This window comes from Gossypium raimondii, chromosome 9 (genome assembly GCF_025698545.1).
Source record: "Gossypium raimondii isolate GPD5lz chromosome 9, ASM2569854v1, whole genome shotgun sequence".
Taxonomy (NCBI): domain Eukaryota; kingdom Viridiplantae; phylum Streptophyta; class Magnoliopsida; order Malvales; family Malvaceae; genus Gossypium; species Gossypium raimondii.
The window spans coordinates 45,183,819-45,323,838 of record NC_068573.1 but is presented as its reverse complement, the minus strand read 5'-3'; the positions used below and the strand labels follow the sequence as shown (position 1 = coordinate 45,323,838).

General features: G+C 32.4%; 20 protein-coding genes, 1 long non-coding RNA gene and 1 pseudogene across 25 annotated transcripts; 12 read left to right on the top strand and 10 right to left on the bottom strand.

Annotated features, from left to right (window-relative positions):
* Positions 1–8,640: 8,640 nt before the first annotated feature.
* LOC105797970 (putative B3 domain-containing protein At1g78640) lies at positions 8,641–9,618 on the top strand. Its single transcript, XM_012627832.2, has one exon. The coding sequence runs from the start codon at positions 8,641–8,643 to the stop codon at positions 9,616–9,618; it is 978 nt and encodes a 325-aa protein (XP_012483286.1).
* Positions 9,619–10,044: 426 nt separating this feature from the next.
* On the bottom strand, positions 10,045–13,150 carry LOC105800234 (uncharacterized). Of its 3 annotated transcripts, none has more exons than XM_012631230.2 (8): positions 12,981–13,150; positions 12,206–12,361; positions 11,735–12,093; positions 11,039–11,162; positions 10,791–10,927; positions 10,609–10,668; positions 10,450–10,518; positions 10,045–10,361 (listed from the first exon to the last, which is right to left on the bottom strand). In XM_012631230.2, exons 3-8 carry the CDS (start codon positions 11,933–11,935, stop codon positions 10,272–10,274), a joined length of 681 nt encoding a protein of 226 aa, XP_012486684.1. In that variant the 5' UTR covers positions 11,936–12,093; positions 12,206–12,361; positions 12,981–13,150; the 3' UTR covers positions 10,045–10,271. The 3 variants fall into 3 exon arrangements, with proteins under 3 accessions (XP_012486684.1, XP_012486683.1, XP_012486686.1); XM_012631229.2 differs by lacking the exon at positions 12,981–13,150 and adding an exon at positions 12,485–12,873; XM_012631232.2 differs by lacking the exon at positions 12,981–13,150 and adding an exon at positions 12,485–12,873 and having other exon boundaries at positions 11,735–11,998.
* An 18,136-nt stretch (positions 13,151–31,286) lies between these two features.
* On the bottom strand, positions 31,287–33,023 carry LOC105800233 (zinc finger protein CONSTANS-LIKE 4). Its single transcript, XM_012631228.2, has 4 exons — positions 32,295–33,023; positions 31,918–32,094; positions 31,648–31,773; positions 31,287–31,540 (listed from the first exon to the last, which is right to left on the bottom strand). Exons 1-4 carry the CDS (start codon positions 33,018–33,020, stop codon positions 31,439–31,441), a joined length of 1,131 nt encoding a protein of 376 aa, XP_012486682.1. The 5' UTR covers positions 33,021–33,023; the 3' UTR covers positions 31,287–31,438.
* Positions 33,024–34,442: 1,419 nt separating this feature from the next.
* On the bottom strand, positions 34,443–34,787 carry LOC105797745 (brassinosteroid-responsive RING protein 1-like). Its single transcript, XM_012627671.1, has one exon. The coding sequence runs from the start codon at positions 34,785–34,787 to the stop codon at positions 34,443–34,445; it is 345 nt and encodes a 114-aa protein (XP_012483125.1).
* Positions 34,788–38,554: 3,767 nt separating this feature from the next.
* LOC105800232 (retrovirus-related Pol polyprotein from transposon RE1) lies at positions 38,555–40,897 on the bottom strand. The gene is given in 2 exon segments (XM_012631227.2): positions 38,555–40,127; positions 40,130–40,897. Coding segments are annotated over 2 exon segments (2,049 nt in total). The 5' UTR covers positions 40,770–40,897; the 3' UTR covers positions 38,555–38,718.
* Positions 40,898–41,006: 109 nt separating this feature from the next.
* Positions 41,007–44,667, bottom strand: LOC128032616 (uncharacterized). The gene is made up of 4 exons (XM_052621293.1): positions 44,574–44,667; positions 44,431–44,489; positions 41,658–42,698; positions 41,007–41,552 (listed from the first exon to the last, which is right to left on the bottom strand). The coding sequence occupies exons 1-4, from the start codon at positions 44,665–44,667 to the stop codon at positions 41,007–41,009; spliced, it is 1,740 nt and encodes a 579-aa protein (XP_052477253.1).
* A 1,620-nt stretch (positions 44,668–46,287) lies between these two features.
* LOC105800231 (hydroxyproline O-galactosyltransferase HPGT1) lies at positions 46,288–49,551 on the top strand. Of its 3 annotated transcripts, none has more exons than XR_008188620.1 (12): positions 46,289–46,603; positions 46,698–46,761; positions 46,946–46,995; positions 47,092–47,285; positions 47,612–47,672; positions 47,750–47,822; positions 47,950–48,070; positions 48,258–48,345; positions 48,450–48,500; positions 48,703–48,774; positions 48,825–48,954; positions 49,133–49,551. XR_008188620.1 is itself a non-coding variant. In XM_012631223.2 (12 exons), the coding sequence occupies exons 1-12, from the start codon at positions 46,482–46,484 to the stop codon at positions 49,153–49,155; spliced, it is 1,032 nt and encodes a 343-aa protein (XP_012486677.1). In that variant the 5' UTR covers positions 46,293–46,481; the 3' UTR covers positions 49,156–49,551. The 3 variants fall into 3 exon arrangements, 2 of the variants coding, with proteins under 2 accessions (XP_052476573.1, XP_012486677.1); XM_012631223.2 differs by having other exon boundaries at positions 46,293–46,603; positions 48,842–48,954; XM_052620613.1 differs by having other exon boundaries at positions 46,288–46,603; positions 48,825–49,551.
* A 1,032-nt stretch (positions 49,552–50,583) lies between these two features.
* On the top strand, positions 50,584–53,246 carry LOC105800225 (BTB/POZ domain-containing protein At1g63850). The gene is made up of 2 exons (XM_012631217.2): positions 50,584–51,810; positions 51,891–53,246. Exons 1-2 carry the CDS (start codon positions 50,848–50,850, stop codon positions 52,767–52,769), a joined length of 1,842 nt encoding a protein of 613 aa, XP_012486671.1. The 5' UTR covers positions 50,584–50,847; the 3' UTR covers positions 52,770–53,246.
* Positions 53,247–53,462: 216 nt separating this feature from the next.
* On the bottom strand, positions 53,463–55,161 carry LOC105800228 (40S ribosomal protein S10-1). Its single transcript, XM_012631221.2, has 5 exons — positions 55,004–55,161; positions 54,870–54,918; positions 54,490–54,766; positions 54,253–54,382; positions 53,463–53,708 (listed from the first exon to the last, which is right to left on the bottom strand). Exons 1-5 carry the CDS (start codon positions 55,004–55,006, stop codon positions 53,634–53,636), a joined length of 534 nt encoding a protein of 177 aa, XP_012486675.1. The 5' UTR covers positions 55,007–55,161; the 3' UTR covers positions 53,463–53,633.
* Positions 55,162–57,131: 1,970 nt separating this feature from the next.
* Positions 57,132–58,238, top strand: LOC128032615 (uncharacterized protein At4g02000-like). Its single transcript, XM_052621292.1, has one exon. It carries the CDS (start codon positions 57,132–57,134, stop codon positions 58,236–58,238), a length of 1,107 nt encoding a protein of 368 aa, XP_052477252.1.
* Positions 58,239–59,078: 840 nt separating this feature from the next.
* LOC128032614 (uncharacterized) lies at positions 59,079–61,596 on the top strand. The gene is made up of 3 exons (XM_052621291.1): positions 59,079–60,024; positions 60,301–60,861; positions 60,947–61,596. The coding sequence occupies exons 1-3, from the start codon at positions 59,079–59,081 to the stop codon at positions 61,594–61,596; spliced, it is 2,157 nt and encodes a 718-aa protein (XP_052477251.1).
* A 459-nt stretch (positions 61,597–62,055) lies between these two features.
* LOC128032401 (uncharacterized) lies at positions 62,056–62,496 on the bottom strand. The gene is made up of 2 exons (XR_008188498.1): positions 62,197–62,496; positions 62,056–62,088 (listed from the first exon to the last, which is right to left on the bottom strand). It is a non-coding gene; the product is annotated as an uncharacterized LOC128032401 (long non-coding RNA).
* A 2,459-nt stretch (positions 62,497–64,955) lies between these two features.
* LOC105800230 (hypothetical protein) lies at positions 64,956–65,846 on the top strand. The gene is made up of 3 exons (XM_012631222.2): positions 64,956–65,039; positions 65,161–65,236; positions 65,327–65,846. The coding sequence occupies exons 1-3, from the start codon at positions 65,034–65,036 to the stop codon at positions 65,680–65,682; spliced, it is 438 nt and encodes a 145-aa protein (XP_012486676.1). The 5' UTR covers positions 64,956–65,033; the 3' UTR covers positions 65,683–65,846.
* Positions 65,847–68,077: 2,231 nt separating this feature from the next.
* Positions 68,078–69,928, top strand: LOC105800227 (reticulon-like protein B3). The gene is made up of 4 exons (XM_012631220.2): positions 68,078–68,470; positions 69,006–69,186; positions 69,278–69,419; positions 69,514–69,928. Exons 1-4 carry the CDS (start codon positions 68,287–68,289, stop codon positions 69,637–69,639), a joined length of 633 nt encoding a protein of 210 aa, XP_012486674.1. The 5' UTR covers positions 68,078–68,286; the 3' UTR covers positions 69,640–69,928.
* A 48-nt stretch (positions 69,929–69,976) lies between these two features.
* LOC105800223 (uncharacterized) lies at positions 69,977–74,790 on the bottom strand. The gene is made up of 15 exons (XM_052620574.1): positions 74,028–74,790; positions 73,707–73,828; positions 73,520–73,608; positions 73,281–73,313; positions 73,083–73,173; positions 72,873–72,915; positions 72,685–72,776; positions 72,040–72,598; positions 71,879–71,963; positions 71,654–71,776; positions 71,008–71,576; positions 70,790–70,928; positions 70,631–70,699; positions 70,369–70,497; positions 69,977–70,279 (listed from the first exon to the last, which is right to left on the bottom strand). The coding sequence occupies exons 1-15, from the start codon at positions 74,240–74,242 to the stop codon at positions 70,166–70,168; spliced, it is 2,472 nt and encodes an 823-aa protein (XP_052476534.1). The 5' UTR covers positions 74,243–74,790; the 3' UTR covers positions 69,977–70,165.
* An 875-nt stretch (positions 74,791–75,665) lies between these two features.
* LOC105800224 (uncharacterized) lies at positions 75,666–78,982 on the bottom strand. The gene is made up of 2 exons (XM_012631216.2): positions 78,815–78,982; positions 75,666–78,280 (listed from the first exon to the last, which is right to left on the bottom strand). The coding sequence occupies exon 2, from the start codon at positions 78,012–78,014 to the stop codon at positions 75,966–75,968; it is 2,049 nt and encodes a 682-aa protein (XP_012486670.1). The 5' UTR covers positions 78,015–78,280; positions 78,815–78,982; the 3' UTR covers positions 75,666–75,965.
* A 23,314-nt stretch (positions 78,983–102,296) lies between these two features.
* Positions 102,297–104,118, top strand: LOC105800222 (ethylene-responsive transcription factor CRF1). Its single transcript, XM_012631212.2, has one exon. The coding sequence runs from the start codon at positions 102,819–102,821 to the stop codon at positions 103,830–103,832; it is 1,014 nt and encodes a 337-aa protein (XP_012486666.1). The 5' UTR covers positions 102,297–102,818; the 3' UTR covers positions 103,833–104,118.
* Positions 104,119–109,961: 5,843 nt separating this feature from the next.
* Positions 109,962–112,345, top strand: LOC105800221 (serine/threonine-protein kinase ATG1). The gene is made up of 2 exons (XM_012631211.2): positions 109,962–111,978; positions 112,080–112,345. Exons 1-2 carry the CDS (start codon positions 109,962–109,964, stop codon positions 112,220–112,222), a joined length of 2,160 nt encoding a protein of 719 aa, XP_012486665.1. The 3' UTR covers positions 112,223–112,345.
* A 3,147-nt stretch (positions 112,346–115,492) lies between these two features.
* On the top strand, positions 115,493–119,978 carry LOC105797744 (COP1-interactive protein 1-like; annotated as a pseudogene).
* Positions 118,779–119,625, top strand: LOC105800220 (uncharacterized). The gene has a single exon (XM_012631209.2). The coding sequence runs from the start codon at positions 119,122–119,124 to the stop codon at positions 119,572–119,574; it is 453 nt and encodes a 150-aa protein (XP_012486663.1). The 5' UTR covers positions 118,779–119,121; the 3' UTR covers positions 119,575–119,625.
* Positions 119,979–121,352: 1,374 nt separating the features above from the next.
* On the top strand, positions 121,353–128,072 carry LOC105800215 (COP1-interactive protein 1). Its single transcript, XM_012631201.2, has 4 exons — positions 121,353–121,492; positions 121,916–121,981; positions 123,142–123,310; positions 123,630–128,072. Exons 3-4 carry the CDS (start codon positions 123,217–123,219, stop codon positions 127,883–127,885), a joined length of 4,350 nt encoding a protein of 1,449 aa, XP_012486655.1. The 5' UTR covers positions 121,353–121,492; positions 121,916–121,981; positions 123,142–123,216; the 3' UTR covers positions 127,886–128,072.
* Positions 128,073–128,680: 608 nt separating this feature from the next.
* On the bottom strand, positions 128,681–130,256 carry LOC105800217 (ethylene-responsive transcription factor ERF061). The gene has a single exon (XM_012631204.2). It carries the CDS (start codon positions 129,898–129,900, stop codon positions 128,995–128,997), a length of 906 nt encoding a protein of 301 aa, XP_012486658.1. The 5' UTR covers positions 129,901–130,256; the 3' UTR covers positions 128,681–128,994.
* Between the last annotated feature and the right edge of the window lie 9,764 nt (positions 130,257–140,020).

Sequence of the window (140,020 nt, the reverse complement as noted above, 5' to 3'; positions counted from 1 at the left end):
ACAATTTTTATAAATTAATATTTCCTTTTCAAAAGGGAAGATAATTTTCGGAGAATAACTCACTAAATAATATATTTTCAAATAAATTTTAATTTGAATCGAGTTAAACGTTATTATACTAATAATAATTTTTAATAATATTAATCTTAAATATTTATCATTTTAATATTGTTTAAAATACATTTGTATTTTAATAGTATTTAATGTAACACTCTTATAATTAATGAATTGTAATATAATTAATATTATTTATTATTTGAAAAAAATTATTTAATGTTATGATATTATTATTCTAGTAGTATTTTGAAAATAAATATTATTTTAACTTAAATTAGCATTTCAATTATTTATTATAATTATTTATATTATTATTAAAATAATAAATTTAAATTTTGAATTCATATGTATTTAGTAATAAATATTTTATAATATAAAGCATTAAAAATAACATTTAGTATTTGGATAATTATTTAGTACAATAATAATGAAATTTTTAACTCCACAAACAATGATAATATTTTTCATGTGTCTATAATTTATATTTTAAAACTAACTAAATAAATAATATATATGGAAAAGTCTCGACATTGTTAATGAAGTAAAAAATTTTACCGTTAGCATACTAAATAATTACCTTTAATGTTTTTATAATATTTTAATATTTTTAAAAGAGAAAATATTCATTATAGTGTGTAAGAAGGTAATTATTATGTCAACGGCTAGTAGAGTAAAAAATAAAACTCCACAAGTGTATCAAAATGATGTAAACTTTATTTTTAACTATTTTATTATACCTTAAAAATAAATGTCATTAACCCAAACTCTCTTGTAGAGTTATTTTAAATATATGTGTTTTAAGCCTATACATATACTTTAATTTCATTATATTTAACTCGATCATGTTTTTAATATGAAATCGAATAGCAGTGATCTTATAGGAATTATCTAATCTCTTCAAGTAAATATTCATTTTGTGGTCCAAAATCTTTTGCTCAAATTATACTACTTGTATTTGAACAGTATAATTTGCACTATCATATATTTATCATTTGAAAGAAGATTCTTTCTATGAGATCATACACATATTAAAATCTCTAATTTTTTTAAAAATATTTTTAGAAACACTTCCTAAAAACAAAAACGTGTGAAACAAATTAGCAATGTTTACAGCACATTTAGTTCATTGAAATAAAAATGTAGTTGGAATGGAATAGAGCTATAATAGTTATTGCTTAATTTGGTTAATTGAGTGGAAAGAATTAATTGTAGTAGTGATACATTGTTTGGTTAGATGAAATAATGGAGAGGGATGGGTAAAGAATGAACATAAAATGACATTATTACCCTTAAACTAGATAAATATTATTTATTTTATTAATACATATTTTGTATAAATTTAAATTAATTAGATTTAATAATAAAATGAAAATATTATGATAAAAATTAATATCAACAATATTTTTAAAATATTTTGTATAAAAAACAATTTTAAAATTCATTACAATTAACAATATAAAAATTATTTAAAATCCAACTATTTATAAAAAAATTAATATTATTTTTAGTGCTCTGATTTTTCCTTTCTTGTTTCTCTCTAAACTCTTTTCATCACTCTTAGTGATCCTCTACATCTAATCCTTTCTCTTAGCCATGATTCAAAATTAATTACTGGTAGCCATCGTCCATTATTTCACGTGCTTCGAATGCCTTTGATTTCTCGCACTATTAATTGATCTCAATTTATCCAAAAAATAATATCGATAAGAACAGGACAGATAAAATAAATTTTATTAATTATTATATAGAGAATAGATTAACAGTTTTAAAATCATTTGCAATTGAGAGATGAATTAATCAAAACGAAAACCACATGGGAAGATTCGCTTATCTTCGAAAAAATTCAAAGAGGTGGGGGACGGTTGATCCAACTACCCACATATTTTTATTAAAAAAAATCCTTTCGTATGGGGTTTTTTACAAAATTATTATAAAAAAAAATAACCAAAATATTATAATTTTTTATTTATTAAAATATTATAATTTTTTTAATTTACCAAAAGATACAAAAAAAAAACAGAAAAAAAACTGACACAACATGATCAGGCCAATCATATTGGCGGCACCAAAGGTGCCAATGTGATTGGCGGCACCAATGGTGCCAAAGGACTAAAATGTTAGTTAAGGGTAGTTTCAAGGACCTGACATGCAAATTTACCATTTTAAAATTTGAAAGTGAATTGATGCTGCTGTGCGTGTGGAGCGCACTAAAATTGAAATGTGAGTAATTACCTTCTAAGCCCTCCTTATTTATTATTATTTTTATTTAATAAACAAGCCCTCAACTTATTTTTATAGTTAAATAAGCTCTTAATTTATGATTTTTACTCATAAAAGCCATTTATTTTATTATTAAAGTAAATATATTTTACCTAAAATAAAGCTATTTAAAAAGTATAAACTAATTAGCATTTTATGTATTATTTTGATAATTTGATGAGAATAGTTTATTTAAAAATTTACTAAATAGAGTTATTAAGAGTATATAATATAATTGTAATTTATTTTTCTATTTGGGTGACATTTATGGGTGATCGGTTTTATTATTACTCGGTTTTTCAATAAGGCATGCCCGGTATTTCTATTAATTTTTTAATTAAATCTAATATTAGTTAAGTGATAATCAAGATACTTAGAATTCTAATTAAGTGATAACTCCATTTTAATTTAATAAACTATTCTCATTTAATAACTCTATTTTAATTTAATAAACTATTCTCATTTCATAACTCTATTTTCATTTAAAATATAAAATTTATGAAATATAAAATTTGTTCCTTCATAATATCTTAAGAGACTATTTTAATTAAAATAGTCTAACATGTTTATGTTATAAGTCTATTAAGAATATATTAAATTTATAAATAGATAAAATAGTTTATGTTTCCGTTATTTTTTCCTTTTGATTTAATATTAGTTAAGGAAATATATTAAATTCAGAGGATTAAAATTAAAATAGTTTAATCTAATTTTTTAAATTAAAATAGAGTTATTAAATGAGAATAGTTTATTACATTAAAATAGAGTTATTAAATTAAACTATTTTAATTTTATAAATTTAATATATTCCCTTAACTAATATTAAATCAAAAGGAAAAAATAATGGAAACATAAATTATTTTATCTATAAACATAAACTATTAAATTTAATAAATTAAAATAGAGTTATTAAATAAAAAAGTGAGTTAAAAGGGAATAAAAAGAAAATAATAAATAAAGAGGGCTTAGAAGGCAATTAGCCATATTTCAATTTTAGTGCGCAACAGAATTAACTTTTAAAATTTAAAATGGTAAGTTTTCATGTCAGGTCCTTGAAACTACCCTTAACTAACATTTTCGTCCTTTGGCACCATTGGTGCCGCCAATGTGATTGGCCTGATCAGGCTGTATCAGGTTTTTTTTTTTGTTTTTTTGGTATATTTTGGTAAATAAAAAAGTGATAATATTTTGATTATTTTTTATTTTTTTATAATAATTTTGTAAAAAAACCCTCTGGTATGCTTTATTAAATTAAAGTGAAATGAAATAAAAGAAATAGTCTGCCCAAACGGATAAAAAACAAAATGAAAACCAGAAAGCTAAAACCAGCAAAAGTCATAAAACCAGGAACCACGAAACCGACAATTCCTCTGCATACTAGATCACCTCTTCGAATTCTCACCAGAAAGACCCAACTCGAAGCGGTTTCAAAATGTGCTGCTTCCAATAGTGAAAGAAGGGTCAAGTAGGGTCGCGCACCTCTGCCTCCACCGTTGCCCAACATATTTAAAACGGCATGTGAGGTATCTGCTTTCAAATTTTAATGATGTGGGACCGTCGAACCAACAATCCCAAAGATTATGTTGTATATAAAACATTAAAATATTCTAGAGAATCACGTGCGGATTTCAAATTGAAGGTAGATACTAGATAGTAGCAGAAATAATTGGGGTGTGTTAAGGGGGTTCGGACTTTGGAGCTGGATCACGTGACGCTGCAGGGACTTTCATTGCAGCAAATTAAGATATTCTAAATTAATTAGACATTATTTAGTTTGAAAAAAATAAATTTAAAGTGTATAATTCAATATCACATGATAATTTTAATTAATTTTTATTTAAAAATAATAAATATTGTTATGGGAGTGCGCTACTTTTTTATATCAATTCCATATAACCACGCAAATATTTAAAAGCCAAAATTTTATTTAATTTATATAATAAATATATTTCAGACATAACTTTTTCCACCAAATGAACATATCATAATATAGTTTTAGTAAAATTACTTACCGACAGGAAGTCATGATATTGGTTAAATAAATTCTAAATTATAAAAAACCTAACTACTTATCACTCTAACCCTAAACCCAATAGTTATTAGTATAATCTTTTATTTTAAAGATATATTTATCTTTCACATAGTTAAAATATAATGTTGGTGGAGATAAAATTTTAAATTTTTAGAACCAAAATAAAAATTGTGTTAAAAATCTAAAATAAGTTTTAAAATTTTAAAATAAGCCAAAATACATATTTTTTTTATCTCAGTGAAGAATATTTCAGCCCAATTTAAGAACTTGAAGCCCAAATAAGTAGAGCCCATGCTAAAGAAGATTTCAGCCCAATTGAAGGACTTGAAGCTCAAAGGAGTGGATCCCATGCCAACAATAATTTCACTTCACTTTGTTATTACTTTTTTCGTTAACAAAAATGTTAATACTTTTACCTGTTTTTTTTAACTACAAAAACCACTTATTTCATTTATTTTCAAAATTTTTAATTATAACTAAAAGAATCTAATAATTGAATTTGGACTTAATTACTTGTAATTAATATGACATGTTTAATTAATCAATTGCTTGCTCCAATTCTCTAAAGAATATTTTCCTCTACCTAAGTATATTTGAGAATTAACGACGTAATTATTAATTATTACACACTTTTTTTTTAGAAATTTTGTCCACTTTTATAGTTTTACCAATGCTCGTAGCATGTTTATTTTTACAAATAATTTTAGGGATAATTTTAGTGTTATTAGTAATGCATGTAGTTGCATTCAACCATTTATATAAATAAATTAATAAAAATAAGTGTTTATCTGTTCCATTGATAGACACAAACTATTAGAAAAATGGGAAGAAAAAAAAAAGGCTAATAATGTAAAGCTCCATTCATAAAACAAAAGAATTAGTCACCTTAAAATCCAATGCAAGAGACAACTCTAATTTAGTTTAAACACAAACAGCCGAGCAGGGTATGCTTGCTCCAACCAATAACTCTGGCAAACAAACCAGGTGAATCGCAGCCTCCATCGTCAACACTTCTTTTCACCTTATCCATCGAAGGTTCACCATCAGTCAATGCTTTATAATCTAGATCATCATCTTCATCATCATCATCATCATCGAAAACAAAGGGAAGAGATTTCAAAATATTTCCACGTTTATCATGAAAATAATGTACGGGATATTTTGGAATCTCCCATAACTCGTTCTGAATTAGTCTTGCATCAACTACATCACGGCATGCAATATAATCCATCTTAAAAAATCAAAAACAAGTACAATGAATAATGAAGGAAAATAAAATATTAAATTCAAAGTTTTCAATTAATTTGAATCGAAGCCAGGTGATAAGAATGTTTTATAGATACCAGTATTTGTCACCCGCTTAAACAGGGTCTCTTAATTTTAATTATTTATTAGTAATTTAATTTAATTAATCAATATGTTTTAAAACTTTATGTCAGTTGTTATATTAATGCTATAATTGGTATGTTATATTTTGTTAATTATGAAATTTATCTTCTTTATAATTATTTAGAATTACAAACGAAATTTAAATTAATCCAAAGCTTCTTTCACTTTTACTGGTTAAGAATGCATTTGGTACTTGCACTTTTATAAAATGTTTAATATCGTATATATGTATTTTTGAAATGTCTCTGTGATACATGAAATATAAATTGTGTATTATTTAGTATTTATATTTTCGTAAAATGTTCAATATGATACTTATATTTTGAAAATGTTCAATGTAGTGCATAAACTATCTAGAGTTAGCTAAAATTCCCATAATTAATAATCTCTCTACCAAAGTATGGCCTATAATGCCAATAATCCCTCGAAATGTGTTAATTGCTTTCACCCTATAGTATTTGGATATAATTACCCAAAAATACGTCTTTAAATTTAATACCGATGGATCTTCTTTAAGAAATTATGATAGAATGGATGTTGGGGCTCTCATAAGAAACCATTTTAGGGATTAAATTATAGAGCTTGAAAGACAAACTAAATTTAGCTACGGCGTACTCATCTAGAAATAGAAGTGAATGCTACTACCATTAAACATTTTGTATCTATTGATACAAATAACTAATAGGTTAAATTCTATCATTCGTCCCAATAGTTTATAAAATTTGTGGATTTAGTCTTTATACTTTAATTTGGTCATTTTAATCCATGTGCTTTTTACATTGTAAACATTCAGTCCTCACCAAACAATTATTGTTAAATTCATTCAGTTAAGTTTTACTATTTCCAAAACACGGTGAGGTAAACATATTAATTATATATGTGTAATGTTATTTTTAGGTTGTTATTTCCGCATATTATTCACTAAAAATTCAGATAATGGATTAATGACGGTCCTTTTTGTGTCAAGTTTGAAATTTCAAAATTCGAAAAGTATATGGACTTAGAATGATCCAATTAGAGAACATGGAATAAATCTACAACTATAAGCATAGTGCATGCCTAGTAATTAAATTAATCAAACAAATTTAGCTACTACTAATGGATCCATATTAAAATTTCAAAATATGAAAAATAAAGGGAATGAGATTGATGAAATTAAAGTACAAAGATCAAATTCATAACTTTCTGAAAGTATAGGGACTAACATCAGAATTTATCCTAACTAATAAACCCAAAATCGGATTCATGTTTTATATTATTTTATCACAGGCATTCGCGTGTCATATGTATATATGGACCAAACGTGTGGCGTATGTTGTAGTTTTATAGTAACGTGAATAGAATGCTGCTCCTATGTTATGCATGTTTCGCGAAAATGGCTTGACAACTGAATTTAAAGGTGCTAATTTAGTCAAACATTTCTCCTCAAAGGAAAATTACAGCTTGGGGCATTTAAGTTTATTGATTAGAATTTTATTTTCGACCATCAAATTAATTTGTTTGGCTAAATTTCATCCAGAGTCAAGATTGCAATATTATTGACATTTTTGTCCCAAATGTAATTAATATGTTAGAATAAAGTCTAATGTTTCATAGGAAATTAGCAAAATATTTCTTCTAAACATAGTAATTAGTATTGCTTTTTTTCTGTATAATCCGAGTTCGTGGGGAAAAAATAGTTTTTTACTCTCATGCAAATACTAAAATAGATTAAACTTATTACAATATGTCATCACCACCTCAGGTCGCAGGAGGGAAGCACTAGGCAGGCAGCTCTTGGTTAAATGGGTAAATTTCTCTTTAACCCCTCTGCATAATTAAAAGATTTTATTCAAGCCTTTTTAGCATTTGATTAAATAGACAAGTTGTAATGTTAGTGTTTTGAAAATTACTAATTTAATTTAAACATTTCAATACAATATATTTAACTTTAACCTTCCTTAAATTTTATGATCTTATCTCCATAATTTTAAACAATAATTTTAATTTTATTACTATCATTTCGATGCTTGCAAAGTCACAACTTTGATCCGATGTAACACTTAATTTTTTTTTGGAACAATGTGATTGGAGTTAATAAAATTAAAATAATCCCAGAACAAGAAATAAACCCGAAAGGTGTTGAAAAATCATAACAAAACTGAAAAAGAAAAACAAAACAAAAAGGAAACCTAAACCCTATCCAGTCAAAGAAATGAACTACCTACAAGACCTGGAGAGAAAGGTTGAAGAGTTGATAACTTGCAGTGAGTTAATGGAGCTTGAGACAAGAACAAAAAGACAACCTCGGGATGGTGTCGAGCGAACATCGGACAACTAGAGCGGTAACGAAAACATCGCCAACTGAAAGAGAAAATACATGAATAAAAGGAAAGCTTCTGACATTGGTGAAGCAGAGTTGGAGATTGAATGTGTTGCATCAAAGGATAATGTTGTTGTAATCCAATTTAAGGTTGTACGTAAATAAAGGGAAAGAAACCAAGATTGCAATTTTCTTCCAAAAATCTTAGAGCAGCATAAAGTAAAAAATAAAAATCCAAAAATCTTAAAGCATATTTAAAGACGTTGGAATGAATATCTAAATTTGTGTTTTCTATCGTTTCAAACTTAATTTATTATTATTTAGAATTAATTATAATAATTAATAAAAAATTTCATACGTGAAATAGTAGTTTCATTAGTCGGTGCCTCGGTGGCACTACTATAACTTGGAGGTCAAATTACTTTCCTAGTAGGACAAAGACTCCATCTTATTTATTTATATCTTTTCAAGAAAGTGAGAATGAGAGGTAAAGTGTTTAGATTGAGGAGAGAATTTTTTATTTCTTTTCTTTTTTACAAATTTCTCATTAAACAAGGGTTTCAGCAAACCCTTCATTGTTCGGTGCTTGGCTGTTTCATCCATGGAAGACGACAAATCCTTTGTTTTGAATTCCATGGATGTGGACGGCACCAATAGAGCCAAAGAAAAAAATCCAGATTCTGAAGATGGTAATATTTCATTAGAGTTGTCTCTTTCGTCTGCATCAACAATGTCAACTGACATGGAAAAACAAGAAATTAATTACGAGAAATTAGAACCTACGATGATAGACTTTTTCAAAGATTCTCAGTTGGAATCGAGGTATACTAATGCCGAACTATCGTTACGATCTTTTTGTTCTATCGATAATATGTCCATTAGAATTACTCCAATTGAGAAAGAAAAACTTCCAGTGCAAGATATAAGGAAATCAGATGTACGTAATATGATGTGCATGGAAGATAGTAGAAGTGCTTTTTCTTCGGAATTGATGGAAGGTTGCAGCAGTGATAATGTTCCGTTAGAGTTATCTCTTTCGCTTTCGTTTGGAGTTGGTGAATGTAGCTATCACCATAACTTGAACAGCTTGAATAAGACGATCAATGGAGAGCTTCCTTTGACATTGTTCAACAAGAGACAAACGATTGAGAATCCAGAATTTCCAACCGGCAGAAACAAGAGAAATAGAGTCGAGATTGAAATTGAACGAAGGCATCATGCCCCTGATGATCCATGGTGCATCAAGAAGCAGCTTTACAACAGTGATCTCGGAAACTTGTCAAGGTTGATATTGCCATCAGAGTTAGTGGAGTCTCATGTTTTGCCGCATTGGAATGCCGATCAATTAGCCCAAATTCAACAAGGATTACCGGTATTCGTTTGGGATTGTGATACCAATACCCAACATTACATGAAGTTCAAGCGCTGGGGCAAGGGGGCCAATGTGCTAATCAAAAATTGGACTACAGATTTTGTGAAGAGAAGGAATCTGAAATTGGGTGATGAAATTGGTCTTTATTGGGACATCCATAACTCAAGATTCAACTTTTCTGTTCTAAACAGAGCTCCCTCTGAGTAACTTTTTTTTTGGTTTATCTTTGTAATTGGGTGATGAAATTGGTCTTTATTGAGGTCTTTATAGTAGAAATTGTTATTTGACAAATAAATATTGTAGGAGTCTAAAATGTATTTTGTTATTTTATAGTAGAAATTGGTTTTTAAATTTTAGATTTCTCTTGAATTTTTATTATCGAATTTGATTCTATCGTGATAATTTCTCTTAACAATGAAAAGTGTAAATAAAAAAATAATTTCAAGAACAATTTATATTTGATGTATACGGTTTTAATGTTTCATGGTACGTTGGTGAATCCAACCTTTTTATGATCGAAATCAGCTTAAAGATGATAAAATCTCTGTTTGAAGGATCTCAACTAAATAAGTTAATCCCAGAATTAACATGGTGCTACTCTTTTTAAGAAACCCAGAAGAGAGATTCAGAACATATCAAAGAATTCAGCAGCAATAATATGTATATATATGTGCACTGTTGGAATAGTAGATATCCTAGAATACGCACAAAGGGTACAAGCCCTATATTACAAGGTTAGAATCCGGGGACAAAATCCAGCTGGTCGATCGATAACTCGTCCCTATTAGTCTTTTAGTTGGATCTAATCTAAGGTTAGAATTAGAACTAAAATATGTTTCAACTACAATGTTGAAGTAAATTCAGAGTTGCTCACTCTGTGAGTCGTCGGTTTTCAATCTCTTAGCAGAAGTGATGAATTCCGAGATCACCTGTATGTCATTCAGCGGTGGCTGTATCGAAGAAAGGATGTTAGATTCAGACAAAGAGGGCTTAAATGTGGCGTGTTTATATGTATTTGTGATCAAAGATAGAACATACCTGTGATACAAAATGCTGCTGCACAGTGTTAAGCATTAATTCCCTTGGTGAATAAGCATTGATGTTTCCCTGCAAACCAAAATCGAATCCCATGTATTAGATAAATGTAACTTTTTCAATCGAGGACAATTCATCGCAGTTAGACTTCGTAGTGCCTACAAGTTTGAAATGCCTGCAATATCTTCTCAAGGAGTCATTGTCGAGTCTTGCCAAATTTACCTTCAGAATCAAGAAACACATGATCAAATTACACAGATTTCTATTTTCCAAGGGCACCAGATTTAAGAGCAAGGTGTGATACGAGAAAGGTTTAGATGCACACATCAAAGTTTGATACTAACCAATTGGGGTGCACGAATAATGGATTGAACATCTCTGTAACCACTACGATTAGTTGCTTTCATGGATGCAGATGGAACCCATGGTTTCAGATGTCGAACTCTCGGTTTTGCAGGCCTTTGGAACTCAATGCTACTAGCTGTTCAAAGTGAAACAAAAGGGGAGGGGGGTCCGATCACAACGTTAAAATGTACATGAAAATCTTTTAGTTAAAAATTATCTTCTGGTATGAAACCATGGTCATTCTCACCAATGTCCGAGCCACTGCTTGAGTTATCGAAATCATGATCATCATCTACTTCGTTCCCCGTAGGGTGTTCCAGCACACTCAATGCATTCCTTTGCAACTTAACTTCAACCCCATTCTTCAAAACCTTGAAAACAACAAGCACCAGTGTCATTCAACATGAATCTTCGACTAAAAGGGTTCAACAATAAAGAGATGAAAAGAAAAGCTAATCAAAAGTTAAAAGGCACAATACAAATAGAACAAACTGTTTAACAGTCAATTTACAAACAGGAAAAAGTAACGCTCTCCTTAGGAAAACAAAATTTGATATCCATATGAATCATGAACGCGTTCTATCGAATCTAACATCGGTCCAACCATCGGATTTTAACCTTTTTTAGGGTCCAACTATTCAATCTTCGAAAAACCTTTGAGTTTAAAGCAAGTAAAATCAACTATTTACATAACCAAAGTGAGCCATGAACGATTAAGTACAATAAGATGAGTTTGCTGGCTAAACCCAATAAAACTCTAAACCTAGACCTAAAAATCCATGGCTTTATTTAGTTTCCATATGAGAAAATCTTACCTTAATAATTTCAACAATAATAGGTAGTGATTATAAACAAACAAACAATCAATCAATCAATCAAATATGCAAGATCAAGTATATAACATTACACATTTAAATCAATTATAATTGTTAAAGGAGAATACCAGCCAATGCCAACCACCGAGGCCGACCGCCTTCTTGACGACGCCTTGCAAACCGACCAATACAGACTTTGTTCTATTGTTCCCGGTGACAATAACTTTGGTGTGTCTTGGAAGAACCGAAAGCTCTTCGTCGCCGACGATTTCATCCCGGAACGGCGACAGAATCCGAGAAGAACACAGCTCATGCTGCAACATTTTCATCCCCTAAGTTCAATTGTCAAAACTGAGCTACCTTAGTCCTCCCTGAATCCAAATTCCCAGAATCTGCAAAGAAAAGTTGACTTTGATAATCAACAACTCATCACATTTATTTGGGATTTTGTAGTTGAATTGAAGATTCTGAGCTTTAGTTTATGACCCTGTAAAAAAGAAGACGAATCTTAAGGAAAGTACAAAGAGAATCCCAGGTATTATTATAAAGAGTAATTAATATGAAAGCGAGGGGAGTGAGAGAGAGATTGGGTCACTAACACGAATAGCTTGAGGGATGAGTTGAATGCGAAGTTTTTTTGGCTATGGAGAATCCAATGACTGATTCACGGATTTGGATTGATTTCAATAAATGAAAAAGGAAGAAGACGATGCTAATTCATCATTAAACCTTTTTTTAAGTCATGCTTATATCACCTGAAACAAACAGAATTGAATCAAAAACTCTAATTATTAAGGACTTGAAAAGATCAAAGCTGACAAATGTTTAATCAACAACCCGTGAATAGAAAATGGAGCTTTTTAAAAGCTAAACTGTACCATATCAAAAAGCCAAGGAAGAAAATAAATCATGTTTGGTTGCTGAGAGAATTTAACAGTAAAAGGAAAGATAAGGAATCTCAAATAAAAGCTTAATAAAAAAGAAGGTGTTTACAGGGAAGAAAACCCATTTAACTATATAAGGTATGCATGAGGAATTTAGCTCTAAAACAAGAAATCAATAATGGCTATACACTGATACTAGGAAAAAAAATCCCATTGGTTTTAAAGAATAAGACAGAGAGAGATAAAACAGCTGCATTTTCCAGGAAACTAGTTGAGAGATAAAGTTGAAAAAGGTCAAAATTTTGGCATTAAAAGAGCAGTCTTTGTCACTTTAAGTTTCTGCTCAAATTCAATACCCAAAAAAAAAAGAGGCTAAAACCCAACGGGAATAAAGAAGCTTTTTTGGAATTACAAAACATTTCATCGTGTTAGAAAAGAATCTTGTATTGAAAACAAGGGAATAAACCCAGGAAAAGAAAATCTGGTGTACCTGCAGAGCACGAGAAAAAAAAATGCGACACGATTCTAAGAAGAAAAAGGAAACAGAGTACGAGGAAAGAGGAGGGGGTTCAGGTTAAGCAATAAGGAACTCGGGTTTTGTAATGGATGTGAATTTTGAAATGAATGTTATTTTATGCATACTAAAAGTAGGTAAGATGAAAAAGAAAGGGGCTAAGCGATATTAACAGGGAGAAACTGGGAATGCAGTTGAAATCAATTTCATCAAAAATGGTAAGTCATATGGCTCTTCTTTAGCAAAATTCAAGCAATGGAACTACGTTTGTTATACCCCCATACTTGGACATGTGACAGTACAAAAAGTTACACGAGAACTATACTTCAGCCGTTACAATTTGGGAGGTCACTAGAAACTTCATTTCCTCACTCAATCACTTAATCAGGCCAGATGTAGCTACTCAAATAAGTTTCCCATAATTAAGCTATCACTCATTTTTTTAAATATTTGGCTTTTCCTTAAAAATGTGATTTTTTTTATTTTCAATTTTCGCACGTGTTTCAGTAAAAGAATAATACAACACCTTTCATCATAAACACAGACATCTGTTCCACATATCCTATGGTTTGATTGTGAATCCGCTAAGTTAACAAAACCCGATACAAAACTTCACCCATAAATAATAACCTCTCAAACGGTGAAAAATGAATTGACTCTCCAACACACTTACCTACACTTAACTAAATTACTCCTGCCAATCACCTCCACCATCTCCACTCTTTCTTTACTCTCGACTCTCTACCTAAACAATTGAACTAACATTTGTCAGCATCACCACACATTAACAACATTACTTTTTATATAATTATTTGTTTTAAAATGTAATATTATTATTCTACATAAATTTAAATGTAATAATTAAAATTTCTTTATATGACCTTATCCCACTATGTTCTGAGTTTTTTACTCCCATAAAATGCTTTGGCAACGGTCATAGAAAGGAGTAGCATGTGGCAATAGGCAGAGTAGGGACAGTCGCTCCTTTCGTTTTCTTCATAAAACCGGTGATACCCGGTTCTTTTTCAATTTTAAGCTGGGCGGGTTAGCGGCTAAGGAGCTGAGCGGAGCCGGATATATATATGTGTAATAATTGGGTTTCTTTTATGGTTCGTCGTATTATATGGGGGGTGGGGGGGACCATTGTTATCTAGTTTGGGCTGATAATATCTTGTGGGTCCCCGTGATTTCTTGTTTGTTGAGAAAATAGTTTTGCATGCTACCAAATACGCTCGTACAACACCTATTTAATCATATTAAACTATTTATTTTATTACTACTTCATGAATAAATTTTAAAATAAAAACATTGGTACCATCTAATATATAAAAATTCAGGTATAATATGTAAAAAAATTATTTGAACATTTAAATAATTTATAAATATAATTGTTTTTTAAATTTTGATTTACTAGTGAAAAGTAAAACAATATATATATATATATATATATATATTCTCACTTCCATTTAATATATTTAACTATGTCTTGATATAACCAATTGAGTCTTAACTCGATTAGTATTGGTATTACTATCAAAGTAAGAAGACGTGAATTTGAGTGCAATGATTGTAAAGAGATTATGAGTAGTTCCAGACATTATATTAAAAATATAAATAGCGATGAATTAAATGTTAAGTTTAGTTGAGTGACGTGGGATTGATTAATGATTAATAAAGTTTTGAAGTTTGTTTGAAGTGTGAGTTAGGCAAGAGAAATAATATGTTTAGAGGGCAGGGATATCCTGGTGTGAGATCCACTCTGAATCTTACATGTTAAATCAAAACCCACCTTGTTCTTTTAAAGAGTTTAATGTTGCTTTTATATATATACCGGTGTGGAAATCCCAAGCTTCGCATCAGGGAACAAAAATTGGTCTAAAATTATTATGCAATTATTTTATTATCCTTAAATTTAAGATTTAGTACCTACTTCCTATATATACTTTATTTAAAGTCCATTTATTTTGTACTGTTTAAATTGAAATACCAAAACATAATTTTTCTAAAAATATCGTTCTTACTTATCATATTCAGATAGAGTGTCTTTTCATTAGCATGGTATTTTTTTTCAAAAAAATTATATCAATATTTTTATCCAAATAAGGAATTATATTATAAAAATATATAAAAATCATTTATTGGTTCCTATTTTTGAAATTAAAACCTTGATATCAAAAGGAACACGTTGCATCTAACCAACCATTGGATAATGAGAATAATCGCATGAATATTTCATGTTGACACGCTAATATTCACAATCTTTGGATAATGAAAATTTGATTTTATAGTGTTTAACGCACCAAATTATTTTATGGCATACAATACTTTGCAAACAAATTTTCAACTTTTCAAGGCCCAAACTACTATACCGTTCTTAAAACTTAGAGATAAAAAAATTAAAAATCAAAATAATAAATTATCATTAAAAAGGAGAGGATTCTGCAATTGTTGTTTTATTTGTGGAGGGTCGAGAATATTTCATTTAACATGAAAATGACTTCAACAATTTGACAACTAATCTCATTATTCAACTTGTTCTGATCTCACGTGTTCATTATGATTTTAGGGGTTTAATTTCCAAAATGATGAACTAATAAATGATTTTTTTTTATAATTTTTATATATTTTGTATAGTTTACTAGAATTTGTTTAGAATTTTTTTTATAAGCTTTTATTATGTTTAATAATGTTTACAACTTTGTATAATTTTATTCTTATTTATAATTTATTAGAAATAATTATATATTTATAAGTTTTTATGAATTTTTATAATGCCTTACAAACTCCATAAAATTATTTATAAGTTTATATTATTTTTAATATTTCGTATTTTTATGAATACATTTTTATATTTTTATTAGAAAATGAAATATTATATTAGCTATTGTCGCAAGTAGTCTGGTCTATCAATTAACGTGATTAATGATAAAAACAGTTTTAAAAAAGCTTAAATGAATTTTTTATTAATCATTAGGACTTGATTGAATGCAAATTAAGATGAGGGACCTAATTGATTTTTGTTTTTTGGTAAGGGTTTATGAAGTAAATTTGATATAAAAATTAAATTCAAATTGTTATCACTGTAGAGGAATTAGAATTGATTTTTGTTTTCTGTTATATAAAAATTCTAAAATTAATTTTAAAAACAAAATATTCAAAATTAAAAGTTATTATTAAAAAAAATCGAACTCTTGGCTGTAGGGTGAATAAACTTAGTTAAATGTTTGAGTAACGACTAATAATTCGATCTCTAGACCTATTAGGTATGAGTTCATCGGATCTACCTCAACAAACGTCTTATCTGGAGGGCTGTTTACAAGATGTCCGACAGTTATTTTCAACGGCTCAGATCGTACCACATTATCTCTGACATTGTAGTCTCCCATTGCCCGCCTGTGTAACTTAGGCTTAGATACACTGAAGAAATGGAAAAAGGCCAAGCCGATGACCAGTTGCTCCGGCAAACGTGGGTACCGTCGATGTACACGTGTCATAGATCCAGCTGTCCGATATTATCCTACTATTACATTTACTCTATAATAAGATGAAGAAAAAATTAATAAAAAAAAAACAATTTTCTTTTTCAACAAGAATGAAATTGAATAAAGTTGAAATTTGATTTGAAGTCCGGTCAGCTGGAGCGCACTCTAAATCCCCGCTTCCGGATTTTAGGATTTGAAGTGTGGGCCCCTTTCCCCTAACCCCACATGTTCCCTCTCTTTCTTTTTGTATTTCCTACTATTTTTTATTTATCTAATATTATTTATATTTGGTAAAAATGCTCTCCAGTCCCTCTTAATTTCAAAATTTATCAAATTGGTCTCTACAAAAATATCAAAGCAATTTAATCTCTTTCAAATTTGAAAGTGAGCAACTAAGGACAGTTAATCACGATATTAATATCTTTAGTCAATTGCATATAATTTTGATTAGTATAACAACAAGCTTAGCCCTTAGCGTTTACATATTTTGTCAAATTGGTCTCGATTCTAAAAAATTAATAAATTTAGCCTCAACATTTACACATTTACACAAATGTTGCAGGCTAAATTAGTTAAGTCGATATCACATTGATAGAATATCTAAACTTTGAGAGCTAAAATTGTTATTATACCAATTAAAATTACGTACAATCGATGGAAAACATTAATGTTGAGACTAATTGTCCTTAATTACTCACTTTCAAAATTGAAAAGATTAAATTACTTTTAATTAAAAAAAGAGAGACTAATTTTCTCAATATCGAAATTAAGAAAAACAAGAGAGATCTTTTACCTTTATATCCATAGTAAAAGATACTTCCGACTCGAATCATTTAAATAAAAAAGCAATTACACTCTTAATATTATATATGTATTTTATATTTATTTTATTCATTTATTATTAATTACACAATAATATAATTAAATTGTACATTAAAGTGTTATAAAATACAAGATAAATTTATTATTTATTAATATTACGTATAAAATAAAATAGTACTACAATCACAAATAAAAAATTGAGAACTAATTTAATCTAAATAAAATAATAGGGATTTAATTGAATAAAAATATAAAGTTCAAAAACTAAATTTATTACTAAATCTTATATAAAGTTCGAAATTATTTCGTATAGTTATCGATGGTTAGCAAAGCGAATCAGGTCCCCCTAACAAATCAGGCTCAACTACATAAAAACTTAACAATCTTGGATAAGAAAACGGGCCGGTTTTTAGCCCTTAAATACATATCTTAGCCCAAACTACAAACCCAAGTTACGGTTTAAAGTTTTTAGGTTGAAGTGCTCATTGGTCCGGTCTGACTGGAGGCTGATAATCTTTGTTCCCTCTGCCGGTCCGAAAGTTTATATCAATATTCAAAACATTATTAGAAATTGAAAAACATTACATAAAATGTAATTCAGATTGGTCTAAAGTTATAAAAAAAAATCACTAATACCATTATCGACTTTCATATAGTAAACACAAATAATCATAACTTTTCAACATGAAAATAAATGAGTGTATTTATTTTTAATATATGTACAGTTGAATCAAAATCAAATTTCTTTTCTGTACAAATAAATTAAATCAAAGTTCATACATCATATTTAATAATATCAAATAAAATTATTTAATAATAAATTTGAAATTAATATTTTAAACATTACCCTGCATAATCATATTAAATCACAATTAATTTAAACTCAGGGTTAGTTGGGATGAGCGGTGTGTTTACCTATGGTTAGTGTAAAAACAGCGGTGATAGTGAGATTAGATACTGTAACGATACTGTAATGTAAGACAAAAAATAAGCTAAACACGGTACCACACCCAATCGCCCATCTAAATCAAATCTCAATATTACGAGTAAAAGCATGAAAAGGAAACCCATTAGCCTACAAAACTATGATGTTATCATGTGGTCTTACTGGTTAAACAGTATACAACTTTTCAAAGAAAGGTTTCCTTTCATAAAGGATGTTTTTCTTTTTCTTCCTAAAGATTAACTTGGAAATAATCTAAGGATTGGTATATATATGTTAAGAAGGAACGCATAAACAAATAAATTAAATCCCATGTTGAAAGGTACACGTTTCAGGTTCATATAGCAAGTTGTGATGGTTCAACTGAACTGCCATTATGGGGGGGGGGGGGGGATGAAACTGGGAGTTGTCACAATCGGGAATTTGGTAAAAGACCCTTCAAACAAACACCGCTTTCGAGTCTTTTGCATTTACTGTGATTCAAATTTTAAATGAGTTAAATATTTAAGTTTAAATCCACTTGTTTTGGGGTTCATAGCAAGTTGTGTTAGTGACACTCAAATAGGCCGCAGTAAAGCTTTTAATAAGGGGATCTGGAAGTTGGTAAAAGACCCCACAAAATAGGGGCAAAAAGGAGAAGTTCAAATTCTGTTATTAATCCCGGTGCTAAGTGTAAGTTATTGATTAAGTCGATTTTAGTCTTTATAATTTTTAGGTTTTAAAATTTTACTTTTGACCTAAACGGTAATCATTAAATTATGTAAAATCATTTGTGTCACATCATTTTTGCAAATGAACTTAAAAATTATTATTTAAGTAGTCATGACTGATAGATTAAATTCACAACTTACACATAATACAAGACTAATGGTAGAAATTGTTTCGTTGAATTTTACTACTACAGCTAGAACTAAGATTAAAATATAAAAATTAAATCCATAATTTAAATATAAAACAAGGGTTAATAGCAAAAATGGAGCTGAGAATCGTGGATTCTTGTTTGCTGCAAATCGTTACTATAAAAATCCCCAAGCTTGACATGGACAAAGAAGTAGCTGGGGTACTCTAGGATTTGACTACTTTTGTAGGGACATTCCCCTTGTCTCTTTAGATCATTAGATGATAGATTACTTAATTTTATATAACTATTGGACCTATTTGCCGTATTGGCTATACAATGACGACAAAAGCCAACCTCTGTTCTAGCAAAAGAAAGATCAAAAGTTTCTTCATCATCAAGTCAAAGAATTCATGAACCATCTCATATAAGAATCACTGATTTTCTTTCTTTTAAATAATCTTTATATAGGAATTGTTGTTTATGAGTGAAAGAAAAATTATGTAGTAAATATATTTATTAAAATGATATTCTTTTATTTGATACACAGGTTGATTTTCATTTTATATCAATTTTTAATTTTAATTTTAAAATAATAATTGATAATTTTAAGTTATGGAGATTTTTTATTTTTGTATAATAATTTTAAAATATTTCTTTAATTCTTTTAATTATTAAAATTGTATGTAATGTATTATTAATTTATTAAACTCTTTTAGAATTATGTTTTGGGAAGAAAAGTTATAAAAATTATTTTTAGCAGGATATTTAAAATATTTATTAAAGGTGATGATATAAAATAAAAGATGTTTTTACATTTATTTCAATTAATCCTTTTAACTTTATTTTCTTTTTTTCTTTTTTTTTATGAAACATAATTAAGCCATCATTCCAACTCTACTGTATAGAAGCAGTTTATTAGGCTCGGGAATTGCCACAACGTTATTAGGCTCGATAATAAAATGAGAATTTATTAAAGCTATTATAGAGTTTATCGAATCTGAAAGAGAGACCTTGGTATTTTTAACAGTCTTAAAACGCTTGCCATGATTCTTAATGGTTTTATTAAGAACTCGACCTTTTCTAATAACAGTGACTTTCCCAACTATCCCACGTAATTTTGAAGTATTTGTGTGTTGAACCCTAACATTTGAAATATACCGAATGTAGATACTAGATAAAATTTCGGGAATATACAAAAACATTAACTGCTATGTATGTTATTTAGATTCGAGATAAATCATAACATTAACTGCTATGTATGTTATTTAGATTCGAGATAAATCATACTTGTGTGTTAAAAATAAATGTTAAATAGGGAGGGAGGCCTTATATAACATCAGCCAGCAAAAAAAATGTAGTTCAAAATAAAGGGAGCACAAAGCAAAGTAGTACACACTGAGTCCGATTCTATGCGGAGAATAAAACAGGGAATAAAAATCATAGGGAAAAAAGAGAGATGAATTAATGAAACAATTCTCCTTTGCAGTGAAGACATCAAGAAACAGGAACCAGACTTAAAATACTAATATGCAGTAAAGTATGACTGAAAGGCGCAAATCATTCACAAGTCGTTGGAAATAATCTGTAATTATGAGGTTTAATCTCCTTTATTTATAATATATGCAATCAATTTAGTAGTGTTAAAAGAGATGGTGACAATCATATCCCATTCGTGTGCATTAATTATGATGATATTCTATTTGTGTGAAAATGATATATTTATTTATATTTTATATTATTTATATATAAACTATATTATGTTTTTTTATAAAATAATTTTCTAAATTTATAAAGAATTAATTTTATGATTAAAATCAAAATTCAACTTGTTGGAGCTGGAACTTTGGATGTGAGTGGCAAAAAAGGAGTTGTATCTTGGACGGACAGGACAGGAAGCATGTCTAAGGAGGGATAACTTAAAATCACTTGATTTTTTTCTTTTCTCAGTATTATCCAAAAAGGAGACTATTTTATGCATCTGACCCAAAAAAATTAATATTTATAAAAATGATTCTAGTTAAATAGTAAAATTAGGTTATGAGAACTGGATGGCTGGCACCACTATTTTTTCTATCAAAAAAAATTATTTTTGGGGTTTTAGACACTAGATGGTCGAAACTCATTTTTTTTTCAAAATGTTCTTTTTTGAGTGCTGACACACTGATGGTCGGCACCCTTTATCTGATTAAAAAATTATTTTTTGGGGGTGTGTGGTGTCGGCCAACAAATGGCCAAAGTCACCCAACAAAAGGGATGAGGATATTGCAACATTAATCCCTCCTTGTTTTCCCATCTTTTTTATTTCCCAAGTTTAATTATATATTATATATTTTAAAATAATATTGAACTACTTATCATGTTTTTTAATTATTATTGCATCACTCACAATATTATTAAATTTAAAATTAATTTAAATTTAATATGTACAATTAAATTAGATTTTTTTATAAAATTAGAACATGCTTTAATGATTTTCATATTTTGTAATAATTCAAATAAACATTGCTAAATTTAATCTATAGATGTTATTTTTACAAGTTATTTTTATATTTTAAACGTTTCTAAATTTAAAATTTTAAAGTCTATTTAAAATTAATTTTTTAGATACTATTTAAATGTTTCTAAATTTATAAATATATTACACTTTATTTTTAAAATAAAAGAAACAATATTTTAGCAATGTTTATTTGAATTATTATAAAAGATGAAAATCATTAAAGTAGGTTCTAATTTTATAAAAAATTAATTTAATTGTGTATATTAAATTTAAATTAATTTTAAAATTTAATAATAATGCAGTGATGCAATAATAATTAAAAATATGATAAGTAGCTCAATATTATTTTAGTATAATTGAAACTCTAATCTAAAGTATATTTAAAAGGGCTATTATATCCCAGTTTAGATATGTTAATGAAGAACAAAGGTGAATCCTAAAACGGAAAATTACACTTTGCCCTCTTAAAATTATAAAAGTTCTATTTAATCTTTTAAAATTATAAAAGATTGACTATAAAAAATTAAATTTTCATTCACCTCTTAAAAATTGTTCGGCTTAGCCCTAATGAAAAAGTAATTAAATATCTCATTGTTTACATAGATCGATCCTAACAAAATATGTATTACATATACGGCCTTTTCTTATAAAAAATGAAATTATTTTCAATAAATATCCCAAACATATCAATTTATATGATATAGAAGTGAGCTTTTAAGAATAACTTTTCCAACAATGAGTTGGTCAAAAGTGAGCCTTGGAATCTTCTTATTTTAGTGTTTTGTTTGATATATATATATATATATTTTTTTGTTATCGTGAGTTGTATTAGCATTTACATTGGAATAAGACTCAAAATTTCCATAAAATTATGATAATAATAAACTTGAGATGATGATGTTGTTAGCTGAAAATTGAGATTTAATCCCAATCTGTAGTTCGTGTTTGTTAAGAAATTTAAAATGTTTGTTTGTGTTTGTTTATTTAAAAGCGAGCCTTGGAATCTTCTTGTTTTAGTGTCTTGTTTGATCTTTTTTTCCCTTTAATTTAATTTCTCCTCGTTATCGTGAGTTGTACTGGAGTTTACATTGGAATAAGACTCAAAATTTCCATAAAATTATGATAATAATAAACTTGAGATGATGATGTTGTTAGTTGAAAATTGGGATTTAATCCCAAACTGTCTCAATTATTAAAATTTTATATTTAAATAGATTTAATTCTATAAGTATAATTCAAATATTATAACATGTTCCATTTATTTTTAAAAAATTAACTCTTTACTAATTTATTACACCCTTAAAAATATACTAGTAAAGTTTTTAAATTTCACCCCACTATGGTATACAATTGGTTTAAGCAGGTTTTTAACTTTTATATGGTGAATTTTAACAATATTTATTGTAAGTATTTATGTAAGTTATTTCTTCTGGAAGAGTATCTCGATATTCACAGGCGTTGAGTTTAATGAGATGTCAAATTACAATATCAATTTGTGCCATGCATGTTAGGAGGTCGTATTGTGAAGTACATGCAGAGTATCTCAACACCTATGTGTGTCGAGTTTAGGATTGTAAATGAATCGAGCATGAACAAACAAACCTTTGTTCATGTTTGTTTGTTTACTTTTAAGTTTGTCCACATGCAGTTCGTGTTGTTAAGAATTTCAAAATGTTTGTTTGTGTTTGTTTATTCAAAATTATATGTGTTTTCGTTCGCTTAAGTTAAACAAAGTGAAAATTAAACGAACATGTTCCCGAGCAATGTTCATAACTAACTAACAAACAATAAATATATGCATATATATATATATATATTATGTTTTAGATATAAAATAGTAAAATGTAAATATTAATAATTATATTATAAATAAACAAACTACAAGCACACAAATCACAATAATTTTATTGATATACACTAAAGAAAAAAACAATCTTTAAATGAGTTATTAAACGAACTTGTTCATGAACATAAATAAATTGAACAATTTTTATTTGTTTCGGTTCGTTTAATAAACAAGTCTCAAAATCTTATGTATATTCGTTTATTTAACTTAACAAACGAACAAAAATCAAATTGCTCATGAACTTGTTCATTTATATCTCAAGTTGAGTTCAAAATCAGGAAGTTTGACCAACATATTTATTTGGCGGTATTTAACATAGTGGAAGAAAACTTCCATGACAGTCAACTTAAATTTTGATTATTTCAATTAGATAATAATTAAATCAATTATTTAAACAGTCTGAAATGTGAGAGAACTCGACACATATGAAAGTTTGAGTTAAATCTTTAGTCCTAATCCTAATTTACGAGAGTGAACTCAACATTAAATAAAATGGAAAGAAGTTACTTTTTTCTAATCATGACAATGATTCTTAAACCTTAACCTTACCTTTTCCAAGCTTTTAAGCTGAGAAAATTACTGCTACCATCCTTTATCACTGGGTGAAGAATAATAGGAATTCTTTTTCCCCTCAAAGTTAAATCATATGAAATAGATATGATAAAAAAGGGTAAGCTTTCCCATTCATGGAATCATATGCCATTTGCGCGCTCTCCTTTGGGGCAGTTTGTATTGTTGTAATTAAAGCCATCATTGAGGCCTTCGATTTGACAACACTAAAGCATGGGTTTAGAAACATAAACCAATCCCCTCTACCTTTCCAAACTTGTTTGACTGTTACTTGATTGGAAGATGCATCGGGATTTTATTTTCTATTTTAGTATCTTATTTGTCTTTACTTTTCGGGACTTTTTATTTTTATATATAATTTGACTAAACCTCAAATCAATTTCATTTATCAATTTTAATTTAATAGCTTGGATTAATTTTTAAAGGGTAAACTACAAAAAAATAGTCACTTTTGTTTGCTTCAGGTTACATTTTAGTCACTTATGTTATTATTTTGTTACGAAGTGATCACTCTTCCGTTAAGTTCCGTTATCTCCCTAACGGTAATCCTACGTGGCAGTCCAACTAGATTTTAAGTGTCAACTTGGATTTCCTAATGGGATGAGAATAGATTTTTAATTAAATAAATTTAATTAATTAAAAATTTTAAACCCTAAATCTTAGTTAAAAAACAGTTCATCTCTCCCATTTTTTTAGTTTTCTTTTTCAATTGACTAATAAAGCTATTATCATCAGAATTTTTTATTCACCTACAAAAATAAAAGAGGATTCAATTGAGGGTTCAAGTATGTCTTCTTCATTGACAAGTTTATGTTCTAAGACTTAAAATCAAGTGGTTGTCGACAAATTTATGTAATAAGATGAACTGCAATGACTGCAGCATGTGAAAACCAAGCCAAAACCTGAAGAAGCAAAGGGTTGCCATTACACCATCTGGAGACTTTCCGAAGGAAAGTCCAGAGGCAATGGAACAGATCACCATGTGCATCAAGGTGAGTCCATAAACTCGTTTTCAGCCTAATTTATCACCGAGCCAACCAAAGAAAAGCATTCACTAAAGTTCCAAAAAGGCCACACCATTAACAAAGCGATTTGCAATACGAGGAGGCAAAGTTCAGGCTTTTTAGAAAGTGAATCGAAGTAGTAAATACGACCGAGCAATTTTGTGATAAGAGAGATGCTAAAAAGGTCATAAGCGTCAGTGAAGAAACCCATTCCAGCAATCACAATTGCTGTGAAATGGTACCATGCATTGTGTCTTTGCTGCATCCAATGCATTAAGAACTCCAAGCTGGTTTGCCATTTCTATCTTTTTTTACCTGACCAGATCAAGTAGGAAATTAACAAAACATAGGAATTCTGGGTTTTCTCTGAATAAACAATCCCATGTCAAATAAAAATGGAAAAAGCCCCAAGTTGAACAAAAGCTGGTTCAGCCATTAAAACAAACTGTTTTGGCTTTTCATTCTAAGATGTTGACTAGAACATCATTTTTTCACATGTTGCAGTCATTGCAGTTCATCTTATTACATAAATTTGTTGACAACCACTTGATTTTAAGTCTTAGAACATAAATTTGTCAGTGAAAAAATACATACATGGACCCTCCATTGAATCCTCTTTTGTTTTTGTAGGTAAATAAAAAATTCTGATGATAATGACTTTCTTAGTTAACTGAAAAAGAAAACTAAAATAAAGGAAAAAATGAACGGTTTTTTAACTAATATTTAGAGTTTAAAATTTTTAATTAATTAAATTTATTTAATTAAAAATCTATTCTCATCCTATTAGGAAATCCAAGTTGGCACTTAAAATCTAATTGGACTGTCACGTAGGATTACCGTTAGGGAGATAACGAAACTTAACGGAAGAGTGATCACTTCGTAACAAAATAATAACATAAGTGACTAAAACGTAACATTTCAAACATAAGTGACTAAAATGTAACTTGAGGCAAATAAAAGTGACTATTTTTGTAGTTTACCCCTTTTTAAAAGATTATAAATCTGATAAAAATACTCTTATCACGCTGATTGAGCCTTAACTTGATTGACATGGATATTGTTATTAATGTAAGAGGACGTGGGTTCGAGTGTACTAAAGCATATTATCCTCCTATTAATGGGTTGGGGAGGGGCTATGGGTAGTTTTAGACCTTGAATTCACAATTAGAAATCTAAAATAGATAATAAATAGGTTTAATGATATTTTTTAGCCTTTGAACTTTTTTAAAAAAAATCAATTATATATATTTTAAGTTGGTATCTAAATTTTTATAGTAAGTGATACCTAAATTATACCAGTTACCCAAGATAGTATATAAACTATATGCTTTTCACAAGTAATACCATAAACTATGCTCTTTTCTTAAGTTGGTACTTCAATTTTTTTGTTACAAGTGATACTTAAAAGTAAACTTTGCTACCCAAAGTGATACCTAAGTTATATTTCGTCATCCAAATTACCTCAGTATTTAAAAAAAATTCTTAACCAATCATTTTGTGACACATGATAATTTTTAATTAAAAAACCTAAAAAAGTTTTAAATATTATTTCTTGAAGCTTTTTTTTTAAACTAAAATATATTCATCTCTTTTGTTCTTCATACCTGAGAACTCTGGTGACGGAACATTCAAGAACCCGTCTAAACACTCATCCAAACTTAATTTTTAACTACAAAATTCAGATTCAACGAGCTTCTTTTCCATTTTTAAATCATGATTTTGATTCTTTCCTCACCCAATTCAAAAGCTATTTGTTATTTTTATTAAAAATAACTTTCTCCATTCATTTCTACATACTTTGTATAAAATAATTTATATTGGGTGAACTTCTATAATAAAAAGAAATCAAATAAAAAATTGAAAATTTTTAATTTAATTAAATTTGATCTTTTATAATTTAATCCTATTATTTTAATTTAAAAGTGTCACATGTCACGAAATGATTGGGCAAGAGATTTTTCAGTAGTTAGTGCAAATTGAGTAACGAAATATATTTTAGGTACTGTTTTGGATAACGGAGTATAGTTTAGGTACCGCTTGTGACAAAAAAAAATATTTAAGTGACCAAAAAAAATTAGGTACCAACTTGGGAAAAATGATATAATTTAGATATCATTTTAAATAACAGAGTATAATTTAGATACTTATTGTGATAAAAAAAACACTACCTACTTAAAAATATATGTAAATTAGTAGTATTTATAATTTAAGCCCACCCCTACTATTCATTGTTAGGTACATTGTGGTGGGTAAATTTGATTAATAATCATGTTATACTTACTACTTCAGCATTTAAACTCTGATATATTCTTTTGTGTGTGTGTGTGTTGTTCAGTGTTTCATTTCCATTTTTACAAATGGCTTTGCAGTTGCTATTGTTTGTCTTGAAATTTTAGTTTGAAATTATTAATTATTTGCAGGTTAGTCCATATAAAAAAATTACCTAAATATTTGGGTAAATTACCATATCAAACTTCAAAAATTTCACACCTAAACATTTACTGTATGCCCTATTGACTCCTCTCTCACCAATCTTCTCATACTAAAGTAAGTTTCACTTTAATCTTGTTGTGTCATCTTTTTGTCACTACTTAGTGATAGTTGTTTGTAACTTTTTTATAATTACAAATAAAAGAAATTGACTAATAATTTGATAATTACAATTAAAAGGGAGGAAAAAGATGGCAGATATATGAAAACGAAATGTTTTCACATTGCATATTATTCTTGTCATTCATTGGCTGAAGTAGGTCAAATATTTTGTGATGAGCGAAACAGGTAAAAGAAGGCACAGAGGGGAAGGAAGATGCCAATTATTTGTTTATTTTTTTCTTACCCTAAACATTTAGACCAAATGTCTCAATTTAATAATATTTTTTACACATAGTCCTTCTAAAACCTACTCATTAGAGTTTAGAACATATTCCAATGGGGGATTTCCCTTTGTGGTAATCAATAATCACTAGCAATTAATTTTTATATTAATTAAGCAAGAAAAGGTTTGCAAGTTGCCAAATAGGTTATGCTGATTTTGGTTCTAATTTGGTAATTCATTTTTTTTTAAAGTTTACAGCAATAGTAAAATCAAAGTAAAATCTGGAATTAGTAGAATCGAACTATTATTACGACAAAATATATTAAAAACCGGAAAAATTTAGATTAAATTAACTAAAATCCACACATGGTAAAACTTTGAAACTCACGCATAGAAATTAGAATTATACATGATGAATTTCGAATCTAAATACTGAAAGCTCAAAACTTCCGTCTTTGTCGATAAACCAAGATTAAATTTTATTTACATTTTCAATACATATCGCATATGCATTAAGATTTCATTAATTGAAATTGATTTTATATAATTTTAATTAGCATCGAATAGTTATAGTAAAAATTAAAATTATAAATCTAATATTGGTATTTTATTTTGCAAATGTAAAAGTAATTATAAGCTATAGCTACGATTTTTTTTATAAAATATATTTTAAACTTTGAATATTTTAAAATATAAGAATATTTTTACAATATATTTTTAAAAGTAGTGTTATGAATTATGATATGTGAGTTTAGCATTTTAATTTATTTATCTTATAACTTTAAATATAAGATAGCATAAAATATTTTAATAAAAGTTTAATATAATATTTGGTATTTAGTTTTTTTTGTTTAATTTAGTACCTAAACTTGACACTTTTTCTTAAGGTGGTACTTAAATTTTTGGGGTTCAATTTGGCACCTGAACTTGATTATTTTTCCTAATTTGGTATCTAATCTTGTTTTTGTTCGATTTGGTACTTGTCAAATGTTTTATAAACTACTCCAATGTACTAACAATGTTATTTTTATGAAGTAATAAAATAATCAATGTATGACCGACATGTGACAGGTGATATGATTTTTTATATGTTCAATTATTTTTATTTTAATTAATTAATTAATTATTTTATTAATTGAAAATAACGAATGTTTTTAATTTGAGGTTTTAAAAAAATCTTTTCTTTTCTTATTTAATATTAATTCATTAAGCATAGCTCAATACCTATTCTTTTAACATGAATTTCCTTTAATGCTGGTAATATTTTGTAGTATAACAAAAAAGAAATCGTTAGTGTTTTGTGTAATTTGTATAACATTTAATAAATTTAGGTACTAAAATTAAACCTAAAAAAGGTTAGGTATCAAATTAGAAAAAATGTCAAGTTCAGTACTAAATTGGGTCTAAAAAAAGTTTAGGTACCAAATAAAGAAAAAAATGTTAAGTTCAAATACCGAATTGGGTCAAAAAAATGTTTAGATACCAAATTAGAAAAAAAGTGTCAATTTTAAATATCAAATATTATATTAGGCCTTTAATAACCAAATTATCTTGTACATGGTAAAAGCTAGGGGCAATTTACCAATAAAAGCCCTTTTTTAAAAAAATTACCGAAATGGGCCATTTTTTAATTATTTACCGGAATGGTCTTTTTTCCGGGAAATCGCGTCCACGTCAGCGCGATGTCAGGGTAAGCGCTCTCAAGGACGCGATTTCCTTCCACGTCAGCATCTCGCGCTGACGTGGACGCGATTTCGGCCCGCGCATGAATAGTACCCAACGGTCAAAAAAATAAAATACCGGGCCCATTTCGATAAATTTTAAAAATATAGGGCTTTTTTGGTATTTTGAAAAATAAATTTTGAATCTTTTGTACTTGTATTTATTTTTTTAATCAATTAACTCTTCAATATTACATCAATAGCAACAAGTACAAAAAATTCAAAATTGTTACCAACAAGATTTGAACCAAGGTACTAAAGGAAAAGAGCAACCATCTTAACTAACTAAGCTAAACTAATTAATTGACATATTATAGAAATACTGTTATTATCTTAATTATATTACTTACGTTCTAACGATTTATCGAACCTATTCTATATACGTGTTAAATCAGAAAAAATAATACAACGATTCTGTAAAAAAAATCCGGTGTTTACTTCAAATAAAAAAGGAAAATAATGATTTGAATGTTTCAAAATTCAATTTTAAACCGAAAAAAATCAAAATTCAGGGGCAAAAAAGGATCCTTTTCAACGAAAACTACGGCAAACCGCCTTCGGCTGTTTGTCAGCGCGTAGATCTCGAAAAGTTATTCGAAATAAAAAAAATCGTCTCAATCGAACAATCGAGCCAAAAGTTATGGCCTTTCAAAGTTTTCCAAGTTAAAAAACATAAACTGTTCATCCACGTCAGCAAATCGCGTCCTCGTAGGCGCGATTTGTGTCCACATAATCAAAGCGCGCTGACGTGGACGCGATGTTCTGACACGTCCCCTGACATCGCGCGGACGTGGACGTGATTTCGGAGAAAATGACCCATTCCGGTAAATAATAAAATATCAGGCCTATTTCGATAAATTTTTAAAAAATAGGGCTTTTTTTGGTAATTTGCCCAAAAGCTAGTTTTGAATATGTTATTGCCCTTTCTTTCTTATAATTTAAAAAAAAAAATTGTTCCTTTGCTCAAACCTTTTTTCTTAAAGTAATAGATGCAAATTAACTAATTTTAATATATGGGTATCTATTTTCCCATAATTTTAAAATTTATTTTTAAATTAAATAACTTAAATTACAATTTTAAAGGAAATTTCAAATTTGATGAGTGTTTAAATTGAGAATTTAAGATTTTCATAAGGTTGTCGATTGAGTCTTAGCTCGATTGGCATGAAAATTGTTGCTAATGTAGAAGGAGGACGTAGTTACGAGCGCGTTGAAACACGTTATCCTCTCATTCATGGATTGGGGAGAGACTATGAGTAGTTCTAAATATTATGTAAAAAAGAGGGGAGATGATAAGATTATGGAAATACCATCGTTAACAAAAAAGCTCAGCGATTATAACATTTCAATTAAATCTGCAAGAGATTGGAGAAGGAAAGAAGATGAAAATATAACATAAAATTTAGTGTTCTTCTTATTCATTCTTACGATTCTATTGTCGGATTCATTGTAATGGTTAGAGTTATTGGGCATAACAAAGCCTATCAATGAACGAAGAATCTATGAATATTAATTAAAAAAGAATTGAGTCCATTGATGAAATCGTCAAAAGTGATTATTTGATTATAGTCTGTAAAAAGGATTCTAAAGCTCATGATTACAGCAGCAGACAGCACTCCATTGTTCCATTACTACTTTATATCAAAAATTTTTATGATATAGTAGACCAAAATAGTCGCTTAAAGTTGATTGTTTAATCTTAAAAGTGTGTGTGTGCACTTCCTCAATGAAAAAGGCATAATTTCATTAGAAGAAATAACAGTTTTATTCTTTGCTTTGTAAAAATTAAAAATAGAATAGGTTACTCAAACTCTTCACATCTGACAATCGAATCCGAGTTGAAGTAACTTAAATTCTAAATGTCAAACTATACTATACTAAGAAATGTTCCTCTTAGAAGCAGCCATGGTTAAATTGAAACTGATATTGACCGAAATTGTTCATCAAAGTTCCACTAGTAGCCGTTGCTTCATCCCCAACCTCATGCAGCAGACCCTAAAATACAAGATAACAGAGCATTTTTAAAAAGAAATCTGAAGTTTTGTATTAAATCGGTTATAGTGTGTTGAATGATGTCCTAAAGTTTATGAATGGAATAGTACCCATAGGTCATCGGCTTCGTCTCCGGTTGAACATGCAAGTTTGGGAGTCTCAACAGTTTCGTCGTTACGTGCGAATCTGCCACGAATTCGAGGACGGGTGTCCGCTAGTGTTTTGCGGCATGCATACTATCACAGCAACATTCAAAACGAAGAAACAGAAAACCATTGTTAGAGAACATAAAGAAAAGAGTAGGAATTTGTTCTCGGTAATCATCTAATGAAATTTCCATTCACTTGGTTAAAGCCAGAAGACAAAAACGGTTCAGAAACCTTAATTGTTTTGTTGAAGTTCCTTTGACTTCGCTTGGCTCTGTACTTTGAGATCCTCTCTTGTCGTTCTTCTGCGTTGTAACGTCCCACTTTGAACCCTGATTCCTCCATGAACGTGTTTTCCATTGCACAAGGGGTTGAAATTGACCTTTGGGTGTTATGAACGTTTCTCATACTCTAAAATCCAACCAATCAAACAAAAAAGACAGATGAGATTCCTTCACATAGAAAATTATTACCAAATCAAAAAGAAAAAGAAAAAAAGAAGAGAGCAAAAAAACAGGGATCCACTATGTTATTTGGACTTAAAGAATTCGATTCCATGGATATGTGTTTGACTCGATTATTGTCAAGGTGACAAAACAGATGAAACAAACCTGTAAATCACCAGTGCTGGATACCTTCCTCATTTGAGCAGTGAAAAAGCTGGTCTCAGGCAAGCTCGAGGCTTGACCTTGGAAACTCTGGGATTCCATGAGAGAATCAAAAGGAGGTTTGAACGAAAAATTAGACTTCCCTTCAAAACAATTGCTGCTGAAGCTTCTTTGTAAGTATTTTCCAGCATTCTCATGAACACCACCATAAGCAGAATCGAAATCCACTCGACATTCTTCGTTTTTAACTTCCAAACGACTGGAGCCGCCGGGATTTTCAGAATGAGAACCAAATGACAGGGACGGGAACTGGGTGGTTTGACAAAGGCTGAGATTTTCAAGCTGGTTTGAAGGCAGCAAATCAGCAAGCAACTGGTCAGCAGGAGGTGATTCATCAACAGGGTTTAGCTGGTTGTCATCGTTGTTGGACAAAGCTTGAAGATTATAATCGAAGGATGAATCGTAGAAAGGAAGATTGAAGAGCGAGTCAAAATCGATGGTATCAGTAGAAACCATTTCTGGGATACAACGATTAAAGGAAGAGTTATCAGAAACAGAAAGATTGTAAGACATTTGAATGAAATTGGAAGTGGAAGAAGGCGACAGGCTCAGGTCCTGAGTTTGTGACATAAGATGGAAGAAGAAGACAAAGAGCTCTTGCCCTTCAGACAACATGTATATATAGTGATGATGTAGTCGTCTGGACAAATAGTCTGCAAGTACAACCATGATTGGCGAAAATAAATTTGTGTTTCAAACACTTGATTTCAGAATTAGATGCTCTGGTTCTTTTTTTATAAATTTCTAAAACGTACGTCCTTAAATTATCATCCTTTTGGTAATTGAATTCATACACTTTTACATGAAGGAAATTACTTGTCTTCCAGAAACTGATCCGAGTTGTTGGGCTTTACCAGTTCCTAAACTGAATTTATTAAACTGTTTGGTTGGCGGGCCCTTTAGGCCCAATGGTCCTACAAATACATTAATTGAATATGTAATCTCATTTGAGAGTATTTAGGTCAGATTTTCTTTTTCCAAATGATTCGGGCTTTATTCCCCCCTTCTCGACTTTTCACTTTCCAGCGGGCTGTTAAAAACCGTCAATTTTTTTCAAAAAAAACATTGAGTCTCTACTACTCTTCTTCCTTTTTTTTTTTGCACTAGCTATTTAAACTTTTAAAACGTATTAAAAAAATTTTAAATTTTTTCAAAAAAATTAAGTCTCTGCATTTTTTAGCACTTAATTGTGTACTTTAATAGTTGACCGTTGAAGTTGACTACCCCTAAATTTTTTCAGTTAAAGCTACTGCAAGTTACAATCATAGCGTGACATATGGCAAAAAAATATAAAAATAAAAATTATTAAAAATTATAAAAAAATATTAAATTTTATAAAAATCGTAAAAAATTTACAAAATATTAGAAATATAGAAAAAAAATTATAAAGTCATAAGAAAATTATAAAAATGTAAAGAAATATAAAATTTGTAAAAGAACTATAAAAATTATCGTACCAAAACAATCATTTAATAATTTTTCTATAACTTTGGTTTAGTGTGCAATTTGATACATGAATTTTGATTTGGTGCAATTGTACACATGAAAATTTGTTTGTGATTCAAATATATACATGAAACGTTAATTTTATTCGATCATATACATTTCAAGAAATAAATACATAAATTTAGTTTTATATTGAATAAATATAATTATTTATATATGTAATATATAAACATAAAATTATGTTATATCAATAATGATATTAATACTTTATGAGAATTATATTAAATTAAAATTTTATATATAAAATTACATAAATCAAAATTTATGCATAAAAATATATTAAATCAAAATTTAAATATAATTTTAAAATTTATATTTTCTACATACAATACCTAAACTATCCATAATTCTTCCAATTTTTGAACATATAAATTTTCTAAATTGTTGCAATGAAGAACATAACAAATTTTAGATTTAGCATTGTTCCCTAGTAAAGCCCGTTTCTTAATTATCCAAAAGTCCAAACCCTAAACTCATAATTAATCTTAATTCTCAAATATTAAATAATTAAATAAGTGTCAAAATCACACCTATACTAATATTCATGTTCAAACATATGTCATATAATACCATAGAGCACCAATGTCATATAATATCAATTTCATATCGCCTTTCGAAATCGTACAAACAAACGGCGCAGCTGTCTGGGGGATGGACGAGGTCAGAGAACTTGACAACGGGTAGGAATTCACTGATGAGGAGATGGGATACGGGGACGCGGCAGTGCGTGGGAAACGATAAGGCGGAGATGGAAGAGTCGTGGTGGTGGGTTACGGGAGTGTCAATGCCGGGTTGGAGGAAATCTGGGAGACCCAAACAGAGGAAGAGAGTGGAAATGAAATAGCGAATGTAAACAATAAGAGAAAGTGCGTGCAAGAGTGATCTTGGAAGAAGATGATCTGGGTAACAGACAGGGAAAACGAAACCCATTGTTTCTCTGTTTGTGTAATAGGGAAACACAAATACGATGAGATATGGAGTGTTCATACATATACTTCATATAGAGGAAACAGTATACATTGCACCCAACTATCGGTGAGTACTGTACTGGATAAGGTATAATGAATAAATGAAACATATCGACATTAAATCCTGTCATGTTGTATGTTCTTTTAACAGATGTTATGTTTTATGTTAAAAATGTTTAATTGCGTCATATTTCTAATTGGAATATTTATTATATGTCCAGAACAGAGGATAAGATGATTCATTGGAAAAATCAAAAATCAAGAATCAAGGTTTGCAAATGTTTGGAAGATCCCGTTTGGGGAGTTAAGCCAGTTGACATAATTTATTTCTTATAATTTTCTATTTTTCTCACCAAAAAGAAAAATGTTTAACTGTTAAAAGTTTTCAAGAATTTTTAACAAGGTGTGTATTTTATTATTAATCTAATTTTTTTAGAGTAAACTACTAAAATAGTCACTTTTGTTCGGGTTATATTTTAGTTACTTATGTTTGAAATGTTACGTTTTAGTCACCTACGTTATTGTGTTATAACATTTTAGTCACTGAGCATTAATTGTTGTTAACGGTGTAATGGTAAGCTGACGTGGCACGTTAAATCATTATTTCAAACGAAAATTGTAGTTTAAATTATACAATTGGTCCCTATATCTTTTTGTTTTGAGCAATTTAATTTTTTTTTGTTTTATGTTATAAGAGATGAAAAAAGGAAGAATGTGATAGCCCGAAATAGGGCCTAATCGGAATAGTAGTTTCGTAACCACAAATCCGAAGTGAAATAATTTAATTTTATAAATTTTTATTAATTACTGATTGATTGAAATATTGTGTGAAAATATGGATAGAAAATTTTAATGATTTAGTGCCTAATTGAATTTTTAGGACTAAATCGAGAAAAATGCAAAGTGTGTCTAATTAGTGATTAAATGACTTAATTGAATTATTGCATGAAATTGGAAGTGTTTATGTGGCAATTAGACCATAAATTAGTGTTATGGACACAAAAGGGTATTTCTAGAAAAATATCTAAGTAATGGGTCAAGGGCATTTTTGTCCAAATTGAATAAAAGACAAAATAAAGTGAAAATAAGTGTCCATCTTCTTCAAAATCAGACGTTTGCTGCCAAAAAAATTCATGTCACCATAGCTAGGGTTCTTAATCTTCCTAAGCTCAATTATCAAGAAAGAAGAAATAGTGCAAGTGATCGGGGAAAAGAGAAAGTTATCGACTAAATTACAAAAATAGTCGTTTTGCATCCGAGGTAAGTTATGTGTAAATAATAGTAATATATTTTATAAATTGTGAATTTATTTGATATGTGAATCAATATTGAATGTGGAAGGAAAATTGTTCATGAATTATTCAAGTGTTAAAGTGTTGAAAATAAAGTGTTAAGTGTAAATTCCCGGTTGAACTTAGGAATAGAAGTGGATACAAGTGACATGTCACTAGAGATCAGTGTTACAGTGTTACAGTGAGTCCCGGGTGCTGGGTGATCTAGCATGTGTTGCAGACACCTGACAGCTTGTGTGAGCAGGCCCGTGGACATTTCCAGTGTTATTGATCAGTGGTAGCTTCGGCTACGTTTCAGTGGTAGCTTCGGCTACATTTCAGTGGTAGCTTCGGCTACATTTCAGTGGTAGCTTCGGCTACATATCAGTATTACACTTATGTGCTAAATCTCTACGTATCTGTGTATATTCCGAGTGTTCAACGGGATTAATGATGGGTTAAAGTGAATATGAAAAGAAGTGTGTATGCAGGTACAATTGAAAGAATTGAGCATATGTGATAAATGTTAAGTGTGAAAATGTATATGCAAGTGAATTGGTAAGATTGTGCATGTGTAAGTGATTGAAATTGCTAAGAAATGTTTTGATTAGTTATATGTTAAAAGCGTTAATTATTAAATGAGTAATTATTGTTTACATGTAACTTACTAAGGTATTTATAGCTTACACCTTTCTTTCTTTTCCTTTGTTTTATAGTGATTTGAACTTGATCGAATTGGGGATCGTCGGAGCTCGTATCACACTATCATAATCATCTCCGTATTATGTGATTTTCAAAATGTTTAAACTATGGCATGTATAGGGTCTTAATCATTTTGAGCATGTTCAAACGATATGACTAATATTAGCTATTGAAGTAGCTATTAAAGAATATGTTTTGGTGTTATGTATGTTAAAATGGTAACTAATTCAAAGAAGCAGTTTCTTTGACAGCAGCAGTGACGTGAATGTGAAAAATCACCATAAATAGTAGAAATGGAATTAGAGATTGAATTATATATGGAATTAAAGCTTATCAAGTCTATTTTTATATGAAAGAAACGGTGTAGGCAAAGGAATTCTGTATTTTGAGATATTTGAATTTTAGTGAGATAGGGTCAGAATGGTTTTTGAAGTCCCCTGTTCTGACTTTGAAAAATCATTATAAATTTTAAAGAAAGAATTATGGGTCATAATTTATATGTGTAGATTTATTAGTGAGTCTATTTTCAAAAGAAACAAACGATAACCTTATATGAATTCTTTACAAAGAGATAATTGATTTTTAGTGGCAAGAGGTCAGATCTGTCGAGCTGTGAAACAGGGGATACTTTAATGAATAAACTGTACTAATTGGCTAAGTAAAAAAATTATGAAAATTATATGGTAAGTAGGAATATGAGTCTCGTTTCAGGGAAAATTTATGGATTTAAATTTTGAGTTTCGTAGCTTGAGTTATAAGTAAATTAGTGACAGTCGCGCAGGTGGACAGTTTTGTTGTGAACAATGAATTTAATTTTAAAAGCAAATTTTTATTCTCTGAATTGGTAAGTTAAATTGGATAACATCTCGTACTCGATTCCGGCGACGGTCTCGGGTAAGGGGTGTTACAAAGAAAATAGAATGAGAAGCAGAAGAGAATGAAAAATAAAAGGGAAAGTTAAAATAATATAAAAGAAAAAAATTGCTCAAAACGAAAAAATATGGGGATCAATTGTATAATTTAACCTAAAATTTTTGTTTGAAATGATGCTTTAACGTGCCACATCAGCTTACCGTTGCACTATTAATAACAATTTACAACTTAGTGACTAAAATGTTACAACACATTAACATAAGTGACTAAAATGTAACCTAAGAGAAACAAAAGTGATTATTTTAGTAATTTACCCTTTTTTTATAATGTATCGGATATAAATTAGTGTTGTCAATTCTGTTTATTTCATAAAATTTATGTTTGTTACTAATTTTATTTATTTATTTTTGCTCGATCATTTTATTTAATAAATTAAAATTAAAATATAATATAATAGTCTAGTTAATAATTTTAAATTTGTTTTTTGGTAACAAGAAAAAGGGTCAACAAAGACCAAGCATCTTAGCTAATATTCGACTGCGATGCAGCAGAGTCCTGATGCATATAACATATATCTATGATTCTAAACTCTTATGAAAATATATTTGTATGCTTATATAATATATATATATATATATATATATATGCATATAACATATATCTACATATACATATAAATAATGAAGTAAAAATAATACATCACTCATCGCTGATAATCTTGATATAAATTCTTTTACAATTATTTTTTTATTTTTCAAGATTTCTACCAGAGCGATATCAGTAATTAATTTTTCACATCCTATAAGTCTATTAATAAAGTAGATGCTGGTCACGAATTTTAAAACTACTTCATATTGTGGAAGTTTGTTAAAATGATTTTTGATTAATTGATTATGCTGGCAATGCAATGTATATATACACAAGATATGAAGACTCTAGAAGAATTCTAGATCCTAAAAAAATAGAAATGACAGACTGTACAATAACTAATTTAACTAACTAAAAGAAGCTAGCTGTGAATTAGTATAATTTAGCTAATACCCCCCCTCAAGCTGGAGAGTGTATATTGAGCATTCCCAGCTTGGAAATCATGTCTTGAAATGGTTGTGCAGCAAGAGCTTTGGTGAAGAGGTCAGCCAGTTGAGCAGATGAAGTACATGGCAACAAATGAACAATGTCTTTTTGCAATTTCTCACGTACAATGTGGCAATCGATTTCGATGTGCTTTGTACGTTCATGGAAAGTAGGATTAGATGCAATCTGGATTGTCGATTTGTTGTCACAAAATACTGGAGTAGCATGAGAGATGGGAACATGTAGATCACATAGAAGATAATGTAACCATTGAACTTCACAAACAGTGGAGGCAAGTGCTCTATATTCAGCTTCACTAGAGGATCGTGAAACAGTAGGTTGTTTCTTGGCACGCCAGGATATTAATGCTTCACCAAAGAATATGCAATAGCCTGTGATGGATCGTCGAGTTTCTGGACATCCAGCCCAATCAGAATCACTGAATGCTTTAAGCTCGAATGAGGAGGAAGCAGGATAGAAGAGACCAGTGCTAGGGCAACCTTTTAGATAACGTAGCACTCGATGAGCTGCTTGAAGATGATTTGTAGTAGGCTTGTCCATGAATTGGCTAAGTTGTTGTACAGCGAAAGTGAGATCAAGACGTGTAGAAGTGAGATAAAGAAGCTTGCCAACAAGTTGCCTATAAGAGGTAATATCTGAAAGTAATTCACCATCGGTCGATGTGAGTTTGTAAACAGATTTTGTTGCCATTGGAGTCTTGGCAGGCTTGCATTCAATAAATCCAGACTCTTGTAGTATTTCTAGAGCATATTTCCGTTGAGAAATATGTATTCCCTGGCTAGTGCGCGCAACTTCGAGACCGAGAAAATATTTCAGATCACCAAGATCTTTGATTCGAAAAGTAGTGTCAAGAAACTGCTTTACTTTCATTATCTCTGGTGATGATGTGCCAGTCAATATAATATCATCAACGTAGATAAGTAACACTGTGAAATCCTCAGAGTGTTTCTTGGTAAACATGGAGTGATCAGCTGTAGATTGAATGTAACCAAGAGAAATTAAAGTTGTAGTAAGCTTCGAGAACCATTGTCTGCTGGCTTGTTTGAGTCCATAAATGGACTTGTGAAGCTTGCAAACTTTGGTAGAGTCATGAGAAAAACCAGGAGGAGGTAACATATATACATCCTCATTGAGATCACCATGAAGAAACGCATTATTGACATCAAGTTGTTGTATATGCCAATGTCTCGAAGTAGCTAATGCAAGAAGAAGTCGAACAGTAGTGATCTTTGCAACCGGTGAAAATGTGTCAAAGTAATCCACTCCTATTTGCGTGTAGCCTTTTGCTACTAAACGGGCTTTATAGCGTTCGGTGGAGCCATCTGCTCGATGTTTTACTCGAAAAACCCATTTACACCCAAAGGTGTTTTGCCAGGAGGTAATGTGGTCATTGTCCAGGTGTTATTCTGCTCAAGAGCATTAATCTCAGCTTGCATTGCCTCATTCCAGTGGGTAAACTTACTTGCCTGTTTATAGGTTTTGGGTTCTATGGATGCTGAAATGGCAAGTGTAAAATGCAAGTGTTGTGGTGAAAGATTATGATAAGAAATACAGTTGAAAATAGAATGAGGCGTACCTGGATGATTGGTAGCAGCAGGCAGTTGATAGTGTTGATAATCCTGTAGGTAAGAAGGTGGTCGACGGTTTCTTTGTGGTCGAGAAGAGGTAGATGGTTGTGTAGGTGGGTGGCTTGTGGATGATGATTGGTCTGTGGATGATGGTTGTGGAGGTGAAATAGGTGAATCATAAATGGTGTCAGATGCAAGTAATCCGACTGGAGTGGTAGGGTTGTTTAGAGAATGTTGAAGAAAAGGAAAAATTGTTTCATGAAATGTGACATTGCGAGAAACAAAAATTGCTCGAGTCTCGATATCAAGAAGAATATAACCTTTAACATGTGGTTTGTAGCCAAGGAAGACACATTGTTTTGCTCGAGGATCAAATTTTTTACGATGAGCAGATAAAGTAGATGCAAAACTTAAGCATCCAAAAATACGAAGCATGGAATAATCAGGCTTGGAACCATGGAATTTTTCAAAGGGAGTAAGGTTGGCAAGTAAGGGAGTAGGGGTTCGATTGATTAAAAAAATCGAGTGAGAGACAGCATAACCCCAAAAAAGTTGTGGTAAATGAGAATGAAACAATAAAGCTCGAGCAATGTTAAGAATGTGTTGATGTTTACGCTCAACTAAACCATTTTGTTGAGGCGTTTCAGTGCATAAGGTTTGATGAATTGTGCCTTAAGAAGCATAAAAAGAAGGCATATCAAATTCTTTGCCATTATCAGATCGAAGAATTTTGATGGTTTTAGAATATTGCGTGTTGGCCAAGGCAAAGAAATTTTGAATATGACCTCGAACTTCAGACTTTGTTTTAAGCAAAATGATCCAAGTGTATCGTGTGAAATCATCCACAATTGTAAGAAAGTATCTATGGCCATGAAGTGAAACAATTGAATTAGGACCCCAAATGTCAACATGAATTAAATCAAAAATATTATTGGATCGAGTTTGGCTTACAGGAAATGATAACTTTTTGTGTTTGGCAAAATGGCAAGTTTTACATGCTGAGTTATCAAATAAGGTAAGAGATGGGATAGAATCAGTAAGCAATTTAAGACGAGAGTCAGAGATGTGACCCAAATGATGATGCCAAAGGTCTGGTGAAGATGTAGAAACTGCTGTGACAGGATGTTGGGGAAAAATAAAATGCTGAACAGGATTATCCATTGTATAGAGGCCATGTTGTGCCTTAGCTGTACCAATCATCCTCCAAGATGGTAAACCCTGTATAATGCAATGGGAAGCATGAAAAATGAAACAACAAGGTAGATTAGAGGTGAGTTTGGTGACAGATAAAAGATTAAATGAAAATTGAGGAATATAAAGAACATCTGTCAAGCAAAGGTGGTCATTAAAGATGACAGTACCAGAAAAATGGGCAGCAACCTTGGATCCATTTGGTAATGTAACAAAGATAGGTTTAATACGTTTATAAAAAGTGAATGAGGATAAAGAATGAGTAATATGATCCGTGGCACCAGTATCCACGATCCAATATGAGAATTTAATGCATGAAGAATGAGAGAAAGTATTACCATCTGTAGTAGCTAATGAGTAAGCAGATGTAGGATCTTTCATGACATGGTTGGTGACATGGGATGGTGAGGGTGTAGTAGGTTTGGTGGCCATGGATGAAGACTGAAGCAAGACAAGTAGCTGATCATATTGCTCTTGAGTGAGATTAACACCAGAACTCGAACCATGAGAGAAATCACCTGGAACAACAGATTTGGAATCCTCCATTGAATCATCGAGATCATCAGAAATAATGTTGTGTGCCCGAGAAATAGGAGCACGAGGCTTAGCACCATTAGGATAGCCATTCTTCCGATAACACGTGTCAATAGTATGTCGAGGCCTTTGACAAAATGTACACCATCGTTTGTCAATGGTAGAAGAAGATGAACTAGAAGTTGAAGATTTCCGGAATGAATCTGAAGCAGATCGAACAGTATTGCTAACAAAGGATTTAGGTGAAGCAATAGTAAACTGACGTTCTTGTTGAATCACTTTTGAAAATGCCTTATTAATAGAAGGCAAAGGATCCATAAGAAGTATTTGAGATCTTACAGCTGAAAAAGAATCATTTAATCCCTTCAAAAATCTAATCACATAATCTTGATTATGATAGCTACGAGCAGTAGCAACAGCTCCACATGAACAGGGTGTTGGACAGGAACAAGAAGGCAGCGGACGAAATTGCAAAAGTTCATCCCAAAGTATTTTAAGCTCAGTAAAATAATCAGTGACAGTTTTATCATCTTGCTTAAAAGCATAGATCTCTTTTTGTAGATCAGAGATTCGACAAAGATCACCTTGCGAAAAACGTTCGCGAAGATCGACCCAAATGTCAGAAGATAAATCAATGCCCTAATCCAATGGTTTCCCACAAAGTCTTTTTCATCCAATCCAATCCATTTCAATTCTCTCCCAATCCCTAAATACTGCTTCTTCAATCACTTTTTCTCCCTCTTCTTGTAATTAAACATATATGTTCATAAAAATCAGAACATTTGGGGATCCATTCAACATGGGTAGAAGAGGGGGTGCCAAACCATGCAGCACTTGGCATATGCTTCTTGCCAATACAACGCTGAAAATATGGCCTATACCAGCCAACACAACCCTTGTCCCACCAATACCTCACTCGATCGAGAAGGGAAACTCCAACTCAAAGCTCACGACTGATAGATCACATTTCAATCAAAATTATATAAATATCAACATAAAAACAATATTTTATTTAACCCAAACTCATTCCACTTACTCTTTACTTTTAGTTTTTGTCCAGTTGTGTTTTGGAGCTGTTTTTATTATGTTTTAACATCTCACCATCAGAAGTTGGCTACGAGAAATCCATCTGAGTATCAAAACATGTCTAAAATGTGACTGTCAGAATTTGTCTCTGCTCCAAAACAAAAACAATAGAAAATGAAGAAGGGATTCTGTAAATTGACATGTGAGAGCATGTTGATCTTTGGCGATAGGACTCTGACGAGTGACGTACGTCCACCACATGCCATTGGATTGGGAAGTAAAACAAATATTAATAGCTTTACTATTTTCTTTCATATTTCTAAATGCTATAAGTCGTGCTATACCTATGGTGTATACATGTAGTACATTATTCTAAAAAAATAGCACTCGTGTTTTAACCAGAAATCTATAAAGAAAGAGAGATGCGCTTCAATGGTAGATTATAATTAAATGCAACAGAGCATCTAGTTCCCGTGATTTTCCCCAGCCGAACACTGTTGTTGCTGTGGACTGGATGAAACGTGGTTAACAAATAAGTTGTTTGCTTCAGAACACTTTCTTCTGCACAATGCTTGCTTCACTCTATACCCACGTTTCCTTTGTGTACCAAAAAACCTACGAAATTCCTGAATTATATATATATGGAACTGTCCTTACGACCATGAAAAGCACTAAGTTCATGGGGGATGGTGTTCAGGCCAATACTTGAATTGGGATTCAACATTATGACTTTTTGAGGACTGATGCAAGCGAGCATCACCATTTGCTCTCTTTATCAATGGAAGAATCAAACACTAAATAAAATAAGGGAAGAGAGAGAGAATCCCACATCGAGGAACAAGAACAAATTGTCTGTAGTTTATATATCTGGGTTCCCCTTGGCTGCCCGCCGAGCTTGGTGACGCAAGCTTGTAACCTGAGTGGGGGCTGTAAAATGCTGGAACTCGGGTTCGTGCTCTTAAGTCGGGTTCCACTGTGGTTTGGTTCTTGCTTGCCCATTCCAAGCCAGGAGTCGAGTTATGAGATTCGAGCTAAGGCCCGGGTCTCGTGATTCCTAAAGAAGAGGGAACTGCGTGAGGCTGGTTTCACAGAGCAACGATCACCTCTCGCTCTTTGCAGTGGAAGGATTACAAGCTTAGTCCACAGTCAACCCAATGAGGCTCAATGGTTCGAACCCTGGTTGGACTAACATTTTTTTCCCTTTGATGCTCAAAGATGAGTCTAGTTGGTGGGACATGTGAAGAGATAAAACTGCTAATAATAAAAACTGCGGAGTTTGTATTATTTTATTTCATTCTTCCAACTTAATCATTACTCATTAGTGTGAGGATCCAACAAAAATTACCAAAATTAATAGATCCAACAAAAAGGATCCCAACCGAGAAAAACATATAGGAACAAAGCCTGAAACAAACACAGAACAGAAGTTACAAAGCCGAAGACACGACACACCATACTCAAACCGAAAAAAGCCATAATCACAAATACAGAAAAACAGGCCATTCAACACCTTAAACCACAAAATGAACCAGACGACCTCCTCTGAAAATTCATGTGCACCTCTACTTCCACTAATCTCCATTCCCCAAGGTGGCAAACTTGAACTATAAACCCTAGCAAGTTGTACTAGTTATCTAAACTCCTTTAACTCTTTTTATAATTTTGTGTTCGATGCATCTATTATACACACACACACACATATGTGTGTGTATATTCGAGTACAAATATTAAAGGCATAATCTTTTAAATGTATAAAAAATTTAATTCAAACATTTGTGCGATATATATATAACTCAGAGTTCAAATCCGGATAAAATCTCGGAGATGGAAGGAAAATAGCAGGGCAGGTCGGTGCTAAAATGGAGATCCAGCATCATGGCTTTTTTGAGGGTTTGATCCAAACGAGCCATTACCTACCTTCTACTCTCTTTAACAATGTAAGAATCAAACACTAAATAAGGGAAAAGAAAGAATCCCACATGAAGAAATTAGAAAAAGTAGTTAGTTATTTATATATCCAATCTCCAACTTCTCTTCTGGCTGAGCTTGGTAACGTAAGCTCGTAACCCAAGTGGTTCTTCTCAGGTCCATTGTGAATTGCTTCTGGCTTGCCCGTTCCGAGCAATGACTGAGCTGCGAGATTTGTTAGTTGTTAAATATTATTTCTAAAATTTTAAGTGGAAATAATAAGAGAATATGAATTAATCCTGTAATTGGAAGTTTAGATTCAAAGGTCATTTTATGCCATTTTAATATGAGATTAATGAGACATTTATACATCCATTCATTACTATAAACAAAATTTAGGTTAATATGGGCCTAAAACATGGTTCAAGGGCTCAAGTATGCAAATTGTGACTCAGGTACCAATATTGAGATTATTTGATCACAAGTCTCGATATTCAAGGGCTATGTATTATACATGTCTCTCATGTTTCAAGATTTTGACTACTGTTTTGAAGTTACTAGAATCACGGATCTAAATTACTTCTCAATTTTATTATTTATATAGGATAATATTTGATACACCATTCGTGCATCAGTTTCGTGCATCATTAGTGAATAATAACATGATATATTATTATTAAATAAAATAGAAAAGAGATAATAACAAAATATTACCTTATACTTTAACAAAAATTTTAATGTGGTACTTGTAGCTTTAATTTGTTGGATTTGGTATCCGTCTACTCTTTGAGTAGATCAATCTAAGAGTGTAGCATCTTGAGACTAGAAAGAAAAATTAAAAGAATAGAATAAAGGAACTTGGATCACATATTTAATTATGTAAGTCTTTAAAAAATATCGATGTGATTGTGTCAAAATATAAGAAATTTTATGATTTATAAATAAATATTAATAATTTTATATTTTGAGAATAATATTAATAATTTTATTTAAATATAGTTAAATAATAATTAATTATAAATAAGTACTAAAACGTATTTAGGAACTTAAGCCTGAAACCTCTAAATTATTAATATTTATTTATGATAATTATAGTTAATTAGTGTTTATTTATAAGTATGGTCGATTTTTTTTTTATTCAATGTTAAAAGAGCTCATGTTTTATTTACCTCAAATATTATTCTTATTTTAATTAACATCTCTGTAAAGAAATAGCGGGGGAAATCGGGAATGGCAAAAACACAAAGAAAAACAAGGAACGGACCTTTCAACAGTTGAAGTCGTTAGTTACGAAGTCTTATTCCTCGAACCAACAGTTAAAAGCTTAAAAACAGAACACTCCAAGAGAAAAATGAAAAAGTGCAAACTTTTTGAGTTCAGACTTCAGACCCAGATTCAAACTCAAGTCTTGGAGTTTCTTTTGAAGACCTTGTTTGATCTCTTTAGATCTGCTTGTTAAATTTTCTTTATTGAAGAAAACAAGGGAAAATGCGTAGCCGGGGATCGAGTAACCGTCTTCCTAACTCCGGTGGCTTTGGTTTTCATTCTCGAATTTCGGCTTTGGTTCTCTCCATGTTCGCTACCATGGCCACCATTTACGTTGCCGCCCGGTTTCTTCTCTTTCCTTTTTCCTTTCGGGGTCATTCAAGTTATACGTATACATATATGCAACTTACTTTTTTCTGGGGTGACTTGTGAATGTAGCATGTGGCAAGACGCTGAGAGCAGAGTATATTTAATTCAACAACTTCACACAACAACTGCTCTGGTAATTTTCATTTTCTCTTTTAAATTTTCTCTATTGATACTTGGATCCACTATCAAGCTTGATGTTTTAGCATGAAATTCGAAGTTCTGATAATGTTCATGTTTGAGGAGTTGGAAAATGATCTCTTTCCTGGAAAAATCTGTTAAATCGCAATGCCATTTAATTGTTAAAAACTGTATTTCAGGGAAATTCTGCTATATCTGTTGATAATAAGCTAAAAGTTGAAGCCTGCAGGTAACCATTTTGCTTTTGCAATTACAGCACCGCACATTGTTCTGCTTCTATTTCTTTGGGAATTCGAGTCTAATCCAATAAAGCTTGACATTCCAGGGAACAAGAGCATAAGTTATCAGCCCTTGAGATGGATTTATCTGCTGCAAGACAGGAAGGGTTCGTTTCAAAGGAGCGACCGGAGAACGACAGTACACGTTCTAAGAAAAGGCTATTAGCTGTTATAGGTATCATCACGACATTCGGTCGAAAGAAAAACCGAGACGCAATTCGGAAAGCATGGATGGGATCAGGTAATGCCCTTCCTTTCTCTTGACAAGTTACTTGTGGTATTTTAAGCAAATATGCTTTGCATTGGAAGAGTTTCAGTCACTTGGGCATAGTCACATGTACCGGTAGTAAGTTAATAGCTGAGATTTGCTTCTGTTAATCTATGAAACCACACGACAGATTGATACTATTGTGTTGTAAGTTTAGATGGCTTGGCATCAATAGCAATAAATGTGCTGAAATTAGGATGAAAATTTGAGCAACATTAATAACTTAGATGGATATTGAAATAATGCTTTGATTGTTTACTAATGTTGATGGATATTTGCATTCCATTTACTATGTGTAGGCGCAGCTTTGAGAAAACTAGAAGAGAAGGGAATCGTTGTACGGTTCGTGATAGGAAGAAGGTCTCTAACTGATTTATCCATGCTTCTGAAGTTTTTTCTTTTTCCATTTTTCTCATTGAAATTTATATTACTTGCAGTGCGAATCGCAGAGATAGTTTAGACAGGGAGATTGACAATGAACATAGGCAGACTGATGACTTCATTGTTCTGGTATACTAATCAGCTAGCTGAAGCTGCTTAATTGCATACCTAGTGAAGTTTTTACGTTAACCAACATGCTCCTATGGAATCAATCTTGGAGTGATGAATATTCATTTCGGTCTTTATGTCTCAACAGAATCAAGTGGAGGCACCCGAGGAAAGTTCAAACAAGATAAAATTTTTCTTTGTTCATGCTGTGGAGAGTTGGGATGCAGAGTTCTATGTTAAGGTCAATGATGATGTTTATGTTAATATTGGTATGTGATTTTTAATCTTATTATTTCATTTTCAATGACGTTTTAAGTTCAGTCATAAATTTGAAGAATTCATGCCGAAAATATGACTTTCAGTGATGAACAACAAAATTTTTGAACCGCAAAATAGGCCTGCTATGGTTTGCAGTCTTTACTGATATTGATAGCTGGTCCTTTGATTGTTTTACAGATACACTAGGTGCAACACTCTCTGCTCATTCAGATAAGCCTCGTGTTTATATGGGGTGTATGAAATCCGGACAAGTTTTCTCCGAACCGTGAGTGTACTCGGATTGTTTTTGTTAAGGCGATAGCTTACGTAGGATATAGTGATCACAGCAGATTCACGAGCCCTTACACTGACGTTCTTTAACATTTATAGGACTCACAAATGGTATGAACCTGACTGGTGGAAATTCGGCTATGCAAAATCGTGAGTAGCAGAATCTTTTTGCTCTCATGTATGTCGTGGAAATTTAGTAATGATTGGATGGTCTTGGATAGAACAGCATGCATGTTCAAATTCTGGGTTTTTCAAAAAATATATACAAACGAGGATCAATGCTTAGTGTTACATGCAATCTTCATATATTATGTTTCCCATTTGCGCCTTAGAATTCTTGTGTTGGGTGCAGATACTTTCGGCATGCTTCAGGAGAAATATATGCCCTTTCAAGAGCTTTAGCGCAGTTTATCTCGATTAATAGGTAATTCTCAATGCCTCCTTGCCGTCTAGATCGCACCGAGTCAACCATAGTTTTCCTCTTCTTGCAGGTCTATTCTTCGAATATATGCCCATGATGATGTGAGTGCAGGCTCTTGGTTTATCGGACTCGATGTTAAGCATGTCGATGAGAGGAAATTTTGCTGCTCGCCCTCGTCTACAGGTTGATCTTCAGCTCTTTCCTGATCATAGGCACTGGTGGCTGAGATGATTGACTGGTTAAGATGAACTAAAACAATACAACTCACACGTTCATATAGTTGTTCTCTATTTGTGTTGACGGAATGCTTCTTTATATTCGGGTGCACCATGTTGGTAAAGTCTTTTCCTTTATGTCTCAGGTTCGATATGCACGGCCATCTGATTGAACTTACTGGATCATTGGCAAATATAGTAAGGTCATTCTTGTTCTGCATCATTGCTTATGATGTTTCAGTACCAACTCCGAGCTCAAAAACATTGGTCCCCACCCCGGGGCATAGTACCAGTTGCATCCGGAATCTGGAATTGTGGAATAATTGACATTGAAGATATGAGTCGGATAATTCGATCCTGGTTCTTCTATGTTCCGAACAGCTGCACTTGTAGGACAACATAGTCATCATTTTTTAAGGCACAGCAGTTTTAATATCATTGCTGATGTATCATAGTCTGTATAATTGATTCCAAGTTGATAAAATTTCAAGCATTTCAGCTCAAGTGAAGAGTTGTAAGACTGAAATACTCTTATCAAATATATACTCTTTTAGTCTCGTTTGTACTTTTTTTTGTTGTGGAGTAGGGTGGGAGATATTTTTCCAGAAACGTGAAATGGGTTTGGATATTTAAATTATATAAGTGCTTTGTAACGAAGAAAACTAAGGCTTTGTAATTATGGTGAGTATGTTTTTCTCGAACCGGTACTAATCTGTTATTTAAATTGTAAAATTTAATTAGATTTAAACTCGAATTATTTATTCGAATTGATTTGAATAATTCAATTAATTTAATCTTTTTTTGAAATCGAATCGACTTTAAACAAAGGATTACACGTTTGATTGGGGTTGCCAAAATATTAAACCAAACCCACTAAAATGTTATGACAAGATTTCATCATTTTGTTTTTTATTTATTTATGATTTTTATTTTCACTTTTTCCATCCAGCATGATTTCTACTTATCTGACAAATAATTATTTTCTCTACCCTTTATTGTTTTAAAGAAAAAGATATTTGTTATGTGTCACTTTTTTCATGCCCAAAATAGGGCTTTCATTAGCTAAGAAACGTTATATAAATTCAATTCAGATGGTACCCCACAGAGTTTTGTGTATAACTATGATACACAAATACATACTGCCATGTGAAAGTAGCAGTTGGATTTAATTTAATTTAATTTAAATTCCAACATTTTTGTTGTTGCTTAAAGTATAATAATGATATGAAATTACCTTGAAGTCAAAGGTAAACAAACCCCAAATAGAAGTAATTGCGAAGGTGGCCGGGGTGGGGGAGAGAATAATCCCCATAAATAACCACCAAATCTCACATGGGACTCAAAAGACAATCAATCCCCGCCAACTCATGCCTCATGTCATGTGTCACGGACCTTGTAACATGTTAACTCTTTGTTAGTACCATAAATTTACTCTTGAAAATATGGATGATTCACTCTGACATGATAGCATGCCACGCATAAGAAAATGATCAGAAGAGTGACCACCAACACGATGGTGGGGTTGAGCCTGTCCCCTGCTCCTAGCTTTTGCACCGTAACAACATTGCTAAACCCCCTCAAAGCCAGGTTGGTTTCATTTCACCATCAACCCAAACACACAACAATCTCATCCTTCTCTTTCTCTTCCATTAAATGCTCATGTTTTGACAGGAACAGGAACAGGAACAGGGTCGTGTTTTTTACTTCCATTTTTCATCCAATTGGCAAACCCAGCTCTGATTTTTATTTTCTCGTATCCACCGCCGTTAATAATAGTTACCATCGCTCATGCCAATGCTGTTATTTTCCTAAAAGACAACCAAGAAAAAATACAGGTAAACATTGAATACCGTTTTAATTCATGGCAACAACCATAACTACAACGACATCAATTTCTGCAAAAACATCGATTCCTACTGCTCTGCACAAAGTCCAAGCGCAACCCATCAAGCCCAAACGCCGCAACTGTAAAGAAACCACCATTTCTTCCTCCGCTGCTGCCGCTACTACAAACCCCTGCTCCGACTCCGTTGTTTCCCCTGATAGCTCTTGGTGCTGCCCTGCTTCGAAGCCTCTCCCTGCTCCGCCACCTCCCCCGCCTTCTCCTCCTCCTCTTCCGCCGCAAGCCTCCGGTGTTCATGACCAGGGCTTGAACGATTCTTTGGTTGGTTTCAAGATCCGGTATTATCCGGGCAGTGTATCACCCGTCATGGACTTCACCGGCGAGACGGCGCTCTCTAACGGTCATTCTCCCTGGAGTTTCACTAAGTTCAACTCTGCCCTTACGGCGGGTCTTCTGAACCCGATGTCTCCGCCGCCTCCAACGGACAAGACACGGTCCAGTCCGACCCTTTTCGAAATGATGGCTAACGAACCCGATAACAACCCAAGAAACCGAACCCAAAACCAAGCCCAGATCCAAGTACCCATTTCATCTCCAAGACAAAACCACCCCCCTCCTGTCATCGATAAGCAGGCATTGACCATGCAACGAATTTCGGATCTTTTATCGACTCGTAGCCCTGGGAACCAGTTCAACGACCCGAATTCGAGTGATATGAAGCTGACGCTTAGTTCCAAGGATGGAATTAGTGTGACAATGAACGTTCACAGGCAAATACTGGTGGCTCACAGTAGGTTTTTTGCAGTGAAGTTATCGGACCGATCACAAGAGACGAATGGACCTACTGGGCCGTACAGTGTGGAAATAGCAGATTGTGATGACGTAGAGGTTTACATTGAGGTTTTGAGGTTGATGTATTGTAAGGATTTGAGGAAGATGTTACTGAGAGAGGACGTCTCTAAGGTTCTTGGAATTTTGAAGGTAAAGGTTTACTTTTTCTTTTTTCTTTTTTAATGTTCTAAAGATTTATCGGATTGTTGAAATGGTGTTTTTTTTTTAAGGTTTCAGCGGCAATTGGCTTTGATGCTGGGGTTCTTTCTTGCTTGGAGTACTTGGAAGCCGCGCCGTGGACGGAGGACGAAGAAGAAAAAGTGGCTTCTTTATTGGCGGAGCTCCGCCTTGAAAACGTGGGAGCTGGGGAAGTTTTAAAGAGGGTGTCTATTGAAGCTAGCAACGGAATTGTTGGTGGCGATAATGAAGAAGTGCTTCTCAAGCTTTTGCATGTGGTTCTTCAAGGCAAAGACGAAAAAGCAAGGCGTGAAATGAAAGAACTGGTGTTGAAGATGCTTCGCGAGAATCCCTCTCAGAACGATCTCCGGAAAGAGTCTTTATACTCCGCTTGTGACGGCTGTCTGGAACTGCTTCAACGCCATTTTCTCCGAGCAGCTTCATCAGATTTGCAGGATGTGAATCAGATTGCTAGACAAGCAGATAATTTGCATTGGATTCTAGACATTTTGATTGATAGACAGATAGCTGAGGATTTTCTAAAATCTTGGGCTTCTCAGTCTGAATTATCTGCCACTCATTCCAAAGTTCCAGCAATCCATAGGTTTGAAGTTAGCCGAGTTACTGCCCGTCTATTCGTTGGAATTGGAAAAGGGCAGTTATTGGCGTCAAAGGAAGCGAGGTTCTTGCTTTTACAGACATGGTTGGTACCATTTTACAATGATTTCGGGTGGATGATGAGGCGAGCATCAAAAGGCCTCGATCGACATCTAATCGAGGATGGTCTTAGTAACACGATTCTCACATTGCCTCTGGCATGGCAGCAGGATATATTGCTTGCTTGGTTTGATAGATTCTTGAACTCGGGTGAAGATTGTCCAAACATTCAAAGAGGTTTTGAAGTTTGGTGGAGGAGAGCGTTCTGGCGTTGAAGCAATCAACTACAAGCTACAACAGCAACCATTAAGAGCTCATGAAATTCCTATTTCTGTGTTGCATCGAGTTTTTTTCACAATGCTCATTCGTGTTCCCTATAGATGAATGTAGTCTGGAAAAGACTGCAACATCCTTTCTTATGTTGAAACCAAACTAATATAGAAAGGCTAGAGATATGGGTGATTTGTTTTTGTTTGTAACGGAGGGTCATATGTTTGAGATATATTCTAGTTTAGGATCCTTTCAAAATGCCCCCATTGAAGCTATCTGCAACACTAGGGACTGAGACATGGAAAATCTTAGTCTGGACCATGGTTTGGTAAAGGCCATCTGCGAGAGATGCTGAACCAAAGATTGTTGGATTTATGGCTTCCTGATCTTAGATCAGTGCTAAAAGTATGATTGTAGGATGCAGAGTACGCTGCAATATGATGCAGATGAGAAGATTTGTGAGAAAGAAAACATCATGCCAATTTATTGTGTAAGAAATAATGATGAGATTTGCATTTAGGCATTTAGGAATATCCATGTCAGTTTTGATCAAATCTTGAGTCCAGGTTTATGTCAACCTTGGTGGAGGTTAGGTGCCTATGTTGTATGAAAATATTAACATAACTCAGTTCTGATCGAAACAAAAAAATTAATGCAACAAAGCTCGTAAGAACAGAACAGAAATATCAAGCACTTGGTGCAAAGAAAACATTGTTTCTGAATTCCCCATGAATGAACCAAAGAGAAGCAGCGTTTTTAAGCATCAAACCAAAATTACCGAACATTGAAGCATAAGACAAGTACTTCTATGAACTCCATATGATAACAAACCTAAACTGACAAAATTATCCATCATGAAAAATCATCTCTCAAGGAAGACCAGCAGGTCCAGCACCACCATAACCACCACCTCCACGACCAAAAGCAGGCCGTGTTCCAGGGCCCTGGGCGTTCACAAGTAAGACAATGAAATTATATCAGCTTCTCTATTATAAGATAAATAACCTCATTGATATGGTGCAAGCAAATTATATGAAACTGCATTCTTCAAAGAAAAATAACATCATAGCAAGCCCAACACTCGTTCACAGCTTATATTTGAAACTAAGCTGTTGGAACAAAACAAGTAAACCATGTCACTCAAGACTCTTCATTATTCTTGAAATATTCGTATCCGACACATGTGTCAAACACATTTTCGATTATGGGTGTGAGGATACAATCCTCTAAGGATTCTTGAAATGCATGGAAAACTTTAAAAAAATGAACATACCCCACATCAGAGACAGTAACACGGTATGCAAATACCAAAAAGCAAACAAATAATTCCATAATTGGTCATAACTAAGACAGCTAAGAACTACTGTAAAAACCCTAAACCTCATACAGACAAGCCTAACTTTGTAAACAAAGTCATAATCCAAGTGGTAACAAAACAGCCAACATATATTTAAAAAAAAGTCCCAAAATTATTGAAAGAAGCATTACCCTGAATGAAGGCTGATAATCAGCTGGAGCTCCTCCTTTATCACCAAAATCACCGCCTCCTCGAGGACCACCGCGATAGCCATCTCTGTCACCAAATCTCCTCTCACCGTCACCAAAGCGTGGTGGGCCGCTGATACATTCAAAACCAGCATAAAAATTAACAAAGCAACAAATTTTCATCAACCAACATAGGAAAAAATCAAAGAGTAGCAAATTTTTAAAGAATGAAACCATTACCGTGGACGGTCACCGGGAGGGCCCATGGGACGACCAGCAGGTTTAGCTTGTTTCTTCAAAGTAGCAGGAACAATCTCAGAAGGAAGGTTCAGGTAAGTCCTTAAGAACTCAATGCCATCATTTGTAAGGTACCAATAGTAATGCATCCAAGCAAAAGTTTCACGCACGTATTCCTTTGACTTGAAGCTTTGCATCAGCTTTATTACTTGAAGATTTGGAACATCAATTTCAGGGTGCTTCGCCAAATTATAGTCTTTCTTCGCATAGCAAACGCCCTCTGTTTAATCAAAATAATAATAAAACCCAGATCTTGAATCCAAAGATTTACATGCAATACGAATAAGATAAAATGGGTATGGGATTTATATTCGACTGGCTACCTTGGAAGAGGTACTTGGAGATCTCGCGGCGGTTCTTTTCTGGGATGATCTAACAATCGAAAAAAAACCAAACATATCAAACACATTCCCATGCAAGCATTTTCACCAAACAGAGAGAAAGAGAGAAGAGTTACCATGGTTGAGATGCAGTATAAAGTAGCCGCTTAGACAGTTAGCTAAGGAAGAGGCTTTTGTTTTTCCTTGTCTTACTAACTGAATGATATCAGAGAAACCCTAACTCCGGGAGATGCAAGTGGTTTTATAGTATTTGTTTACTTTACATTTGGGCTTTTCTATAGGATTTTATAAGCTATACAATTGGAAAGAAATATGGGCTCAATATTCATTTGATAAAACTGAATTAAACCCTTGTTGTGTTGGACCAAGGTTTGGTCTGGGTCCAGACGGGGCCTTGATATTTACAAGTTTTCTTTTTTCTGGCAGTAATGATCTGATCTTCCTACGTTAAATTTTTCTTCATGGTTGTCTTGTTGATTGTCCCTTAGGCTGAAAGAGGCATTTGTGTTTGGGAACTGAGAAAATAACGTGTCAGCCAGTTGATGATCATTTCAATAGAAGAAAACAAAAAACAACAGACAAGAGCTGTCCGTGGAGGATAAAAACGGCTTTGTTTGACAATTGTTAAATCGTAACTTGCATTTTCAAGCAGCCTTGGGGCATATGGAAAACGTACAAGGGTTGCCTGCTATATATCATTTTCGGTCCTTATAGTTTTATAATTTGAAAATTTTAGTCTTAACCTAATAGTAACAGTTAAATTTATTTGTTTAAATTATATCATTAGTCTTGTATTATGTGTAAAATTATATCATTAATTTACGTTCACCAATTAGATCATTCTCAATGGTTATATATATATTTAATTTCAAAGTTTTAATTTTAATGTAAACGATAGCCGTTAAATCTATCAATTAATTTTTGTGTGAGTAATATACAAAATAACAAACACATTAATTTAATACTTTTCATTTAGTTAGGATTAAAATTTTAAATTCTAAAAATACAGGATGAAAATGATCAAATTAAAATACAGGTATTAAAGTAGAAGTTTAATAGCAGAATTTAACCTAATTCGCAATCACTTATGTCAAATACAAGAGTTATCTGTTTGAGGTGATTGAATGTTATGATTTTCAAATTTCCTATTAAACAAAGAAAAGTAATGCATGTTTGGGTATTAACCCACAAATCAACATCATCTCCCTAAAACATCAACTTGGAGGATGAAATGGATGATGAGTTAAGAAAGGTATATCAAGTTGCCGTCCTTAACTAAAATATGGACTACAAGTAAATTAACTTTTGTTTGTTTCTCTTTGTAAACTAAGTCATGCTAACATTTTCTTTCCTGTTCACCGAAAATAACTTCATTCTCATCATATTTGTTTGGACCATTCCCTCCCCCTTAATAACTCACCATGTCAAATATATATATATATATATATATATATAAAATAATTTTAAAATATATTAATTAATTGATAAGATAATAAAATATATATATTCTCATTTTCCTTTTATTGAGAAAGAATATTTACTTGAAAATGTGTCATCAGAAGTTGTTACTATTGTATTTAATAAAACCATATATGTGATATGTAATACTTGAGATAGTGATATTAATTTTATTTAAGTATGATTATTTAACTTAATTTTATTGTGTTTGTTTTATGTTGTGGGCAACGGATGATATGCAAGAAACAATTTATTTCGTGTAAATAAAAAAGGTGCTAGGGAAGAAGAGAAAAATAATATATTATGAGTATTGTTAGTATTATTGCTGTTGTTTTTTTAAAGTTTAAAATAAGGTCAGTCGGAAATTGGGGATTTGAAAGATAATGTTATCTTATGGATGGGAACATGATTACATTCAAGAATTAAGAGTTGATTCAAAAACTATTTGCAAGATATTATTTGAGTGGGGTGGATTGATTGAAACAATGTATGCCTCTATAGGTGAAGTTGTTACGATGTTTTTGCATATTTTTGCTCATGGTTTAGAATATAAAGTTATCCAATTTGCTTTTTATCGATCAAGATATCAACATATGAAAATGGTCTGAAGTATATATTACTTTAAATCACTTTAATTAAATTGTTAAATTATAAAAAAAAAATAGTCTGCCGTATTGGCACGTTTCTTTCTTCTGCATCTGAGATTCTTCAATTCTTTAGTTGCAGATCTGATCGTTCTATGAATTAAGTCTCTTTCTATTCGGTTGAAAAGGTGCAGAAGGTGAGATGGAAGAAGCAATGGAGAATTTCAATTTGATGGATGACGAAGAGGATGCTTTTCAAGAGGATGAAGGAGCGGTGGGTCGTGTTAATCAACTATGTCTGGTGGGACGGTGCCTAACAGACAGTGTTGTTCATTTCCCGTCATTACGCAACACTTTGGCAGACCTTTGGCACCCAATAGGAGGGATTTGTATAACAAAGATAGGAGAAAAACGGTATCTTTTCCAATTTTTTCATAAGATCGATATTGAAAGGGTTGTTACAGGGGCTCCATGGTTTTTTAATAATCATTTAATTATTCTGCAAAAAATACCTGCCGAAAGGAACCCAGCGGTGATGGAGTTAAATCACACGGAGTTTTGGATTCAAGTTCACGACTTACCGCCGGGACTGATGAGTGTCTCGATGGCCAAACAGTTTGGTGATTTCTGTGGCAAGTATATTGAGTATGATGCATCCATCCCGACTTTGGGAATTCAACATTATATGCGTATTCGTATCTGTTTAAATGTTGCTGCCCCGTTGAAGCGAAAAAAGAAAGTTTTGATAGGTAAATCTATGGTGGTTTATGCTAGATTTAAGTATGAGAAATTAAGTTTATTTTGCTTTATTTGCAGAAAACTGGGGCACGGGGAAAGTTACTACCCTGTTAGACTGACTATTGAACCGTCAAAAATAGTCTTTGGCTGGGATTTATCCCTGCGTGCTGTGGTCAGGCGTCAGAATATGGCGGTAAGTAGGTGGCTGCGGGCAATAGATGGATCTCCGTATAGTGAGGAAAATTTGGCAGGCGTCATGTATGGTAATGCAAGGGATTCTGGTAGGAACTTGAATCCTAATCTAATTCCTTTAGGTCCTGATCCAATTCAAGGCGGTGGTAGAATTGTTAAGAAGCGAGATGGGTGTATAGATAATTTGACTGCAAATGGGATCGTTCAGAGGGAAATGGAGTTGGATTTGGAGGAGGAAAATGAGCCATTAGAGTTGTCTGAGGGGAAAAAGCGACAGCGAATAGTGGATAGGTCACGTGTTCTGTTGGATGCTAATGTGGGATCTGGATCTATGAATGTTTCGGCTAGCTCTGAAAATCAGAGTAGCCGGGCTCAATGAAAATCCTAAGTTGGAACGTTCGCGGTTTGGGGAGACCACGAACGATTATAAGGCTCAAAAACAAGTTAAGAGCCATTAATCCCCGAATTTTGTTTCTTATAGAGACGAAATTATGTTCAAAGAAAATGGAGTTGGTAAGATTAAAGTGCGGTTTTGAGAATGGCATCGATATTGGTCCAGTTGGTACGAAAGGGGGTTTGTCGTTGGGTTGGAAGGGAAATATGTTGGTCAAGCTTAAAAGTTTCTCTTCCTATCACATTGATGTCGAAGTACATAATAATGAGTGTGGAAATGTTTGGAGGTTCACTGGTTTCCATGGGCATCCAGATGGAAGACGCAGAGGTGATTAGTGGAATTGGCTACGCCAGTTGCATCAAGATCAAGATCAGGATCTGCCTTGGGTGGTGATGGGGGATTTCAACGAAATTATGGATTCCTTTGAGAAGAAGGGTGGTCGCCTCAGACCAATTGGACAAATAAGGGATTTTCGCGGGGTTCTCGAAGATTGTTGCCTTAATGATTTAGGCTTTGTTGGCAATGGTTCACATGGGAACGAGGACGATTTGTATCGACTAATATAAGGGAACGTCTAGATCATGATGTTGCTTCATTAAGCTGGATGAATACTTTTCCTGGATATCGTCTGGAACATTTGAGTCGCTCGTTTTCTGACCATTGCCCTCTTCTTCTGGATACTCTAGGGGGAGTATGGAACCGTCAGAACAAGTATGAGAAGTCTTTTCGATTTGAGGCTAAGTGGTGTTTAGAGGGCTCGTTTGAAGGTATGATTAGGAGATGATAGGAAAAAAATCTGGAGGTGTACTGAGTAAGTTGGAGAAAATGGGTTCTCAAATACTAAAGTGGAGCAAGGTGAATAGTATTAAGGAGCAAAGGAATCGGTTTCGTTTAGAAGATAGATTAATGAATCTTTACACTCAAGATCCGTCAGATGAAGTTCTAGCTGAGATTATGGAGGTCCAATTGGGGCTTAATTGGGAAGCTGAAAAGGAGGAATTATTTTGGGAGCAGCGTGCGTGGGTGAATTGGCTAAAGAATAGGGATCGTAATACCAGCTTTTTTCACAAGGTAGTTGTCCAACGTCACTTTCATTGTAGAATTTCTGAACTGGAAGATGGAGCTGGGAAAAATACTAATTCCACTGAGGAGTTCCTCCAAGTAGCTTCTGACTATTTTGGTAAGCTTTTCTCTGCTTCAGAGTCAGGTTCGGATGAGCATTTGTTTAGCTTAGTAGAGGAAAAAGTTACTAGTAGTATGAATGAAAGGCTCTTAAGACAATTTACGGAGGAGGACATTGCCTATGCAGTCAAATCTTTGGCGCCTTTGAAAGCCCCTGGGTTGGATGGGTTTCCGGCCCTCTTCTTTCAGCGTTATTGGCATATTTTTGGGCTTGAAGTTACCCACTTTTGTTTATCCAATCTACAGGAACAAGAGGATTTGAGTGTTATTAACAAAACGCGCATTATCCTGATTCCAAAGGTTGAAAAACCGAGTAACATGACTCATTTTAGGCCTATCAGCCTTTGTAATGTCATTTACAAAATTATAGCAAAAGTGTTGGTATTGAGGATGAGCGAGACACTGAGGTCTTGTATTAATGAAGCTCAAGGGGCCTTTATTCCAGGTAGGCTTATCTCTGATAATGTACTGATTGCTTATGAGATACTTTATTCCCTAAAAATGAAAAAGAGAGGCAAGAAAGGCAATTTTGCGCTTAAACTAGATATGAGTAAAGCGTATGATCGTGTGGAATGGGATTTTTTGGCAGGTATGATGAAGCACCTGGGTTTTCATGAGGATTAGATCGTTCTTATCATGCGTTGTGTATGCTCTGTCACGTACTCTGTTAGTATTAATGGAGCTAGCGGGGACTGGTTCACACCATCGAGAGGACTCAGATAAGGAGACCCTCTTAGTCCTTATTTATTCTTGATTTGTGCTGAAGGGTTTTCGCTGCTCATTCAGTAAGCTAAAACTAAAGGGATGATGATGGGGGCACCTATAGGTAGAGAGAAGTTTTCGGTCAACCACTTATTTTTTGCAGATGATTGCGTTCTTTTTGGTGATGCCTCCTGTGAAGGAGCTGAAGTGGTTCGGGCTATTATCCATGAATATGATACGGTCTCGGGGCAGAGAGTGAATTTTGAAAAATCCCTCATTTATTTCGGTGCAAATGTCGTCTTTAGTGTTCAGAAGGATATTGTTAATTTATTAGGGGTACGTCTGGCCTCAAATCCTGAAAAGTATCTCGGTTTGCCTATGATGGTGGGTAGGAGGAAAAAGTGGGCTTTTGCTAACTTTGTGGACCGATTCAGAAAATGGGTGGAGGGGTGGAGTATGCGTTATCTTTCAATGGGGGGTAAGGAGGTTTTCATTAAATCAGTTTTGCAGGCAACTTCAATTTATGCTATGCAGTGTTTTTTATTGCCAAAGTCATTATGTAGAACATTGGAAGGAATAATGAATCGATTCTGGTGGATGAATAATAAAACATTGAAGGGGATTCATTGGAGTTCGTGGGATGTTCTGTATAAACCGAAAAGTTTTGGAGGGCTGGGGTTTAAAAATTTATTCTTGTTTAATAAGGCCCTTTTTAGCGAAGCAGGTGTGGCGTATTGTAACCCAGCCCCATTGTTTATTAGCCAAGGTTTTAAAAGCCCGTTATTTCACTCTTTCTACTATACTAACAGTAAAGGTTGGTTCTTACCCTTCATTTACCTGGAGAAGTATTTGTAGTGCGCGGGACCTGATCAGTGATGGAATCTTGTGGCATGTGGGAAATGGTGCAAGTATCAACATTTGGAATGACCCCTGGTTGCTTGGAAGGGAGAATAACAGAATCCCAGTTATTGAAATTAAGCCTCCTTGGTCAACAGTGAATCAGTTAATGAATGAAGAAGACAGTACCTGGAATAGAGAGTTGATTCACAATCTAGTGGATGATGACACTGCTAATCGAATCTTTGCCATTCCCATCTCTCAAAGCCGACCAGAGGATATGTTGGTATGGAAGTATGAAGGCTCAGGTGAGTATACTGTCAGGAGTGGGTATCGAGTTCTTATTACAGATTATTTACAGAGCAATCTACACATGTCCTCTACAAATGAAGAATACAAAAGTTTTTACATGGATCTCTGGGCTTTACATATTCCAGAGAAAATAAAAATACATGTTTGGAGATTGTTAAATAACATGGTACCACACTATGGGAACTTGGCATGCCGAACACTGTGTGAGGAGGCTGTATGCCCACTGTGTAAGGAAGATCTAGAAACCACAGCGTATTTGTTGGGGTCTTATAGGGTCCTTCGAAATATATGGATATCGTTGCAAGTTTAAATTCCCCCTTTGGACGATTCCTTGGATTATAAGACTAATTTTGTTAAAACATATCTTGAAGCAGAAAGTCAACAAAAAAGGTTTATTGCTTTATCTCTTTGGTGTTTCTGGTTTCATAGAAATAAGTTGGTTCATGAGGGGACTAAGCTTTCTATGCCACAACTATTGGGATTTATCAGGGGCTATGAGCAAGATCTATGGCTTGTTCGTGAGAATCTATGTGTTTCTACTGCTCTTATGAGAAATGAAGTTTGGAGGCCTCCTGACTATGGTTTTATTAAAATTAATTTTGATGCGTCGTATATTCCAGGAAATAATTTTGCGACAATAGCAATCTTAGCCAGAAATCACAGAGGGGAAGTTATAGAAGCAGTTACTTATCTGGTGGAAGGTGTGGACGACGCATTCGTGGCGGAAGCACGAGCTTGTGAAAGAGCGCTGATCCTCGCAAAATTGAAGGGCTTTCGACGGTTGATTGTGGAAGGGGACTCCCTGACAGTCATTAAAAAACTGATTAAAAATGAGAAAGATAGATCGATTATTAGGTCGATTGTTCATAATATTCATAGATTGCGCTAGGGCTTTGATGAAGTCTCTTACAAGTTTGTGAACCGTCCGCTTAACGCTGTAGCCCATATTTTGGCAGTGGAAGGTCGGAATCAGAAAGTGTGTGGAGCCTGGGTTAATGGAATACCGGAGACTGTGCGACTGGTGGTGGAGGAAGACTGGTTACGATGGTGCCAACGGACCTAAGTTCCATATGTTCGCTTTGAGTTAGAGAAGGTTCATTGAATCTCTAATATTGTTTGCAAAGCGTTGCTGGCTCTCGGGCTCTGATCGATAATTCCGAATGAAATGGAGCCCTGCTGTGGCTGATAATGGAGATTGAAAAGTTTTGTTGCAGGCTCACACGTTTTCTGCTTATTGATGTTTCGTTACTTTCTAGGCATAGTTTTTAATTTTCTTTTATATTGGACAACTGTGATTTTCTTTTTTGTCTGTTTTGGTGGCCTTTTAGCTACTCCTTTTGAGCCTGTTAATATTAATATTAGTCATTTTCACAAAAAAAAAGTTAAATTATAAAATTTAATAACATATATATATATATATACTAGAGTTATACTGATGGAACTCATATTCTAGTAACTGTGAATGTCAAAGATAGACTTAGATATCGAAATAAGAAAGGTGATATCTCGACAAACGCATTAACAGTTTGTGCTTCAAATATAAAATTTCATATATGTATTACTTGGATGGGAAGGATCATATGATGACTCTAAAGTTTTACAAGATATAGATGTAATTGTCTTTATATTCCAAATGATAATAGTTTTGTTTAAACAAGTGGTATATGAATCATTACTAAATTAATGAAATTTAATTAATTAATTTTTTTATCATCTTATAATATAAATAAATTCTTTCTTGACCTAGGATTTCAGCACCTTATCGAAGGATTAGGTATCATTTAAATTAATGGGGTAGATCATTTGGTGTTAAGTATGACTCCTATTTCAGTCAAATTTGAGAAACAATCTTCCAGTTAAACTCTATTTATTTGTTTAAATCAAACTCTGATTAGTCTAGATTATTTTATTATTATTTAACCTATGAATTTAGCCTATAGATAGGCTCTTTTACAACCTTAGAACTCATAACACTTTTAGAGAATTTTGTACTTACGTTTTGAGAGTTCTTTGTTTTTAGATTTTCGGGCTTTAGTTTTTATCTCCATCTTTTGTACTTTTCGTTCTTTTTTGCCATTATAGTAAAATTATCTTTGCCCGTGATTTTTTATTATCTTTGGAGGAGTTTTTCCATGTTAAATTTGTGTGTTCAATTTCTCAATTTATTCCGCTTTTTTTACTTGTTCATTGCTTAACCGGATCGATCTCCAACATGTAGATTAGTAAAGAAACAATGGGCTATATTAAGAACCCTGTTTTTATATATAAAAACTCAAATAAGGATAATTAATGCTTGTTTTATACTTCCTAATATTATAAGAATAAAGGATAATGATCCAGTGTTAGAGAAAGCTGATTTAGTTGATAAGAAATAAATCAAGTTGAGGATAGAGATCCTAATAGAACTAAAGAAGAGATTCAACCCATGTGTTGGTTTGATGGTTAAGGTGCTCACCGTTTGAAGTGTGGTCTAAATTAGAATTGTGCTAGTCACGTTGATTACCAATCAAGTAGATAAGGAAATGTTATGTGAATTTTATAATAGCATTATTTTCTATTTAGGTTTCTTTTAGTAGTGTATTACTCGAAATTATATATAAGATTTACATTATTTTATAAATTAGAATTTTTATATTTTTAAATTGATGTTTTAAAATCTTATTCACTTTATTTAAAGTTATATTAAGATAAAACCAATAGAAATTTACAAAATGTTGATTTGGAATTGGATTGAAGTCAAATAAATATTAAAAACAAAAAGTTTCATTTGAAAATATATAAAACCATTATTTTGTTTTTCGATAACTATGTCACCACTCGATTATTTTATAAGCAAATACTAAATAGTATTTTATATTTATTCATGGCCAAACATAAACAAGAATCTGATTTTGATATTGAAAATTATAACTTATAATGATTCATCAAATTCTTTTAGAACATTAATATCCGATAATTCTTTTTCTTCCAATAACCTTAGATAATTTTTTTTATCTCAGATGATTAAAACATTTACTAATAGTATTGCAAGTATGTTTGCATTCATTAGCTAAATAGCGTGAATAAAATTTTAAAAATCAATTTAAAATATAAAATTACTAATTTATAAAATAATATAAGTCTTATATATAAATTTCGAGTAATAAACTACTAAAAGAAACCTAAATAAAAACAATGTTATTATAAAATTCACATAACATCTCCTTTTCTACTTGATTGGTAATCAATTAGATTGACAATTACAAAGTTTGTACATTCATATTATTCTATATATAATTTACCTTGAATCAGAATAATTCTGAAAATAATTTGTATATAGTCAAATTTAAGTCAAATATATATTCAAATAAAACCCACACATGAACACTCAAAGCCAAAGACTTGGTAAATAATCAACTATAATTATATAAGTATAAGCACAAATAATACAAACTTTTGAAGTTGAATCCTTCTAAAAACAAATATAGCAATTCTTAATATTATTTTTTGACAATATATAAACACTATAGAAGTATACTCTAATTTAATAAATTTTAATTAACAATATATCAATTGAGACTTTAATTCTTTGAAAGGGACTAAACTTTAAAATTTCAAAGAATACAGGGACAGAGGACGAAATTAAACCTTACCATTAACACGGATTTTATGCACTTCGTCTATTTATATGTTGTCTTATAATTTGATGGTTTTCGTGATCGTCTCAATCATTGTTTTGTTTGGTCACTGCTTCCTGTTTCAGCACCAATGAAGGTCTAGTTTCCTTTCCCTTTAATCTATTTTTCCTCCCACTTTTTCTTACCAAAGATACTGAATCTTTCATGGGTTTCTCTCTGACTCTGATTTGGTTTCACTTTCTGTTTTCTTCTTACAGAAAGTTGTCTTGAAATTGGATTTACATGAAGGCAAAGAGAAACAGAAAGCCATGAAAGCTGTTTCCGGTCTCTCCGGTACTTGCTTAAAACATCTCTTTTTGTTCTCTAATGTTAATGGTTTATTATCAGGAACTTGTCTTCTTCAATTCTCTCTAATTTTTGTAGGTGTTGATTCTATTTCGATGGATATGAAAGACAAGAAGTTGACAGTGATCGGCGACGTTGACCCGATTAACATAGTGAACAAGTTGAGAAAACAATGGCATACCGAGATTTTAACGGTTGGACCGGCGAAAGAAGAGAAAAAAGATGGAGGAGCCAAGAAAGATGAAGGTGGAGGCGGTGGTGGCGGCGGCGGCGGCGGCGGCGGCGGCGGTGGCAAGAAGGAGGATGATAAAAAGAAAGAAAGTGATCAGATTGCTGAGCTTGTTAAGGCTTACAAGGCCTATAATCCTCACATGACTACATATTATCGAGTCGTAAGTGCGGAAGAAAATCCGAATTCGTGTATTATTAGCTAAATTTGCTGGACTTATAAAGGATGCAACGCAACAGCTGAATGAAAAGTAAGGAGATGCTGTATAGAGAGTGAATAAATTTTGATCAATGTTATGTAGAGCTTATTGCAACATATTTACTTTGTTCGGATTTTAAATATTTATACCGAATTTTAACATTTGAGATATACTGGATAATTCAACAAAGACCCACTCTCTAATAGAAATTTGAAGGATTAATGTAGTAGACATTGACTGGATTGAGCAGGGTGATAGACGTATGATGATGCAGGCAGGGAGGGTGATATTTTTATATTTGGAGCATTGTTGAAGTAACCAACTAATCCAATAAACAAAATACCAAAGTTATATAGAATTCATCAATCATCACTAATTTGACTTGGAATTACAACTTCAAACTGTTTCCTCCATTGGGGTTAGCCCAAGGCGAAGCCCAACTTTGGCCTTTCTAGGTTTCTTTTCTACCTTCACATAAAACCAAAATCATGGAGCCCAATTCGGAAGACGATGGATAACCCCTTGAGAAACCCATTCATTTACATATGGGTGGGGTGGAGTAGGAATGTTAACCCAACTTCTCATATTAGATTTTATTAGGTAATAGAATTTACATTAAACTATAGCAACCAAGATGAGAACCAAACGTTTTCTTTTGGAGGTAGAGAAAATATTTGGTTCTGTTCAAGGACAAACAAAGGGCTGGCTGCTATCATATTACGATTAAACATAAATAAGAAGGAAAGAGATTATATTGATATGTGGCAAGATGATATGTAATTTGCTACCGTAATGAAGTTAGTCATGGTTATTTCACATTGTGATAATGATGTTACATCATAAAAGTCAAGTCTCGACCACACCATGTTGTCAACAAAACGTTTAAAGGTTTTAGACTTAGTCCGAATATCTTGATCCAATGTCTTTAAAAAAAAACCCTACAAAACAAAACAATTTTTCTTTCTAGATTAATTACGTATAAATAGGAGAATAATGCGCCTCAGAAAACTCAAACCTATGACCTCCTGTGCTGGCGATAATACCCATGCCAGTCAAGCTAAAACTCAACCGGCTTCTAAAACAAAATTTGAATGCAATTGATAGATAAACATATTCATGGATGGTATTGAACTTCCATATTTATTTGCAAATGTGTCCATTTTTAAAGAAAAATGGAAAACTTTTATATTTGAAGTTATAAATTGATATAGTTTTGTGAAAAATATTGGGTTAGAAGCTGGCGGAAACATACATGCTGTATTGAAGAGATACAATTGAAACCAAAATTTAATGGAGATGGAGCCTCAATAAGTAGATTAATCCGTGGTTTACACCTTCTGGCAACTTAAACTTTTATAAATTTTTTTTATTTTTTAGAATTAATATTAAATTAATAAAGTGCGGGTAAATGGTAACAGTGGCCAATGAAGGCCTTGCCTCTCAAATTTTTTGAAAATTTTTCATTTTTCTCTTGAATTTTTTAATTAAGCTTCCAATTTTTTTAAATTCCCATTTTACTTTGTTTTATTTTGAAAATTTTAAGTAAATTATCTTAATTTATTTTGGAAATTCTCATAAATCTCACAAATTTTTTTAAATAAATCCCATTTTAAAAATAAAAGGAAATTTCATTAAACTTTTAAGAGTTTTGATAATCTTAATTAAACCCTGCAAATTTAGTCTCAAGATCTACTAATATAAATATTGAAGATAAGACTTAGTTTGGATGGGCAGTCCATTTACCTCCGGTGAGGTTAAAAACAACGGTGACAGTGAAGATTAGTTACTGTAATGATGAAATTGGATACTATAACAATGTTTGAATTTAAATGCAGCTGTAGCAATAAGATGAAAATAGAAAATGACTATTAAAGACATTAGATTAAAATATGTATTTAATTATAATGGATAATTAAATTTTATTAAAATTATATTTACATTCATCAATAAAAAAGTATAATTTTAAAATATATTAAATATATAATAAATATATATACATATCAAAATTATATTTATATTAAAAATCATTAAAACTTATTAAATAATATTTATATTAAAAATCATATTTATTTTAAATAATAATCATTAAAAGTTATTTACATAATTTTTATATTAAAATAAATATTAAAAATACATAGTCATTAAAACAAATGCAAATGAAATGGGTAAAGTGAACTTTTTCTACTATCACTAGGGTTTCAATTTCTCAATTCCTCCATTTCAGTTGCATCCATAATTGTCTTAAAATTATAACGAAATTAATGTTAAAAGAGTAAATATATTATTATGAAAATTTAAAAAAAAAAAAAAAAGAACTATCATATCAGGTTAGCTTAGCAAGGGATGGTGATTGGTGACCGAAAAGATAAACCCTATAAATTGTGTGACCTTTTTAGCACATTTCATAGATAAGTGACGGAGAAAAGACTGATAATTGAGTTTTAATTTACTATGAATATAGTTTACCTAATTTTAAAAACCAAAGCTTTGGCTACCGGGTTTTCCCTCCAATTCTCTAAATATAAAAGTTTTAATTTTCTTGTCTCGATCTTCACACTTTCAAAGCGTTAGAAACGAGTAGATCGGTTCTAGAATTTGAGTGGGAAAAAAATGGGTGAGCACGAAGAGAAGCACGAGGAATCGCTGATGGTGAAGCTAGCTGAGAAGATCCACGGCCATGATTCTTCCTCTGATTCTGACATCGATAAGCCATCAGAATCGTCGATCAAGGCCAAAGTTTTCCGTCTCTTCGGGAGAGAAAGGTCCGTACACCACGTTTTTGGTGGAGGCAAATGTATGTTAACAAAACCCCATTTCTTCATTTCTTAAATTTGTACACTATTTTTTAGCTTATAGAGGCCTGGGTTTTCTTTTAAGTTTGGATTTTCGTAATGAATACGAGTTCAATTCCCGATTTCTTTGAATTTTTTGGTGGTCATTGAAGAAGTAGATTTGGCCTATTAACGTATATCGTGCTTTCGGTATTGATTAATTGGTGCTGTTTGAGCTTAATCATGGTTTTTAATCTCTTAACATTTGTTTTAGCTTGAGAAAAATAAAAAAAAATTGAATCTCTGAATCTTTAACTAAATGGATGCGATTATCTCTAGTAAAGATTACTTTCTCTCTTTTTTGCTTTATTGAAGCGAATAAATTTTGGGATTGTCTTAATCTATTAAAAGTTTCAAAATGTTGTAGTACTGGTTATCAATAACCTTACTTGAAGATGATAATTTGGCATTTTAATTGATTATATAATTAGTACTTCTTGTGTGTAATTTCTTTTATGATGCATGCTTATGTAATGAAATTGGGTGTATATGCAATAGCGGCTGATACATTCCTTTGGAGGAACAAAAAGATTTCGGCTGGAGTGCTCGGTGTTGCGACTGTGATATGGGTTTTGTTTGAATTGCTGGAGTACCACCTTCTCACTCTAGTTTGTCATGTATTGATATTTGCTCTCGTAATACTCTTCTTGTGGTCAAATGCCTATGCTTTCATCAACAAGTAAGCTGTCGATGTCTACTCTTGGAGTTTATATTTTGGATTGTGGTTTCTTTTTGCTCGTGTTAATGTAAATTGCTTTTGTTTTGAATAGGTCTCCACTATGCATCCCTGAGGTTCATATACCTAAGGATCCAGTTATAGAGTTTGCCGAAGCACTTAGGTTTGAGACTAACCTGGCTTTTACCGTCTTCCGGGATATTGCTTCAGGAAGAGAGCTTAAGAAGTTCCTCTATGTATGTTGTCACTTGTTTTCTTGAATTGTTATGTGTTGATCAGTTTAGAAACAGTTTCTTTTCTTAATGTTATTTAATTGGTTTTGCGAAACAGTCTTTGTCCTGCTTCACACAGTACCTGTGCTGTATGAGAAATATGAGGACAAGGTGGATCCATTTGCAGAGAAAGCAATGCATGAGATTAAGAAACAGTATGCGGTGTTCAATGCAAATGTTTTAAGTAAGATTCCAAGGGGACCATCAAAGGAAAAGAAGAAGGATTAGGTTTACTGACCTAGATGTAGCCTTTTTAAAGGCAGTGTTAAATTTTATCCGGTATTAGCTCGAACCCTTTCATCCTTTATCTTCATAGTTACTGGGTTCACAGTGTTGATGAATATGGTATCCTTTTTTAATATCATTTTTGTTGTACTCTTTCCCAGAATCTACGTGCTCTGTGACAATATTGCAAGTTGATTAGTGCATTATAATTTGGGAGAAATCTCAACCCGTGTTTTTGGATTGGTTTACCTCGATGATCATTTAAACTTCTATAGTAGTATTTATAAGTTGCTAACTCCCAATGAGGTAATTGTATGACTTTTAAAGCTAAAAGAGCACAAGTCAAAGTGCACTTATAGCTCTTGAGAATCCCAGAAATAGAGTAAAACAAGCTCTATCTTAAGGATTATACTTATACAGTGTACACTAACTCGAAACTATTGTAGAGATAATTTTTGTAACTGTTAAAAACGAATCAAACTCTCTCATAGGAAGTACGATAACTGCTCCTTCTTTCTCGAACCACCTTCTCCGTACAATTCGTTCCATTGTTTTAACTCGTTCATTCCAGCTCCCTCGGAAGAAAAGCTAGCTGCCACCTGCTCAGCAGGAAAATGGAAACACAATGTGAGTATTTCCTCTAATACTTGTTGGCAATTGTAACATTGATCTGGAATAATTTGGTTACCTGATTCTTTGCTTGCCTTAAATCTTCCATGTTTAATGGCCTTAAGGTAATAACTCTTTCCTCCACATCGTCATTTTTTGTCGAGGGATCATCTGAGTTCTGCCCTTCAGCTTCTTTCTTCTTTCTCTCCTGCAATTGTTTGTTTTTCTTAAAGTACTCATGTTTGACACCCGTATTTGGTATTCATTCTTGATTTTGAGTGATGTATGTTTAAAACCAAAACAAACGGTTGAGAGGGACTTAAATGAAGTGAGGAACTTACCATATCCTTCAATCTCTCTTGCTGTATTAACTCTCTAACTGGACGATAAGCGGCTGTTGTGCATAAATTCTGGTTGTAAACAGGAAATTACAATGATTATATTTCAATTAATTCTATCTAAAAAATATAAAAAAGAAAATCTTAAATCAAAATGCAAACCTTAAGGTCACTTCCAGTATATCCTTCAGTCATGGCTGCAAGCTCGGCAAAATTTAGATTTTCTTCTACTTTTTCCTTTGCAAGAAGAGTTCTAAAAATCTTTTCCCTGTTCTCTACACCTGGAAGCCCCACCATGATTCTGCAAAAACGAGTGACGATGTATGTTTAACATGATATCAATAGTTCTGGTACTTAATGTTATGGGTGAATGTACTTACCTACGCTCAAAACGCCTAATGATAGCTTCATCAAGGTCGAATGGCCTGTTGGTTGCAGCAAGGACAAGGATACGTTCAACTGGTTTTGTCAAGAGTCCATCCCAGTGAGTCATAAACTCGTTTTTTATCTTCCGCATAGCTTCGTGCTCTCCAACTCGAGTCCTTTGGCCGAGCATGCTGTCGACCTCATCAACAAATATAATTGTTGGAGAGACCTTGGCTGCCAATGTGAACAAAGCTCGGACGTTCTTCTCGTCTTCCCCGAACCATTTAGAAGCAATGGTCGACATCGACACATTAATGAAGCTAGCTCCAGCTTCCCTGGCAATGGCTTTGGCTAGCATTGTCTTCCCAGTGCCAGGTGGACCGAACAACAATATTCCCCTGCAAGGCTTTAGAAGGCCACCTTTGAAAAGGTCTGGCCTTTTCAAGGGAAGCATCACTAGCTCTTGCAGGCATTCTTTCGTCTCATCTAAAGCACCAATGTCAGCAAATGTAACATTGATCTCGTTTGCTGGTATGACCTCGTGCCTTATTCTCTTTTCGAATTCGTTGTCTGGAACAACTTCCTGCGGATCAATATGGAGCATGACAAAACCGAATATTGAAGGAACTGGTTACTACAAAAAACAAGACAATAACTCACAGGAACTTTGATGACTGAAGCAGAATTTTCACCGTCAGTCTTTTCAGGATTTGTGGTTCCATTTCCGGTTCGGATCACAGATTTTGATTCTGGTTTAATACCTACAGAAAGTGTTCCAGCTTCCTACAAATACTCATTGTACATGATAGGGACATAAGCTTTGTAATGTACCATTTAATTCCTTTTGTTTAATGTTATAAAACAACTTAGCTAAGATTATAAAACCTTTAATGTTTCAGTTGGTGCCTCCAGTTTTAACCTGTAATTGCCGATGGACTTCCCCTGGAATATGCTCAATCCATATGCCAAACTGCATCAATGTGACCCAAATCAGAAAACATAATGCTAAACGCTAACATTAACTGTGGGAGAGAAACGGATTTGACCTTTTCGATGATATGACGAGTTTTCCATTTCTGTATTCGGGATCCTTGTTGTTCATCAAATGATAAGAAATGGCAGACACCACAACTTCCTCAATGTATCTACTGAGTGCCAACGTGTCTGCAATGCAGATAGAATCAAGATCATCGCAATCGAGATCGTTAGCCGAAAGCACCTCAATGATGTGATTTTTATTATCCTGAGTTTGGATCATGTTCATGTCTTTCTCAAGTAGAGATTTCCAGTTGACAAGATGTTGTTCTTCTTCTGGTGGCCTGATCTCAATGTTGTAAGGGAAAAGCACAGCTAGCCTTTCTTCCAACTCTCGGTCGTTGCCGAGATCAACAACTCGTGACCCAAGTATCAACACATTCCCAGACAGTTTCTTCAACATTTGTTGGAAGAAATTATAGAACCGTTGCGATCTAAACAAGAGCTTGTCAATATCTCTAAGATACAGCACAATGGGAGTGGCTCTCGACACATAAACCAACACCTTGTAAAGAGCTTGTATAAGCAACTTCTCATCGAAAAACAAACTGCTTGTCCGCGACATAGGAGCTAAAAACAAGGGAGATAAAATAATATTAAAGCAACCGTGAAATGTGAATTGAAGCCTTTCATTCATGAAACTTGAGAGGACAAACCTAGATTTGCAGGAGAGCATTTGGAGGCAAGGCCATTCATATTATCCGATACAGAGGCATTTCTACGGAGCTTTGGAGGGCCTTCATTTCCTCTGTTGTTGCAAGAACCATAAATATCGAAAAACAGAAGATTAAACTCTTGGCTACACATTTCTCATGGAATCAATCAGAAATGTTTGTCACAGTACCTTGATGCAATATCCACACTACTGCTTTGCCGCTTCAATCTACCTGCAATACAACATATTGTTGATAGTCAACGAGGGATCGGGTATTGTTTAACTTTTTCTTTTTTGAGTTTTCTCAGAAGATCCTTGAAGTGTCATATCCTCATAGCCATGTCAATACGAATATCATACATGGATATTTAAGAAAAATGTAATTTTCCACTGAATTACCCTTAGCTTCCTCTTGTGGAAGGAGTGAAAAAGAACTGAACAGACTAGACAACCGCTCTAGTGCTGATTCCGAAGGGGATCTTTTGAAACACTGCGCGACAGAATCAAAGATTAGAGAAAAATCCAAAGCAGGATTGATCCATTTCCATGTTCCACAGGAGAAAATTTTACCATAAAAAGAGAAAAAAAAAAACTTACAGATTCTTTGGGAGTTCCATATTTATTGTGAATCTGCACATGGGTAACCACTTTTAACTGTCAAATGAAAAGCTTAAAAACACCGCTAGGCTATGTTACTCAGACTCGGATATAAATGTTAGGTACAGGTATGTCTATGAAGGGCTTTTAGAGTGTGATATCTCCGTATCTATGTCAGACATAGATGTCAAACACGAGTGCTCAATGGGGGAAATAAGAAAATGTGAAAGACTACTCACTCTTAAGGAAAAGTCAGTTACATCCAACAGCAGCAACTTTGATTCGAAGTAATGAGCTAAAGCTTTGGCAAGCATTTGTTGGTAAAGTTCTTCAAGTAACAAGAAACAGTGCAAATTACAACATTTGCAGAAACAGATGCATGAAGCATAGTAGGAGAGAAAAAGAAAAAGATTGGGGATAACGAACCCGAAGGTCCCGACAGCAATAAGGCTTTACTAGCAGGGGAAAGGTTCCTTGTGTACTTGGAAACATCGGCATGTTTCAGGTGGACATAGGCAGCACTGGTCAACAACGTCCGTGTCTGCTCACTGCAAAACAACACCATCAACGATTGACATTGATGTATATTTGAATATGAATACGAAATTATTACCCTTCAAGACTCATGAAAATTTTTAAAACATTAAACATACCTGTATCAGCCTCATCATAAACTATGAACAAACGTTTTTCAAATATTGAAAAGCGATTTAGGATAAGGGATGATGAGAAAATTGGAGAGTTTACCTGAGGTAATATGGGAACTCATCAAATCTGACTTGACTTTCTCTGCCATCAACGATTTGGCGGATCAATTCTTTCTCCATATTCTCCAAAGTGAGGCCGGTTGATGCAGCGGAACCGCTTCCGGTCAATCTGCTCTGACCCGAAACCAATCCCAGCCCCATCCCTACCCCTACCCCTACACCCAATGCCGATAACAGTACATGCTTTTGATCCATTGCTTTGCCTTGAGATTTTTCTTTTAAAACCCGATGTAGAAAATTAATTTGATTGTTCTCCAGAAATTTTTTTTGTTTCGCAAACAAAAAAATTGTTGAAAAAGAAGAAGAAAATCCTTGGATCTCCAACGTTATTTCACGCCTAGTAGGTAATAGGTATGCCCTGTTTTGGGGGTTTCTAATAATTGAATGGTAATTTCGTTGATTGCCAAAATTAAAATGAAGCGAAAGAAGTGGATGTATTGACAGACGAGGGAGAAGGGTCACCGGAAAAGGGGAAGAAAAAGCGGCTGATGTACACGGAGGATGTCTGCGGAGGAAGCGTAGGAGAGTCACTCAGTTCCCGCTATTTACGGAGGCGAAAACAGAAGACAAGCTTGATGTGGAAATTACAAATTTGGTTAGGATACATCATTTGTGACGGTTTATATGGGTATGGTTTGACAGTTGAAAGAAGTTATATTATATTTTCAATTTTTGAAGGGACTCCTTGGCGCCAGATTACGTTGCAAGTCTGCATGTAATAAATTATAACCATGCTAATGGCGTGCTAGTGCTTGATGCTTCCTTTATCGAAAGAGAAATTACGAAAATATTGTTTTTAATTATTTAAAGATATTTTAATTTTATTTTATTTTAAAAAATTAAAAAATATATGCATATTCATGTTAATTGTATTATTTTAAATTTATCAGTCATTTATATGCTCACTTATACATCTATTTTGTTATTTTTGAACACTCGTATATATTTTAAATACATAATTTCCACAGTTTTAGTATTAATTATAATTGTAACTTAAAAATGAATTTGCATTAACATAATATCTAGGTTTGATAAAGCATAGTTATTTAACAAATCTCTGTATTTTACTAAAAAGTTCAATTTTAAAATTTCTGTATTTTTATAAAACCCAAAAAAATAAATTTAGAAATTAGAATTTGAATCTATTATCCTAAAACAAATTTGGATACAATCAACATAGACATCAAACGACTAACATCCACTCCCATTCCAAATCAACTACGAATAACAATTATAACATGCAACTCCCTGTATTATCTTAATTTACAATGCTCGAATTGGTGGAAAAAAATTGGAATATTTACAGATATTCATATTTTGCATTATCATCACCATCCAAGTGGATTTGGTCTGATCTAAACAGTGAACAGTCACGAGCTCCGTCTTCTACTTGACAAAACCTTTTGTCAACTATATCCAATCAAAGCTTACTCGTGATTTCTTCCCACATGCTTGTATGCTTATCTCTCAGACCATCTATATTTTTGTCGGTTCAATTGAAATATATTAACAAAAAAAGATTTAAGAAGAGAATTTCATTGCTTTCACTTTCAAGGTCTGCATAATCCTTGAAGATTTAGAGATTATGGGCAACTTAAAAATAGCTAAATGATGAATATGATCCCAAAGAAAGCTTTATTATAACCACTAATGTCGGACAAACTGATTCATCTTACAGGCACTACTCTGTATATTCACAACAACATGCTGGAAATATGTGAAACATTTACAGGAATGAACAAAGACCCTGATTCATTGTAAGCTATATTGCCTACCCCATCCCCCCAATGATAACAAACTGGACTAATGAACCGCGAAAAGTTTCTAACACTAACAAACTAACAACCAAAGGATGCAAACAAGCAGGGATACTGGCTAACTTTTCCAATAATAATTTGATAATACTTGTGAAATAAACCTACATCCAGTTCTGGGGTGGCTTAATAGATTTATTTGGCCCTGCTGGATTGCCGGTAAAACCTGCACTGTTGGCTGAGCCAACACAGGAACCGCCTGCTAGCATTGCCAACAAACTCCCACCATGGACTCTACCTTCAGGAGCTGAAACAGAGAACCCTCCTTTGGAGACAGAGTTACAAGCATTTGGAACTCCATATTGATTCAAACTAGAACAACTTGTGCTTGCAGAAGCTTCTACGTCACTCCATATGTTCCTAGTGTCGACATTTGCATCCATGGCATTAACAATCTCTTTCATCTCCCCAGACTTGCTGAGTTTCTGGTCTTCAACAATAGGCCCAAGCGTTGCACCCCCATGAACCCTCTTATCTTGAACCAGGCTGCTGTGGAGCACACAGAGACCTGTCTTTCCCCTTGCAAAATAGTTACAAGGACCAGAAGGTTGGTTCCCATATTCTGACCCAGGATGGCCCCAGGAGCACCTCTTTCCTCCACCATGTGCCTTGCAGAAATCCGTGCTACCTTGTGCACTTTTGCCACACCCTTCAAACTTGCATCTTTTGCCTCCACCATGGCGAACACAATAGTCAGTACGTCCCCTTGCACTCTTTGTGCATTCAGGCATCACACACCTCTTACCTCCACCATGCGCTACACAAAAGTTGGTTCCTCCATGCACACTCTTTGTACAAACACCACCACCTTGAAATGCACATCTTTTTCCCCCTCCATGGCCCTTACAGAAAGGAGTACTCCCTTCAGCACCCTTTGTACATCTCGGATACGTGCACCTTTTTCCACCACCATGTGCCTTGCAGAACATGGTGCTCCCCTGTGCCCCCTTTGTGCATCCTATAAATTGGCATCTCCGCCCGCCTCCATGTGAGATGCAGAGTCCTGAGAGGCCTTCAGCACTCCTAGTGCAGTTTTCCATTTGACATCTCTTCCCACCACCATGACGTATACATAGTCCTGATTTGCCTCTGGCAGCTCGAGTGCATCCATCATGGCCACATCTCCGACCACCACCATGGGCAATGCAGAAATCAGTACGGCCTTCTGCACTTTTTGTGCAACCAAGAAATTCACATCGCCGACCACCACCATGGGCCTTGCAATACACAGTCCGGCCCTCTGCTCCCTTATGGCAGCCAGGCTTTTGACATCTCCTGCCACCACCATGAGATATGCAACGGCCAGAAGCACCTCTGGCCCCCCTTACACATCCTTCAATCTGACATGTCTTTGAACTAGAGCTGCGGTGTTGTGGCTGTTGTTGCCGTGTCATCCCGGAAGTGCAGGTGACCGAGCTTTTCGGTGTAGTAATCACGCTTGAAGATAGTTCTGGAACAATAGGAGAAAGATCAATGCCTCTTGGAACCTCCTTGCAGAAGGCACTAGCCTCTTTTGCTGGTAAACTCTGGAATGAAGGCAAACCAATTCCAGGTTTCCAGTGACAAGATGTAGATCTTTCATCTTCATTTGGGGAGCCTTCAACTGCTGTTGGCATCTTCATAACTGACTGACTGGGAGAAGAGCTAAGATGGACACTAGTGATATCAGATTCAGAAAGCCCAGATGAAAGACTTAATTCCAGGTCCACATTTCGCTGCAAATCAAGTCCTTTTGGACTTGAACTAGCAGATTTCTTGGGGTTGATTACTTTTTCGTTGCCAAGATGGAGGATAAAATCCAATTCAATATCCATTGAGGACTCTTCATCAGCTTCTTTGGCTGAAGATGTAGTAGTACAAGCAGTTGTTGAACTCCCCTTGCTGTCTGAGGAACTAGAGGAGCGGCCGAGCCCAAGAGCCAATAACGACCCAGTTTGCCCACGGATGGATCTATCCATCGAACTCCACTTCCTCTTGATTCCCTTTGATGCAGACATGTAAGGGACTGAAGAGCCAGCAGAATCAAGACGTAGAACAGTATCCATGTTATACGCACCCCCAGTTCCTCCAACTTGCATTGAATTACCCAAAATCTTGAATGCATTCAAAGAATAATTAGCAGGGAACCCCACGTTTGAGAACCTGGAATCCATCTAGGAACAGCTGAAATCAAACAATGATATGCAGACCAAATCTCAATTCCAATAGAGCAGTCAACCTGACTTCCGGGTGAAGACAATTAGCCACAAAAATACTACGGTTAGAAGTCGTTGAGTGAGTAACTCCCACCCCCACTAACAAATCCAGAAGTGTCACAGCGATCCATTTTTATCCAAAGAGATTCGATTCAACCCCAAATCTGGGCAATCGGCACTAAAAAATGATAATTCACTACAGACCAGGCAGGCGCTCCATCATCCTGTTCCAAGAATTAGAAAATTGAAGTTCAATAAGAAAACTGAAACTATTTCTGAGACAAGCAAATATCAAAAGATTGAAAAACAAAACTAGCTTCTTATTAAGCTAAAACCTGCCGATCTTTTCTATGACTGGTCGAGAAATGAACAATCTGAACTATCTAGAGAGAAAAGAACACAGCAGTATAAATAAATTCAGCTGGGTATAACATAGCTCGAGATTGGCTTATTTTTATTTTAAAAATAAATAACCTTTTTTTTTTTACTTTCAGCTCAAGAAAGAGAAGCGTATTGGATTGAACTCGTTCAAAACAAAGTTTCATTTCTTAGAAAATTTCCGGTAAGCTTTTAAGTTTCTCGGAAGCCAAACAGAGCCAGATATTAACAGATCCATAACACAGTTACTTACAAGCGGGGAAAATTGAACTACTTCGAAACTGGACGAGATTATAAATAAATAAAAAAGATTAAGCAATCGAAATTGAAAAACCAAAAAGGAAAATCGTTGATATAAAAGAAAGTAAATTTTAATTTACCTTGAATTTGGATTGAATTTAATGGAAGAAAATAATTTGTTGGGACGAGATAAGGAACTTTCAGAGCAGCCGGCGAAACAGAGAGAGAGAGATAAGGCATAAATCAGAAAGATAGTTAGAGAGAGGGAGATAAATTGGAAATTAATTAAATGGAGGAATTTCATATGGTAGTAGCACGTGTCAAGGTATAGCTGCACGTGCTACATGTACAATTTCAGCAATTTTCAGACATTATTAATCCATGATTATCTGTCGGTTGTGTGTCGCCCCATTTTCCTTTTAATGATGCCAATTAAATTTAATTTGATGTAATTATATAAAAAAATTTTGTTGGAATTTTAATTAGGACATTCTCTCAAGTTATTATTCTTTAAAATGTGATGATAAGTTTAAAATTAGTATTCAATCATCAACAATGAAAAATATGACGTAAAAGGTGATGAAAGCTTCAGAGCTTCAAAGTTTCCACTGTGAGGTTCGCGTGGCGACTCGATGTCTAACCCAACTGGCCAACACACACCCCTAGGCCTGGTCTACACCACACACAAATTCAAATAATAAAAACATATTTTATTATTACTCTATATTATGGGCAATTTACCAAAAAAAAGTTTAATTTTTTTTTAAATTACCGAAATAGGCCCGGTATTTTATTATTTACCGAAATGGGCCTTTTCCGGCAAATCGCATCCACGTCAACGCGATGTCAGGGGATGTGCCACGAAATTGCGGCCACGTCAGCGCGATTTGCTGACGTGGCAACAAATCGTGTCCACAAGGGGGCGATTTGTTGCCACATCAGCAAATCACGCTGACGTGGCCGCAATTCCCCCCCAACGGTCCCAAAAAAAACTATAAATACCCCCACCCTTTTTTTTTCACAAACTAATCCTCTCTCAAATTTCCTCTCAATTTCCTCTCAATTTTGGTGTTGAGAGGAAGCATTGCAAATAATTAAATAAGATATTTCAAAAGAATGTGGAAAGGAAGACTAAAGCATATTGACGATAAAGTTAAAAAAAATTTGAGAGAAATTTTAAAAAAAAATTAGAGTCAAAATTTTAAAGGGTCAAAAAGTTCTTTCACAATTATTCATTGTGATTTAAAAATAAGAATTACAAAATTAGCAATTAATAAAAATAATGAAATAAATTTTAATTATAATGACATTAATGATTAAAACGGATGATACAAATTTTCTATTAGTGATGGTTAATAACAAAAATGAATTCTTTTTAAGGAAAAGAAAAAAGAAAAAGAAAAGCATTCAAACAATAGGTAAAAAGATCAACAAAAAAGTACAAATTGAATGAACTTCCGATTATTGACCTGATCATGGCTCGGGTTGTCTAGCTTGGGTCGAAGGTCCGCCCAAAAAATAGTAGGATTTGAATAAAAATATAAATTCGAAAAATGTGTTTGAATAAAAAATGAGGCCCGTTTTCTAAACGGATCGAGCCTCGGGTAAAAGTTTTTGGCTAGGGCCCGACCCAAATAAATTAATTATTTTTTAATAAAAATTATCTTGTTGTTTCTAGTGTTTTGGTGCTGTTGTTTTTCTGCTGTTTTTGTTGTTATTTTTGCTATTATTTTTGTTATTTGTACTGGCCAATTTACCAACAAAAGCTTAATTTTTTATAATTTTTTTTACTAAAAAAATGAAATGATTTTTCATTATCTCAATTGAAGTAATGAGCCTCCCAATATATTGGGAGGCTCATTACTTCAATTAGTCCCCGTGTTCCTCGAATGGATCTCTTAATTGTTGAGAGGTTGCCCAAAAAGATATATAAGGCGTACCAAAGAAAACTTACAAGTAAACCAGATATAGAGATGGCGACTAAGGTTGCTGTTTCCATTATTATATAATTTCAAGATCACAATGGGTCTATGATAAGATTGTTTATTTACAGCGGAATGATATACAAAGTCGCGGCCACGTCAGCAAAGCGCGCTGATGTGGTCGCGATTTCCTGTCACGTCCCCTGACATCGAGCTGACGTGGACGCGATTTGCCGGAAAATGGCCAATTCCGATAAATAATAAAATACCGGGCCCATTTCGGTAAATTTATAAAAAAAAATAAGCTTTTATTGGTAAATTGGCCCTATATTATACTTAGAAATAATTTAAATTTTATCATTTTACTAAGCAAATATGGTCTAAAAATTTAATTAGATTAAAATTTATGAGAGATTTATTAATAATTATTTTCATAAATCAATCTTAAAATTCGATCAAACATTAAAAAATACATTGTTTTCTTTTTAATATCAAAATATATAATTTTTTATTCATCATCATCGAATTTGAATCTACTCCATTAAGATTATCAATATCTCCTTCTTCTATGTACTCTTCAAAGTATAAATCATCTCAATTCCGCCTATGATTAAAGTAATGAAATATGCAACATGTTAGTATGATCCAACTCTTTTTTTTATGTTGTATTAAGGTGATCTGTTAATATAGGAAATAATTTTTAGAACAATAAGTGTTTTCTCAATTATATTTCAAAGTCTTGAATATCTCAAATTAAAGAGTTCACTACCTATCTTTGGTGCTTGTGTTTGGTATCATTCTTTCAAATGGTATTATGACTTACGATATGATGCAAGAAAATCATTTATATTTGCATAATTAGCTTCAACCTTATATGGGTTCATAGTCCAAAATAATTCATTGCTTTAGTTATAAAACTTATATAAACTTAACTTGGAGAAAGATGCATTCTTTAAAAAAACAATACAAAACAAAGTTATTAATTAGACTTTGGCTCTTTTTTTTTATTGTAACAAATACAATTCAATCACAAATACATATCCAAGTAACTATAAGTATTAAACTTTTATAAAAGATTGTCCGAGTAACCACTAAGTATAATCAAATTATTACAGCATAAGTAGACTAAGAGATGATACAATCCAGACTAAAGTCAATTAATTGAGACCAACTAGACTAAAACTCTCGTACATAATAGGACTCAGAGACCTACACATATAATTGAGCATAGCAAGTCTCAAACTTGAGTGTTCAGACCAGGACCTCTGCCTTTGCCAATTGAGTATGTTTGCATTCTTAAAACTATAGGGGTAAGTGTATTTACATCAAACCTAAGGGAATAAGTGTCTTTTACTATGAACAGTCAAATTAAGCTTTACTTGAAATACTAAAGTTAAGATATTAATGACCATAATATTTTAAGTTCAAATATGATTTTGTGTATGCATTTTTTTTTAGATTTTGTATAAATAAAAATAAAAATATCTTCAAACTAATATTTGTTACTTGTACAAATAATAATTTTTTCAGTGTTTTCACAATGAACCGAAATCCATTCGATTAATGATTCAATAAAACATTAAATTAAATATTTTTTAAGATAATATTTAATTAAATGGTATACTATGGCACACCACAATATCCAAATAAAATACAGGTGAAAGTGGCCCAATGTTTCTTAATTGATAGATGGCAGCGGCTCGTGACAGTTCTTTTTGCTCCCTGGTTACGGTGGTTTAATAAAGATTATTCTTAGAAAAACAGGCGACGGTCCCCGCCTTGTTTGCCTTCTTTTAATACGGCGGCGGTTAGCGGTTTTCACCTCTTACATTATATAAACTTGTTTTTCAAACGTCCCTTCCTAAGTGCAAAGAACCACCTTTGTTTTTGTTTAAAATTTTCATTAATTTAAATTGATTGTATATAAAAATAGTTGAGATTCTAATGATATATATATATATATTTTTAATAGAATGTCTAAAATTACTCATAGCCCATTCTCAATCCATAAATAAAATAATAATACATTTCAAATATTTAGACATTCATCTTCTTACATTGATAATAATATTTATACCAATTGAGCTAAGACTTAATCAATATTTAATTAAAATTTAAAATTTTAATTTGAGATCAAATTTAAATCTAACCTCACCCTTTGTGTCGAAAAATACCAGAATATTCATACTTTAATTTTACACTTTTATGATAACTTATTTATATAAAATATTATGATATTATTTTATTGGATCTTATAACAATTTTAACATAACATAAGAAATCATATAAAAACTTAGGAAGGATTAAGTAATAATTTGAAGAATTTAAATAAATTTGGATTTAAAAAAACAGCGGTAAAAAGAGAGAGAGGGGAAAAAAAAGAAAAGGTTTTGTCCTGCCCCATCCTCGTCCCTGTATAATAAAGTGCAGTTTCAAAAAATCTAAAGCTACGTCGTTTTCAAAGACTGGTGTTGTGAGGCATAGCTCAGTTTTAGCCAAAACCACCCAAAAAAGGAAAAAAAGAAAAGGAATCAAAAGGATGGCCAAATTTCGTGAGATCAAAAAACAAGTCAAGGAATTAATTCCCTTATCTTTTAAATCCTCCCAAACCTATCAGATATTCGACACGTATAAAACTGTATCACTCTTTACCGTTTGATCTTCGTCTCCAAGGAAGGTGCTCATCCTTCCCTAAAAGTACATATATTTCCAAATTCTGCTATTACATCCTGTATTTTTTGGTAAATTGTAGATTTAGTACCTGTATTTTAGTTTGTTGAATTTTAGTTTCTTTACATTTTCTTTTAATTTTAAAATTTCTGCCTTCACCCAATTATAGCAATTAAATCTGTTTGGTTAAATTATGTCATTAGTATTGTATTAGATTTAGTGGTTATATTTTTTAATTTTAATGCAAACGTTAAATTTATTAACTGATTTTTTTAGTAATATGTGAAAATAACAAAATAAACATATCATTACACATTAGATAATATGTTTGACACATCAAATTTAAAAATAACAGAACTTAACTTAATGAATTTAATAATTATCATTTGGTTAAAAGTAAAATTTTCAAATCCTAAATTCATAACTTATGCAGAGTACAAGATCTAATAACAAAATTTGTGCACAAAATGTTATTCAACTTTTCACCAACTTTATTAATTGTTTGTCTGGTAGTTTATTTATTGTAGCATAAATTAAATTAGATTATTTTGTATGAGTTAAAAAATCATATAATAAGTTTGTGAAAATTAATATTAAAAATTAAATATGATATGTTAAAGTTGTGATAGTGAAAATTATAATAGCTTGAGTTTAAATTTTATGATTCTCATTTGAATTGACTAAAAATAAAATAAAAATCGAAAATCGATTCAAACAATAATATTTGATTGGATTTTGATTTAATTTTTCTTAAAAAAATCAAATGGTTAGTATTTAAATGCGTTGGGTCTGTTTCAATTTGATTTTTATTTACATATTAAAAATTTAAAATCATCTAAATTTAGTGAAATTTTATTTTTAATTAATTTTATTTATTCTTTATGATATAGATAATAACTTAGATATTAAACCAGTAAAAATAACTTTAGAAAACTATAGAATTTCTTTAAAGAAAATTAATAAAATCTGTTTGAATCGATTAAATTTGGTTTGATTTGAGTTGAAGTTTAACAAACTAAAATATTGTGAGGTAAACATAATTTTCTCTAAGATCAATCTTAACCAAATCTATCTGTTATCACCCTTACTTAATATTTCATTTAATGGATCTTTTATAAGTGCAATACACTCACAGGTAGAGTATAAGTATAAATATATATATCCAACCAACTATAATATAGAATCAAATCATTACAAAACACAATTGATGGACGACAGAAAAAGATTAGACAAAATCTACATATGGTATAGTTTAGACCTGTCCAAAGGTCGCGGATAGCCCACTCGTACCAACTAAGACCGGACTTGAACAAAAATTTTAGCACCTCAGCTTAGTTTGAAACCGATTTGAATTTAATTTAAATAAAAATAAAAAAGTAATTACTACTAGATCCAACATAGGTTTGTAAATTATTCTCCTAGAGAATTATTAAAATGGGACAATAAATTAAGAATGGTGTAGTGGGTGGGGGCAAAGTCAATCACCAAAGTGGGTTTTTCTTAAACAAAGAATATGCTGTTTAATATTCGGAATTTTTCTTATTCCTAAGGTGCGCCGTGCGATGCTACCCCATAATACATATTTGTTCTATTTTATTAAAAAAAAAAACAGGACATTAAAAGATGGTTATTATTAGTAATATTACATAGTTGTCTCCATATTATTTAAGATTGCATAGTTGTCCCCATCACATGATAAAGTTACTATCACTCGCTCTATGTAGAAAAACCATTTGCCACAAACGGGTCCCACTAGATTTTCTCTCCTACCTTGCACTGTCGGCATGTTTCCACATAATAATATTTAAATTTAAAAATTAATTACCCTAAAAATTTTAAAACATATTAAAAAAAACTAATAATTCATTCAATAATAACTAAGAAAGTGGAAAAGGAGAGGTTATTAGGGAAAGTTGAGAAAGGAAGAGGTTGTAGCTTAGCCTCACTTTTTTAATTATGGGGAGCTTACAACATTTTAAAATTTTCATAAAAATTTAAAGAATTTCTAAATACCTAAAATTCCAAAAAGAAAATTCAGAATTTATTTTGAAATCCTTTTTTTAATTATAGAAATCTATAAAATTATTCAAAATACACGTCTAGAACTAGAAACATATTAGTATAGATTCATTACAATATTTTTAAAAAGTTTTGATGGGATGAACCTGGATGTCTTTGTCTCCAAGTTCATTCTAAAATCTACTTTAATAATTTTATGCATTTTTAATTTCAAAAAATATTTAAAAGAATCTTAAACTTTTAGGGTTGTTTTAGAATTTTAAGAAAATTTTTGCAATTTTATTATTTTTAAATATTCTTTTGGAATTTTTAAGGAATGTTGACCATTTTGACATATGGTAGCGTTTGATTTGCTAAGGTGAATTTTTTAACGGAAATCATAGACGAGTATAGACGGAAGAAAAGTACAAAGGCCAAAAGTTACCAAAAACAAAAATCTTACATGTCAAACTAAAGAACTTGTGTATACCATATGGGCCAATAAAAGGATCAAACCTAATTTTTAACATATATTCACAATTTTTTTTTATATAATTCATGACTATTAAACGTGTTTATGGGTCGGGCCTAGAGGTGCTCATGGGCCGGGCGGCCCAGCCCGACCTGACAGCCCGCCCGAAATATGGGAGGGTTTGGGTAAAAATATAGGCCCGAAATATGGGCTTGGGCAAAAAAATGAGGCCCGATTAAAAAACGGGCCGGGCCTCGGGCACCATTTTTTGGCCGGGTCCGCCCAAACCGACCGAATATAATAAATATTTTTATTTTTTAATTTTAAAATATTTTTTTAAAATTTTTTAAATTTTAAATTTTTTTAAAATACTTTTTTAATTTTAAAATATTTTTAAAATACTTTTTTTTTAATTTTTGTTTTAATTTTTAAAATAAATTTTTGGTATTTATTTAAAAAAACGGGCCGGGACGGGCCCGAGCTTATGAATTTTTCCCGGGCCAGGCCTAGGCAAAATTCTAGGCCCATATTTCAGGCCGGGCCCGGGCCTAGGACCCGTGCCAAAAAAATTTTCTGGGCCCGGCCCGGCCCATGAGCACCTCTAGTCGGGCCTAAGTATGATATTAACATATTTTATATTTAACTAATTTTGAGCCGACTTGAAATATGAGTTTAAAATTTTGCACAAACTCGTCTATATTTGCAGAAGATTAACCCAAGCCCATTTTAAATCCGCCCATATTATTTATAATATTTAATAATGGGATAAATATTAAAATTATACATGAACTTTGATTTTCTGCAATTTTATAAATGAAATTTTGATTTGATCCAATTCTTATAAATTATTACCACAATTATTGATATAACATCATTTTATATTCATATTGCATGCATAAATAGTTATATTTATCGAATATAAAAATAAATTGATGTATTTATTTCTTTAAATATGTATGATTAAATCAAAATTAAAGTTTCAAGTATACATTTAAACCACAATTAGAGTTTCACATATATAATTGCACCAAATTAAAGTTCATGTATAATTTTGAGATTTATCCCTTTAATAATTTTATACATTATTTATTTATTGAATTATTTTATATAGTTATCTTAACATTATTTTTATGTTTACATTAGGGTAGTATTATATATTTAGTATAGGTTTATTTTTTAAATGTGTTCTAAATTACTTAATATATAAAAATAACATAATATAAAATATTATAAACTTAAAATGGGCCGAGCCCGACCCATATTTTAAATGAACCCAAAATTTTTTACCCAAACCCTCCTAAATTTCAAGTAGGCCTTCGTGCCTAAACAGATAGCCCAACCCATGAACAAATCTAATAACTACTCTCACAAGGATGAATCCAAAAAAATTTTTTAGCAATGATCAAAATTTAATTATGTTTTTTTACATAGATCAAAATATAAGTATATTATGTATTAATTTATAATTTCATCATTTTGAAGGAACTAAACATTTTTTTTTTCATTTTAAAGGGAAAAATACAATTTCACTATATATTAATTTACGATTTTTATCTATAACAGATGAATTGAAATTTTTCATTTTGGGAGCCGAATGCAATTGCGCTATATATTAATTTATAATTTCTCTATAATTAAGAGAATTGAATTGAAAAAGAAATATATATTTAAGGGTTAAAGCCCTACTTAAATTCACCACTACGCCTTTTTTTCTTATATCCATTTTATACCACGCCAATTATATTACCTTCAAGACTTGAACTTGAATTTTCTTTTGAGAATGTAATGTATTTTATTATTGCACTCAATACTTCTTAATATACGAGATTAAAAATCAAAATAATATTACTTCAATAATAAATGAGATGTAGAAACCTGCTTGGTAACAAAAAGAAACAATAAATGGAAAAAACATACAACAATAACATAACATAATCCATGCTCTATATTATATATTAGACTTCCCAACTTAAAACACTGCCGTTTAGAAGGTACAAATACCATGACCATGCATATGAATTATGCTCTTCCTCAAGATTTATGCCAAAGAATAAATGAGAGCTAGATATTGATGACATGGCTGAAATGAAGATTATAAAGATCATCCTTATGGAGATTTATTATGTCGTAACAAAATATTAAATGAAGTAGGGTTTAAAATGGTTGCAAATATTAAACACAGCCTAACAATATTTATTTAATATATATGTTAAAATAATTAAATATAAAATAAAGAATAATTATCATAAATTTAATTTTAAAATGAGAAGGATGAGATCATCAGTCGGGCTACCTGCCCAGGCTAAAAGGCTTGCCCGAAAAGTGGATAGACCCGAAAAATGAGTTTGGTCTTGTTATTATATTGCTACTATTTTATTGTTATTGTTTGAATATTGTATAACTTTTGTTTTATTGTTAATTTTGCTACTATTTTAGAGGTATTTGCTTGCTAAGTTGCAACTATCTTATTTTAAGTATAAAGACTTTTTGTATTGTATTTTCAATTTATTGGAAAACATTTATTTTAATGTTTTTAGTGTATTTGATGTATTATATTTTTTTAAAAAATTTGTTTTATAAAAATAATATAAAAATTTTAAAATGGTCAAGACGGGCTTGGGTTTAGCATTTTTTTTATTTGTGTTGGGCTTGGGTAAAATTTTAGGCATATTTTCGGCCTAGGCCTAACATTTTGCATCGGCTCGACCCATGATCAGGTCTAGTAAAAACTCTTATAAAAAAAAGAAAATACTTCATCAAATAAGCAAAAAATTTTTTTTTCTTTACCACAAAAAAATTATGTGAGTGACTAAAAATTACCGATTGTGATTAGTTTATAGTTAATCACTAAAATATGTGAAAAAAATAATAATTCTACAAAAAGTTACCATAAAAGAATAGGATTAGTCACAATAGTCAATAAGAATGAAAAGAGTAGAAAGTGGATGGGAAGCTAAATGTAAAAATAAAAATAACTTCTACTCATTTTAACACTGAAATGATGCTTCATGGTCGTCGACTAACCACTTTCAACTTACATTAGATAGTTTACTCTCCTGAATGTCGTCGACATAGCTCTCAACTGTCTAAACCATCGCTGCCACAAAAGTATCCATAGCCAAGGGATTCATGTTGTCCTCCAATAACTCGAACTACTCTGATAGTCATGACCCAAATACAAGGTTTTAACGCCATTTGATGTAAACCCAAATGGAAGTGTGTAAAGCGTAGCCCATCGTCCCCAGTCTCTCTCTTTTATACACCAATTTTACATATAATTCCAATAACAATTGGATGATAAGCCCACTTGAGGCATTTTTTCCGTTTTATATTTCTGTTGATTCATGCCCCAATTTCATATCATTATAAAATTTTAATATATATTTTTTAATAATCAAATGAATTACTAAGTCCAATTCTTTCGGAAATTTGGTGAGAGCTCTACCCATAGACATCCATCAGGCATCAAGCCCAATATTCCTTAAAATTACTTGAATTTAAAGGTAATGGGTTTTGTAATTCAATTATTTTAATACTTGAATGGGAGTTATCCGAAATTGAATTTTATTTTATTTTATTTTATATATATAATTAATTTTAATTTTTATGATATAAAACAAATATTGTATATTTAAAATAGTGAAAATAATTTAAAATTTTTAAAAATTATTTTTTTAGAAATATTTTTTCTAAAACAATTCAAATAATATTAAAAAATCATAAAACAAAGCTTATTTTATCAAAATAAATTTAAAAATAAAATAAAATAAATATAAAAAACCGAGAACTAAATTGAGCCAAACCAAACTATGATAGACAGTTCAAAAGTTATAAAAAAACTCAACCGAACCGAAACGATATCACTCCTAAATATACTATAGCAATGTAAAGTTACAAGTAAAGAAATCATTCCAATGTGACACGGTTAAGTAAGTGTCATTTGTCACGCTAATTATTTGCCAGATGTCTTTATTAAATAAAGTTTAAAATGAATATTATTTCAATTTAATTTCCTTATCAAAATATATCAACATTAAATACTCATTCATATAACAATATCATATTGTCAATAACCTTTGTTATAGTTGATTTAGTCATAAATCTAGTTTAAAATTTTTTAAGTCCTTATATACGGTTTTAAATATCCAATGCTGGAAAATATAAATATGAGCTTCAAGCCCATAAAATTTAAAATTTACACATTCATTCATGTACAGTATATATCAAATATTTTTTCTTTAATAAATAAATGAGAAATATATTAAAAATATTATTGAAATAATATAGATTTATTTATTAATGGAGTTTCCAATTGTGTGTTTTTATACAACTTTTCTTTATGCAATTTTTTTTGTTAATAACTTAATTTACATCATTATTTTTTTATTTTTAAATAACATTCTAATTCTTTTTAAGAGTAACGCTAAAATTATAGTTGGGAGTAATATCAAAACATTTAAGTTTATTTTAAATATTAATTTTTGTGTTAATTTATATTGATTATAATTTAAACTATCATCATTTATAAAATTTTAATATTTATATTATTTTTAATATTTCAATAATACTATTTATGAAATGCTACAAAATTTGTACAATTTTATTAATTCAATATAATATATTTTAATTAATACATACAATTAACTCGTACATCACACAGAGAAAAAAATAGTATAAATAATAAAATTTTGTGAATACTTATGACTATTCTAAATATAATGTGAAAAATTAAATTTATGTTTAATGTATTGATAGTCTATAAATTATTTTTTAAAGAAAATACTACTATTAATAGAAATCAGGAACAATAATAATACGAAAACATAACACATAATACAAACAGTAAATAAATCACTATAAATTAATACACAAATGCAATTTTGCAGAATAATCTCAAATAAAAAAAAAAGAGAGAGAATGATAGACTGACAGTAACTACAACATTGGAACAATTTAGAAACAAATCAGAGATGCATTAACTTGATCAAATCATTGAAATTTGCATCCTAGCTCCGCTATAATCTAATCAACCTAATGATAAACACTGATCAACTAAGAAAAAACTACCAAAAGCTCTAAGAGATCCACCACGTTAGTGATGCACAAAATACTGATTCTCAAATGGCTTATCCTCCTCCTCCTCATCATTTCAGATTTATCACCATTACTATGATTTACAATGATAAAGCCCTTCAAACGAATGGTTCATAATAGATATGGTGACACCCTTATATTGACAAATCTTGCATATATATATCAGAACGAGACTAAAAATAAAATCACATTCGCTTTTAAAATAACACAACTGACAAAACAAAAATCACGATAAATATGAATAAAATAAAACCATGATAATATGGACTGAAATTAAAAACAAATATTTTAATATCATCTTACATAAAATTATTTTATTTTTATTTTTATCAAATTTGCATAAAGTAATATTTTATATCATTAATACATGAAATATATTAAAATAATAAATTAAGCAATATATTATATAAAAGGCTTAATTAAACAGGAGACCTTATACTATGCCTTTTGTTTAAGGGTGGGTTTGGATGGCGTTTAGCTTACTTTTTGTCTCACGCTACCGTATCGCTACAGTATTTAATCTCACCGCCACCGCTGTTTTTACATTAACCGCAAGTAAACGCACCGCCCATCTAAACTCACCCTAAGTTAGATATTGAATTTTTTTTTCGATTAAATCGAGCATGTAAACTTTATTCCATAATCAAAGTTGTTCCCTACCGCTACATTACAGTCATTAAAAAGAGAACCAATCACGAAGCGCCATTAAAATCTAATTAAATTAAAATTTTATATTAATATTAAGTAAAACTAATTATATTCCTCCACCGTCGCTCTCCCTCCCCCATCCCGTCCTCCTCCCTTTCCCCCCTCCCGCTCCCTGGAACCGTGAGCTCCCAACGCTACTCACCACTTGCAAATGAAAGATTTATTAATGCCTACTACAACAAAATTGCAGTTCAAGAGCTAGGTAGATACCTAAACCCACTTGCAAATACTCCGCATGCATCTATTCCGATCCATTTTCACTCTGTTTTAATCTGGTCGGCTAGTATCGCCTCTATTCTTTTGTTACACACCACACTGAAGCCGATTGCATGTTCTTAACGTACTGAAAATGGAAAAAGAGATGTTCATCAGCCTAGGCATCCAAAGGTGGTGAGCGCGTTGGTAGCTCACAGTTCCAGGGAGCGAGAGGGTGGAAGAGGGAGAGGGACGAGGGTGGGGAAGAAATATTTATTTTATTTTATTTAATAATAAAATAGTTATTTTTATGTAATATTAATATAAAAATTTTATTTAATTAGATTTTAATGAGATGATGACATGACACTTCTTGATTAGTTCTGATTTTTTTTTAACGAGGTAACAGTAAAAACCAACTTTGGTTATAGAAAAAAGTTTAGGTGTTAAGTTCGACCAAAAAATTTTAGCTAGGTAACTAACTTAAAAGGAGCATAGTTTAAGACAATCCTGTTCAATTAAATATATATATACATAATAATACTTTTATAGAATATATTAAAAATAAAAGTAAACTATAATAAAGGTCACTCAATTATGATTTTTTTTTGTCACCCAACTATAAAAAATTATAAAATAGTTACTCAATTATTAATAAATTTCTTTTTTGATCACTCAACTATGAAAAGTTAAAAAATAGTCACTCAACTATTTGATTGTCTTTTCTATCACTAGTTGGCTAATATAAAAATGGAAACACCCAATAATCCAAGAAAGTTGGGTGGCAAAAAAATTTTGAATAGTTGAGTGACCATTTTGTAACTTTTCATAGTTGGGTGACCAAAACAAATTTACTAATAGTTAAACAACTATTTTGTAATTCTTCTTAATTGGGTGACCAGAAAAGAAAAAACCCATAATTGAACTGCTACTAATTTAGTTTACCCTAAAAATAAATAATAAAAGGGTCATCAATCATAATGAATGTGAATTTCTGCCAATTTTGTGGGCTCAAATTGCATTCCAATCTGCAAAACTTAGCTCATTTTTTGTAATATTAAAATGTAATGGAGAATATAAGAATCATAAAACAACAACAAAATTATTGTTTTATAAAGTTAAACAGAGCATGACCTCTTCGAGCATTTTGTCGAATTCGATGTACTAGTTTGGATGATATTTTCCCCAAGTTGGTCCCATTAGGTTTTTTTTCCCCTTCCTGTCAGGCCCCTTTTTCTGCTTGATCTGTAAACTTAATTATTATTCATTAATTATAAAAAAAATTTAAAAATATACATTAGCATATATTCTAAAAAATTGCAAACACCTTTTAAAAAAATTAAATAATAGACATCACTGTAAGGATTATCATATTGTGTTTGCAATACAATTTTATCCTTTCGAAGAAGGTACTTCATTAGGAAAAGGTAGCTTTTGCTACATGTAACCACATATCAATCATTTTTGAAAATTTTAAACATAATTACAATTAATTCCAATGGTACGTTATATTGCATTATGGATTGAAAGTGGGATAAAATCTGAAAAGAAATTGAACAAAAACCATAAATGTATATGTACATGATGAGAAAAAAAACTCATACATAGTAAATACATATGATAAATTCAAACTTTGGTAATATCAAAGTCTTGTTGATAACCATGGTAAAATTATTTTTCCCAACACTAAGATAAGAGATCGTTCACTTTGAATAAGAAAACCCATCGTCATCATTTTATGCTTTTGCAGTCCAAAGTCTTCTCCCTTGCAGCAACACTCATTACCAAAATACATGAATTATTATTTTTTTGATGAGTTAAAATAATATGATAAAACCCGAATAACTAATATTATTAACGTGACTCGAATTCAAAACATACATGAGACGATAAACCCCTTGACATGAATTATTAAATTAAGGAATCGGCAAAAAGGCATTAGTTGGAAGGTAATGAAATTGGGACATGAACCGCTTTCGAAAACGTTAATTCTTGGGATATGAGACAAAGATTTGGTACTTATTATTACCAATTTCAAATAAATAACTGATTAATTAAAAAGACAAGGAAGGCATCAAACCGTATCTGCCTGTCTAAACACTAATAGTTGAGAGATAATCCAAAGTTGAAAATGCAAACAAAACGGCAAAGTATTGGACAATTGTCCCCTTTAATTTTTTTTTCCCAGCATTTTAATTAATTTTAAATAATATACTTAAGAACAGAGAGAAAAAAAACTATACTAAAGCTGTGAAAGAGAGAACCCACCACCCACCAAGCAATCATCGAAAGACGCCTAATTAGCAGGAGAGGAAGACCATGTCCCGACACAATATGATGACAAAAATGGAAAAAATGGGATCAACCAACCAAGTTGTGGTATTTAATTCTAGATTATTTAGATATGATGTATTTATCATAAAATTTCATAATAAAAATTAAAAAGTGTCTCAATAATTATGAAATATATTCTATATTTTAATTTAATTTTGAGTCGTACTAATTATTTTGTTCTTAATACTTTACCTTCCTCTTATAAGTCACTAAACAATTAACTACAAATTATTTAAAATAATTAAATTTAAAATTTGATAAAGAGTTTTTCTTCAAATGCTTGTTAAGATTGATTTGTTACTCATTACAATAATATTTATATTAAATTAAATAGCTAAGGGTTAGTTGTACAAATTTTAATGCATTAGAAATAAGTAATTTATCTAATAGGATGATTTTAGAGGAAACCTTCAACCTTAAAATATTTGTTAACAACATTTATAATTTTCAATTAAATTAAATATGTTGGTATTCGGTCGATTGAATTTTTGTTTGATTGGTATGGGTTTGAGTGCGCTAAAGCGCATTATCCTCCTATTTATGGGTTGAGGAGGGTTTATGGATAGTTTTAGGTATTGTCTCAAAAGATAGATATGATCAGAGCCTATTATGAGATTGTTAAAAAAATAATAATAATAAATATTGGTACATGTTTGAGTGGTAACAAATTTAATGTGGTATAATGATTAATTTAGCTCTCTAAATTTACAAAAAAAAGAAGAAGTTATTTTAGCTCTTCATCTAATTTTTCGTCTCTTTTAGCCTTTAAAATTGCGTTATTTGTCAAATCATCCAAAATGGATAAAAAAATTAGCATTTGTTTAATTTCCTAACATGGAATACACGTGCATGCCACATCAGCAATTAATTAATTTTTAAAATTTTAAAAAATATATAAAAATTATTTTAAATTATTAACCTTTATTCAAAATATTTAAAAATTACAAAAAATAGGTATAAAAATATGTTTTAAATATTTTTATTTTCTTGAAAAATTAATTAACTGTTGACATGGCATTCACGTGAACTACACGTCAACAAAGTTAACAGTCGTTAATTTTTCCATCCATTTTGGGGTGATTTGACAAAAAAAATGCAAGTTTAAGGGCTAAAAAATGTGAAAAATAAATGGAGGGTTAAAATTTTTTTTTATAAAGTGGAGAGCCAAATAAATCATTATGCCATTCAATATTTCTTTAAGTATATTTTATTGAAATAATGAATAAAAAACCCTAAAAATCAAGCATGAAAACTTAAGGTGCCTTAAACATTGTCTATAAGGCAATTTAGATTGCAGATTCAGATATTGTGTATTATAACAGTTTTCAAATTCGGATTTTAGAATTACTATCCGTTGCGGATAAATACCCTAAACATGTGTTATTTGGATCTACATGGTTTATTCAGATAGCATAAGTAAATTCAAATTCGTATATTTGAATTCACCGATTAAAAATAATTTTGATTTTATATATAAGAATTTTAGCGAATTCGAATTCAAATGTTTGTGTATTTGGATATCCAGAAAATTGCTAAAAAATTTGTAATTGATTCTTTTTTATGAATTTAAATATACAATTAATAATAGTATTTAATTCAGATTTGGATAGTGATACTTAGATAATTTATAGATAATAAGCATATTCAAAATTCTAAATAGATATACATATTCAAATGGAATCCCCCAGCTTTAGCAAAAACGAGATATTCTAGTCTCTTAGTTTCCGTAAACCAAGACCACCACAACATTTAGGTTGACAAATGGAATCTCACCCAACCAGAGACATTTTCTTTTTAAGCTCAAAAGAACCCCAAATGAACTGTTTCACCAAGCTCTCAATTTCATCGCAAACTCTCCTAGGGACTATCATGGACTGCATAAAGTAGCTAGGAATAGACATGAGAACTGACTAGGCCAAAATATTGCGGCCAGCAATGGATAATCTTTTAGCATCCCAGCTTTGGAGCTTTCCTCTCACTTTTTCAACAATGAAATGCATAGTACCATTAGTCACCCTCTGATGAAAAAGCTGAACACCAAGGTAATGATCAAGATTCTGGACTTTCTGAAATCCAAACAAAGAACTAATCGAGTTCGCCACTGTCGCGTCCACACCTTTAGCGAAAAATATGTTCGTTTTCCTAGCATTGATTTTATGCCTAAAAAAATCGAATTAATCGACTGAATTGATTTAATTTAGTTAATCAGTTAGTTAATCAGTAAATTAATAATTTTTTGGAAGTTCGATTATCAATTAATTTGGTTTGAAATTGAATAATTAACTGAATTTAATAATCAATCATACAAATTATATGTAATTTTAACTTGATTAATTCGGTAAAATAAACATTATCAAATTATTTTTTGATATGTTTTATACTTGTTTTAACTACAAAAATAAAAAAACATATAAATTTCGGTTAACCGATCAAATTAACTGAAATATTTCGATTCGGTTATTTTTTTTGAAAAAATTTCGATTCAGTTAATGGTTAAAGAATTAAAAAATTTAATTAATACTAATTCGATATTTAAAACTTTTAACGTTAAAGGGCTCCGTCTCTAACTAAAATCCAATTGTCCTTTTACCTTTTCCTTTTCACACAAAAAATATTGCCGTGATTTAGGTTACACTTAGGGACAGTTCTTCATTACTTTTGAAAAGTGCTGTGGAAAAGTGCTGTGGAAAAGTTTGGTTTAAAATTTGAGTGATTAGCATTGCTGTCAAAAAGTGCTTTTGAGAAATAAAATGTCCATTTTAGACATGTTATTATATCAGTAACAAATATGCATTTAAATAATATTTAAATTAGTTAATATTATTATATTTTAGTAAGAATATAAAAAAATTATTATAACTTGTTGTTAATATTTTAATATATGAAATATAAATTTTAAATATTTTTAAACAATAAATATTAATTATTTATAAAATTTAATTAGAATATATAAACTATATTTTAAATATTTAAATATAACCATTAAATATTTAAATATAACCATTAAATATTTGTAATTAGTATTTTAAAAAATATTTTTTTATTTTTAATTAATGATTTTAGCACAATTGTAATTAAGTACCAAGAAAAAAAAGAAAAATACTATGTTATTGGAAGGGTGAAAAAGTAATTAAGCACCAAAAGTGTTTTTGAGAGGGGAAAAGCTAAAATTTTTAACTTCTCATTTTCAGCTCATTTTCAGAAGTGCTAAAATTTCAGCCAAAAGTAGTTTGTTCTTCACAGCTTTTCTTTTAAAAGTGGTTTTGGAGTCAGAAGTGTTTTTTTTAAGCAATGAAGAACTGGCCCTTAATAGTAGAATCAACATAACTAAATTTAAGGTATAATAACTAAACTTTGCAAAAAAAAAAAAAGTCATTTATTCATTTTTCGTTTTTTATAGTTATTGAATTTATATTATTTATCAAATCACCTCAAAATTGATAAAATTTAATGTTTATTAACTTTGTTGACGTGCATATATATAAATTGTCATTTATGCCACGTTAGTAATTATTTTTAAAATTTAAAATATGTAATAATAATTTTATACTTTTAAATAATGTCAAACATTTTTTAATATTTTAAATAATTTTATATATTTTAAATTTTTATATTTTAAAAAGTAATTAATTATTGACGTGACGTTTACGTAGCAATCCACGTGTATGTCATGCTGGCAAATTTAAAAAAAATTAATTTTTCTATTTATTTGTAGGTAATTTGACAAACAACACAAGTTTAATAGCTGAAAAGGACGAAAAATTAAATAAAAAGCTTTTCCTTTTGTAAAGTTAGAGGGACAAATAAATCATTATGCCTAGATTCAAAACTAAAACAATTTAAGCAATGGCGTAGCTAAGGAGGGGTTGGCAGGGGCTCGACCCTCCTCAAATGGAAAAATTTTCATTTAGACCCTTTAAAATTTTTAAAATTTGATTTAATTATTTAAAAATTATAGAAATATAGATTATTAAAATAATAAAATTAAATATTTATTATAATAAAAATAATAATTTAATTTCAACCCCTAAAAAATTTTCTCCCTCCACCTAAATTTAAGCATGTGATACATTAAAAAAGTTATATAAAGGAATAAAGGAAAATACTTCAAAAAAAAAGAGAGTAAAACTCTAGTCTACCAACCCAATTAGAGTATAGTTATGAATAAGATTTCAAAATTTATATAATATAAATGATGAATAAACATTATGATTCGCGATTTGCAAGTGGGAAGGAAAGGACAAATTGATGAAAGCATGTGGGACTGGGCACGCAGGGCAGGGCAGTCCAAAAACCCAAGTACTGTAGTAGCTTAAATTAAATGCATGCTCTGCTCATTTATCGCTTAACATCCTATAAACATTGTACAAAATTTATAAAAATAAATAAACGATTTTGTTAAAAAAGAAATTCATTTTGTTTTGTGAACATAAAGAGTGGAATGTGTTTAATTTTGTATTTTTTATGGATTAGTACTCGAATTTGATACATTTTTATTTGTGAAAATTATATATTTTAATACTTAAAGGTAATAGTGTTATTTTTTGTTTCAATTTATGTTTACGATTAATTTAATTGCTAATATTATTATATTTGAATTTTTTTCATGATTTTGCTAATAGAATAAATTTAGTGTCAATTGTGATTTTGTTTAATTTTACATTTATTTTGTCTAATGGAAATGTTTTAATTTTGATTTTAGGGTCGATTTGATGAAAGTTAATTTCTAATATTATTATCTATTTATGATTTTTCATCAAATTAACTCAAAAGCTCGAATTGAATACTAAAAAATTAACATTGTTAACTTCAAGTACAAAAGCTGTAACTTTTGTTAAATACATGTATTACATTAGATCGAAAAAATAACACAAGTACCACATTAAAAAAAGTGTAGTACATATTTAACATTTTGTATCTGTATGAATTGTTTTATCATGTTATTTATTATTGTATTTTCATATTTTAAAATTTATTGTTTTATTATTTATTTAAATGGATTGGTCTATAAGTGGATTTCTTGATCAATTTAAGATTCACCTGCCTGCAACCAGTTGGGGATTTTTTTAAAAGTATTTCAAAATTTATAATAATGTATTTAAAGGATTCAGTCAGTACATTTTTAAAGTTAAACTTTATTTATTTTTGAATTTTTATTCGTTGTTTTAAATTTTTAGAATTTTGGGAAAAATTAAAATTTATTAAACTTTCCTAAATATATTTTTGAAAGTTTTAAGTTTTTTAAGTTTCTAAAATTTGAATATTTTTTTAGTTTTATAAAATTTTCAATTTTATATATTATTATCACTTTTTAAATTTATATTTCAATATGTTGTATTATATTATTTAGGTTGTTTGGTAAGTTTCAATTTTTGAATTTTGAGATTTATTTTCATTTAATTTATAATACAAAGTACATTATTTCTTTTCTAAACTCGTTAATTCTTTTGTGTAACTCAATTACTAGATTGATTGGGCTTTTGGGTATCCTTCATTTTTAAATTTTAAATTTTTAAATTTATAATACAAAGTGCTCTTCTTATTTTTCACTAAACCCACCATTTCTTCCTCAAAATTCAAGTCAATGTTTTACCTTTAGCTATAAATAAAATGATAAATTCGCAATTAGTCTCGGTACTAAGCAAAAGTTGTGGATATAATCCTTGTACTTTTATTTGGTCATTTTTTGGGTGAAATTTATTTGGTCATTTTAGTCATTGTAATTTTCAAAAATTTTAAATATCAGTTCTCACCAAATAATAATTATTAATTTCATTAAGTGAAGTTTAGGTATGTCCAAAATTTGATGCGCTAAATATACTATCATATGTGCAATGTGATGCTAGCTTATTATTTTCATATATTACTTACTAAGAATCAATTAATTACCGACTGTCATTTGTGTTAAGACTAGAATTTCAAAATTCAAAAAGCATAGGAATTAGAATGATTCAATTGGAGAAAATGGATTAAATCTACAACTGAGCGCATAGTGTAAGACTAGTAATTGAATTTAACCAAACGAGTTTAATTGCTACTGTTTGGGCCAAGATAAGAATTTCAAATTTTGAAAAGTTTATGGACTAAAATTTACCTATTCGAAAGGTACAAGGACTAAAATTGATCAAATGAAAGTATAGGGACTAAATCCATAACTTTTTTAAGTATATGGACTAATAACAAAATTTAACCGCAATTAAACATGCATATTTTATTTTTAAACATTGTTATGCAAGAAAAGAGAAATAAAAAAAGGCAAAAAGATGAAAATGAAGATAAAAGTAAATGAAAAACCGAGTAAGATAAAAGTAAATGGGTTACAAAATTGGTTACAAAATTATTGATTTTCCTTGTTGAAATTGATTTTATATGAATTTTTAATATATTTTAAATTTCATTTATAATTATTATTAAGAAAAATTTAAAATATTAAAACAAAGTTTTAACTATGGTTCAAGGACCAAATTAACTATTAACCTTTTGAATTAAGGTATATAACCTTATTTTTTAACGGAAGTTAATAATGGAGTGATAAAATTTTAACAATATAAATAATATTAATTATTATTACGTATTTTTAAAATTGAGGGATGAAAATATAATTTTAAATAAACTTTAGGGAGAATTGGTGGAGTGTGCAGTTGATAGTTACATTTGGAATGTAGGAGGTAATTTAATAATCGGTAGCTAGTGGTGGTGTTAATATTCCATTAGTCAAAGTTTCATTCACCCTTTCCCCTTGCTTCATTCTGTTTTCTCGGGACCACATTTCCATGTGTCAATGTCTCAATTTCCCCATCTTATGCGGCGCCTCGTTAAATACCCTGTGGCCGGAACGTTGAATCCCCCAAATAACTCACCCTCTCGCTCTCCTTTTTTTTTTTTTGGCCAGACTCTTGGTCTCCGGTGAATGCTTAATTTTTGCTTTTAATTTCTTTTTATATCTGAAAAAAAATATATATATATATTTGGCACTTAGTTCAACCGGGCGAACCAATAACGGGTTTTGGGATCCTATAAAATAGGGTTTTTTTAAAATATTACAAAAAAATACTAAAATAATATAAACTTTTTTTATTTATTAAAATAATACAAAAAAAAGGCTGAATGGAGGGGCTGTCACAGGCGGTACCAATGGTGCCTGTGGTAGGGGCGGCACCAACATGTTCGTATTTCAGCCATTTGTTCCTTTTTTTTTCGGATTTTATTACTTTAAAAAAATACTATTTTTTAGTTTTATAATTTAACATTATTTTAGTACATTATGTTTGAAATGTATTCATTTAGTGTGTTTTTTATTGAAAGTAATAAAATCCGGTAAAAAATACGAACAAAGTGCGAAATAAGTTTTTTTTAAATTTATTTTAAAAACACACTAAATGAATGCATTTAAAACATAATGTACTAAAATAATGTAAAATAATAAAATTAGAAAATATTATATTTTTAAAAGTAATAAAATCAGGAAAAATACTGAACAAATGGCGAAATAATGGTTTTTAAAATTTATTTAAAAACACAGTAAATTAATACATTTCAAACATAATGTACTAAAATAATGTAAAATAATAAAATTAGAAAATAGTATATTTTTAAAAGTAATAAACTCGGAAAAAATACGAACAAAAGGCGAAATAAGAGTTTTTTAAAATTTATTTAAAAACACTAAATTAATACATTTCAAACTTGATGTACTAAAATAATATAAAACAATAAAATTAGAAAATAGTATATTTTTATTGAAAGTAATAAAATCCGAAAAAATACTAACAAAGGGCGAATAAAGATTTTTTAATTTATTTAAAAACATACTAAATTTAGTACATTTAAAATATAATGTACTAAAATAATGTATAATAAGAAAATTAGAAAATATTATATTTTTTACAAGTAATAAAATTTGGAAAAAAATATGAACAGAGGGCCAAAATACGAACAATTGGTGCCACCGCCAGTGGCAGGTCCTCCTTCAGACATATTTTTTTAAACTTTTTTTTGTATTATTTTGATAAATAAAAAAATATATTTTATTTTAGTTTTTTTTTGTAATATTTTAGTAAAAATCCCTATAAAATAGCTAAACTTTCCATTTACACTTCAAACAAAATTCCTATTTCATTCCTTATCTCAAAAAGAACTCTTCTTTATTCTCTCATCATTTCTCTTTGGTGTCTTTGATATATAGGAGCAACTTTTTCCTTTAGTTTTTTTTTTTTTTGTGTGTGTGTGTGTGGAAAAAGTATCATCAGAAAGGAACTTGGATTCTGAGTTTCTTATTAGACCTGGATTCGAAAGTTACCCAAAATAACAAATACGTGCTCCATTAACTGAGTGAAGAAAGTGTTCTGGTGGTTTTTTGCGATATTTATTCTCTCTATTCATCTTCTGGCAAAGCTATTATTATTTTTTTGGGTATCTCCCTTTTCTTTACTGGGGTCAACTCTTTTTCAACTATTTGGCTGCTTTGGGTACTGCTTGTTTGGGATGACTTTCCTTGAAATTTCTCCTCCTTTGATAGACTTTTGAGTGACCCTTTTTAAGGGATTACTGGTGGATTTCTTTTCATTTTTCAAGTTTATCTTTTAACGTGTTCTTTCTTTTTCCAAACCTTTATTCTCCTCGTGTCCGGTCTCAAAAGGAATCTCTTCTTTGCCTCTTCTTTCTTAATTCACTCCTTACTTCACTCTCGATTTTAATGAGAAGATTTGAAAGAATCTGAAAAACCCAGAGAATCCGAAACCCAAGAGAAAAATGGATCATTCCCCTGTTCATTCCATCAAATACACTGAGCACCGTTATCAAACCAAGCTCCTTTCACCACTCTTAGATGTCAGTCTCGTAAAGCAGCCAGAAATGAAGCGTCGAATTGTTCGGATTTCAGTTACAGATGCTGACGCCACTGATTCATCCGGTGATGAAGACGACGACTACGAAGAACATGCAAGCCAACTTCGTTGTCGAAACAGAGTGAAGAAATACGTTAACGAGATAACTATCGAGTCAACATTATGTCCCGTCCAAAACGGCAGAGTTTCCAGGAGTAAAACGTCGTTGTCAAAGAGTTCACGAAAGAGGCCGGCGATGAAAGTTAAAGCGACGATGAAAGCACCGGCTGATAAGAAGTTCAGAGGAGTTAGGCAACGGCCTTGGGGCAAATGGGCGGCTGAGATCAGGGACCCGCTAAGACGTGTACGGTTATGGTTAGGTACCTATGATACCGCCGAAGAAGCAGCAGTGGTGTACGACAACGCAGCTATTAAACTGCGTGGACCAGACGCGCTCACTAACTTTTCAAATCCCAAGCTTCAAGACAAAAACAGCCAAAAACCGTTATCCAGCTCTGATTACCACTCCGGCGAAGAATCTCTCAACACAAACCTTTGCTCTCCGACTTCCGTTCTCCGTTGCCTGTCGCTTTCCGCCGACGAAGGCGACTCACAAAGCGTCAAGGAATCCCGAGAGTTGAGGAGCGAACCTGGAGCTGTCGTTGACGACTCTTGCTTCACATCGGGTGAAAAATTCTCAGAATTTTCCGATCAATCATCCTTGTTTCCGAGTGATATATTTAGCTCAGTGCCGGAATTGTTCGATGATAATACGAGTTTTCACGATTGTTTCCTGAAAGATGATTTCAGTAACGGGTTTTTGAGTTCAGGGGGTGATTTCGAGTTCGGATTTGGTGGCTTCTCGAGGTGGCAACGTGTCGATGATCATTTCCAAGATATCGGGGATTTGTTCGGGTCGGATCCTCTCGTCGCAATTTGACCGTTTCTTCGTTTTTCTGCGGCAAGTTTTGCATCGGCGGGAACTGAAAATATCTGCTTTTCCCTCTGTTTAAGATTTCTTCTTTTTTTATTGTTGTTATAATGCTATAAGATTATTATTTGATATTAATTATTATTAATTAGTAAGAGTTTGAATGTTAAACTTCTCCCGTCAATGGAACGATGACGGGCGTGTTTGGCTACGTGTTGTATGCTTTGTCTTCTATGTTCCTTTTATGTAAAGGCACGTGTTCTAGTACTAAACAAACAACATTTCGGTTTCCAAATCTATTTTACAATTGTTAATATAATGAAATGACATCTAATTTTAAACTTTTAAAAACTATATAAAAGATTAATCTTTTAAATTTAATTAATATTTTTATAGTTAATTTGGTAAAAATTTAATTTGTTCTTATTGTATAAATTTATACAGTAATATTGAACTAATTACAAATACTTGAAAATGGGTGAATTTTAAAAAAAATATTTTTAGAACAATTTACAGAATAAAAATTATGTTAATATAGGGTTTTTACTTTTTATAATGAGTAGGTCTTTTCTTTTAAAAAATATAGTGGGTAATTTAAAAAAAGAAAGTTATCAGATGATATTAAAAAAACAAATTATATAAGTATCATTAAATACATGTAATCGTATATATTGAAGTTGAATTTTGATATTTTTCCTTTAATTAATTCGAATTTTTATTAAAAAGTAATATTATTTTAATTATTGAACTGTTTTTGAGAAGAACTAGACATACCTTGACCAACACTCATCAATCCTTTTTAGTAACTTGATATTTATATTAATGGCCCTCCTTTAGTCCCCCAGCGTTGAATTTTCAATTATCTTTTTTTTTTTTTTAAATATTGTAAGTTGAATCTAGACTTAGGTTTCAGGTTTTGAAGTTTCAATCACTCTGTACACCACACAATATCATCCAATTTGATTGAGACTTGGAATTTATTAATCCCCAATAATCACCTTTCATTCTTCTGCTCAATAAAGTATTTAGACAGACAAGAATTCAGACAGATAATTTTGATGTGGTTCAGGCTTTAACCGATATTGATTTGGAAGATTCAATTATTACCTTACTTAAAAGGCTTCGTTGAATTAAGAAAATTGAAGGGCAATGACAAATTAAATATGTGCCTAGAGAACACAATTGTTGAGGACCGGTTAGTTAAACTTAACCTAACGTGAAAGTCAAGCTTACAAGTCTTTGAAGTGATCTCGATTGAGATCTTACAATAAGATAAAGCAAGTGATACTTTTAGGCAATTAAGTTAATAGAATATCTATTTTTGTTTTTCACAAAAAAAAAATGGAAGAGATGTGTGATAGTGGTTTATATGGTAGCAAAACATTAAGAGTCGTGAAAAAAGGAAGAGAAAGATGAATAAAAAAATTCATAAACCAGAGACATGTATTTATAGGTGAGGTGATATTTTTTGGGCTTCGACTTACATCAATCTTGTTATGTTGGTTGCTCAATGAGTATGATAATCCTTTGAATAGACGGAGTTGCGATTAACATGAAGTTAATATATCAAACATGTGATCCATACAAATAATAACCTAACACCTCTCCTTAACAAAGATTAACGAGGCTTGACAAGGTATTCATAATAAACATAATTAAATCATGGGTAAACTATTAAAACAATCACTTTTGTTTATTCCAGGTTATGTTTTAGCCACTTACATTAACATGTTGTTATATTTTAGTCACTGACCCGTTAATAGTCATTAACGGTGTAATGGTAAGCTGATGTGGCTAAATTATACAATTGATCATTATTTTTTTCGTTTTGGTCCGCATAAAAAAGTTTTAACAAATGGAAAACATGAAAAAACTACATTAAAAGAAATGAAGAAGGGAGGAAAACAAAAGAAAAAGAAGAGAATGAAAAAAAAGGGGGAAAGTTAAAAGAATATAAAAGAAAACAATTAAATTACTCAAAATGAAAATAATATAGGGACCAATTGTATAATTTAATCTAAAATTTTTATTTGAAATGATGATTTATCGTGCCACGTTAGCTTACCGTTACATCGTTAACAATAATTAACGCCATTGACTAAAATGTTACAATATAATAATGTAAGTGACTAAAATGTAACATTTCAAACATAAATGACTAAAATATAAAGACAAACAAAAATAACTATTCTGATAGGTTACTCTTAAAGTTATAAGTTTTATACTTAAAATATAAATTTTGGTATCAAGTTTAAAAATATTTATATGCTACTGTATATGATTTTATATTAAATATATATTTATTAAAACTATTTTTATAGGCGACACCATTTAAATATTTAACATTTTATTTTTATTAACTAATTCTATGTTCAATATAAAAAATATATTTAATTTATATTTTAACTTTTTTTTATTTGTTGATTGAGATAGCAATCCAGAAGGAAAATAGGACAAAATTAGATATGCGGAGGTGGCTTTGCAAGTTTGCATACCAGAAACAAAGAATGTAAATTATTATGGTTTTGACGGAACAAGTTTGTCGCAATTGGGGAAATTAAATATTTTTTAAGAAGTAGAATAATAAATTTTTATGATAGTAAAAATATAATTTTATAATTTTAATAATTTATATATTTATAATTTTTAAAAAATTAAATTAAATTATTATATTTTTAAAATTTTAAAAGAATTTAAATAAAAAAAATATTTTAAGGAGTCCGGCCCTCACAACAGTTTTGCCCCTAGTTTGCAAATATAGATTTAATCAAGCTTTCCAAAATTAACATGTAATTGGTAGATTTAATCAAATTATTTATAATTTGTTATAGGTACCTCGCGTGTCCAGGTTTTACTACCATTACTTTATTATGTCGTAACCTCATCCAGAACAGCACCTCACCAGAACTTGGCTTCATTAAAACACGTATGCACGACACATAGAGCTCTTTCAATTTACTTCGTCAAGAGTAGGCATTCAGTTCTCCCTTATCTAATCTGCTTTTGTCCCATCATATCCTACCTAGACTACTATTATGCCTCTTGATTGGCTACCATGACGAGACCTGCGCCATATACATACCAAAATCTAAGCTTGGAGAGAAGGGAGTCTTCTCCTTATACATTTCTACCCTAACCAAACACATATATAAACTCTCTTCTACGACTCTCCTCATACTCACCGCGTTAACCGTCACTCAAGTTCGGTGAGACAAACGAGAAAACCCCCACCAAAGACATGATGGCAACTGAGGCAGAAATGGAAGATTTAATGCTTTATAGACAAAAAGAAAGAAACAAAGAGACCACGAAACATACATGATCAAAATCTACAAAAAGAGCAGAACTCACATTAATTCGTCTAACTCTAACTACATCCATTCAAAGCTCAATGAAACGAGCCATGGTTGAACAATAATTCTTCGTACTTTTACAAACCTTTTAAGGAAGAAGAGGGAAAAAAAATCGCGAAAGCTGAAGCAGAAATCAGCAGACGGTGAACAATGTAGGTCAACACCGGCCCCGGCGGCATATATGCGTATGCAAACCATTGGTCAACCGACGCTCATGTTCGGCTTTTGCCACCCTCATCAAAAGCTCAAATATTTACAAATGAAATCAAATGGCGTTTTCAACTCAAACATGTAGAAAGAAAGAGAGACTAATAGTGAGAGAGAGTGCGAGAAAGAGCAAGCCATCACTTGTGAGGGTAGCGGCGGGGAAGGGCTGGGCCTCAACAGCAGCCGGTAACGCAATCATAGTGAAAACAAGAGCTACGAAAGCAGTCGCGAAAGAACCCTCGGGCACTGCCATTTTAGCTTTTCCTCAAAGGCACTCCCACAATGGCTTAATATAATCTCTCAGTCGCAGAGAGAGAAAGAACATTGAACAAAAAAGCTGTTGCAGGGGAGAAAGAAGCAAAATTTGCTTGAAACCACGAAACGACAGAGCTAATGATGTGGACGACGAAAGGGCGAGAAGTTATCCGATATTGTTTGATGTGGAGCAGTAGAGGTGGGGAGACAAAACCGATGGAAATGATAACTTCGTAAAGGGAACAAATAGGCGATAATTTGTGTGGTAGAACCCAAGTTACGGCATGTTTGGGAGGGCAAGCATTTTCATTTGCGATTATCCAACCGTGTTGTTATTTATGTTATCATTATAAATATAATCACCAGCTAATGTTGCACCTAAAATTAATAAATATAGTCTCGAATTTTAAAAGAATCGTTATATCTAAAAAATGTTAAATCATATAATTCCTTATTGTGATTGATATCTATGACATGATTCAATTATTATTTGTTTACTATGATTATTTATTCTCTTTTTGATGTTATAACATTTTCCATAAAATCAAAATTAATTGAATAATTAATTTCACAAATCACTCTTTCAAATTAATAAAAATAAATTTTGAGAAGAACACATGCTTTTATTTCAAATAAACTCGTATTTGGAATCTTAAAATTCAATTTTTTATTATTATTTATATTATAGTATCATATATTTAAGTATATATTATAAATTGCATACACATGAAAATATACATGCTATAAACTAAAAAGTAAGATGGGGTGTGTTGGGCTCGAATTTTGATTGTTAAAACTTAAGTTCGGATTAGACTTGTTTATGGGCTGGGTTATCCGTTTAAAATTTGGGAGGGTTTGAAAAAAATTAGGCCCATTTTAAAATACGACTTGGGCTCAGGTTTGAATATTCAAGGCTTAAGCCCAGATTGGCTTGACCCGTTTAAAGTTTATAATTATTTATATTATGTTATTTTTATATATTATGTAATTTAGAACACATAAAAAAATAAATCTATACTAATTATATAATGCTACTCTAATGTAAACATTAAAATAATGTTAAGATGACTATAAAAAAATTTAATAAATAAAAAATGTATAAAATTATTAAATATTAAAATAAGATAAAAAATAATATGAGCGAACCTAAAATGAGTTTGAGTTAATCTTTTGCAAATATAGGTAAATTTGGGCAAAATTTTAGGCCTAAATTTTAGATCGGGCTAAACTTGGGCAAGTATAAAATATGTTAATATCATGTTTAGACTCGGCCCGACCTATGAGCACCTTTAGCTCGAATTATATTTTCCGACGTAATTTTTTTGTTACATAAATATATAGATATATAATAGTTTAAATATACTAATATGAGAAAAAGAATACACTAATAATGCATTGCTAAATTTAAGAAGCAACAACCAGATGGTGTGAATCTGAATATGAACTAAACGACGCCATTTCAAAGACATTTTTGCGACAATGCAGCGGTCAGAGCGTTGAAACAATAACAATTTTATATATTAAAAAAAAAGGACGAAAATCGCGGGAACACATTTATACAAAGACAGCAAAGAAATCGGGGACTTGTTTAAAGTTTTTTGAGAAAAAGAAAGAGAAAACCAAACCTTGAACCTGCTTAGTTAATCCTGAATAACTTCAAAGTTGATAAGTTTTTTTGTTGTGTTCTCTTTTGATCTTCAGTTATTGTTTTTTTTTTGGTTCGTTTTGCTTTGATGGTTTCTGTTTTTAGTTTTTACCTGAAGATTTTATTTTTCTAAAGTTCCAAAGAAATGAAATTAAGCTTACGAAAACAAAAAAATCTGGATTCAAGGTTCTTCGTTTCAGTTAGGTGCTGTTTAACAGATGGATGGTTGAAACGGTCAACTCTCTTATCATTTTCGTTTTCTATTTTCTTTTTGTCAGTTTTGGTTTTCATTGTTGATTGTTTTGTTTGCATTCTTTTCTAGGGGATAAAGATGAAGTTTTTCATAGATAAAATCCAACTTGTAAGGATCCCAAAGGATCCATTGTCTGAATTGGATTTGTGTTGGAAATAGAAAATTGTCAATTACAAGTTTGTATTTTTTATAAAGTTATAACATTTATTCTTCTCTTCTCATTTTCAAACCAATTATGTGTTTCATTAATGTTTCTTAATGACAAGAATCTAACCATTTTGTTTTATAAAATGATGTTTGTAGATAAGAAGAGATTTGGGGCTGTTTGATTCTGGTATTTAATCTCCAGAAGTTGGCAGCACCATTTGTGACATTTCTTGGGGTTGTCTTCATTTGTGTGTTTCAAACTTTTTTTTTTTATAACAATGGAGGAATTCAGACAAATTGGTGAGGTTTTGGGAAGTCTAAGAACTCTTATGGTTTTACAAGGCGAGTTTCAAGTCAATCGACGACAATGTTGCTTGTTGTTTGATATATTTTGTTTGGCTTTCAATGTAATAGCCGAAGAAATAAGGTTGAACCTGAAAATCGAAGAAAAGAACATAAAATGGAGTCCCATTGATAACCCTTTGCGAGAGCTTCAAAAGATCTTTAAAGAAGGTGAATTATATGTAAAACAATGTATGGACAAGAAGGACTGGTGGGTTAAGGCAATAAACCTCCATCAAAACAAGGATTCTGTTGAGCTTCACATTCACAATTTGCTTTGCCACTTTCCGGCCTTCATTGAGGCCATTGAGATGGCCGGAGAGATCGCAGGGCTCGACCAGTATGAGATTCAAAGGAGGAGAGTCACACTCACGAGGAAGTACGACGCCGAGTGGAACGATCCGAAGCTCTTCCAGTTTCGATTCGGAAATCAGTACTTGATCCCTCGAGAGATTTGTAGCCGGTTCGAAAGTGCGTGGAGGGAAGATCGATGGAACCTTGTTGAAGCTCTGAGGGAGAAGAAGGCTTCGGAATCGGTAACGAAGAACCAACAACGGCTAGCTAGCTTGTTGATTCGTAAAATTATTGGATCAGAGGCTTCTAACGGTGAACTTTTCCCTAGTTCAATCTTGTATTGCGGGGATTACCAAGTAAGGCGACGATTATGGGGACAATATAAGGAAATACAATGGTTGGGAGATAACTTTGTGTTAAGAAACTTCTTTGGGGATGTTGAACCATTATATTCTGAAATCTCTAAATTACTTTCACTCACTCATCCAAACATACTGCAATACCTTTGTGGGTTTTACGATGAAGAAAAGAAAGAAGTGTTGCTTGTTCTCGAGTTAATGAACAAGGATCTCGGTAGTTACATGAAGGAGAATTACGGCTCGAGAAGGCGGATCTTGTTCCCTCTTCATGTTGTGGTTGATCTTATGCTTCAAATTGCAAGAGGAATGGAATATCTGCATTCAAAGAAGATTTATCATGGAGAGTTGAGCGCTAGTAACATCTTTCTAAAAGCTAGGAACAATGTTGAAGGTTGTTTCCATTTGAAGATCTCGGGTTACGGTTTATCTGATGTAAAGCCTCGTTCCTCCCCGAACTCGTCACCGAGGATGTGCGAGCCAAAACCTTTCATTTGGTATGCTCCAGAAGTTATGATAGAGCAAGAGCAGTCATCCAATGGATCTTCCATTTTGAAGTACTCAGAGAAGGCAGATGTGTACAGCTTTGGGATGCTTTGCTTTGAGTTATTGGCTGGGAAACAACCGTTTGAAGGACATGTAGAGAAGATGAGTAGAAATATCTTGGCAGGGGAGAGGCCTCTTTTTCCCTACACAGTCCCAAAATATCTTGTCAATTTAACGAAAAAGTGTTGGCATACCGATCCGAATCAACGCCCGAGTTTCTCATCAATTTGTCGGATTTTGCGCTACATCAAGAAGTTCCTCGTGATGAACCCTGACCATGACTATGATCAGCCTGAAGTGCAATGTCCTATTGAAGATTATTGTGAGATAGAGACATGGTTTGCAAGAAAGTTCACTGCAAATGAGACTTTCAATCCACTTTCAGTTGCACAAATCCCTTTTCAAATGTTTGCTTATCGGCTTGTCGAGAAAGATCGAACTATTATGAACACGAAGGATAAGAATGGCGAGTTAACCATCGAAGGGGCCTCGACTTGCAGAGATGATATTGTTTCTATAATAGAGGATCCATTGACAGCAACTAGTGACACAAAGTCTGTTGGTTCTGATGTGAAATCTCGTGGTTCAGATACCAAGTCAGTTTATTCGGATGTAAGATCAGTTTACAGTGAGGTTCCGGAAAGGAGAACAATACGGTTTCGCTCGCCCCCAAAGAGATTGGTTTCCACAAAGACTCCAGAGAAGAGAGTTGTAATGACAAAGAAAAACATTAACGTGAAGGCCAAGAAAAGTTCAGGTTATATTGATAGTTTCCACTTTCATTTCCAATATGTATACATAGTTTAGGGTTATATTTAAGGTGTGAAGGATATTGAACCATATATTCAATGATTGCAGGGGCAATAAATGGACAATCTACTCGATCATCAACCTTGAACCGTGTTCACAGTACAGGGGTAATCCGAGAAAATCGATCATCATTCAGTACAGGTTCCTTCAACAGAGGTCGGCAACAAACATCAGGTCATACCTCGGATTAGCACAAATTAATCACCATAATGACTGTAAACGAAACATTTAGAGACCAAAAGGACAATCTACAACGACCAACAACCTTGAAATGTCTTCATAGTACAAGGATAATGAGAGAAATGATGGCCATTCGTTACAAGTTGTTTCAGCAGAGGGCGACAATGAGGTGCAGTGACAACAACAGGTGAAACCTCAGATTAGCACTAATTAATCACCATAAGTAAGAGGGGTTGGCCTTGTAAATTTGCATGATACATATTTAGATGTTGGGTTTTCATCATAATTCTTGCTATTTTGATACAAATTGGAGGAAGAGTGTGTACCATATAAATCTTTTGCTGCACATTTCTGCTTCTTTGTATAGCCTTTTGGATGTAAGGTTTTCACCTTTTCATAGCTGTAATATTTCATCATTATCCCACTCTATTCCTTCTCTATAAAAGTTTTTCATCCTTTTTCCCTTTTTAATTTCTGAATTATATTTGTCTTCCTTGTTCCTCATTTTAGAGTATTGGAAGCCTTAGTTCTATACTCCAAATATAAGAAGAAACAACATTTATAAGATTGTTGATGAGAAAAAGAGGTAAGAAGTTTTGGGGACGGTTCAAACGGTGGCGAGGGGAGAGCGTAAAGAAAAATCTAGGTAGAATAGAGAGGTAGAAGGAGAGAGATCCCTCTTCAAGTAAAAAAAAAATGGTATTCATAGGTGAGGAAACTAGTGGACATATAAAAGAAAGCACGAGGAGATGGTAAAAACGTTGGAGATTAGGGGAATGAACATGCCAAACTACTCTATTCTTGATGGAGTAAGCCGTATATGTGATGTAATGAGAGGATTTTTGTTGTCGTCGTTTGTCTTTGAGGTTGGGTTTGATCCGCCTTTCCATCGAATTTTTTGAGGCCTTGTAGCAATATAGGATTGTCCCCTAGAAGGTTGACGGGCTTTTTCTGGTGGATCCTAATTCGTTTCTTTGTCAACTACTACAAGAAGGCGAGCCTCCAATGCTCAGTGCCCTTTGCAACACTTACAAGCTTGCGATTTGCATGAGAACGTATTGAATAGCTCGCGAGGTCTAACATATTTTACACTTCTTCATGAGAACTAGCAAATCATAAGTATCACGATGAGCAATTTGCATCTTGATAAACAGAACTACATCAAGTAATAACTCATATGCCCATTGATGCCATTTAGGGTTTGCGTTCAAACTTTATTATTCGCAAATGATCATTATTTCCTTAGTAGATAGCCGTCTATCATGCGTGGTCCGACTCGGTAAGGCACTCCCGCTTTGTGAGCCCCATCTCTAGTTGAGGCTTTCGACAGAGTAAGGGGATAAATCAAGAGATAATACCAACCCATTGAGAGGTTTGTTAATACAAACAAATAACACATCAAAAACTTATTTGAAAACCTCCCTTCATTACTTATCTTCTAATGCATATGATTATCATCGGTGAGAGTTTATAAAAAGATTCAAGAGTGGTAAAGATGATGGTGATGGCGGTGGTGATAACCATTTGAGATGCCTTCTTTTGAATTGCGACTCTTAATTTCTTTTAATGTCTTTTTATTTGATATATACTTATTTTTAAGCATGGATATGAAATATAATTCTAAATTGAAAAAATATAGTTTGATTTTTTTCGTATTCACTCCTTGATCCAACTCGCGAGAAATGTCACGTGCTTAAAATGTTACTGTTTCATAATTGTGAAAACTAACAGCAAATTGATACAACTTAAAAAAGTTGTTCACTTTCTTTTCAATATATACAAGAGAAAATTACCATTAAGTGTTGGGTATAGTGGTGAAGTTTAAATTTTGAAGACAACATTATTAAAAAGGACAACCATAAATCGCGAACATGAATTATAAGATAACATAAAAAATATAATATATATATACACATGAAAGAAAATTGTATAGATTGAGCATATCTATAAACCAATATAAATTGGTAAATTTTCAATTTTGGTTCCTTATACCTAAGTATATAAAACATGGGGTCACCTTTCTCTTTTTTCTTTATGCGTTATAAAAGAAATGGTGAAATTTTAATTTTGGTTTCTATGCTACACTTAAATTTAAGATTTAATTTTTGAAAAAAATTACCTCAACTTTTACAATATTATTGTTTAGCACAAGTGTCTTGGTCAACTTATTATCTTGTCCTTGTTTCGGCCCTTGACCTCTTTAGGTAAACTGATTTTCACTACATCACTTTAATCTCTTCCTCCCTTATTATACCATATATCAATGACTTTCATTTATAAATTTACTTATTTACTTCTGTATTAAATATAAAAAATTTAAACTGTTGATTTTTAAAAAAAAATTTATAACACAAATTATTATTTTTTTAAAAACTTTCACGTTGTTTAAATTTTTATTTTATTTTTTTGGAATTAAATATACAATAATTAAATTGTTCAGGGATCTAATTTTCTTTTAGAATTGCAAAAATAGCTTAATAATTAAGGAACAGAGCAATAACTGTTTGTTACTTATAATAACGATTTTTTAACATTAAATACATTATTATGTATGTAAATCGTAAAACGCAAAAGACAAAAGACAGGGGCGCGGGACATCACCCACGTGGCCTCATGTTGGAATATCAGCCAATCATATTTGAGTAGAATGAAATTATCGCGTTTTTCTCGGCTAAAATTTTTGAGTGTAATAAAACCTGAAATCAAAGGGCAATCGTATGAAAAGAGGCTCCAAAAATTCATTCTGGTGGACCAGCCAGGCCAAGCCAAAATTCTCTCCCCAAATTCAAAAGAAAATTACTAAAAATTATTAAAAATTCACCGCCTTTTCTTTCTAATTTTCCTGCGAGTATTTTATCACTTTCCATTGCATTTTGATCCGCAGAAAGAATATTCGCCTTCAGTTTCCAGGTAAGTTTTGTTTTTTAATCAGATTTTTATTCTGTTAAATTTCGTTCCTATTATTCTATTAATTTCTTGATTAGGTTTAATTTTTAAATTAGAATCTACCAAATTTAACGTCGATTTCAGCGAATGTCATGCCTTATATATAACATAATCGATGTGTAAAAGAATCGAAGCAGTAGTCTCATAATTTAAGTTAAAATTTGTGATAAAATAAACATTTAATCATCAAATTAAAAAAAAATGTTGACTGTTACTGTTATTTATTTTGAGATTCAAAAGGGGCATGAAATGAGTGGGGGCAGGCTGTTTTCGGCTTTGAAGGTGACATCTAACAACTTATGCACCACTGGTCATCACCCAATCTATGGATAAAAATGGTCCTCTCCTTTTTTGTTGCTAGGCCTTTGTGTGAGGATAGTAGAATAGTTGCTATAATACATGCTATTAGATCCCTTAGGTCTAGGAAGATTCCTAGAAGGATCATGGATGAATCTGTTCATTACTTTAGTGCAACCGTAATATTTATTTTAGCTGGGTTTCATTAAAAAACCTATTAATTTAAACCTATGTTGATTGGTCTCTTAGTGAGCCAGATATGGATATACATTCGATATAAGAATGTTCGACATATGAATTTTTAGAACAAAAAAAAATGGAGAGTTGGAACAACATAAACTGGATTCGGATCCGGTTCAAGTGTAAGTAAAAGTTGGATGCTAAAAGTGGATAAACTTTTACTCATAATAGAGTTCCAAAATAAGGGGCTAATTTGCATCTCCTATTAACATTTTGACTAGGTAGTAACTATCACTAATGAATTGTTAATGCTGGTAGGTTAAGAGTGTACATCTGCTAATTCCTCATTGCATGCTTTTCAAAACCATTTTTTTAGCACTTTGAATTTTGAGCAATTTGGATAAATGACTATTCTACTTTGATTTTGATGTAAGCATTTTTTTTTTGTTTAGTGAAGAAGGCCAAATAAAGGGTAAATTATCTAAAATGGCCCCCTAAACAATTTTCAAGGATATGCATAAGTTTAGGATTTTACAGTGTTTGAATGTGGCATTGTCAAGTAATTTATTAATGTTATGTCACTCATTCAACAAATTTGCTGCAAATTTCATAATGGTGAAGCAATAAAGATGGAACAAGTGTCATGGGAGCCCGCAATCATGACGAACTCATACGATCCATCGCATTCAAGGGGGGTAATTTGACCCAATTGGACTGGTCCATTACTTGGAGAGACTAAAAGCCCATCTGCAGAGCTTGGTAAATATGGAAAGTGATCTTTAAAGATATGATTGGCAAATATGGAAGGTGATCTTCAGAGATATGTGATCTTAGACATTAAATGTAAATCTTTAGAAGATACGATTATGTAATCTTAGATATTTGATATCTAGATAGCTTTTAATTGTAGCCATTAATGTACTTTGATTTATACTATTGATTTTAGAGAGGCTCAGCTATAAATAGACACATCTCTGCTCATTGTAAAGTATTGAGTTGTTAATAGAATTTTGAGAGCATTCACTCAAACTTTTCTCTCAAGTGTTCGTGCTTTCTGTGGCTTTTGTTCATCTTTCAAGATTTGTTCTTACTTCATTCTTCTACTGTTCTTCGTTGGTGCCTTAGAGGAATTCTGTTAAATTCTCATTTGTTGCGAATTAAGGCTGACTTAGGGTTTTTTGAATAAAGAAACTACCTAAGGCTGCACGTATCGCGTAGGAAAAATCTAAGTCCGTGACACAAGAAGTAACTAAAGTTTGTAAAATGTTGCTGATATACTTTTATCTATGTTGCTTTGACACTTCAATTTTCTTTTATGTGCACTAATTCAATGCATATTTGATCATAAGTATAGGAATGTGGATCTTCAAAAGACCCTTTAAATATATGTTAAAATTTTAAAAATTGGACGCACCCATATCAAATACATATATGTATCTGATCCCGAATCTAGATAACATAGATCTTCTTACATTAATGAAGAATCAAAGATAGCATGGCTATCATTACAAAAACTTTTTCTCCCCAATTTACCAAGTATATCTAAAGTTTCTGATATTTGATTTGATGGCCACTTTTAATGTTTGATCTTAGTCAGTTTTATCAGTTTCCCTGAATTTTGATATGTCTTTTTTTCTTGCAGATGGTTGAAAGAATGTTGAAGCTGGCCAAAAGGAGAAACAGAGGGAAAAAGGAGCCCGTACTTGTTGGACTCGTTGAGGATTTTCACAAGCAGTACCAGTTTCTCTATTCTCAGTATGAAAATCTTAAACAACAGTCTGATAAGAAGGTTTCTGATTGGAATGAGCCGAAAATCATTCGTATTATGCCTCTGGTTCGGACTCGGAGTATCACTTGTCGATGGATGTCGAAAGTCTAACCCCAGCGTAGCGTTTAACAATGACCGAAACCATCAGGAAGAACTTGAAAGGGCATTAAAAAAAATTGGTGACCTGAACCATCAATTGGCCTCTAAGACTGAAGAGAACGAACTTTTAGCTTTGGACCATTTGGCTGCTTTGAGTAAAATACAAGAAATCGAAATCATCAACAAAGATTTGAGAAAAGAAGCGGATGAGAAAGAAAAGAGACTTTATGATTCTGAAACGGTGCATGAGGGACGGATAACCGAGCTAGAGGAGCAGCTAATTGGCTTGAAAAATGAGGTGGAGTCTCTGCAGTTCCAGAAAAGAGATTTGGAAGCTCAGCTTGATTCTAAGACAGCTGAAACCAACCTGCAAGGAGAGACAATTAAGGCATTCTATGGGAAGGTTTCGGAGGTCCGAGATGAAGCGACTAAATTCATGAAGCAAGTCGAGGACAATGACAACAACTTAACATCTAAACTTGAGGAGTCAATGGTACAGATCACTGGTCTGAAGGCAGAGATGGACTATTTACGTGCCCAAAGTTCCTAGATAGATGTAATGAAGCAGGAATTGGATTCCCTACACAGCTAGAAAACCGAGTCGGAACTTTTGCTTGAGACGAAATCTAAAGAAACTTCCCAGTATTTGATTCAAGTGAAAACCCTGAAAGAAGAATTAGCTAGAAAGAGTGGTATTGAGCAGGTAATGGCAGAAGAAAAAGAAGGGTTACAGATGCAGGTGATGGAGTTGGAATCCGAGGTGGACGTTCTTCGCAAGCAGAAACATAAATTAGAAGATGACGAGCGGAGTAATATTTGCAAAATCAATCAACTGAGAGAGGAAACGAGTCATCTAAATAGTAGAATTCTAGAATTGGAAGCACTATTTCGGTAAAGGGACCTCGTGATTTCTGCTATTCAGGAGGACTACGAAAGTAAATTGAGTAACAAAACCGCGCAGACTATGACCTTGACTGCGGAGGTTGAACTTCTGCAACAGAAGGTAGAGTTCATGATGATGGAGAAAAGCGAGTTAGAGTTGCGGATTGCTGATCAGAAGAGAATCATGAAAGGAAGACAGAAAAACACTAACAAATCCATGGAATCGAACTCGAAGCTTGCCAGACGATTATTGACAGGAACCACATTTAATATCAATGTGTTGGAAAGAAAGATGGAGGATTTAGCACAAGAGTTCCAGATTTTGTACCAGAGGATCATGGTTGCTGAAAAAGGTACATTATGAGAACAAAGATATTTACAAGACTATAAAAGAACAGCTAGAGCAAGAGAATGCAACACTTGAAGCGAAGCTTGCAACTTGTGTAGTTGAGATGAGGAAGTTAAGGGATTCAATGGAGGCAAACAAAAAGGCATTCACTGAATCAAATTTAAGGTGAAAGAAAGAAAATGAAACACTGGGAAGAAGTTTGCCAGTTATGAAGCCGAGTTCAAGAAGTTGAAGGATCCACAGGAGCCAGTGAAAAATGCGTTGAACGAATCGAATTCAAGGCTGGACCAAGAAAATGCAGTACTTAGAATATAACTCACTAACTGTGAAGGTGAGCTTAAGAAGCTGAGGAATTCAATGGAGGCAGGCAAAGATGCTGGAGCAAGAAAATGGAGCTCTTAGAGAGAAGGTTTGCCACCGGTGAAGCTGAGACAAGGAAGTTAAGGAATTCAATAAAGACGGCCAGAAATGCATTGTCTGAATCGAATTCAAGGCTAGAGCAAGATAATAGAAATCTAGGAGAGAAGCTTGCTACTTGTGAAGCTGAGGTGAGGAAGTCTAGGGATACTATGGAGGCATGCAAAAATGCACGGACTGAATCCATTTCAAGGCTAGAGCACGAAAATGGACACCTTAAAGAGAAGCTTGCTACCTGTGAAGTTGAGCTGAGGAAATCTAGGGATTCAATGGAGGCAGGCAAGAATTCATTGACTGAATCCATTTCAAGGCTAGAACACGAAAATGGTGAGCTTAAAGAGAAGCTTGCCAGTTGTGAAGCTGAGCTGAGGGAGTTGAGGGATTCAATGAATGCAAGCAAAAATGCAATGAATGAATCAAACTGAAAGCTAATGCAAGAAAATAGAGAACTTGGAGAAAGCTTTCATGTGAAGGTAAGTTGAGTAAAGAAGAAGAAGAAGAAAAGGTGAAGCCGTTGAAAGCCATAGCCGACCTGGAGGGTCGAATTGGAGAAATGGAGAAGATTACAAAAGAAAAAGATGAAGCGTTGTTGGGTAGGGAAGAAGAAAAGAGGAAAGCCATTAGAGAGCTGTGCCTGTTGATTGACTAGCTCCGCAGCCGCTATGACCGTCTCAAGGAAATGGTCTCTGGTAGAACCAAGAAAAAAAACATGATTCCTTTTTGCATGTATTTCAAAAATAGGAATTAAAAGAAAAATAGTCATTTTATATGAAGGTGTAACATATCTCATTTATTCATTAACCAATGTATTCTTATTTCATAAACTTAATAAAAGCGACAAAATTCTATTCATTGATTTACCTTGATCTGTTATGAGTAAATTGATGTGACAGAAATTTTTATTTTGGCTCACGGTAAGGGAGTTACGGATTTGTGATTCGGACAAGAGCTTACGTTGCTAAAAAGTGAAAAAGCGGGAAGTTTCGTGACTAGAAACGTAAGCGGAAATATATCTCCGCAGTGCAGTGGCACAAGTTTTGATGACATGTATTTTTAAAATAGATTATGAGATATTAAAAAAAATAAAAATTCAATATTACAAAATTATCATAAAATATACATGAATATTATTACGAGAGTTATCATATTTTAAATATTAAAATGGAAGACATGTTTATAAGTTTACGATGAAAGTCCCTTATGATGTATTAGAAATTTTAAATCAAGATAAAGCCATGGATGCTTTTGATCAATTTAATTTGATGTAATCTTTTTTAATCGCAAAAAAAAAATATTTTAGTTTGTATTTTCATTAAAAGAATTACAATTTAACTTTTTTAAATGTTAAAGGCTAAATTTAATGTGAAAAGATTAAATTGACAAAAGATATAAATGTTAATGGTTAAATTTATCATTATACCTTTTAAAATATAAAATTGTAAAAGCAAATTACTTACTCTCAAAATAGGTATAGAAATATTATTTCCCAAAATACGTGTTTTGGTGCAGAAATCTTTAACACCCATAAATGTCAATTTTAGAATAGAATTTTAACCATTAAATCTTAAGACATGACAAGTAAAAAGAATTTCGACTACCAAATTTGAATTCTAACCATTTTCTTATTTTTATATTTTTCTCCTTTTATTATTATATAAAACTATGAGTAGAAATTCAGTTTTTTTCTCTCCTTGATCCCATGGAAGTTCAAAAGTCAAAATTATTTTATTAAATTCCGATAAATATAAATGGTGTCGAAATCCTTTCAAAAATGAAAAAAGAAACTTATTTTAAGAAATAATTGATGGGATACATTTTAGGAAATGATAAATTTTCTTGTAAAAATAATAATTATAACAATTACAATCTTTAAATTCAATAAAAATCCAATAATTATATAAAAAATATATGAATAATTACATTTAAATTTCAAAGATACAGTAAATAATAATTGAATCAATTATACTTTTATTCTGTAACCGAATCCAACTATCTTTGAATAGAGATATTTCAGTGTCAGACAGCCAATTGGAACAGAAGGTAAAATAAAGAAATAAACGTGAAACACCAATGAAATTTGTTCAGATCATCTCTCGTGACGAGAAATTGAAAGGGCATAACTGAAATAAAATAACAAAGGCAAGGGTAGTTACTTAAAATCAGAACAAAAGAAGGCTCCAAAAATTCCATTCCATATCCTGAAAATAGAAAAAGCAACATCATGCTCTTTCTATTTATCAAATAACAGAACTCTCTCTCAGTCTCTGAGTTTTTTTCTTTTCTTTTTTTGCTCTGTTTTTCAGATTCTTCTTCTTAATCAAGCTTTGGAGCTCTGATTCTAAGGTAAGCTTTGTTCATCAACTGATTAATCATCACTTACTTCATGTTTTTGATTACTTGGACTTCAGTTTCAATCAAAAACCTTCGATCAGTTTGATAGTTGAATTTTAGTTCGGTTATTTCCCTTTTATGATTTTATGATTGAATTTTAACTTCGAGTCACTTGTTTTCATTAACATAAAACTAACTTAGATCTTTTTTGTTCCCTTGAACTTCCTTGTGGTTTTGATTTTCGAACTCCATAATTAAAAATGGCTAGAGATGAAATTTTATTAGATCATGATTTCCAGTTCAAGTAAAAAAATCTTCAGATTTTCTTCATTTTGAACTTATCACTTGTATCAGTGTTGATTCGGTTATTTATCTTAAATTCAATATTTTTACTGTTTCAATTTAAACAAAAGATATATTTATTTGTTTTTGCAGAAATATAGCATAGCTTCCGATACAAGATTGAGAAAGGAAAGTTACGAGAAAGTCTCAGAATCTCAGGTGACAGTAATGCCAAATTTCTACTGATATGCTATTCCTTTACTGGTTTTTTATTTATTATCTTTTTTGTTTTAATAATATTTCGTTTTTCATATATAATAAATGAAAAAAGGTTTTTGAGTAATTGAGTGATGATTGACTGACCGGCCTTGACTTATTTGAATGAAATGGAAAAAGAAAATGAATGAACAAAAGGAACAGCTCACCTTTTTTTTTTCAAATAATAGCTCTCTTTTATCGTTTCGATTCCAAATCAGCTTTCTCTGTTTCTGGCATGGCTGGATTCCATCCCCAATGAATGTGATGATGAGGTGTCGCCACGCTAGAATCATATCTGCCACTTTTCTGACCATTTACTCCTTAAATAAATACTTAAAACAATTTTAAATGTTAGAAAATAAATAACTGATAAATCTAGTAAATGATTTATAAGAACATGCATTTTGGCTTAATGGTAGGTTTTTTTTTTTTTTTGAATCTATGAGCTTATGGGTTCAGGTGTCATAACTTAAAAAATAGAGAAAAAAAAATAAAAATGGGTTTCTCTTGATTTTCCAGTCTCATGTAAATCATCTAATCGAATAACCCTTCGATTCTCGGCTGTGCCAATTCGACCAGCTAGTCTAGTCAGTTTCTTTTTCGACTTTGATTATGCTTAATAATGAAGGTAGTAAATACTAAATATTAATGAAGATGCATGCCTTGATTTGTGGACCCATGTTAGAAAAAAAAAAATTTCGAGATCTTGTCATTTTAAGCTGGGTTGTCAATAAGAAACAGTGTCTGGGATTTTGTCATCTTAAGCTGAAAAAAGATGCTTTGAGATTTTGTATTTTAAGCAGGGTTGCCAAAAAGGCAAAGGGTTTTATTTTGATTTTATCTTATTTTTATTAGAAAAGTAGCACTTATACAACAAAAGTAAGATTTTCTTATTCAGTGTAGTTTGAAACTTGTTTCATTGTCTGCGTATAGACGAGGGCCAATAGTTTTCTAGCATAGGGGAGTGAGTTTGGGACCATTAATACCCGAAATAATCCGTCAGTTTACTAGTCTTTATACTTTTGCAATCGATCCAATCTGTGGCTAAGACTATGTTGTATTGTTTATGGTTGACATAGTTTGAAACTAATTACAAAGTGTCCATAATTCTGTTTTTTCAGCTTTTATGCTTGAGATATAGATTGCCTTATCTTCATGCCTACTTGCTGAGCAAAATTAGTTGATAATCTGAAGAGATGACTAAGCATCGGTTCAGGGAGTCTATAAAGTCCTTCTTTGGGCATCATGTTGATCCAGAAAAGGATGAAGAGCTTAAAGGAAGTAAAATAGGTAATTTTCTACATTTACTGATTTCTTTGGGGTGCAATTTTCTATTTTACCTATAAATTTGATCTACGTTGCTCCGAATTTTCGTTTTTCTTTAAGTGTCTATGTTCGACACTTATGTTCAACACATATTTGAACATTGGTATGAGGATATGACCCTTCAAGGCCCCTCCAATTACCCGTATTGGCACTCACATGTGAGTCCGAGTATCATAGAATTTGGTTCCGGGATGTTCTGAATTGCCACAATCAGCTTAACATGATTTTCCACTTATGATTTGCTTCATGTTTTAATCTCAAATGTAAGCTCCCTCCATTTCAGAAATTGATGAAAAGGTGGCAACAATATTGAAGCTCATTAACGATGAAGAAGTTGAAGAAAATGGAGTTCCAATAGCTAACTCCAAGAAGGAACCACTTGTTCAGTTAATCGAGGATTTCCACAAACACTACCAAAACCTCTATGCACACTATGATCATCTCACAGGGGAGCTGAGGAAAAAAGCTCATGGCAAAGGAGAAAAAGATGCATCCTCTTCATCAAGCTCAGATTCCGACTCTGATGGTTATTCAAAAGATGGGGGCAGTAAAAATGGGCACTTGGAAAGAGAACTTCAGGCAATAGCAGAAGGCATTAAACAAGAACTTGAAACAGCAAATTTGGAAATTGCTGATCTTAAGCAGAAGCTGACAGATACAATAGAAGAAAAAGATGCATTGAATTCAGATTATCTTGCTTCTTTAAGCAAGGTGCGAGAAGCAGAGAAAATCATCACAAATCTGATGCTTGACTCTGAAAGATCAGAGAGTGAAAAATCAAAACTTGTGGCTGAGAATGAAGAGCTGAGGCATAAGCTGGATGCTGCGGCTAAGATGGAAGCCGAGTTGAACCAAAGGTCCGAGGAGCTGTATCGAGAAAACAATAACTTAATTCTAGAGAAAGAAACTGCTGTTAAAAGAATTGAAGATGGTGAGAAGTTTACAGAAGATCTTAGAAGAGAAGTTAGTTTGCTGAAGGAGGAAAATATAAGTTTAAAGCAAGAGCTAGACACTGTTAGGGGGGAAGTTTCCGATATGCAGCAAAAGCTGGAATCTTCAGAACAGCGAGTTTCAGAATTGAGCCGCAGTCTTAATGCTACAGTGGAAGAGAATAACTCCCTGAACTTGAAGCTTTCTGAGGTTTCAAATGAGATTCAGCTGGCCCAGGGCACCATACAACAACTCATGGTTGAAATGAGTCAGTCAAAAGAGGAACTGGGTGAAAAAGAAAGGGAACTTTTGACGCTCCAAGAGTTGCATGAGGTGCATAGGAATCAATCATCTGCCCAGTTAAAAGAATTAGAGGCACAAGTGACAAGCTTGGAACTCGAGTTGGAACAATTGCGAGCAACAAATAGAGAACATGTGCTGCAGATAGAGAACAAAGCAAGTGAAGTAAAACGGCTGGGAGAGGTAAATATAGGACTGCAATCCCAAATTTCAGAACTTGAGATGATGTCAAAAAAGAGAGAAGAAGAACTTTTGACTCTCGCAAAGAAATTTGAGGATAATGAGAAAGAATCATTGTCTAGAGTGGAGAATCTTATAGTGCAGATCAACAATCTGCTAGCAGACATGGAGTCACTACGCACCCAGAAAGCTCAGTTGGAAGAGCATATTGCAGTAAAAGATGATGAAGCATCGACTCAAGTCAAGAGCTTGATGGATCAGATAAATAATTTGCAGCAGGAGCTGGAGTCCTTGCAGAGTCAGAAAGCAGAACTTGAAGTTCAACTTGAGAGTAAAACTCGAGCTATTTCCGATCATGTGATTAAGATAGAAAATGCAAAAGAAGAGATAGCAAGCAAGACCGAGGATCAACAAAGAGTTCTGCAGGAGAAAGAGGGTTTGCTGGCACAAATGAAGGAACTAGAATTTGATGTCAATTCTTTAAAGAATCAGAAAGGTGAGTTGGAAGAGGATTTGCGAACTAAAATCAAAGAGAATGGTCAGCTGAGGGAGGAAAGTTTAGGACTGCGATCCCAAATTTCAGAACTCGAGATGATATCAAAACAGAGACAAGAAGAACTTTTGGCGCTCACAAAGAAGTTTGAGGACAACGAGAAAGAATCGCTATCTAGAGTGGAGAATTTGACAGTGCAGATCAACAATTTGCTAGCAGACATGGAGTCCCTACGCACCCAGAAAGCTCAGTTGGAAGAACATATTGTAGTGAAAGGCGATGAAGCATCAACTCAGGTCAGGGGCTTGATGGATCAGATAAATACTTTGCAGCAGGAGCTGGAGTCCCTGCATAGCCAGAAAGCAGAACTGGAAGTTCAGCTTGAGAGAAAAACTCAAGCTATTTCCAATCATGTGATTGAGATAGAGAAGGCAAAAGAAGAGATAGTAAGCAGGACCGAAGATCAACAGAGAGTTCTGCAGGAGAAAGAGGGTTTGTTGGCACAAATGAAGGAACTAGAATTGGAGTTCATTTCTCTAAAGAACCAGAAAGGTGAACTGGAAGAGGACCTGATAACTAAAATCGAAGAGAATGGTCAGCTGCGGGAGGAAAATATGGGACTGCAATATCAAATTTCAGAACTCGAGAGGGTATTAAAGACGAGACAAGAAGAATTTTTTACTCTCACAAAGAAGTTTGAGGATAATGAGACAGAATCATTATCTAGAGTGGAGAATTTGACAGTGCAGATTAACAATCTGCTAGGAGACATGGAGTCGCTGCGGACTGAGAAAGCTCAGTTGGAAGAACATATTGTAGTTAAAGGCGATGAAGCATCGAACCAAGTCAAGAGCTTGATGGATGAAATAAATACATTGCAGCAGAAACTGGAATCCATGCATAGCCAGAAAGCTGAAGTTGAAGTTCAGCTTGAGAGAAAAACTCAAGCTATTTCAGATCATATGATTGAGATAGAAAAGGCAAAAGAAGAGATAGTAAGCAAGACTGAGGATCAACAGAGAGTTCTACAGGAGAAAGAGGGTTTGTTGGCACAAATGAAGGAACTAGAATTGGAGGTCATTTCTCTAAAGAACCAGAAAGGTGAACTGGAAGAGGACTTGAGAACTAAAATCAAAGAGAATGGTCAATTGAGGGAGGAAATAGTGAGTTTACAGGGTCAAACCATTGAATTAGAGAAAACGTTGGCAGAAAGAGGGCTCGAGTTCAATGCTCTCCAGGAAAAGCATGCCAGCTTGGAGAATGAAACTTCCTCCCAATTAACAGCCCTAGTGGCACAGGTCAACGATTTGCAGCAGCAGTTGGATTCAATACAGACCCAGAGAAATGAACTGGAGTTGCAGCTTGAGAGAGTGAAAACTGAGTTTGAGCACGAGAAATCCGAACTAGAAAGCCAAATTAGCAATCAGCAGAGAATGCTAACAGAACAGGGGGAGGCATATAAGAAGTTGGGCGAGGAATACAAAGAGGTTGAAGGCTTATACCAAGAGTGCAAGGCAAGTCTTGAAATTGCTGAAAGGAAGACAGAAGAAATGTCTGAAGAATTCTGTACAAACCTTGAATCTAAAAGTCAGATAGCAGCTGATCTGAAGCAAATGGTTGAGCACCTTCAAAGAGATTTGGAAGCAAAGGTAGATGAGAAAAATGACCTCGTAAACCAGATCACGGATCATCAGAGAATGCTAAAAGAACAAGAAGATGCATTTAACAAGCTAAGCAATGAATACAAACAACTTGAAACTTCATTTCAGGAGTGCAAGGCAATTATCGAAATCACAGAATGGAAGATGCAAGAAATGGCAGGAGAGCACAATACGAACATTCAATCCAAGGATGAAATTGTTGCTGGGTTGGAGGAAACTATTGAAGACTTGAAAAGAGATATAGAAATTAAAGGAGATGAACTCAGTACTTTGGTTGAGAATGTCCGAACAATTGAAGTTAAGCTCCGGTTATCAAACCAAAAACTTAGAGTCACAGAACAGTTACTAACTAAGAACGAAGAAAGCTACAGAAATGCAGAAGCAAAGTACCTGGAAGAACAAAGACTGCTTGAAGAAAGGATCTCAGCATTATCTGGAATAATTGCTGCCAACAACGAAGCCTATTGCAAGATGATCACTGATATCTCCGAGAATGTGAATATTACCTTGACTGGATTTGAAGCAGTCATCCAGAAATTTGAAGAGAAGTGTAGAAGCTACAAGGAATGCATTGAAGAAACATCGAAAGAGCTAAGGATTGCAAAACATTGGGCTGAAGAGACAAAAAGCGAAAAGAAGCGACTAAGAAATGAAGTGACGAACTTGATTGAGCAGCTGAACTATCAGAAAGAACAAGAATCTACTCAGCGAGAACAAGTGGAGAAGCTACGGATTAAGGCAAACAAGGAAGAAGTGGAGAAGGAGAATCTGCTAAAAGCTATGAATCAGCTGGAGAAGAAGATGGAAGTCTTGGAGACAGCAATGAAAGAGAAAGATCAAGGCATACTCGGACTAGGAGAGGAGAAGAGAGAAGTCATTAGGCAGCTGTGCTTGTGGATCGATTATCACCGCAGCCGCTGCGATGATCTAAAGGAAATAATCTCGAAAAGTGTCAGAGTCCAGAGGGCAGCCTAGAGGAATTCCCTGTTATTTATAATTCGATTATGTTCATCGGGGTTTTGCATTTATGGATTATTTTTCATTATTTCATTGTTTTTTTCTTAATAAACATTCTCAGGTAATGTTTAGTCAGCTTGTGTTTCGTAAAAACTTGTTTGCCTGTAAAGATAAATTTGCAGTAAAAACAGTTTATTAGCAAAAATGTGGTTTCGGAGCATATTTCCTACTTCATACATGGAATCATAAAAAAGATGAAGAAGAATATTTAACCGCAGGCTGTAACTTGATCTTTTGTGTTTTCAGGCAACCCTGTCGAATCCGATACTCATTTTCTATTGGCATTTTGTTTTGATGGATCTGAAGGGATTGGAGAGTCGGAGATTATTAGTGTGTTTAACCAAGAGAACTAGACGGTGGTCAAGTCCATAAAAGTTTGAGTTCGAGATCCACCATTTGTAATAATGGTATATAGTTCAGTTTTGTGTGAATTTTATTCCCTTCCTTCCATATTAGTTCAGTTTTTGTTTGATTTTGGATTAGCTTTGCATTGTATCAATTATAATTCAACACAAACATATATTTGTATCTATAAATATCTTATACGTGTAATTGTATTAACTTTGTAATGGTGAAATTTTAGAAAAGAAAAAAAAATAAACTTGTGCACTGATACGGTAAAATCCAAATGGAACATCAATACTAGTGGTGTCCACGACCGTACTAAACAATAACTGATTTTTAATGTAAATTTTATGTATAATTAGATAATGTTTTATGTATTTTTGAATATTTTATATAATTGAATTATAGTTTATGTAATTATATAATTATACAAAATATTATAAAATTATAATAATTGGGTAACATTTTTTTAATGTAATAGAAGCTCATGAAACATGGTTAACTATTAATATGTTTCATGGAGAAGAAAAACAAAATCCAAACTCAGAAAATACCTCAAAATCGAAAGGAAGGAAAAAGAGAAGTCTAAAAACTAAAACCCTAAACCAGACCACATAAACAGCATGACACCATTGTTAGAAGTAAGTACCTAACAAAAAACAACAGCTATCTGCTGAAGATATTTGATTTTTTGAGGAAAAAAATGAAACATAATTATTATCCTAATTAGCAAGAATCTCCCATAACAAATCAGCATCAAAAGACGGCATTCTTGCAAGCGAACAGTCTTCAAACATGGGTTCCTCTGTAATCATCGACGGATAGTCATTCAAAACAGAGGACGGCGAATTCCCACATCTCCAAAACCCATCTTCGGACACCGATGGCGACGGCCATTCGTTGCTTAAATTTTCGCTAAAAACCGCCGGCGATAACAACGAAGACGATGAACATGGCTCTGGAACTTTCGCTTGCTTTTCAGCTTCAGGTGATCTTTTGGCTTTCTTTCTAGCTTTCCCTCTTTTCACCTTTTGACAAATGGCTTGAATCTTAGCATCCACTGTGTTCTTTAAAGCATTCAATTTAGCACAATCTGCAAACCCCAACTCACTTGGATCTTTGGTATTCGGGAAATTCAACCTCGCGTATTCGCCTCTAAGCTTATACGCGGCTCTATCATAGGCATAAGCGGCGGTTTCAGCTGTGTCGTAAGTGCCTAACCAGACTCGGACTCTGTTTTGCGGGAGTCTGATTTCAGCCACCCATTTGCCCCATTGCCTTTGCCTCACGCCCCTGTAAAGCTTCTTCTTTTGAGGTGGGCTCAAGTAATTGGTCGTCGATGGAGGATTTGGGTAGTTTTGAAGAAGACCCTTTACGGATTTTCCTGAAAATGAAGGGTTCCCTTTGTTTTCATGGCAGAATTTTTGAAGGAGATCCCTCTGGCGGAGATAGACTGATGAACCTAATGGCTCGTAAACAGAGTTGGTGGCAATGGCTGTTGGTAGTGATGCGCAATGAGAGAACACTGAATCTAAAGTATTAGAGCCTCCTGATAATATGATTTGTGATAACGAAGATCCAATATCAACGCCATTGTTGAATCCAAAAGGATGATAGATTTCTTGCATTTTTTTTTTGAAAACAGAGTGCGGGAGGGAAGATTCAGACAGGAAACAGGACTTTAAAAACTGCCCCTTTTTTCCTTTAAAAAACAAAAACCAAAAGGCAATAGAAAAGTGGATTAAGGAAAAACAGAGGAACCTTTAAAAAAAAAAAAAGGTTCCTCAAAAGAGATTCCAACTTGGAAAGAAAGGTATGATTCTTTGTTTGAAACAGAGACCAAAGGTAATATGGATAGCTTAACGATGAAGAAATGTTGGGTTCAACTTTAAAGCCAAGGGGCAAATGCTATGTGAGAAAAGAAAAACCCAGATTTTTGGGGTGGAAATGAAGAGATTAGAATTTAACCGTGTTGAGAGCTGTCTCTGGCTCAAGCTTTGGTGTATTTATAGCCGCACAGTGAGTCCAGCTCCAACTAATAATAATATATATTTAATGCAATATCATTTTTTTTTCTTTGACTTACCAATGCATAAAACTAATACTAAAATACATATTAAATGCATTATCTATTTATAAAGCTACGTTCTTGATTTCTTGGTATTATTGGTCTGGATGTGAATTGGGCGGGGTGGGTACGAGGAGCTTTATCCCATCCTTGCCTCGCGACCAAATTCAAAACCATCTCTGTCTCACCACTTAATCTGTGCTATGCTCACTTTACGACTCACTTCATATAATATATTTATAAATATTAATTAAAAAATATAAACTATTTTTTATAAAAAAAATTATGGAATACATTCAGTATTATTATCAAAATTAAATTTCTATAAATATTTACATTTTAATTTTGCTTATTATATTATGTGAGATCGGTACAATGTCATACTCACGCCTGCCCTACTACCAATGACGGATCTAATTTTTATCTCCATCCCTACCCCACCACCTGCGAAACCTGTACTCATCCCTGCTCAATTAGGTGTGAAGTGGGGTAGGGTCCCGCGAAACCCACACCCTTTGTCATAATTAAATGTTTCTTTTTATGTGTATTTATTCAATGATTGCAAATTTTTTACATAAATTTTGATAATTAAAAAATTTTAATTTACGTAAAATTCTATAATATTATATTGTATGTGAATTTCTCTTCTATTTATAATATTATAAAATATTTATTTTTTAATATTTATTTATGGGAAATTAATAATTTCCTTATTAATATTTTACTTTAACTTTAGAACATCAAACATGAGAGAACAGACAAAAGAAGGTTGAAAGGGGGTTTTTACAAAAAATATAAAAATAAAATAAAATTACCAAAATGTTATAATTTTTATTTATTTATCAAAATATATATAATTTTTTATTTACCAAAATATATAAAAAACCAAAAAAACCAAAAAAAACAGAAAAAAACTGGACTGATTTGACAACTCCCTGGGACAAGGGAACACTATTGGCGGCACCAAACAAGGGAACCCTGTTGGCAGCACCAAACAAGGGAACCCTGTTGGTGGCACCAAACAAGGGTTCCTTGTTGGCGCACCACTGTGTTATAAACACGAACTCATCCAATTGAAACAAGAAAAATCGAAGAAAAGAAAAGAAAGAAGAGGTGGTTCGGAAAAAAAAAGAAAAGAGAGAAAGAGAAAAGAAAAATCGTATTTTTTAAAAATAATTGATTATGTTATTGTTATTGTTTTGTATAATTTGTATTTTTTTGTTTTAGTTTAGTTATTAAGATTAAAATCAATAAAACTCAAATTAATAGTTTTAGTTAGGTTTTATTATCAAAATATTACAAAAAATAAAAATTTTATAGTATTATTATTATTATTATTATTATTATTATTATTATTATTAAGATGTTACTTAGTATTATTGTTAGTAAAAATTAGTATTATTTTTATAGTTAGTTATTAATAATTTTAGTTAGTATTATTTTGTACATAAAATTATTAATATTATTATTGTGTTAGTTATTAGGATTAGTGGTTAAATGGCTTTCATGTACAAAATTGAATATTGAAACATTAATTTTTTTATTTAAGTTATTTATTATCCGTGCGAGATGTTTTACGAGATTTTGTTTATTTTTGACAGATTAAATATTGAAGATGGATGCTAAGTTTTTTGTATGCGTTTATTTCGACGGAGTCATCTTGACAACAAGTGTTGGATGTGTATTTGAATGTCAGCAACAAATAGCAATGAGATTTAATAGAAATGTCTCGTTTGATGAAATGAAGGCAATGATTAATGCAAAAATTTTAAGACGTTGTGGGAGAAGGATAGTAAAAATTTTCTACAAGTTTCCAGTTTCGACAAATCCACCAAATTAGTCGAAATGGAACTTGCGATTTAACGAAGACGTTGAGACAATGGTCGATCTCTACTGTGGGAACGGGAGTGACAAGAATGCACCGATTCACTTATTTGCTGAGTTAGTCGGTATGGAGCAAAATGCATTTGATGAAGAAAACGGGGCTGAAGAACCGCGGATGGTGGCTCCAATATCATACGTTGATAGTGAATCAACTATGGGTAGGATCGGTATCGACCTGAATATTACACCCGATGTTGATATGGTTGGTGGTGAAGAAGAACATGGTTGCGAAGAAGAAGGTGGTGGCGATCATTGGGATGAAGATGTCGATAGTGACGGTGATCCCGATGTGGACGATGTACCTGATGATATCGACGATGAAGACATTAACGCTTCTTCGATCGGGGAGCAGATGCGGCATATTTTGATACACAATAATCCTGGGCCACACATGTCGCTCATAGACCCCGACGCAGCGTATGTAGATGAGTTCCCAGAGTACCCTGAAATAGTTCATCGTCACGGGCTGGCCGTAACATCTGATGATGAGGAGTTATTCATAGGCCAGAGATTCACCTGTAAAGAAGAGTGCGATATGCCATCAAACGATGCAGATGAATATATCGATTGATTATAAAGTCACAAAGGTGTCTACTCCGACAATATATGTTGGGAGTGTTGGAAGGCGTGGAAGGTCGCAATTGGCGAAAGTCTGTTGCATTCATTAAAAGTTCTCAGATGTGGGAGATACGAAAATTTGTTGGTCCTTATACATGCACATCAACACGTATGACAGAAGATCGTGGAAAACTTGATTCAAAAACAATCTGTACGTGTATCATGCCAATGGTGAAGGACATGCCGACCATTAAAGTTTCGGTACTGATTGCCGAAATGCAAGCACGATTTCAGTATCGAGTCTAATATCGGAAGGCATGGATTGCTAAACAGACGGCGATGGAGCAACTGTATGGAGATTACGATTCATCGTATAACGAGCTTCAAGGTTGGATAGCTGCTATGCGGGAGTATGTACCGGGGACTATGATTGAGTTGTAGACAAGGCCATATTACGGCCCGGATGACCAGTTACAGCCAGCAAAAAGGATTTTCCATCGGATGTTCTAGACGTTCGATCCATGTGTGCGGGCATTTCCCCACTGCAAGCCATTTGTGCAAGTAGATGGGACCTAGCTGTATGGAAAATATACACAGATCCTACTTCTTGTAGTTGCTCAAGACGGCAACAGAAACGTGCTCCCGATAGCATTTGCTATCGTAGATAAAGAGAACATGGAGTCTTAGGAATTCTTCCTCACAAACCTGCGGAGGTATGTTATTAGCAACGATAACATTTGCATCATCTCCGATAGAGAGAAGGGTTTAATTGCAGCAATCAGGCGTTCCGGTGTGCCATGGAGATCCGTTTACTGCATCCGTCACATTGCGGCTAACTTCCACAAAGATTACAAGAATGCAGACTGGAAGAGACAAGTCGTGGCAATGGGTAAATGATAACCTTATATTTTCAATATAAGTTGTAATGTTTCATGTTATGGAGTTACTAGAACTTATTTTTCTTAATACGTATGCAGCGTACGAGTTAAAGCCACATATGTTCCGGCAAAAAATGATTCGACTTGAGAGTGACATGGAGGGGCAGACAAACACATCTTTCCGACAATGGTTGGGCACAATGGAGCCGTGGCAATGGGCTCAAAGTTTTGACGAGGACTTTCGTTATGGCCAAATGACCACAAACTTAGTCGAGGGGATCAACGCTGTTTTGTTAAAAACACGTCATCTTCCGATTGCATCTGTATTTTCTGCTACTTTCTACAGGCTAGCTACTTTGATACCAAGAATGGGTCAGCAGCAAGTCGACCAGATTGAGGCGGGACATGTGTTTGTCGAACATGTCAGGGATACAATGGTCGCAAACCGTCGGTTGGCGAGGTCAATGAATGTAGAAATATATTCACGACGACTGGAAACATTTCGAATTACTGAGAGCATCAGTCGTCGACCTGGTATACCAACTAGGTCCTATGGAGTTGATCTCTGGAACCGACGGTGCGAGTGCAGAAGGTTCGAAACACTTCATTATCCATGTGCGCATGTCGTGGCAGCGTGTGCTAAAGTTAACGTTAATGTTGAACAATATGTCGATGATGTGTACACGATGGAGCGCACATTGCGTGTCTGGGAAAATGAGTTTCCCGTCTTGCCTGACCTATCAACGTGGGAGGTGCCTTTGACGACTTTCGAGCTTCTCCCAGACAGAGGGCTGCGGAGGAATCCGAGAGGTCGTCCGCAGTCAAGCAGAATCCGTAATGAAATGGACATCAGGGAGAAGTCTGACGGAAAGCGTTGTGGAATATGCAGGTTAAGTGGTCATAGTCGGAATAAATGCCCTAACCAAAACTTTCATGTTGGACAGTCGTCTGGATCGAGTCGTAATTGACCTAATATTGTAAAATTTTTATCTGTAATGATAAAAAACTATACAAATGGTTATGATTACATTGTATCCAAATTAAGTTATAAAATAGTATATGGCGTTTGGAATTATTAATATTATATCGAAAATGGAGGCATATAACCTTAAATTAAGCTTTAATATAATGCAACTTTAAAATAATTATATTGGTAAAAGAAATTGAACAATAACCATGGCCCAAAGATGATGCGATCCCATGGCACATGTTTGTACATTAACACGCTTGTATTTTTTGTAATATTTTGATAATAAAACCCTAACTAAAACTATTAATTTGAGTTTTATTGGTTTTAGTCTTAATAACTAAACTAAAACAAAAAAAATACAAATTATACAAAACAATAACAACAAAATAATCAATTATTTTTAAAAATAACTTCTTTTCTCTTCTCTTTCTCTTTTTCTTTTTTTCCGCAAACCTCTTCCTTATTTTCTTTTTCTTCCGATTTTCTTGTTTCAATGGGATGAGTTCGTGTTTATAACACGAGTGGTGCATAAACAGGAACCCTTGTTTGAGTGCCAACAGGAACCCTTGTTTGGTGCCGCCAATAGGTTCCTTGTGTGGTGTCATAATGAACAAGTTTCCTTGTCCTGTGGAGTTGTCAAATCACCAGTGTTTTTTATTTTTTTATTTTTTTATTATATATTTTGGTAAATAAAAAAAATTATATATATTTTGGTAAATAAAAAAAAATTATAACATTTTGATAATTTTTAATTTTTTTTATATTATTTTTGTAAAAAACCCTTGAAAGGGTCATACTGCGTTTGCGACATATCTGATGGATAAAGAAAAAAAAAATCTGAAATTTGACTTTACGCGTGGGTCCCAACACGTGACCGTACTTTTCACTGCCCCTAAAAACCTACTTTTTGAGTTTATTACAAAAACAGAGTCAGCTCCTCCTTTCTCTGCCACAATTTTATGTTTTTCTCTCTCTTCCTTTTTATCTTTATTTATTTATACTAAATTTCTTCTTCAGCACAAAATCCAAATGCCATTACTGCGCTGTCTCTCTCTCTCTGCGTCAGATTTTTCGGCCTCACAGTTCCATTCTATGAACTTCCCAATAGAGTACACCTACAATACATATTATCTTTGCTAAACACTGATAAAACTCTAAACTACGTTTTAAAACTTTCCCATATTTTGTTGATGTTATAAATTTAAAACATAAATTTCAATGATGGATTAAATTTTAATTTTAATTTAATTTTTATTGTTGTTGTTGTAATGATAAAAAGACTAGAAAGGTAGGCATCAACATCATTGAAAGTGGGATCCCGGGTTGATGTGAAGCATTAAAATCGTAAAGGTGAGGTTTGAAAAGGTTCTTATTAACAACAAAGCTCATGAAAGACGGCCGGCCCTCCAATGCCCACATATATATGGATACCATTGGGACTATTTGACGTATTTGCATGTGACCAAAACCTAATTATCGCTTCACACTCACAACTCAATCCTGTAACACTCCCCATATCTTCCTTCTATTCTCTCTCCCATTTGCTTTATTTTTTTTCAAAAAATATTAAATTTAATTTCAACCAAAACTTGAAATTAACGATTTTTTTATACTGAATTTACGGCTATGTTCGTATGAACCAATACTTCAAATATTAATATTATTATTAGCTTTTATTTTAGTAATTGTATGGGTAAATCCTAAGACCATACCTTAAATTATATTTATATTTTATAATAGATCACATCACATGATTCGTTGGCGAAGCCAAAGGGGCTTCCTTAAAATTTTACTTTTCATTTATGCTACTTATAATTTATAAAATTTTAAATTAATAATGATACATATTTATTTTAATTTTCAAATAATAATAATAATTTAATTTAATTTTTAAAATTATAAAGAATATAAACTATTAAAATAAAATAAAATACTATTTAATTCTATTAAAAAAAGTTCTTACTCCGTCATTCGTTGGTGTATGGAAGTCATTAATGCTCTGTGAAAATAAATTAGGAATTAAAAATAGTGATATAATATTTTAGAAAAAGGGTATTGAAGTAATTTTGAAAAGAAATACTCGTCGTACCTAAAGACAGCAAAAAATGGGGTAATTATTATGTATAGTTAGGAAATAATAAATGAGGCAGACTAACAAAAGTTGGGTTTTGGCAGTATATGATATGCATGGACTTGTTCCAAAGGCGACGCCGACATTAAGCCGGTGGTCCAGTTCCCTGGGCCCCGGCACGTTACCACGTGTAGGTTTTTCATTCAGTCATCGCCTCCTAAAGGAGAGAAATTTGGAGTTCTCGTGATTTCATTTCATTCCCCGCCGAAGATTTTACTCGGCCACGCAACTGCGGCTAAATACGACGTCGGTTTACTCTGATAAAAAATAGAATAATAATACTCTACGTCATTTCACTAACAATTGATGTCACGATGACAAAATCCTTTTTCTCATTTCCTTTTATAATTGTTATTAAAATCGAATTTGAATTACTACGGACAAGTTAAATTGAGTCAAGATAGGTTGAATTAGATTTTTATTTTTTTTATTTTTATGAGTTTTTTAACAATTTGTTTAATTGAACTAGATAAATTTATCAAACCAATTGAATTGACAAATTAATAATCGACTAATTCGACCACTAGTTTAGTTTTGAAAACTTTGGTTATTAAAATGCTTCAATTTAAAATTTTGAATCAAATACATTTGAAGAATAAACCAATGTAAACAATATAGAAGTGCAAACATCAAAGATTATGGTGGTGATCTTTAGCTTTCGATTATATTTTAATAAAGCATCATTTTATATTTGTGTTTATGATTTACTTTTCAATATGATAAATTAATATACGGCTAAATGTATCAGTAATCATATAGTTTTACTGTTGGACTATATGCTCTGAGGAAAATTTATTTATATCATATTAGAGATTGATGTTTATAGGCCTTGTTGTGCTATATTTTGTTGAAGGGAGCTCAAGGAAGGATTGTTCAATGTCGTCAAGTAAAATGTGAGAGACTTCCTACAATTTTTTTTCATGTTTGTGGTTTACTTGACCATAGTTAGTGATGTTGAATGTGTTCACCCTAATAGCCAATGTCTTAATTTTGATGATGCCTACGAGACGCGATGGAGAATGCTAATTCTTAGGGTGTTGAATTTTCTAATATGATAGATGATGTTAGATCTTTTTCTAAATCGGATATTGCAAGTGAGGTTGTGAAAGAACTGTTTTTGGATGTTGCACCCATGGGGGATAATCCTAAGGTGGGTAGATTGGTCAACAAGAATGAACAAGATGGTTTTGTTTTCTAGTGATTTTGATTGATAAAAATTTACGTTAGATCTTAATCGATATTTTCTAAAGTTCTAGTTAAGGATTTTGTGGTTAAATTATCATATTTATCCTTGTTGATTTTGCTAAAATTCCAATAAGAGAGTTTATAGTGGGTGCATCTCAATTGGAACATTGCATTACTTCTAATTTTTTAGCATAGGTTTCAGGTGTCATTGTAGAGACTAGTTCCAAAGAAGTTTCTAAGAATTTTTTGGTTCACAAAAAGGGTACAATGACTTAGAAGAGACAAGCGAGATCTATAAGACAACTAGTTCTTCTGGGTTGTTTAATTATCAGTAAGTAAAAGAGATGGTATTGTAGAGGATGTTGATATTGCATAATGAAAATTGGTGAACTGGACGCTAAAGTTTCCGAGAATGATGTTGCTTCTAGATTTTGTCATATTGAATCCACGAGCACGTTAAGTTGGAATCCCCGTGGAATTGGAAGCCTAGGTGCAATTCAAAGACTTTGGCATTCGTTAGAGGTTAAAGTTCCTCATGTAGTTTTTCTATGAGAAATAAAACTGCATACAAAGAAGATGGAATCAGTTTAATAGCCATGTAGCTTTCCTAATGACATTGATGTTAATTCCCAAGGTGCTAGTGGTGTTGGGATCTAGTACCTTTAGAGTAGTTTTTCATCATATACCCTTGTAATTTTTCAAATAGATTGGTTTAATAAAATTTCTATCATTCACATTAATATCGTTTGTATTTGTCCTCAATGGTTTTTGTACGTAAAGCAAAATGTATAAAGAAATATTGACTAACTGATTGTCTAACGTTTAACTATATTAAGTTGCATTGTGTAATTCGATTATAACGAGAGAAGACAACTTATATAGGAGGTAATCTAAATGATCCATAGTCTAATCAGTAGAAATTGAGTAAATTGATTCAATGACTATTGTGATGCTTATCAAGTCAAATTAGGGGATACCTTATCTTAGGTATCAGAACAAATAACTCCTAGAAGATAAAGACAAAGATGCGATGGTCTAGACTAACAATACATTGGACAAGACCGAAGTAGAATAAATCCTAGATCTATTAATGAATTTATTCACTTGTGATGTTCATAGTGTGGCTTGCCTCAAATTTGAATAAGTGACGGACTATGTATATGTGACTCGTACAATTTGAAGTATTGAAAGTCTGAGTTTAATTGGTAATAAAGTCGAAAGCTGGTACGTTGGATATACTACTTCAGCATAACATAGCTTTATTTACGATAGTGGAGTCCATAGCCCATTAAAGGGTAAATGATATCCTCTCATTGGATGATAGAAATAAAAGTAACATGACCACTGGTCAATTGTTTGAGACAAATTATCTAATTACTATATGTTAGTAATTTATTTTTTCATGAAAGAATATGTAATAGTTATTATGAGATAAAATAGGATCATATTGGGTGAACAGATTTAACCCAAACAGACTAAAGATATCTTATGAAGGTAACATATATGATAAGGTCATTGGACAGACACTTGATATGTCGCTTTCATAATGGTATATAATAGGGAGAGCTTAGTCATGGTACTTTAGTAGAATGACTTCATGACTAAGTAATGTTGTAATTAATATACAAAAAATCGAAACTTAATTACAAATTATTTGAGCCCTAATTATATATATGTCCAATCGACCCCTCTATTAGCTCGGTACAACCCTCGAGGTTTGCATTTGAACCAATGAGCTGAACAAATAAAAATGACGAAATAGAGAAATAGATCGCGTGTATCACTATCGCAGTGAATGCGTTTTCTCACTATAAGCAAGAGATGGCTCAGAGGTTAAAAAACTAACATGATATGTTTTCGTTTATTTTTGTTACTATCTAAAAAGTATTAAAAATCTAAATATAAATTTTCGTAAATAAAATAAAATATTTTTATCATAAAATAGTAGTCCAAGTTAATTTGAAATAGTGAAAGACTTTCTTCAAGTCATGACTCAAAAGATATATACACATAAAAACCTTATCTATTGTGTTATAGAAATCGTTGGATTATTGCCCATTATTTCATAAGTTGA

Excerpts from the sequence above, each read along its gene's own strand:
- LOC105800227 (XM_012631220.2), top strand. The coding sequence starts at position 68,287 with ATGGGTGAGCACGAAGAGAAGCACGAGGAATCGCTGATGGTGAAGCTA. Across the intron at positions 68,471-69,005 it reads CGTTTTTGGTGGAGGCAAAT|CGGCTGATACATTCCTTTGG; the intron begins GTATGTTAACAA and ends TATATGCAATAG. Across the intron at positions 69,187-69,277 it reads GCCTATGCTTTCATCAACAA|GTCTCCACTATGCATCCCTG; the intron begins GTAAGCTGTCGA and ends TGTTTTGAATAG.
- LOC105800234 (XM_012631230.2), bottom strand. The coding sequence starts at position 11,935 with ATGAAAATGTTGCAGCATGAGCTGTGTTCTTCTCGGATTCTGTCGCCG. Across the intron at positions 11,163-11,734 it reads TCGGTGGTTGGCATTGGCTG|GTTTTGAAGAATGGGGTTGA; the intron begins GTATTCTCCTTT and ends GTTGTTTTCAAG. Across the intron at positions 10,669-10,790 it reads TTATTCGTGCACCCCAATTG|GTAAATTTGGCAAGACTCGA; the intron begins GTTAGTATCAAA and ends TTGATTCTGAAG.
- LOC128032615 (XM_052621292.1), top strand. The coding sequence starts at position 57,132 with ATGGAAGAAGCAATGGAGAATTTCAATTTGATGGATGACGAAGAGGAT.
- LOC105800223 (XM_052620574.1), bottom strand. The coding sequence starts at position 74,242 with ATGGATCAAAAGCATGTACTGTTATCGGCATTGGGTGTAGGGGTAGGG. Across the intron at positions 73,314-73,519 it reads TAACTGACTTTTCCTTAAGA|ATTCACAATAAATATGGAAC; the intron begins GTGAGTAGTCTT and ends ACCCATGTGCAG. Across the intron at positions 70,280-70,368 it reads TAAGGCAAGCAAAGAATCAG|GTGGCAGCTAGCTTTTCTTC; the intron begins GTAACCAAATTA and ends CCTGCTGAGCAG.
- LOC105800221 (XM_012631211.2), top strand. The coding sequence starts at position 109,962 with ATGGAGGAATTCAGACAAATTGGTGAGGTTTTGGGAAGTCTAAGAACT. Across the intron at positions 111,979-112,079 it reads GAAGGCCAAGAAAAGTTCAG|GGGCAATAAATGGACAATCT; the intron begins GTTATATTGATA and ends CAATGATTGCAG.
- LOC105800230 (XM_012631222.2), top strand. Across the intron at positions 65,237-65,326 it reads AGCTGTTTCCGGTCTCTCCG|GTGTTGATTCTATTTCGATG; the intron begins GTACTTGCTTAA and ends TAATTTTTGTAG.
- LOC105800228 (XM_012631221.2), bottom strand. Across the intron at positions 54,767-54,869 it reads CTCCAAGTACCTCTTCCAAG|AGGGCGTTTGCTATGCGAAG; the intron begins GTAGCCAGTCGA and ends TTGATTAAACAG. Across the intron at positions 54,383-54,489 it reads CCTCCCGGTGACCGTCCACG|CGGCCCACCACGCTTTGGTG; the intron begins GTAATGGTTTCA and ends TGAATGTATCAG.
- LOC105797970 (XM_012627832.2), top strand. The coding sequence starts at position 8,641 with ATGGAAGACGACAAATCCTTTGTTTTGAATTCCATGGATGTGGACGGC.
- LOC105800217 (XM_012631204.2), bottom strand. The coding sequence starts at position 129,900 with ATGCAAGAAATCTATCATCCTTTTGGATTCAACAATGGCGTTGATATT.
- LOC128032614 (XM_052621291.1), top strand. The coding sequence starts at position 59,079 with ATGGGTTCTCAAATACTAAAGTGGAGCAAGGTGAATAGTATTAAGGAG. Across the intron at positions 60,025-60,300 it reads GGAATGGGATTTTTTGGCAG|ATGATTGCGTTCTTTTTGGT; the intron begins GTATGATGAAGC and ends TATTTTTTGCAG. Across the intron at positions 60,862-60,946 it reads GGCCCTTTTTAGCGAAGCAG|TAAAGGTTGGTTCTTACCCT; the intron begins GTGTGGCGTATT and ends CTATACTAACAG.
- LOC105800220 (XM_012631209.2), top strand. The coding sequence starts at position 119,122 with ATGGAGCTCTTAGAGAGAAGGTTTGCCACCGGTGAAGCTGAGACAAGG.
- LOC128032616 (XM_052621293.1), bottom strand. The coding sequence starts at position 44,667 with ATGGAGATTAGTGGAAGTAGAGGTGCACATGAATTTTCAGAGGAGGTC. Across the intron at positions 44,490-44,573 it reads GTTGAATGGCCTGTTTTTCT|GCTTTGTTCCTATATGTTTT; the intron begins GTATTTGTGATT and ends TGTTTGTTTCAG. Across the intron at positions 42,699-44,430 it reads TGTTGGATCTATTAATTTTG|GGCATTGATTTATCTTCTGA; the intron begins GTAATTTTTGTT and ends CCATTGGATTAG.
- LOC105800225 (XM_012631217.2), top strand. The coding sequence starts at position 50,848 with ATGGCAACAACCATAACTACAACGACATCAATTTCTGCAAAAACATCG. Across the intron at positions 51,811-51,890 it reads AGGTTCTTGGAATTTTGAAG|GTTTCAGCGGCAATTGGCTT; the intron begins GTAAAGGTTTAC and ends TTTTTTTTTAAG.
- LOC105800231 (XM_012631223.2), top strand. The coding sequence starts at position 46,482 with ATGCGTAGCCGGGGATCGAGTAACCGTCTTCCTAACTCCGGTGGCTTT. Across the intron at positions 46,604-46,697 it reads ACCATTTACGTTGCCGCCCG|CATGTGGCAAGACGCTGAGA; the intron begins GTTTCTTCTCTT and ends TTGTGAATGTAG. Across the intron at positions 47,286-47,611 it reads GAAAGCATGGATGGGATCAG|GCGCAGCTTTGAGAAAACTA; the intron begins GTAATGCCCTTC and ends TACTATGTGTAG.
- LOC105800233 (XM_012631228.2), bottom strand. The coding sequence starts at position 33,020 with ATGGTTGTACTTGCAGACTATTTGTCCAGACGACTACATCATCACTAT. Across the intron at positions 32,095-32,294 it reads CCAGCACTGGTGATTTACAG|AGTATGAGAAACGTTCATAA; the intron begins GTTTGTTTCATC and ends GTTGGATTTTAG. Across the intron at positions 31,774-31,917 it reads ACTTCAACAAAACAATTAAG|TATGCATGCCGCAAAACACT; the intron begins GTTTCTGAACCG and ends TTGCTGTGATAG.
- LOC105797745 (XM_012627671.1), bottom strand. The coding sequence starts at position 34,787 with ATGGGTTTCGTTTTCCCTGTCTGTTACCCAGATCATCTTCTTCCAAGA.
- LOC105800222 (XM_012631212.2), top strand. The coding sequence starts at position 102,819 with ATGGATCATTCCCCTGTTCATTCCATCAAATACACTGAGCACCGTTAT.
- LOC105800224 (XM_012631216.2), bottom strand. The coding sequence starts at position 78,014 with ATGGATTCCAGGTTCTCAAACGTGGGGTTCCCTGCTAATTATTCTTTG.
- LOC105800215 (XM_012631201.2), top strand. The coding sequence starts at position 123,217 with ATGACTAAGCATCGGTTCAGGGAGTCTATAAAGTCCTTCTTTGGGCAT. Across the intron at positions 123,311-123,629 it reads GCTTAAAGGAAGTAAAATAG|AAATTGATGAAAAGGTGGCA; the intron begins GTAATTTTCTAC and ends CCTCCATTTCAG.